This window comes from Brassica napus, chromosome C5, assembly GCF_020379485.1.
Source record: "Brassica napus cultivar Da-Ae chromosome C5, Da-Ae, whole genome shotgun sequence".
In the NCBI taxonomy this organism is placed as follows: domain Eukaryota; kingdom Viridiplantae; phylum Streptophyta; class Magnoliopsida; order Brassicales; family Brassicaceae; genus Brassica; species Brassica napus.
Genome location: NC_063448.1, coordinates 8,825,852 through 8,970,030, shown reverse-complemented (window position 1 = coordinate 8,970,030; position 144,179 = coordinate 8,825,852). Strand labels below are relative to the sequence as shown.

At 34.5% G+C, this 144,179-nt stretch overlaps 10 protein-coding genes and 1 non-coding gene across 15 annotated transcripts; 4 read left to right on the top strand and 7 right to left on the bottom strand.

Moving 5' to 3' along the window:
• The first annotated feature begins 33,370 nt into the window (after nt 1-33,370).
• Nucleotides 33,371-36,085, top strand: LOC106346729 (cytochrome P450 72C1). Its single transcript, XM_048758195.1, is given in 5 exon segments — nt 33,371-33,967; nt 34,485-34,702; nt 35,390-35,634; nt 35,704-35,833; nt 35,835-36,085. Coding segments are annotated over 5 exon segments (942 nt in total). The 5' UTR covers nt 33,371-33,684; the 3' UTR covers nt 35,901-36,085.
• A 32,899-nt stretch (nt 36,086-68,984) lies between these two features.
• LOC125588098 lies at nt 68,985-69,091 on the top strand. Its single transcript, XR_007324494.1, has one exon. It is a non-coding gene; the product is annotated as a small nucleolar RNA R71 (small nucleolar RNA).
• Nucleotides 69,092-72,847: 3,756 nt separating this feature from the next.
• LOC106403750 (laccase-8-like) lies at nt 72,848-74,297 on the bottom strand. Its single transcript, XM_048757181.1, has 4 exons — nt 74,174-74,297; nt 73,556-74,079; nt 73,109-73,307; nt 72,848-73,032 (listed from the first exon to the last, which is right to left on the bottom strand). Exons 1-4 carry the CDS (start codon nt 74,295-74,297, stop codon nt 72,848-72,850), a joined length of 1,032 nt encoding a protein of 343 aa, XP_048613138.1.
• A 23,488-nt stretch (nt 74,298-97,785) lies between these two features.
• On the top strand, nt 97,786-98,169 carry LOC106362486. Its single transcript, XM_013802382.1, has one exon. It carries the CDS (start codon nt 97,786-97,788, stop codon nt 98,167-98,169), a length of 384 nt encoding a protein of 127 aa, XP_013657836.1.
• Nucleotides 98,170-109,329: 11,160 nt separating this feature from the next.
• On the bottom strand, nt 109,330-111,638 carry LOC106365558 (solanesyl diphosphate synthase 2, chloroplastic). The gene is made up of 6 exons (XM_013804984.3): nt 111,197-111,638; nt 110,936-111,060; nt 110,731-110,858; nt 110,545-110,648; nt 110,328-110,455; nt 109,330-109,982 (listed from the first exon to the last, which is right to left on the bottom strand). The coding sequence occupies exons 1-6, from the start codon at nt 111,423-111,425 to the stop codon at nt 109,434-109,436; spliced, it is 1,263 nt and encodes a 420-aa protein (XP_013660438.2). The 5' UTR covers nt 111,426-111,638; the 3' UTR covers nt 109,330-109,433.
• Nucleotides 111,639-113,408: 1,770 nt separating this feature from the next.
• LOC106365559 (SH2 domain-containing protein A) lies at nt 113,409-116,849 on the bottom strand. 3 transcript variants are annotated; one of them, XM_013804988.3, is made up of 13 exons: nt 116,743-116,849; nt 116,437-116,605; nt 116,066-116,257; nt 115,776-115,985; nt 115,590-115,673; nt 115,436-115,513; nt 115,206-115,370; nt 114,863-115,108; nt 114,474-114,772; nt 114,226-114,388; nt 113,807-114,144; nt 113,652-113,729; nt 113,409-113,574 (listed from the first exon to the last, which is right to left on the bottom strand). In XM_013804988.3, exons 2-13 carry the CDS (start codon nt 116,593-116,595, stop codon nt 113,556-113,558), a joined length of 2,031 nt encoding a protein of 676 aa, XP_013660442.1. In that variant the 5' UTR covers nt 116,596-116,605; nt 116,743-116,849; the 3' UTR covers nt 113,409-113,555. The 3 variants fall into 3 exon arrangements, with proteins under 3 accessions (XP_013660442.1, XP_013660441.1, XP_013660439.1); XM_013804987.3 differs by having other exon boundaries at nt 116,691-116,829; XM_013804985.3 differs by having other exon boundaries at nt 116,437-116,815.
• A 478-nt stretch (nt 116,850-117,327) lies between these two features.
• On the bottom strand, nt 117,328-119,570 carry LOC106363898. Its single transcript, XM_013803564.3, has 4 exons — nt 119,237-119,570; nt 118,400-118,989; nt 117,609-118,124; nt 117,328-117,521 (listed from the first exon to the last, which is right to left on the bottom strand). Exons 1-4 carry the CDS (start codon nt 119,490-119,492, stop codon nt 117,387-117,389), a joined length of 1,497 nt encoding a protein of 498 aa, XP_013659018.2. The 5' UTR covers nt 119,493-119,570; the 3' UTR covers nt 117,328-117,386.
• Nucleotides 119,571-120,136: 566 nt separating this feature from the next.
• Nucleotides 120,137-123,132, bottom strand: LOC106363900 (protein SRG1-like). 2 transcript variants are annotated; one of them, XM_022703057.2, is made up of 5 exons: nt 122,688-123,132; nt 121,511-121,758; nt 121,098-121,425; nt 120,782-120,995; nt 120,137-120,340 (listed from the first exon to the last, which is right to left on the bottom strand). In XM_022703057.2, exons 1-5 carry the CDS (start codon nt 122,946-122,948, stop codon nt 120,318-120,320), a joined length of 1,074 nt encoding a protein of 357 aa, XP_022558778.1. In that variant the 5' UTR covers nt 122,949-123,132; the 3' UTR covers nt 120,137-120,317. The 2 variants fall into 2 exon arrangements, with proteins under 2 accessions (XP_022558778.1, XP_013659020.1); XM_013803566.3 differs by lacking the exon at nt 120,137-120,340 and having other exon boundaries at nt 120,493-120,995; nt 122,688-123,129.
• A 1,160-nt stretch (nt 123,133-124,292) lies between these two features.
• LOC106365561 (trifunctional UDP-glucose 4,6-dehydratase/UDP-4-keto-6-deoxy-D-glucose 3,5-epimerase/UDP-4-keto-L-rhamnose-reductase RHM1) lies at nt 124,293-127,125 on the top strand. 2 transcript variants are annotated; one of them, XM_013804990.3, is made up of 3 exons: nt 124,293-124,461; nt 124,776-126,352; nt 126,448-127,125. In XM_013804990.3, the coding sequence occupies exons 2-3, from the start codon at nt 124,784-124,786 to the stop codon at nt 126,889-126,891; spliced, it is 2,013 nt and encodes a 670-aa protein (XP_013660444.2). In that variant the 5' UTR covers nt 124,293-124,461; nt 124,776-124,783; the 3' UTR covers nt 126,892-127,125. The 2 variants fall into 2 exon arrangements, with proteins under 2 accessions (XP_013660444.2, XP_022559405.2); XM_022703684.2 differs by having other exon boundaries at nt 124,310-124,485.
• Nucleotides 127,126-127,340: 215 nt separating this feature from the next.
• LOC106365560 (probable alpha,alpha-trehalose-phosphate synthase [UDP-forming] 3) lies at nt 127,341-133,327 on the bottom strand. The gene is made up of 17 exons (XM_022702417.2): nt 131,142-133,327; nt 130,957-131,060; nt 130,380-130,765; nt 130,166-130,280; nt 129,962-130,063; nt 129,741-129,891; nt 129,582-129,670; nt 129,434-129,482; nt 129,243-129,343; nt 128,953-129,140; nt 128,737-128,854; nt 128,500-128,658; nt 128,307-128,429; nt 128,148-128,235; nt 127,933-128,063; nt 127,726-127,824; nt 127,341-127,652 (listed from the first exon to the last, which is right to left on the bottom strand). The coding sequence occupies exons 1-17, from the start codon at nt 131,266-131,268 to the stop codon at nt 127,341-127,343; spliced, it is 2,442 nt and encodes an 813-aa protein (XP_022558138.2). The 5' UTR covers nt 131,269-133,327.
• A 3,783-nt stretch (nt 133,328-137,110) lies between these two features.
• LOC106395662 (probable alpha,alpha-trehalose-phosphate synthase [UDP-forming] 2) lies at nt 137,111-143,964 on the bottom strand. The gene is made up of 15 exons (XM_048757180.1): nt 141,021-143,964; nt 140,835-140,935; nt 140,280-140,665; nt 140,075-140,189; nt 139,869-139,970; nt 139,632-139,782; nt 139,404-139,541; nt 139,203-139,303; nt 138,918-139,105; nt 138,704-138,821; nt 138,465-138,623; nt 138,257-138,379; nt 137,807-137,959; nt 137,594-137,692; nt 137,111-137,491 (listed from the first exon to the last, which is right to left on the bottom strand). Exons 1-15 carry the CDS (start codon nt 141,160-141,162, stop codon nt 137,111-137,113), a joined length of 2,457 nt encoding a protein of 818 aa, XP_048613137.1. The 5' UTR covers nt 141,163-143,964.
• Between the last annotated feature and the right edge of the window lie 215 nt (nt 143,965-144,179).

Sequence of the window (144,179 nt, the reverse complement as noted above, 5' to 3'; positions counted from 1 at the left end):
TAAATAAATTATACGGCGGCTCGGCCGACCAATTAATAATAAACAGAATATAAGGCGGCTCAGCCGACCAATAAATAATAAACAGAATATAAGGCGGCTCAGCCGACCAATAAATAATAAACAGAATATGAGGCGGCTCGGCCGACCAATAAATAATAAACAGAATATGAGGCGGCTCTGCCGACCAATAAATAAATTAAATTACTAGTAAATAATATAGGCGGTATTCCGGCCATTATAACATGATATATAAAAAATAGTAGAGGCGGTATACCGACCATTATAACAGGGTATAAATGATACAAATAAATTTTACCGAATCGCAGAGTGATCGTGCTGATAACGTGTTATAAAAAAACTAGAATTTTATTGTATCGAAGAAATTTAAATAAGGGCAAAATTTTATACCCGTATGAGAAGATAACACTGATAGCAAGAGAGGATGTGTTATTAGAAGAAGAAGGAATGGTGTGATTAAACATGTTTTTCGTTACCTCCAAGGGACAATTGATTTGGGCTTATTTTATCCTAAAAGTTCAAAAGGTCAAATGGTTGGTTTTGCAGATGCAGGATATCTTTCAGATCCACACAAAGCCCGATCGCAAACAGGATACGTTTTTACGATCGGAGGCACTGCTATATCTTGGCGTTCCCAGAAACAAACGCTCGTGGCTACTTCTTCAAATCATGCTGAGATCATTGCACTCCATGAAGCAAGTAGAGAATGTGTATGGCTGAGATCAATGAGCCGGCACATCTGTTCAAGCAGCGGAATTGGCGAAAATACGGAGCCAACTATTTTATATGAAGATAATGCAGCATGTGTTGCTCAAACAAAGGACGGATATATCAAAAGCGATAGAACGAAGCATATTCATCCGAAGTTCTTCTCATACACTCAAGAGCTCGTAAAGAAGAAAGAGATTGAAATAAGATATGTCCAATCATGCGACAATGCAGCTGACCTCTTCACAAAATCACTTCCGACTTCAGTATTCAGAAAACATGTTCGTAACATTGGAATGCGTCATCAGAAGGATCTATGACTGCTCATTCGAGGGGGAGCTTACGTAGTTGTACTCTTTTTACCTTACTATGGTTTTTCCCATTGGGTTTTCCTAGAAAGTTTTTTAACGAGGCAACATAGACGTTAAGCGAGAGTGGATGGTGACACCGGTCCCCAAGGGGGAGTGTTATGAAAGATTAGCCGCAAACGTTGAAAAATATAAAAGATATGGGGCCCGCTGCACTATTTGCACAGTGAATTTCTCTTCTATATAAACGATCGTTTCGATCGATTGTAATCACACCATTCCTTCTTCTTCTAATAACACATCCTCTCTTGCTATCAGTGTTATCTTCTCATACGGGTATAAAATTTTGCCCTTATTTAAATTTCTTCGCCGTATAATTTATTTATTACTCTGCATTGATCGGCTGAGCCGTCGCATGATTTTATTGTCATATTTTTTTTACTTTTATGAAATTTTATAGATTTGATTGACCGTTTAATGCGATATTTTCAGACTGATTTTTAGTACACTCGATTTAACCCCAACGGTCACAAAGATTTTTTTTCAAAAATTTCCCCTTTCTCCAACGGTTATGAACAGTGTTTTTCATCTATAAATACAACTCATTTTCACTCCATTTCATCATCCAAAACATTTCATCTTCTCTCAAAAAAATTTCAAATCGCTCTCCTCCGATTTTTCATTTCAAGAAAGATGATTCGCGCACTTTTGTTTTTATGTGCCATTTTTATTTGTGTTTCTATTTATGGTTTATTCGTTGGAGAATTTACTCCGAGTGAATTTAAGATGAATATCGGTTTAATTTTCTTTACATCGCTTCTCCTTGTAATTGCTTGTATGATTAATGAAAACGGTTTTTAAATTATGAAGTTCTAATAAAATTATTATTTTGTGTTTTAGAAATACAAATGGCAAACATCGAGAAACTCCAGTTCCCGGCTCTGAAAGTAACCGGCGAAAATTATGTCAGATGGGTCACAAATGTGAAACCTTATCTTGTAATAAAAAAGATAACGAAACGATAGAAGTCGGTAACAAATCGCCACCCGAGCATATAGCCGAAGCGATTATCTTCCTGAAGAAGCATTTAGATGAGAATCTAACTCACGACTATGGAGACGTTGAGGACCCAGCCGTACTATGGCAAGCCTTGAAAGATAGGTTCGATAATCAAAAGGAAATCAATCTCCCTCACGCTCTTGAAGAGTGGAAAACCCTGAGGTTTCAGGATTTCCAAAGGGTTAGAGATTACAATTCCACTATCTTGAGGATAGTTGCACAATTAAAATATTGTGGTAACCCTGTCACCGAAGCAGAAATGCTTGACAAGACATATAATACTTTCCACAAAGAACACAACGTCTTATCCCGAATTTACAGAAAATGTGGGTACACCAAATTTTCTGAATTGATGGTAACACTCATGTTGGCTGAAAAGAACGATGAGTTACTAATCAAAAACCATAATTCCCGACCTACGGGAGCCAAGGCATTTCCTGAAGTGAATGCTACGGCGGTAGAATATTCGGGAAGGAGAAACCAGACCAACCGAGGTCGTGGTCGGCGTTTCAACAACAAACGTGGAAAGCCTTACTATCCTAAAAGTATTAGATCTAACAAATGGGTTAGATCTGAACAACCTCCTAAAGGCAAAGAAACCGAAGAGGATACCACAAAGAAAAGTGAGACTGTATGTTACAGATGTGGATGTAAGGGACATTGGTCCCGTACCTGTCGTACTCCCCCACATTTGTGCAAGTTATATCAAGAGTCCATAAAAGGAAAGGCTAAAGAGGTGAACCTCACAGAAAATGTTGAAGGGACTTCATACCTTGAATCCTCCGACTTCGCTAATGAGCTGGACTAGATTACTCCTGAAGAGAATCGAAATGCCTATGATAAGAGTATTGAATAGTTTTCAGTATTACCATGTATAATTATTATATTTCATGTTTTAAACAAATAATGATGTTTTTAACATCATCTTATTGTATAATTATTATGTGTTTCCTTATATGAATGAATTTTATGTTTTTCTTTTATTTATATTTATGACAATTTCAGAAATGGATCAGAATGCTAATGAAGCAAAATCCAAGAAACGGATTCGTGAAATATGCATACCAGATAGTGGAACAACGCACACTATTCTGAGACAAAAGAGATATTTCTCTGATATAAAACCAACAAGAATTGTCGTCAATACAATATCAGGTCCTGCAGACGTGATTGAAGGAACTGGTAAAGCAAACTTTACTTTACCGAATGGAACAAAATTTTCCATAAATAATGCTCTATATTCTCCAAGTTCTAAAAGGAATTTGTTGAGTTTTAAAGACATATATCTTCACGGATATGATACTCAGTCTGCAACTGAGGATGGAAAGAAATACATGTATGTAACTTCTGAGAAATGTGGCAGAAAACACATATTGGAAAAGTTTCCAGAGCTTCCTTCGGGGTTACATCATACTTATATCGATGAGATCGAATCAAATCTTGTAGTAGAACGGAACCCAGAAGAGTTCACGTTATGGCATGATCGCCTTGGCCACCCAGGAACTACAATGATGCGTAAAATCATAGAAAGTTCACATGGTCATCCACTGAAAATCCAGGAGATTTCTCAAGGGAATAAAATGACATGTGTTGCATGTTCTCTAGGAAAATTGATCGTAAGGCCATCGCCAACCAAAATCGATAAAGAATCACCAAAGTTCCTTGAAAGAATTCAAGGCGATATATGTGGACCTATACACCCACCTTGTGGACCATTCCACTATTTTATGGTATTAATTGACGCATCCAGTAGATGGTCACACGTTTGTCTATTATCATCTCGAAATGTGGCATTTGCGAGATTTCTAACTCAGATAATCAAACTGCGAGCACAGTTTCCTGATTATACTATTAAAAGAGTTAGACTAGACAACGCTGGTGAATTCACATCCCAAGCATTCAATGACTATTGTATGGTAATGGGAATTGAAGTTGAACATTCGGTTGCTCATGTTCATACGCAAAATGGTTTGGCTGAATCTTTAATTAAGCGTCTGCAATTGATTGCAAGACCATTGATCATGAGATCAAAACTTCCAACCTCTGTATGGGGACATGCCATTTTGCATGCAGAAGCACTCATTCGGATCAGACCGAGTGCATACCATAAGTATTCCCCACTACAGTTAGCGTTTGGTCGAGAACCAAACATTTCCCACTTTAGAATCTTTGGTTGTGCGGTATATGTGCCTGTAGCACCACCACAACGTACAAAGATGGGACCACAAAGAAGATTGGGAATATATATTGGTTTTGATTCCCCATCAATTATAAGATACCTAGAACCACAGACTGGTGACGTCTTTACAGCACGTTTTGCTGATTGTCATTTTGACGAAAATGTATTCCCAGTTCTAGGGGGAGAAAACAAAAATGTTGGAAGTGATATAAAATGGAGTGTACCATCATTGTTATATCTTGATCCTCCTACTAAAGAGTCAGAACTAGAAGTTCGACGAATTATGCATTTACAGAGTATAGCTAACCAGCTACCTGATGCATTTGTAGATACCAAGACGGTAACTAAATCTCATATACCAGCTGCAAATGCTCCTGCTCGTATCAAAATGCCAAATGAACAAGAAAAGGAGGATGACACACGAGAGCCAAAAACACGCCTGAAGCGTGGTAGACCTGTTGGTTCTAAGGATAAGAATCCTAGGAAACAAAAGAAAGCTGAAATATATGATGCACCCAAAATAGCAGAAAATATTTTGGAAGAAATAAATGATAAGGATTCTGATGAATCAGAGCATCATGAATCAGAGCATCATGAATCGAAAGATAATCATGAGATTTCTATTAATTACATCCATAATAAAAGGATATGGAATAGAAATGAACAAAATGACCTTGATGATGCTTTCTCATATATTGTGTCAAGTGAAATAAATGAAGAAATCGATGATCCAGAACCAAAATCTGTCTATGAATGTCAAAAGAGACATGATTGGGAACAATGGAAAAATGCAATACAAGCTGAACTTGATTCGCTTAATAAACGAAAAGTATTTGGATCTATTGTGCTCACACCTGCAGATGTGAGACCAGTTGGGTACAAATGGGTTTTCGTTCGAAAGCGAAATGAGAAAAATGAGATTACGAGATACAAAGCTCGTCTAGTGGCTCAAGGTTTTTCTCAAAGACCTGGAATCGATTATGAAGAAACGTATTCTCCAGTTATGGATGCCATTACATTTAGATTCCTGATGAGTCTAGCAGCTGATAAAAATCTAGAGATGCGTCTCATGGATGTTGTTACAGCTTATCTATATGGATCATTAGATACTGATATCTACATGAAAGTTCCTGATGGATTTAAAATGCCAGAAGCATTAAGTTCCAAACCTAAAGAGTTATGTGCAATAAAATTGCAAAGATCATTATATGGGTTAAAGCAATCTGGACGTATGTGGTATAATCGTCTCAGTGATCATTTAACAAAAGAAGGATATGTGAATGATCCTATATGCCCATGTGTTTTCATCAAGAAAACAATATCCGGATTTGTAATAATCGCGGTATATGTTGATGATCTTAACATTATCGGAACTCAAAAAGAAATACAAAAGGCATCAGACTATCTCAAAGGAGAATTTGAGATGAAAGATCTTGGACAGACACAATATTGTCTTGGCCTACAAATAGAACATTCACAAAATGGTATATTTGTGCATCAATCCACATACACTAAAAGAGTGTTGAAACGATTTAACATGGATAAATCAACTCCTCTTAGCACCCCGATGGTCGTTAGGTCACTTAATATTGAAAGTGATCCATTTCGACCACCTGAGGAGAAAGAAGAGATACTTGGTCCGGAAGTACCATATCTAAGTGCAATTGGAGCGCTGATGTACCTTGCAAATTGTACACGGCCTGATATATCATTTGCTGTGAATCTTTTGGCAAGATTCAGCTCATCTCCAACTCGAAGACATTGGAATGGGATTAAACATGTTTTTCGTTACCTCCAAGGGACCATTGATTTGGGCTTATTTTATCCTAAAAGTTCAAAAGGTCAAATGGTTGGTTTTGCAGATGCAGGATATCTTTCAGATCCACACAAAGCCCGATCGCAAACAGGATACGTTTTTACGATCGGAGGCACTGCTATATCTTGGCGTTCCCAGAAACAAACGCTCGTGGCTACTTCTTCAAATCATGCTGAGATCATTGCACTCCATGAAGCAAGTAGAGAATGTGTATGGCTGAGATCAATGAGCCGACATCTGTTCAAGCAGCGGAATTGGCGAAAATACGGAGCCAACTATTTTATATGAAGATAATGCAGCATGTGTTGCTCAAACAAAGGACGGATATATCAAAAGCGATAGAACGAAGCATATTCATCCGAAGTTCTTCTCATACACTCAAGAGCTCGTAAAGAAGAAAGAGATTGAAGTAAGATATGTCCAATCATGCGACAATGCAGCTGACCTCTTCACAAAATCACTTCCGACTTCAGTATTCAGAAAACATGTTCGTAACATTGGAATGCGTCATCAGAAGGATCTATGACTGCTCATTCGAGGGGGAGCTTACGTAGTTGTACTCTTTTTACCTTACTATGGTTTTTCCCATTGGGTTTTCCTAGAAAGGTTTTTAACGAGGCAACATAGACGTTAAGCGAGAGTGGATGGTGACACCGGTCCCCAAGGGGGAGTGTTATGAAAGATTAGCCGCAAACGTTGAAAAATATAAAAGATATGGGGCCCGCTGCACTATTTGCACAGTGAATTTCTCTTCTATATAAACGATCGTTTCGATCGATTGTAATCACACCATTCCTTCTTCTTCTAATAACACATCCTCTCTTGCTATCAGTGTTATCTTCTCATACGGGTATAAAATTTTGCCCTTATTTAAATTTCTTCTCATACGTTATCAGCACGATCACTCTGCGATTCGGTAAAATTTATTTGTATCATTTATACCCTGTTATAATGGTCGGTATACCGCCTCTACTATTTTTTATATATCATGTTATAATGGCCGGAATACCGCCTATATTATTTACTAGTAATTTAATTTATTTATTGGTCGGCAGAGCCGCCTCATATTCTGTTTATTATTTATTGGTCGGCCGAGCCGCCTCATATTCTGTTTATTATTTATTGGTCGGCTGAGCCGCCTTATATTCTGTTTATTATTTATTGGTCGGCTGAGCCGCCTTATATTCTGTTTATTATTAATTGGTCGGCCGAGCCGCCGTATAATTTATTTATTACTCTGCATTGATCGGCTGAGCCGTCGCATGATTTTATTGTCATATTTTTTTACTTTTATGAAATTTTATAGATTTGATTGACCGTTTAATACGATATTTTCAGACTGATTTTTAGTGCACTCGATTTAACCCCAACGGTCACAAAGATTTTTTTTCAAAAATTTCCCCTTTCTCCAACGGTTATGAACAGTGTTTTTCATCTATAAATACAACTCATTTTCACTCCATTTCATCATCCAAAACATTTCATCTTCTCTCAAAAATTTCAAATCGCTCTCCTCCGATTTTTCATTTCAAGAAAGATGATTCGCGCACTTTTGTTTTTATGTGCCATTTTTATTTGTGTTTCTATTTATGGTTTATTCGTTGGAGAATTTACTCCGAGTGAATTTAAGATGAATATCGGTTTAATTTTCTTTACATCGCTTCTCCTTGTAATTGCTTGTATGATTAATGTAAACGGTTTTTAAATTATGAAGTTCTAATAAAATTATTATTTTGTGTTTTAGAAATACAAATGGCAAACATCGAGAAACTCCAGTTCCCGGCTCTGAAAGTAACCGGCGAAAATTATGTCAGATGGGTCACAAATGTGAAACCTTATCTTGTAATAAAAAAGATAACTGAAACGATAGAAGTCGGTAACAAATCGCCACCCGAGCATATAGCCGAAGCGATTATCTTCCTGAAGAAGCATTTAGATGAGAATCTAACTCACGACTATGGAGACGTTGAGGACCCAGCCGTACTATGGCAAGCCTTGAAAGATAGGTTCGATAATCAAAAGGAAATCAATCTCCCTCACGCTCTTGAAGAGTGGAAAACCCTGAGGTTTCAGGATTTCCAAAGGGTTAGAGATTACAATTCCACTATCTTGAGGATAGTTGCACAATTAAAATATTGTGGTAACCCTGTCACCGAAGCAGAAATGCTTGACAAGACATATAATACTTTCCACAAAGAACACAACGTCTTATCCCGAATTTACAGAAAATGTGGGTACACCAAATTTTCTGAATTGATGGTAACACTCATGTTGGCTGAAAAGAACGATGAGTTACTAATCAAAAACCATAATTCCCGACCTACGGGAGCCAAGGCATTTCCTGAAGTGAATGCTACGGCGGTAGAATATTCGGGAAGGAGAAACCAGACCAACCGAGGTCGTGGTCGGCGTTTCAACAACAAACGTGGAAAGCCTTACTATCCTAAAAGTATTAGATCTAACAAATGGGTTAGATCTGAACAACCTCCTAAAGGCAAAGAAACCGAAGAGGATACCACAAAGAAAAGTGAGACTGTATGTTACAGATGTGGATGTAAGGGACATTGGTCCCGTACCTGTCGTACTCCCCCACATTTGTGCAAGTTATATCAAGAGTCCATAAAAGGAAAGGCTAAAGAGGTGAACCTCACAGAAAATGTTGAAGGGACTTCATACCTTGAATCCTCCGACTTCGCTAATGAGCTGGACTAGATTACTCCTGAAGAGAATCGAAATGCCTATGATAAGAGTATTGAATAGTTTTCAGTATTACCATGTATAATTATTATATTTCATGTTTTAAACAAATAATGATGTTTTTAACATCATCTTATTGTATAATTATTATGTGTTTCCTTATATGAATGAATTTTATGTTTTTCTTTTATTTATATTTATGACAATTTCAGAAATGGATCAGAATGCTAATGAAGCAAAATCCAAGAAACGGATTCGTGAAATATGCATACCAGATAGTGGAACAACGCACACTATTCTGAGACAAAAGAGATATTTCTCTGATATAAAACCAACAAGAATTGTCGTCAATACAATATCAGGTCCTGCAGACGTGATTGAAGGAACTGGTAAAGCAAACTTTACTTTACCGAATGGAACAAAATTTTCCATAAATAATGCTCTATATTCTCCAAGTTCTAAAAGGAATTTGTTGAGTTTTAAAGACATATATCTTCACGGATATGATACTCAGTCTGCAACTGAGGATGGAAAGAAATACATGTATGTAACTTCTGAGAAATGTGGCAGAAAACACATATTGGAAAAGTTTCCAGAGCTTCCTTCGGGGTTACATCATACTTATATCGATGAGATCGAATCAAATCTTGTAGTAGAACGGAACCCAGAAGAGTTCACGTTATGGCATGATCGCCTTGGCCACCCAGGAACTACAATGATGCGTAAAATCATAGAAAGTTCACATGGTCATCCACTGAAAATCCAGGAGATTTCTCAAGGGAATAAAATGACATGTGTTGCATGTTCTCTAGGAAAATTGATCGTAAGGCCATCGCCAACCAAAATCGATAAAGAATCACCAAAGTTCCTTGAAAGAATTCAAGGCGATATATGTGGACCTATACACCCACCTTGTGGACCATTCCACTATTTTATGGTATTAATTGACGCATCCAGTAGATGGTCACACGTTTGTCTATTATCATCTCGAAATGTGGCATTTGCGAGATTTCTAACTCAGATAATCAAACTGCGAGCACAGTTTCCTGATTATACTATTAAAAGAGTTAGACTAGACAACGCTGGTGAATTCACATCCCAAGCATTCAATGACTATTGTATGGTAATGGGAATTGAAGTTGAACATTCGGTTGCTCATGTTCATACGCAAAATGGTTTGGCTGAATCTTTAATTAAGCGTCTGCAATTGATTGCAAGACCATTGATCATGAGATCAAAACTTCCAACCTCTGTATGGGGACATGCCATTTTGCATGCAGAAGCACTCATTCGGATCAGACCGAGTGCATACCATAAGTATTCCCCACTACAATTAGCGTTTGGTCGAGAACCAAACATTTCCCACTTTAGAATCTTTGGTTGTGCGGTATATGTGCCTGTAGCACCACCACAACGTACAAAGATGGGACCACAAAGAAGATTGGGAATATATGTTGGTTTTGATTCCCCATCAATTATAAGATACCTAGAACCACAGACTGGTGACGTCTTTACAGCACGTTTTGCTGATTGTCATTTTGACGAAAATGTATTCCCAGTTCTAGGGGGAGAAAACAAAAATGTTGGAAGTGATATAAAATGGAGTGTACCATCATTGTTATATCTTGATCCTCCTACTAAAGAGTCAGAACTAGAAGTTCGACGAATTATGCATTTACAGAGTATAGCTAACCAGCTACCTGATGCATTTGTAGATACCAAGACGGTAACTAAATCTCATATACCAGCTGCAAATGCTCCTGCTCGTATCAAAATGCCAAATGAACAAGAAAAGGAGGATGACACACGAGAGCCAAAAACACGCCTGAAGCGTGGTAGACCTGTTGGTTCTAAGGATAAGAATCCTAGGAAACAAAGAAAGCTGAAATATATGATGCACCCAAAATAGCAGAAAATATTTTGGAAGAAATAAATGATAAGGATTCTGATGAATCAGAGCATCATGAATCAGAGCATCATGAATCGAAAGATAATCATGAGATTTCTATTAATTACATCCATAATAAAAGGATATGGAATAGAAATGAACAAAATGACCTTGATGATGCTTTCTCATATATTGTGTCAAGTGAAATAAATGAAGAAATCGATGATCCAGAACCAAAATCTGTCTATGAATGTCAAAAGAGACATGATTGGGAACAATGGAAAAATGCAATACAAGCTGAACTTGATTCGCTTAATAAACGAAAAGTATTTGGATCTATTGTGCTCACACCTGCAGATGTGAGACCAGTTGGGTACAAATGGGTTTTCGTTCGAAAGCGAAATGAGAAAAATGAGATTACGAGATACAAAGCTCGTCTAGTGGCTCAAGGTTTTTCTCAAAGACCTGGAATCGATTATGAAGAAACGTATTCTCCAGTTATGGATGCCATTACATTTAGATTCCTGATGAGTCTAGCAGCTGATAAAAATCTAGAGATGCGTCTCATGGATGTTGTTACAGCTTATCTATATGGATCATTAGATACTGATATCTACATGAAAGTTCCTGATGGATTTAAAATGCCAGAAGCATTAAGTTCCAAACCTAAAGAGTTATGTGCAATAAAATTGCAAAGATCATTATATGGGTTAAAGCAATCTGGACGTATGTGGTATAATCGTCTCAGTGATCATTTAACAAAAGAAGGATATGTGAATGATCCTATATGCCCATGTGTTTTCATCAAGAAAACAATATCCGGATTTGTAATAATCGCGGTATATGTTGATGATCTTAACATTATCGGAACTCAAAAGAAATACAAAAGGCATCAGACTATCTCAAAGGAGAATTTGAGATGAAAGATCTTGGACAGACACAGTATTGTCTTGGCCTACAAATAGAACATTCACAAAATGGTATATTTGTGCATCAATCCACATACACTAAAAGAGTGTTGAAACGATTTAACATGGATAAATCAACTCCTCTTAGCACCCCGATGGTCGTTAGGTCACTTAATATTGAAAGTGATCCATTTAGACCACCTGAGGAGAAAGAAGAGATACTTGGTCCGGAAGTACCATATCTAAGTGCAATTGGAGCGCTGATGTACCTTGCAAATTGTACACGGCCTGATATATCATTTGCTGTGAATCTTTTGGCAAGATTCAGCTCATCTCCAACTCGAAGACATTGGAATGGGATTAAACATGTTTTTCGTTACCTCCAAGGGACCATTGATTTGGGCTTATTTTATCCTAAAAGTTCAAAAGGTCAAATGGTTGGTTTTGCAGATGCAGGATATCTTTCAGATCCACACAAAGCCCGATCGCAAACAGGATACGTTTTTACGATCGGAGGCACTGCTATATCTTGGCGTTCCCAGAAACAAACGCTCGTGGCTACTTCTTCAAATCATGCTGAGATCATTGCACTCCATGAAGCAAGTAGAGAATGTGTATGGCTGAGATCAATGAGCCGACACATCTGTTCAAGCAGCGGAATTGGCGAAAATACGGAGCCAACTATTTTATATGAAGATAATGCAGCATGTGTTGCTCAAACAAAGGACGGATATATCAAAAGCGATAGAACGAAGCATATTCATCCGAAGTTCTTCTCATACACTCAAGAGCTCGTAAAGAAGAAAGAGATTGAAGTAAGATATGTCCAATCATGCGACAATGCAGCTGACCTCTTCACAAAATCACTTCCGACTTCAGTATTCAGAAAACATGTTCGTAACATTGGAATGCGTCATCAGAAGGATCTATGACTGCTCATTCGAGGGGGAGCTTACGTAGTTGTACTCTTTTTACCTTACTATGGTTTTTCCCATTGGGTTTTCCTAGAAAGGTTTTTAACGAGGCAACATAGACGTTAAGCGAGAGTGGATGGTGACACCGGTCCCCAAGGGGGAGTGTTATGAAAGATTAGCCGCAAACGTTGAAAAATATAAAAGATATGGGGCCCGCTGCACTATTTGCACAGTGAATTTCTCTTCTATATAAACGATCGTTTCGATCGATTGTAATCACACCATTCCTTCTTCTTCTAATAACACATCCTCTCTTGCTATCAGTGTTATCTTCTCTTCTAATAAAATTATTATTTTGTGTTTTAGAATTTTATTGTATCGAAGAAATTTAAATAAGGGCAAAATTTTATACCCGTATGAGAAGATAACACTGATAGCAAGAGAGGATGTGTTATAGAAGAAGAGGAATGGTGTGTGATTACAATCGATCGAAACGATCGTTTATATAGAAGAGAAATTCACTGTGCAAATAGTGCAGCGGGCCCCATATCTTTTATATTTTCAACGTTTGCGCTAATCTTTCATAACACTCCCCCTTGGGGACCGGTGTCACCATCCACTCTCGCTTAACGTCTATGTTGCCTCGTTAAAAACTTTCTAGGAAAACCCAATGGAAAAAACATAGTAAGGTAAAAAGAGTACAACTACGTAAGCTCCCCCTCGAATGAGCAGTCATAGATCCTTCTGATGACGCATTCCAATGTTACGAACATGTTTTCTGAATACTGAAGTCGGAAGTGATTTTGTGAAGAGGTCAGCTGCATTGTCGCATGATTGGACATATCTTATTTCAATCTCTTTCTTCTTTACGAGCTCTTGAGTGTATGAGAAGAACTTCGGATGAATATGCTTCGTTCTATCGCTTTTGATATATCCGTCCTTTGTTTGAGCAACACATGCTGCATTATCTTCATATAAAATAGTTGGCTCCGTATTTTCGCCAATTCCGCTGCTTGAACAGATGTGTCGGCTCATTGATCTCAGCCATACACATTCTCTACTTGCTTCATGGAGTGCAATGATCTCAGCATGATTTGAAGAAGTAGCCACGAGCGTTTGTTTCTGGGAACGCCAAGATATAGCAGTGCCTCCGATCGTAAAAACGTATCCTGTTTGCGATCGGGCTTTGTGTGGATCTGAAAGATATCCTGCATCTGCAAAACCAACCATTTGACCTTTTGAACTTTTAGGATAAAATAAGCCTAAATCAATGGTCCCTTGGAGGTAACGAAAAACATGTTTAATCCCATTCCAATGTCTTCGAGTTGGAGATGAGCTGAATCTTGCCAAAAGATTCACAGCAAATGATATATCAGGCCGTGTACAATTTGCAAGGTACATCAGCGCTCCAATTGCACTTAGATATGGTACTTCCGGACCAAGTATCTCTTCTTTCTCCTCAGGTGGTCGAAATGGATCACTTTCAATATTAAGTGACCTAACGACCATCGGGGTGCTAAGAGGAGTTGATTTATCCATGTTAAATCGTTTCAACACTCTTTTAGTGTATGTGGATTGATGCACAAATATACCATTTTGTGAATGTTCTATTTGTAGGCCAAGACAATATTGTGTCTGTCCAAGATCTTTCATCTCAAATTCTCCTTTGAGATAGTCTGATGCCTTTTGTATTTCTTTTTGAGTTCCGATAATGTTAAGATCATCAACATATACCGCGATTATTACAAATCCGGATATTGTTTTCTTGATGAAAACACATGGGCATATAGGATCATTCACATATCCTTCTTTTGTTAAATGATCACTGAGACGATTATACCACATACGTCCAGATTGCTTTAACCCATATAATGATCTTTGCAATTTTATTGCACATAACTCTTTAGGTTTGGAACTTAATGCTTCTGGCATTTTAAATCCATCAGGAACTTTCATGTAGATATCAGTATCTAATGATCCATATAGATAAGCTGTAACAACATCCATGAGACGCATCTCTAGATTTTTATCAGCTGCTAGACTCATCAGGAATCTAAATGTAATGGCATCCATAACTGGAGAATACGTTTCTTCATAATCGATTCCAGGTCTTTGAGAAAAACCTTGAGCCACTAGACGAGCTTTGTATCTCGTAATCTCATTTTTCTCATTTCGCTTTCGAACGAAAACCCATTTGTACCCAACTGGTCTCACATCTGCAGGTGTGAGTACAATAGATCCAAATACTTTTCGTTTATTAAGCGAATCAAGTTCAGCTTGTATTGCATTTTTCCATTGTTCCCAATCATGTCTCTTTTGACATTCATAGACAGATTTTGGTTCTGGATCATCGATTCTTCATTTATTTCACTTGACACAATATATGAGAAAGCATCATCAAGGTCATTTTGTTCATTTCTATTCCATATCCTTTTATTATGGATGTAATTAATAGAAATCTCATGATTATCTTTCGATTCATGATGCTCTGATTCATGATGCTCTGATTCATCAGAATCCTTATCATTTATTTCTTCCAAAATATTTTCTGCTATTTTGGGTGCATCATATATTTCAGCTTTCTTTTGTTTCCTAGGATTCTTATCCTTAGAACCAACAGGTCTACCACGCTTCAGGCGTGTTTTTGGCTCTCGTGTGTCATCCTCCTTTTCTTGTTCATTTGGCATTTTGATACGAGCAGGAGCATTTGCAGCTGGTATATGAGATTTAGTTACCGTCTTGGTATCTACAAATGCATCAGGTAGCTGGTTAGCTATACTCTGTAAATGCATAATTCGTCGAACTTCTAGTTCTGACTCTTTAGTAGGAGGATCAAGATATAACAATGATGGTACACTCCATTTTATATCACTTCCAACATTTTTGTTTTCTCCCCCTAGAACTGGGAATACATTTTCGTCAAAATGACAATCAGCAAAACGTGCTGTAAAGACGTCACCAGTCTGTGGTTCTAGGTATCTTATAATTGATGGGAATCAAAACCAACATATATTCCCAATCTTCTTTGTGGTCCCATCTTTGTACGTTGTGTGGTGCTACAGGCACATATACCGCACAACCAAAGATTCTAAAGTGGGAAATGTTTGGTTCTCGACCAAACGCTAACTGTAGTGGGGAATACTTATGGTATGCACTCGGTCTGATCCGAATGAGTGCTTCTGCATGCAAAATGGCATGTCCCCATACAGAGGTTGGAAGTTTTGATCTCATGATCAATGGTCTTGCAATCAATTGCAGACGCTTAATTAAAGATTCAGCCAAACCATTTTGCGTATGAACATGAGCAACCGAATGTTCAACTTCAATTCCCATTACCATACAATAGTCATTGAATGCTTGGGATGTGAATTCACCAGCGTTGTCTAGTCTAACTCTTTTAATAGTATAATCAGGAAACTGTGCTCGCAGTTTGATTATCTGAGTTAGAAATCTCGCAAATGCCACATTTCGAGATGATAATAGACAAACGTGTGACCATCTACTGGATGCGTCAATTAATACCATAAAGTGGAATGGTCCACAAGGTGGGTGTATAGGTCCACATATATCGCCTTGAATTCTTTCAAGGAACTTTGGTGATTCTTTATCGATTTTGGTTGGCGATGGCCTTACGATCAATTTTCCTAGAGAACATGCAACACATGTCATTTTATTCCCTTGAGAAATCTCCTGGATTTTCAGTGGATGACCATGTGAACTTTCTATGATTTTACGCATCATTGTAGTTCCTGGGTGGCCAAGGCGATCATGCCATAACGTGAACTCTTCTGGGTTCCGTTCTACTACAAGATTTGATTCGATCTCATCGATATAAGTATGATGTAACCCCGAAGGAAGTTCTGGAAACTTTTCCAATATGTGTTTTCTGCCACATTTCTCAGAAGTTACATACATGTATTTCTTTCCATCCTCAGTTGCAGACTGAGTATCATATCCGTGAAGATATATGTCTTTAAAACTCAACAAATTCCTTTTAGAACTTGGAGAATATAGAGCATTATTTATGGAAAATTTTGTTCCATTCGGTAAAGTAAAGTTTGCTTTACCAGTTCCTTCAATCACGTCTGCAGGACCTGATATTCTTGCGATTCGTTAAATTTTATTTGTATCATTTTATACCCTCAGATAGTGGTCGTTGTTCCACTCTACTATTTTTTATATAGTCCAATTTATAATGGCCGGATTACCGCCTATTATTTACTGAAATTTAATTTATTCATTGGTCGGCAAGCCGCCTCATATTTCATTATTATTTATTGGTCGGCCGAATCCGCCTCATATTCTTTTATTATTTATTTGGTCGGCTGAAACTCCTTAATTCTGTTTTATTATTTTATATGGTCGCTGAGCCGCCTTATATTCTTTTTATTATTAATTGGTTCGGCCGCCCGCCGTAATAATTTATTTATTACTCTGCATTGATCGGCTGAAGCCGTCGCATGATTTTATTGTCATATTTTTTTTACTTTTATGAATTTTATAGATTTGATTGACCGTTTAAAATGCGATATTTTCAGACTGATTTTTAGTGCACTCGATTTAACCCCAACGGTCACAGATTTTTTTTCAAAATTTCCCCTTTCTCCCAACGGTTATGAACAGTGTTTTTTCATCTATAATACAACTCTTTTCACATCCATTTCATCATCCACAACATTTCATCATCTTCTCTCCAAAAAATTTCAAATCGCTCTCCTCGATTTTTTCATTTCAAGAATGATGATTCGCGCACTTTTGTTTTTATGTGCCATTTTTCTAGGAAAACCCAATGGGAAAAACCATAGTAAGGTAAAAAGAGTACAACTACGTAAGCTCCCCCTCGAATGAGCAGTCATAGATCCTTCTGATGACGCATTCCAATGTTACGAACATGTTTTCTGAATACTGAAGTCGGAAGTGCTTTTGTGAAGAGGTCAGCTGCATTGTCGCATGATTGGACATATCTTATTTCAATCTCTTTCTTCTTTACGAGCTCTTGAGTGTATGAGAAGAACTTCGGATGAATATGCTTCGTGTCTATCGCTTTTGATATATCCGTCCTTTTGTTTGAGCAACACATGCTGCATTATCTTCATATAAATAGTTGGCTCCGTATTTTCGCCAATTCCGCTGCTGAACAGATGTTCGGCTCATTGATCTCAGCCATAACACATTCTCTACTTGCTTCATGGAGTGCAATGATCTCAGCATGATTTGAAGAAGTAGCCACGAGCGTTTGTTTCTGGGAACGCCAAGATATAGCAGTGCCTCCGATCGTAAAAACGTATCCTGTTTGCGATCGGGCTTGTGTGGATCTGAAAGATATCCTGCATCTGCAAACCAACCATTTGACCTTTTTGAACTTTTAGGATAAAATAAGCCCAAAAAATGGTCCCTTGGGGTAACGAAAAACATGTTTAATCCCATTCCAATGTCTCGAGTTGGAGATGAGCTGAATCTTGCCAAAGGTTCACAGCAAATGATATATCAGGCCGTGTACAATTTGCAAGGTACATCAGCGCCCAATTGCACTTAGATATGGTACTTCCGGACCAAGTATCTCTTCTTTCTCCTCAGGTGGTCGAAATGGATCACTTTAATATTAAGTGACCTAACGACCATCGGGTGCTAAGAGAGTGATTTATTCCAGTTAAATCGTTTCCACAACTCTTTAGTGTAGTGGGATTGATGCACAAATATACCATTTTGTGAATGTTCTATTTGTAGGCCAAGACAATATTGGTGTCTGTCCAAGATCTTTCATCTCAAATTCTCCTTTGGATAGTCTGATGCCTTTTGTATTTCTTTTTTGAGTCCGATAATGTTAAGATCATCAACATATAACCGCGATTATCACAAATCCGATATTTGTTTTTCTTGATGAAACACATGGGCATATGGATCATTCACATATCCTGCTTTTGTTAAATGATCACTGAGACGATTATACCACATACGTCAGATTGCTTTTAACACCATATAATGATCTTTGCACTTTTATTGGCACATAACTCTTTAGGTTTGGAACTTATTGCTTTCTGGCCTTTCTTAAAATCCATCAGGAACTTTCATTAGATATCATACTAATGATTTTCGTCAAAATGACAATCAGCAAAAAGTGCTGTAAAGACGTCACCAGTCTGTGGTTCTAGGTATCTTATAATTGATGGGGAATCAAAACCAATATATATTCCCAATCTTCTTTGTGGTCCCATCTTTGTACGTTGTGGTGGTGCTACAGGCACATATACCGCACAACCAAAGATTCTAAAGTGGGAAATGTTTGGTTCTCGACCAAACGCTAATTGTAGTGGGGAATACTTATGGTATGTACTTGGTCTGATCCGAATGAGTGCTTCTGCATGCAAAATGGCATGTCCCCATACAGAGGTTGGAAGTTTTGATCTCATGATCAATGGTCTTGCAATCAATTGCAGACGCTTAATTAAGATTCAGCCAAACCATTTTGCGTATGAACATGAGCAACCGAATGTTCAACTTCAATTCCCATTACCATACAATAGTCATTGAATGCTTGGATGTGAATTCACCAGCGTTGTCTAGTCTAACTCTTTTAATAGATAATCAGGAGGAAACTGTGTTCGCAGTTTGATTATCTGAGTTAGAAATCTCGCAAATGCCACATTTCGAGATGATAATAGACAAACGTGTGACCATCTACTGGATGCGTCAATTAATACCATAAAATAGTGGAATGGTCCACAAGGTGGGTGTATAGGTCCACATATATCGCCTTGAATTCTTTCAAGGAACTTTGGTGATTCTTTATCGATTTTGGTTGGCGATGGCCTTACTATCAATTTTCCTAGAGAACATGCAACACATGTCATTTTATTCCCTTGAGAAATCTCCTGGATTTTCAGTGGATGACCATGTGAACTTTCTATGATTTTACGCGTCATTGTAGTTCCTGGGTGGCCAAGGCGATCATGCCATAACGTGAACTCTTCTGGGTTCCGTTCTACTACAAGATTTGATTCGATCTCATCGATATAAGTATGATAACCCGAAGGAAGCTCTGGAAACTTTTCCAATATGTGTTTTCTGCCAATTTCTCAGAAGTTACATACATGTATTTCTTCCATCCTCAGTTGCAGACTGAGTGTCATATCCGTGAAGATATATGTCTTTAAAACTCAACAAATTCCTTTAGAACTTGGAGAATATAGAGCATTATTTATGGAAAATTTTGTTCCATTCGGTAAAGTAAAGTTTGCTTTACCAGTTCCTTCAATCACGTCTGCAGGACCTGATATTGTATTGACGACAATCCTTGTTGGTTTTATATCAGAGAAATATCTCTTTTGTCTCAGAATAGTGTGCGTTGTTCCACTATCTGGTATGCATATTTCACGAATCCGTTTCTTGGATTTTGCTTCATTAGCATTCTGATCCATTTCTGAAATTGTCATAAATATAAATAAAAGAAAAACATAAAATTCATTCATATAAGGAAACACATAATAATTATACAATAAGATGATGTTAAAAACATCATTATTTGTTTAAAACATGAAATATAATAATTATACATGGTAATACTGAAAACTATTCAATACTCTTATCATAGGCATAGCGATTCTCTTCAGGAGTAATCTAGTCCAGCTCATTAGCGAAGTCGGAGGATTCAAGGTATGAAGTCCCTTCAACATTTTCTGTGAGGTTCACCTCTTTAGCCTTTCCTTTTATGGACTCTTGATATAACTTGCACAAATGTGGGGGAGTACGACAGGTACGGGACCAATGTCCCTTACATCCACATCTGTAACATACAGTCTCACTTTTCTTTGTGGTATCCTCTTCGGTTTCTTTGCCTTTAGGAGGTTGTTCAGATCTAACCCATTTGTTAGATCTAATACTTTTAGGATAGTAAGGCTTTCCACGTTTGTTGTTGAAACGCCGACCACGACCTCGGTTGGTCTGGTTTCTCCTTCCCGAATATTCTACCGCCGTAGCATTCACTTCAGGAAATGCCTTGGCTCCCGTAGGTCGGGAATTATGGTTTTTGATTAGTAACTCATCGTTCTTTTCAGCCAACATGAGTGTTACCATCAATTCAGAAAATTTGGTGTACCCACATTTTCTGTAAATTCGGGATAAGACGTTGTGTTCTTTGTGGAAAGTATTATATGTCTTGTCAAGCATTTCTGCTTCGGTGACAGGGTTACCACAATATTTTAATTGTGCAACTATCCTCAAGATAGTGGAATTGTAATCTCTAACCCTTTGGAAATCCTGAAACCTCAGGGTTTTCCACTCTTCAAGAGCGTGAGGGAGATTGATTTCCTTTTGATTATCGAACCTATCTTTCAAGGCTTGCCATAGTACGGCTGGGTCCTCAACGTCTCCATAGTCGTGAGTTAGATTCTCATCTAAATGCTCTTCAGGAAGATAATCGCTTCGGCTATATGCTCGGGTGGCGATTTGTTACCGACTTCTATCGTTTCAGTTATCTTTTTTATTACAAGATAAGGTTTCACATTTGTGACCCATCTGACATAATTTTCGCCGGTTACTTTCAGAGCCGGGAACTAGTTTCTCGATGTTTGCCATTTGAATTTCTAAAACACAAAATAATAATTTTATTAGAACTTCATAATTTAAAAAAACCGTTTTCATTAATCATACAAGCAATTACAAGGAGAAGCGATGTAAAGAAAATTAAACCGATATTCATCTTAAATTCACTCGGAGTAAATTCTCCAACGAATAAACCATAAATAGAAACACAAATAAAAATGGCACATAAAAACAAAAGTGCGCGAATCATCTTTCTTGAAATGAAAAATCGGAGGAGAGCGATTTGAAATTTTTGAGAGAAGATGAAATGAAATGTTTGGATGATGAAATGGAGTGAAATGAGTTGTATATTATAGATGAAAAACACTGTTCATAACCGTGGAGAAAGGGGAAATTTTTGAAAAAAATCTTTGTGACCGTTGGGTTAAATCGAGTGTACTAAAAATCAGTCTGAAAATATCGCATTAAACGGTCATCAAATCTATAAAATTTCATAAAAGTAAAAATATGACAATAAAATCATGCGACGGCTCAGCCGATCAATGCAGAGTAATAAATAATTATACGGCGGCTCGGCCGACCAATTAATAATAAACAGAATATAAGGCGGCTCAGCCGACCAATAAATAATAAACAGAATATAAGGCGGCTCAGCCGACCAATAAATAATAAACAGAATATTAAGCGGCTCGGCCGACCAAAAATAATAAACAGAATATGAGGCGGCTCTGCCGACCAATAAATAAATTAAATTACTAGTAAATAATATAGGCGGTATTGTATTCCGGCCATTATAACATGATATATAAAAAATAGTAGAGGCGGTATACGACCATTATAACAGGGTATAATGATACAAATAAATTTACCGAATCGCAGAGTGATCGTGTAATAACGTGTTATAAAAAACTAGAATTTATTACTAGTATTAATTATTTATGGTCGGCTGAGCCGCCTTATATCTGTTTATTATTTATTGGTCGGCTGAGCCGCCTTAGATTCTGTTTATTATTAATTGGTCGGCCGAGCCGCCGTATAATTTATTTATTACTCTGCATGATCGGCTGAGCCGTCGCATGATTTTATTGTCATATTTTTTTACTTTAGAAATTTTACAATAAAATATGACAAATAAACACAAAACCCTGTCACCGAAGCATAAAATGACAAAATAAATTTCCACAAAGAACACAACGTCTTATCCCGAATTTACAGAAAATGTGGGTACACCAAATTTTCTGAATTGATGGTAACACTCATGTTGGCTGAAAAGAACGATGAGTTACTAATCAAAAACCATAATTCCCGACCTACGGGAGCCAAGGCATTTCCCGAAGTGAATGCTACGCCGGCGGTAGAATATTCGGGAAGGAGAAACCAGACCAACCGAGGTCGTGGTCGGCGTTTCAACAACAAACGTGGAAAGCCTTACTATCCTAAAAGTATTAGATCTAACAAATGGGTTAGATCTGAACAACCTCCTAAGGCAAAGAAGAACCGAAGAGGATACCACAAAGAAAAGTGAGACTGTATGTTACAGATGTGGATGTAAGGGACATTGGTCCCGTACCTGTCGTACTCCCCCACATTTGTGCAAGTTATATCAAGAGTCCATAAAAGGAAAGGCTAAAGAGGTGAACCTCACAGAAAATGTTGAAGGGACTTCATACCTTGAATCCTCCGACTTCGCTAATGAGCTGGACTAGATTACTCCTGAAGAGAATCGAAATGCCTATGATAAGAGTATTGAATAGTTTTCAGTATTACCATGTATAATTATTACATTTCTGTTTTAAACAAATAATGATGTTTTAACATCACCTTAATGTATAATTATTGTGTTTCCTTATATGAATGAATTTTATGTTTCCTTTTATATTTATGACAATTTCAGAAATGGATCAGAATGGTAATGAAGCAAAATCCAAGAAACGGATTCGTGAAATATGCATACCAGATAGTGGAACAACGCACACTATTCTGAGACAAAAGAGATATTTCTCTGATATAAAACCAACAAGAATTGTCGTCAATACAATATCAGGTCCTGCAGACGTGATTGAAGGAACTGGTAAAGCAAACTTTACTTTACCGAATGGAACAAAATTTTCCATAAATAATGCTCTATATTCTCCAAGTTCTAAAAGGAATTTGTTGAGTTTTAAAGACATATATCTTCACGGATATGATACTCAGTCTGCAACTGAGGATGGAAAGAAATACATGTATGTAACTTCTGAGAAATGTGGCAGAAAACACATATTGGAAAAGTTTCCAGAGCTTCCTTCGGGGTTACATCATACTTATATCGATGAGATCGAATCAAATCTTGTAGTAGAACGGAACCCAGAAGAGTTCACGTTATGGCATGATCGCCTTGGCCACCCAGGAACTACAATGATGCGTAAAATCATAGAAAGTTCACATGGTCATCCACTGAAAATCCAGGAGATTTCTCAAGGGAATAAAATGACATGTGTTGCATGTTCTCTAGGAAAATTGATCGTAAGGCCATCGCCAACCAAAATCGATAAAGAATCACCAAAGTTCCTTGAAAGAATTCAAGGCGATATATGTGGACCTATACACCCACCTTGTGGACCATTCCACTATTTTATGGTATTAATTGACGCATCCAGTAGATGGTCACACGTTTGTCTATTATCATCTCGAAATGTGGCATTTGCGAGATTTCTAACTCAGATAATCAAACTGCGAGCACAGTTTCCTGATTATACTATTAAAAGAGTTAGACTAGACAACGCTGGTGAATTCACATCCCAAGCATTCAATGACTATTGTATGGTAATGGGAATTGAAGTTGAACATTCGGTTGCTCATGTTCATACGCAAAATGGTTTGGCTGAATCTTTAATTAAGCGTCTGCAATTGATTGCAAGACCATTGATCATGAGATCAAAACTTCCAACCTCTGTATGGGGACATGCCATTTTGCATGCAGAAGCACTCATTCGGATCAGACCGAGTGCATACCATAAGTATTCCCCACTACAGTTAGCGTTTGGTCGAGAACCAAACATTTCCCACTTTAGAATCTTTGGTTGTGCGGTATATGTGCCTGTAGCACCACCACAACGTACAAAGATGGGACCACAAAGAAGATTGGGAATATATGTTGGTTTTGATTCCCCATCAATTATAAGATACCTAGAACCACAGACTGGTGACGTCTTTACAGCACGTTTTGCTGATTGTCATTTTGACGAAAATGTATTCCCAGTTCTAGGGGGAGAAAACAAAAATGTTGGAAGTGATATAAAATGGAGTGTACCATCATTGTTATATCTTGATCCTCCTACTAAAGAGTCAGAACTAGAAGTTCGACGAATTATGCATTTACAGAGTATAGCTAACCAGCTACCTGATGCATTTGTAGATACCAAGACGGTAACTAAATCTCATATACCAGCTGCAAATGCTCCTGCTCGTATCAAAATGCCAAATGAACAAGAAAAGGAGGATGACACACGAGAGCCAAAAACACGCCTGAAGCGTGGTAGACCTGTTGGTTCTAAGGATAAGAATCCTAGGAAACAAAGAAAGCTGAAATATATGATGCACCCAAAATAGCAGAAAATATTTTGGAAGAAATAAATGATAAGGATTCTGATGAATCAGAGCATCATGAATCAGAGCATCATGAATCGAAAGATAATCATGAGATTTCTATTAATTACATCCATAATAAAAGGATATGGAATAGAAATGAACAAAATGACCTTGATGATGCTTTCTCATATATTGTGTCAAGTGAAATAAATGAAGAAATCGATGATCCAGAACCAAAATCTGTCTATGAATGTCAAAAGAGACATGATTGGGAACAATGGAAAAATGCAATACAAGCTGAACTTGATTCGCTTAATAAACGAAAAGTATTTGGATCTATTGTGCTCACACCTGCAGATGTGAGACCAGTTGGGTACAAATGGGTTTTCGTTCGAAAGCGAAATGAGAAAAATGAGATTACGAGATACAAAGCTCGTCTAGTGGCTCAAGGTTTTTCTCAAAGACCTGGAATCGATTATGAAGAAACGTATTCTCCAGTTATGGATGCCATTACATTTAGATTCCTGATGAGTCTAGCAGCTGATAAAAATCTAGAGATGCGTCTCATGGATGTTGTTACAGCTTATCTATATGGATCATTAGATACTGATATCTACATGAAAGTTCCTGATGGATTTAAAATGCCAGAAGCATTAAGTTCCAAACCTAAAGAGTTATGTGCAATAAAATTGCAAAGATCATTATATGGGTTAAAGCAATCTGGACGTATGTGGTATAATCGTCTCAGTGATCATTTAACAAAAGAAGGATATGTGAATGATCCTATATGCCCATGTGTTTTCATCAAGAAAACAATATCCGGATTTGTAATAATCGCGGTATGGTATTGATGATCTTAACATTATCGGAACTCAAAAAGAAATACAAAAGGCATCAGACTATCTCAAAGGAGAATTTGAGATGAAAGATCTTGGACAGACACAATATTGTCTTGGCCTACAAATAGAACATTCACAAAATGGTATATTTGTGCATCAATCCACATACACTAAAAGAGTGTTGAAACGATTTAACATGGATAAATCAACTCCTCTTAGCACCCCGATGGTCGTTAGGTCACTTAATATTGAAAGTGATCCATTTCGACCACCTGAGGAGAAAGAAGAGATACTTGGTCCGGAAGTACCATATCTAAGTGCAATTGGAGCGCTGATGTACCTTGCAAATTGTACACGGCCTGATATATCATTTGCTGTGAATCTTTTGGCAAGATTCAGCTCATCTCCAACTCGAAGACATTGGAATGGGATTAAACATGTTTTTCGTTACCTCCAAGGGACCATTGATTTGGGCTTATTTTATCCTAAAAGTTCAAAAGGTCAAATGGTTGGTTTTGCAGATGCAGGATATCTTTCAGATCCACACAAAGCCCGATCGCAAACAGGATACGTTTTTACGATCGGAGGCACTGCTATATCTTGGCGTTCCCAGAAACAAACGCTCGTGGCTACTTCTTCAAATCATGCTGAGATCATTGCACTCCATGAAGCAAGTAGAGAATGTGTATGGCTGAGATCAATGAGCCGACACATCTGTTCAAGCAGCGGAATTGGCGAAAATACGGAGCCAACTATTTATATGAAGATAATGCAGCATGTGTTGCTCAAACAAAGGACGGATATATCAAAAGCGATAGAACGAAGCATATTCATCCGAAGTTCTTCTCATACACTCAAGAGCTCGTAAAGAAGAAAGAGATTGAAGTAAGATATGTCCAATCATGCGACAATGCAGCTGACCTCTTCACAAAATCACTTCCGACTTCAGTATTCAGAAAACATGTTCGTAACATTGGAATGCGTCATCAGAAGGATCTATGACTGCTCATTCGAGGGGGAGCTTACGTAGTTGTACTCTTTTTACCTTACTATGGTTTTTCCCATTGGGTTTTCCTAGAAAGGTTTTTAACGAGGCAACATAGACGTTAAGCGAGAGTGGATGGTGACACCGGTCCCCAAGGGGGAGTGTTATGAAAGATTAGCCGCAAACGTTGAAAAATATAAAAGATATGGGGCCCGCTGCACTATTTGCACAGTGAATTTCTCTTCTATATAAACGATCGTTTCGATCGATTGTAATCACACCATTCCTTCTTCTTCTAATAACACATCCTCTCTTGCTATCAGTGTTATCTTCTCATACGGGTATAAAATTTTGCCCTTATTTAAATTCCTGCGATACAAATAAATTTTACCGAATCGCAGAGTGATAAACATGAGTTATTTTGTCTCCTGGCCATTGGCTTAGAACTAACAGCGATGTTTAGTAATCTCTATATATAAAATTGTTGGTGTCTCTCCTGTGTGTCCACGTGAAAACTCCTTTCCTATAGAGACGACACGACGCATCACTTCATTTATGTTGTATTTATTTGGGCTTCTAACGGGTAGGCTTATTTCTATTGTTATTTTGGGCTGATGAATTTATATGTTTAATGCTGTACGACGGCTCATGAAAGAAAACCCTAACTCATATGAAGTAGAAAAAAATTTGGGGTCGGACACTCCTCTTCTTTGAGAGGCGAGTTGAGGCGAGTTGGCGACGAGAGGCGAGTTGGCGACGCCTGAGCATCTTCCTAATCTCTGAAACAGTTTGAGATGTGGCTTTTTCTTCAAGTCACCTCTCCCACTAGGTAACATTTAATTTTCTTTACCACTACCTTCTATGAATTTCAGTGATCAATCCTATAAATAGTGACAATAAATTCCCCAAATTTCATTGCCTCACACAATTCCTTCATATTGCTAAAAAAAAAGCGTCTTCACCACAAATAATCATCACACAATTGCTTCCTGGACAAGAATAAGCTTAAACAGCTGGAATGGTTACTTCCCAACCCCTACTATCCGATGTGAAAAGGTTGGCCTTCTCATCTTCTCTATTATTTTCCATTTAAAAATTGTGGTCACTGATTATCTTCACCCTAAATATTTGGTTAGCTATATGCAACAACGTACATATTTAGATTCAAGAATTCTCCAGAAGAAATTCGTGTTTGCCGTAGTGTAACCCTATAGGAAAAGTTAGAGATGCAGTACTGTACTGAACACATAATTTTCCGTTCTTTGTAGGATTGATACGTCTAGAAATCTAAATGAGTTTTTCAGAGAACACAATTTACGAAAATGGAACCCATGAACTGAATGTGGGACTCATAGACTGAGTCAATCATATAACGTAACAAAATGTTTTATAGTTATTGGACCTTTTGTTTGAGAGTGAAAATAGATGATGAAAGATGAGATAATGTCGATGTCAAAGAAGTTTAATCTAAGTTGCAGCATCCACATCTCTGTTTTTATTTATTCCTTTTGTTCTGTTATCTCTTATCTGTCTCAAATCTAAATCATATTTAAAAAGATTCTAACTTTACGAGACTGTTTTCTGCTTTTAACTAATGTGTACTCTTTTAGCTCCTCTCTGTATTGATTTTGTGAATAAACACGTTTACCATTGCTTTCAGGAAGTGGAAGATGATTCCTTACGCTGCTGGTGTCATTGTCCCTCTAGCTTTAACCCTTTTGGTCCGCAACGCTAAGAAAGACGAGAAACGAGGACGTCGGTGGAGAGCCAGGTCATACCGTTAGGAACCACCGGTTCAAAGATCCCGTCAGCTCTCACTGGGAAGACATCTCCACTCTCCCAGAGCTCTTCGAGATCTCGTGCAAGAACCACAGCTACAGGTTTTCCCTCGGGACCAGGAGGCTGATCGCTAGAGAGGTCGAGACTAGCAAAGACGGGAAAGTGTTTGAGAAACTTCATTTGGTGATTATGAGTGCAAGACATTCGGGCAGACGATTGAAGCTGTGTGTAGTTTTGCTTCTGGTTTGGTTCAGATTGGACACAAGTCGGAGGAACGGGTCGCCATTTTTGCGGATATGAGAGAAGAGTGGTTCATTCCGTTACAGGGTTGCTTCAGCCGCAACGTCACTGTGGTTACTATCTATTCATCTTTGGGAGAGGAAGCTCTTTGTCACTCGCTCAATGAGGTTAGCTTCTTTGCTTCTCTTCTCTGTTTGACCATTTAAGTTAATTTAAATGGAATACATTATATTTGACCAAGCTGTATTATCTTTTTTACATTTCTTTTGCAGATATGTTGATTGTGTTCACGGCAACCCACAAACAAGAAATAGAGAGTTACATCGTTTCTACAGAAGGAGCACTCCATTTTTTTTTATCTCTCTTACAGTACGAAGCGGCAAAAAAAAAAGCACACCGTTAATAAATAAATCAGGATATTGTGATCATCCTTATATAATCAGTCTCCTCTGTTGTTGTATATTTTCGCAAGAGTTATTATGTTGAAATTTATTACAAGAAGTTTGTGTTCTCTCTCCATGTTATGAGCTTCCTAATGGTTTTAAGGTATATGGTTATCACATTTTAGGTGAAGCCCAAAGTTGAAGCTGAATCATCGGTTAACAAAATCTGTTGTAATGGTAAAGTGGTTGAATTGTAGTCCTAAACAAAAGTATAGATCGGAAACAGAACTAGAAGGAGAGATATCTTTGAACAAGACATTAAGCTTAATGCTTGGCTCCGAACCAGCGTTCAAGAGAGCTCGAGACAATTAAAAAATAATTGCGGTGTTCAACAACATGCAAGAAAAAAACAATTTCTATATGTCTTCATCATCTTTATTGTTTAGTTGAATATTTTTCAGTTCCATAAAATAAAAAATTTATTTAAAATATAAAATTAACTACATTGAATTTTTTTAACAATATCATAATTCATTTATAAAAACAAAAAATAAATAAATTAAAAAACTGTTAAAAATAAATAAACAAATAGAAAAAAACAAAGCTATTTACTTAATAAAAAATAAACAAACCGCGTTTTAAAAGTCCTAGATTACATCGAAGGTATTTTCTTTACAGCTATGCAACAACCTTAAAAAAATTGGAATATTTGAACTATAAATTACTTAATATACATGTAAGTGTTAATTTATAATAAAAAGAAAAGAAAATAGATTTAGACTATCAAAATTTGAATCAACTATTCTATATCAAACATGAACGGTAACAAAATGCAATCATATAATGCCCAAACCAAACTTGCACATTATAATCATCAGAATCAATTCCCACTCTTGAGAGCTCAAATAAGAGCAACTCACAACTAACCAACCAATCATAGATTCTTAATTATAAAAAAACATACAACAAAAACGATCATCTACACCTCTGTAATATGTTATACGCTGCAATCTATTAATAATTTTACACACACCCTAACATTATGTAAAACCATAAACGCTATTACATACTGTTTTTACAAAAGCTTACATAAAACACACGCAAAAAAAAATACAATTATATAGTTACATACATCACACATCGTGTTTACCAATTTCATTTTACTTACTTTTTACTTACTTCTCTTGCAATTTGATCAAACAATCTTTTTAACCTTTCCCACTCAACAATTTAGCTAAAAGAATTGATTTCTTCGGTCAGCCTGATAAAATAACTTCAGTACTCTATCAAACGAAAATTATATAGCCGTAAAGGTTTCTCTTATGATCCATGGGTTCAACAAGGTTTCTCTATTGTGTTTGATTTTGATCGATTTAATTTATAATGCTCAAGATTTAAATTTAGAGAAGTGTTAAAAGTATTATAACACTATAAACATTTCAACTCTGAATCAAATCAGCGATTATACTGAATATGCTCACATATCGTTTTTAGTTATATAACTAAAATTTGATGTAGACAACACTGATTGTTTAACATAATCACACTCATAACTAAATGAAAATAAAAGAAAATTTACACACAAATTATATCACTGATAAAAACTAATACATCACATCATACGGGTAGCGCATACCACCATAGGTAAACAAAATTCTCAACACCCAATTTCTTTCTCTATAACTATAACTTTCGAAATTTCCCATCAAAATCACTTAAATGGTGCAAGTGTTTAAGGCATAAAGTTGTAAGCTAGGAAAAACCAGTGAATATACACACTTTCTTGAAGATCGATTTAAGAAGATAGGCTAAAAAAGTTCATATAAACTCCACTCAACAAGTTTTTATATTTAGTTATATCTTTATTAGCCAGTCCGTTTACGTTTCCAAATAGTACTTAAACTATTCGTTTACACAAGAAATATCACACATTGCATTTTTCAATAAATAATATTTCCTCACATACATTATAGAATTCTTAATGGTAACTAAATATCTAACTCTCAAAAGTGTTGCAACAGTTCTAATAATAACTTTCTCATTTTAAATAAATTGCAACATCATCAAGCGAATAATACAAAATCACCACACCATTGTAAACTACTACAAATGGAATTATCTTTTATCATAAGTAATATTTTTGGATCAAAACTCTAAGTGCTAACTTAAAATTAGTTTTTAAACAAGAAGATAAACACTGTTCGGCATAATAAAATATTTTTTATTATAACTTCCCGCCCGTAGGCGGGCCGACCCTAGTTTGTTCATAAAAAATATTTTTTTAAAGAAGGGTGAAAATGAAAGAATAGTACATCTCAAATAAAACAAACTAGACCTCGTGCGGGTGTTTGTTTTTTTTTTATAAATAAATATTTATTTTATAAATGATAATATATATGTTTAAAATTTTTATTCAATTAGATAATTGTTTAATATCACATTTCTAAACACAATAGTTTTATAGTTTATATTGAGTATTTTATTTTATTTTTTAAATCGTCAATTGCATCATCTACATTTTTACCTGTAGATCTGCGCAAATGTAATTTTATTTTCTATAGATCAAAATTTTATGATATTTTTTCTCAATTATGATCATTTATAATAATATTGTTTCACATACTATTTAAAATCCAATGCTATATATTGAATTTACATTGGGATATTATTTGTATGGAAATACACATAAATAATGTGTTTATATACAAATTTATAATTTAGTTATATATTATATAAATGATTATTTTATGTTACTTTTATTTTTTATTTTATTATTAATAAATAATGAAAAAATATAACTATATATTTTAAGACAATATTATGTTATAAATTTAGTAAATGGATATCCAAATCATTTTAGGTGAATTTATGGTTATTTTGTCAAGTTTATTAGTTAGTTATTAATAATATAAAATTAATATATTTAAATCGATTTTTGTCATATTTTATTGCTGTTGCCTAATAAATATAACATTAATTATTTCATGTTTAGTAATTAGTTATTTAGATTAAGGTTTTAAATTAATGAGTTTGCTTAAGTAATAAGTTTTATAATTTGTTTATTTGTAAAAGATAATAAATGCTAAAAGTTAGGATTATGTAATTTCTCAGTTGAATTAAATTGTAATTAATTTGTTATTCTAGTTTAGGATCTGGTTAGGAAATAATTAACTAAATTAGGTAAATACAAATAATACTTAAGGTTAGGAAATAATTTACTAAATTTGTACTTTTCTTTTAATAATATAGATTACAAGGGAACATTTGGCAACAAAAAATATATTACAAGGGTTTTATTGTTACAACCAAAATATTTAATTGTTCAGTTTTTATTCTAGAAACTAAAACTGGTGTATTCTTATCAGACTAACATGCATGTACACAAATCTAGGTACTAGGTATGAGGCTTTAATCCATGTTTTCTAAGATTACTGAATCACGTTTTTTAGGAGATAGTTTCCTCGTTCTTAATTAAAATTGACAATTCTGGTGATTGTTTCAATTCTCCATTATATTTTTTTTCGAATTTCCAATGTTTTTCTTTCTGATATAAAAGTCAATATTTTCTGGTTCACACAGTATATAATTAATATAGAGTCAATAAAATTTAGGAATATTTTGTTTTCTCTAACCAACTTTTGTTTGTTTGCAACAATATAAACACATTCTCAGCTGGCTTTAAAGAAGAGTTGTTATATTCTGTCTGAACCAATTCAACAAAATCCCTTTTATTCTGTACAAACGACACAGATTTGGGATTTTAGACCACAACACATCCATAAACGTGCTACCTTTTTAGACGTTATTACAACTAAAAGTCGGAGCTGACTATGACTACACTTTTAGTTTTGTTTCTTTCAAAAATCTTGTTAAAACGTTGAAATCTATAACTACAAATTGTATTCGCGGTATAGAAATACGCATTAGTTTAGCGTTGTGATAAGGTTTTGTTTTTGTTTTTGTTTTTCACTAAGCTTAGTCTATTTATTATTTCTTGAACAAAACAATAAACTACTCCTAGTCCTAGCTAATCAAATAAGCTTACGTGATAACTATTTTAATTAACCAACAACGTCTGTAGCTGTTAGGTCTATTTTGTCCGTCGTGGATTTTAGTAAATGATAATGACCCTAGGCTACGCGTAATTGCATTATATTAAAACTTAAAATTAATTGATATGGTTGGACGAACATTATCTCATATAAATTATTAATGTTATATCACATGCGTTTCGTAAAAGAGTTGACACTGCTATTCATCGTCTCCAAAGAACAACGCCACCTGAATTCATATTTATTGTCTGCCATTAAATTAACTTTACACTTATTGATTACTGTCTAAGTTTTAACTTTGATAAATTTTAAGAATTTCATATTATCTACCTGAATTGCGTGAGAACTCTCCTCTCCCTAACGTATACGACAAAAACAGACTCCAACACAAAAAGGAGAGATGAAAGTAAATGGAAATATCATAGAGTATATTAAAAATGACAAAAAGAAAAAAAAAACACAAATATTCATGCAATAAAGCCACATGCATGTAGCGTAAGGAGAGGAAGACAAAATTAAATTTTTGGAAATATACACCAAATAACTTTTTTTTTTGAACATTACACCAAAGAACTTGTTGTTATAAATTCATTGCCAGTTGCACATACAGCGATTTATTACATACATCTTCTCTCTATCCTGTGTAATATAAACAAGTTTTATTATACGTTTATATCTATTCACGCAATACAGCTGCCTCCAACATATATAGTCAACTGATGAAATTATAAGCATCATCATTATAGTCTTGTCTCCTTTCTTTTCTCTCTTTTTCATACATCAAGAACAAAAAGATATAGATGATTGAGATAATTGTAGCAAGAAAGGTGCTCTTGATCGGAGTTTCGATCTTGATACTGAATTGGGTATGGAGAGCCGTGAATTGGGTTTGGTTAAGGCCAAAGAGACTGGAGAAATATCTAAAGAAACAAGGATTTTCTGGAAATTCTTACAGAATTTTGATGGGAGATATGAGAGAGAGTAATCAGATGGATCAAGTTGCTCACTCTCTTCCTCTCCCTCTCACCGCTGATTTTCTCCCTCGCATGATGCCTTTTCTCCATCACACTGTTCTAAATCATGGTATGTCTATCACACTTAACTTAATTCTCAATTTTTTGGTGGTTATATATAGTTACTTGAAGAACATGTGAATCTAACTAAGTAAAACCAACTAGACTTGACCTTGTGTTAGATTCATAATTTTCTTAAATTAATTTGGTTTGGAGTTGCTCATCTTCATCATCTTGGTTTCTATTATTTTAAAGATATTAACCGAGAGATTCATCAGAGCAAGGGACTAACAGAATTTATCTGTGTGCATATATTATAATGTTTTTAATTGTACAATCGCATAATCAAGATCTAAATCTGGTAGCCTTTTCTTCTTCTTATGGTTATAATAATCGAAATATCTAGTTCTTCTTATGGTTATATAATAAACAATCACTTTTTAGCGTATCCTATCAAATTACTTTTCTCAAATACATATACAATTCTTGTATGTGTGTTTCTTTTCTTCTTGTATGTGTGTTTGTTTCATATGTAGATTAGTTAAACTTTAAATTAACAAACGGTAATGCTTTTTCTAAAAAAATAGGGAAGAAGTGTTTCACATGGTACGGACCGTACCCGAACGTGATAGTAATGGATCCAGAGACACTACGGGAGATAATGTCAAGACACGAACTCTTCCCAAAACCAAAGATTGGGTCACACAATCATGTTTTCCTCAGTGGTCTTCTCAATCATGAAGGTCCTAACTGGTCCAAACATCGAAGCATTCTTAACCCTGCTTTTCGTATCGACAATTTGAAGGTATTTTTATTTTTTTGGCGAAGTGATGAAAGAATGAATATACACTGCTCATTTTGACTCTAATAACTATTTTAGCTTTTTTATAATCATTTTTCAACTCTGACATATTGTGAACTTCATGGACGTCATTTTCGGCTCATTCTTTAGATTTTTATCAGTTTCATTCTCTTTTTCCCGTTTTCCGAAAAGAAAGTCAGATATGCGTAACGTCTTTTACTTGTTTCTCTCGGTAGTTGAGAGTTTTTAATACAATAAATACACTAATCATTTACTGTTAGATATTTTTCTAAAGAATAAATTTAATGATTGTTTCTAAGATGAATAAAATATTTTTAAATAATACTAATTTAAAGAAAAAATAGCAAACAGAGAAAAGTCAGCAAATAACTAGAATCCAACACAACTATAAAAGTCTAAAAGGAGGAGAACAGAAAAAGCCAAAAAGACACGTTACAAAAGGGTGAAATCATATTTCAAATCACGAATTTCTAACACAAACTTTTTTGGTCGGCATGCCAATTTATCATTTCATTATCTTTAACCAAAATATCATTAAATAAATGTTTTTTTGGTGCAAATAAATAAATAAATGTTTATAATCAACAAATCCCATAATACGTGAACTTTTGCATGAGACTGCTTTTGACTTTTTCAATAAAATGATATCTATTTTGGAAATGGATATAGAGCATACTTCCAGCATTCAGCTCAAGTTGCAAAGATATGTTAGAAGAATGGGAGAAATTAGCGTCAGCAAAAGGAACAGTGGAACTTGATTCATGGACTTACTGTCATGATTTGACAAGAAACATGCTTGCTCGTGCTTCTTTTGGTGATTCCTACAAAGATGGCATCAAAATCTTCGAAGTCCAGCAAGAACAAATTGATCTTGGTCTCCAAGCTATTCGTTCCGTCTACATCCCTGGATCAAAGTAAGAAATATATATAATTTAATTTAATGAATTTTGCTGATTAAATTTCATGTTTTCTTGTATTTGCAGATTTTTGCCAACAAAGTTCAACAAGAGGTTGAGAGAGACCGAAAGGGACATGAGGGCTATGTTTAAATCTATGATTGAGACAAAAGCTAAGGAGATAAAACGAGGAAGACAAGCCGACAAGGACAGCGACTTGTTGTTCTCGATGTTGGCTTCGAATACAAAGCAAATCAAAGAACAAGGACCAGATTCAGGGCTGAGTCTTGATGACCTGATAGATGACTGTAAGGCCTTCTATCTAGCTGGTCAGAATGTGACTTCTTCATTGTTTGTTTGGACTCTTGTTGCTCTAAGCCAACATCAAGACTGGCAAAACAAAGCAAGAGAGGAGATCTCTCAGGCGTTTGGTAACAAGGAGCCTGATTTTGAAGGGTTAAGCCACTTGAAAGTCGTAAGTATACATTTTCAAATTAAAGCTACTAAACCACACTATAATAAAATAAAATAAAAATTGTTTTATATATGAACTTTTTTCTTTTCTTTTGGTTTGGGCCATTATCTTTAGGTATCAATGATCCTCCATGAAGTTCTTCGACTCTACTCTCCAGCTTACTTCACATGTAGGGTAACTAAACAAGAAGTGAAGCTAGATAAATTCTCTTTACCCGAAGGAGTTGTTGTCACAATACCAATGCTCTTGGTGCACCATGACCCTGACCTTTGGGGAGACGATGTGAAACAGTTCAAGCCCGAGAGATTCGTCAATGGAGTTGCAAGCGCAACCAAAGGAAGACTCTCGTTCTTGCCGTTTAGCTCGGGACCTCGCACTTGTATTGGTCAAAACTTCTCCATGCTGCAAGCTAAGCTCTTTGTGGCAAAGGTTCTTCAAAGGTTTAGTGTAGAGCTCTCTCCATCCTATACTCATGCTCCTTTCCCAGCTGCAACTACGTTCCCACAACACGGAGCTCATTTGATCATTCGCAAAATTTAGAGGAGGTAGAAAAAACAAAGGTGCTTCCTTTTTTTTGTTCATCAACAAAACAGAAACTCGAAAGTGTAGTAAATGCAGTTTGAATCCAGTCTTTATTTGGATGATTTTGTATATATAAAAAAAAAGAGTTATTCTTGGGTTCACCCCCTAGGGTGAACCTCTAGGTTCACCAACCAATAGGATTTCATTATTTCAAATTCGATATCTTTTAAAAAAGGAAACAAAATATTATCAAGTTATATTATGTTTTTAAATAAAAAAGTAAAAAAAAAATAATAGTTACAAAAAAAAAAAAAAATTCCTAAAATATTGTTAGCGTTGTCAGCAAAACACTAAACCCTAAATCCTAATCCCTAAACCCTAAATCTGAAACCCTAAACCCTTGGGTAAACCCTAAACCCTTGGGTAAACCCTAAACCATTGGATAAATCATAAACTCTAAATCAAAAACACTAAACACTAAAATCCTAAACCCTTGAGTGTTTTAGTGTTTAGTGTTTTTGATTTAGAGTTTATGATTTATCCAAGGGTTTAGAGTTTACCCAAGGGTTTAGGGTTTCGGATTTAGGGTTTAGGGTTTAGGGATTAGGATTTAAGGTTTAGTTTTTTCTTGACGACGTTAAATTTTTTTTTTTGTAATTACTACTATTTTATTTTATATTTTTTTATCTTTTTACTTTGAAAATATAATATAACTTGACAATATTTTGTTTCCTTTTATAAAAGATATCAAATTTGAAATAACATAATCCTATTGGTTGGTGAACCTCTAGGTTCACCTAGGGGGTGAACCCAAGAATAAGTCTAAAAAAAACAGATTCAAATCTGAAAATTTCAACTTTTTTTTGTTCACGAAATTGCTCTTTGCACAATTGTTCAATCACGCATAAACCATACATACTAATACAGATATGTGGCGGTAGAAAGACGGGAAACGCCTCCAACTAATAGAGTAGTTGTAGTTTTATATTTTAAAAATAAATGATACTAAATGGCTGTTTTACCCCTCATCTTGTGCTGTCACCATGTGTTTTCATTTTCATATAGTACCGGCAAAACTTAATCATCGAGGCCTTTATTGTTTTGTTTGTCTAATTTCTACTTCGTTACAGAAAAAATTATCATGCTTTTTTATATGTTAAAAGTGTTATGAAAGTCAGAGAACACAGCTCGCGCATAAGTTGAAATTATAAATGATGTGGGACCCGCTGTACTATTTGCACAGTAGATTTTTTCTTTATATATAAGATCAAGTTCGATCGTTTCAAAATAACACTTCAATCTTCCCTTCTCTCTCAGATAAACACTTTCTATCAGTGTTATAATTTTCTACGGGTATAAAATTTTGCCCTTATATAAATTCCTGCGATACAAATAAATTTCAGTTCTTTTTATAACACGTTATCAGCACGATCACTCTGCGATTCGGTAAAATTTATTTGTATCATTTATACCCTGTTATAATGGTCGGTATACCGCCTCTACTATTATTTATATCATATTATAATGGCCGGAATACCGCCTATATTATTTATTAGTAATTTAATTAATTTAATGGTCGGCCGAACCGCCTTATATCAAGTTTATTATTGGTCGGCCGAGCCGCCTCATATTCTGTTTATTATTTATTGGTCGGCTGAGCCGCCTTATATTCTGTTTATTATTAATTGGTCGGCCGAGCCGCCGTATAATTTATTTATTACTCTGCATTGATCGGCTGAGCCGTCGCATGATTTGTTGTCATAACATAAATATTTTATTGTCATAATTTTTTACTTTTATGAAATTTTATAGATTTGATTGACCGTTTAATACGATATTTTCAGACTGATTTTTGGTGCACTCGATTTAACCCCAACGGTCACAAAGAATTTTTTTCAAAAATTTCCCCTTTCTCCAACGGTTATGAACAGTGTTTTTCATCTATAAAAACAACTCATTTTCACTCCATTTCATCATCCAAAACATTTCATCTTCTCTCAAAAATTTCAAATCGCTCTCCTCCGATTTTTCATTTCAAGAAAGATGATTCGCGCACTTTTGTTTTTATGTGCCATTTTTATTTGTGTTTCTATTTATGCTTTATTCGTTGGAGAATTTACTCCGAGTGAATTTAAGATGAATATCGGTTTAATTTGCTTTACATCGCTTCTCCTTGTAATTGCTTGTATGATTAATGTAAACGGTTTTTAATTATGAAGTTCTAATAAAATTATTATTTTGTGTTTTAGAATTACAAATGGCAAACATCGAGAAACTCCAGTTCCCGGCCCTGAAAATAACTGGCGAAAATTACGTCGGGTGGGCCACAAACGTGAAACCATATCTGGTGATGAAAAAGACACTACAAGAAAACAGGGGGATTCTGATGGCCGAAATCGTCGGAAATTCGTCGGAATCGGTCTATTCCGACGAATTTCCGACGAACCCGTCCGTCGGTATCGTTTCGTCGGAAAAAAAAAATTCGTCGGAATTTCGTCAGAAATTCCGACGACTTTCTGACGAATACCGAGAAACGTCATTCTGACGAACTTCCGACGATATTACGATGCGGCTACACGAGACCAGAGTTCATCGGAAAACTACAATTCCGACGAACGTAGTTCCTCGGTTTATTCCGACGAACTTTGGGCGTCGGAATTTACCGACGGACATCGGTCGTCGGAATATACCGACGAACCACGTTCGTCGGTATATTCCGACGGAAATGAGTTTGTCGGTAAATTCCGACGGATATATGTCCGTCGGTATATTCCGACGACCGTTGTCCGTCGGTATATACTCTTTTTTTTACAAATTAATTTTGCATTTTTATATATTTTTTGATATTAATAAATTTAAAAAATGGAAATTTAAAACTAATAATATTATAAAATTTAAATTCATAAAAACCGAAATAGGAAAAAAACATTCATAAAGTTTAAAATTCATACAAACCGAAATAGAAAAAAAAACATTCCGAAAGTTTTATAAAGCCGAAATAAACTAAGATGAACTCGAAGACATCAAACGATCTAGCTTCTGCAAAATCTCGGTGTTGAACTTCTTCTGGGATGCCAACTCAGCAAGGATAGTGGCATTCTCCGAACGGATAGTGGCATTCTCCGAAAGGATAGTGGTGTTCTGCTCCTCCAATGCCCCAATCCGTTCATCTTTGTCATGTAGCTCCTCGAGAATCATCGGATCGGCATACGGAGCTTGCGAAGAAGATGCCGGATACGAAGAAGCACGACGGGCCAACCCAACTAAACGGCCTCCTTTCCTTTTAGGAACCGCCTACAAAAATATTTGAAGTAAGTAAATATGGACAAGTAAGTAATCGACATTATAAAAAAAATATATTAATAAAAAAAATTACCTTTTCAACCATCTCATTTATTTGCAATAGAGACAGGTTGGTTGAAGCTCCCGTGGAGTCGCCGTCATCAGAGAGAGGCTGAGATTGAGAAACTATCTCAGCTTCCACCAAATCAACTACACCTCTGATCACGGGGTCCTGAATTTGACCCGTCGTCTTGTTAGTGTGAGCCACCTTAATGAGTTGGAGACGATCAACGGGATTACCGTCATTTGCTTCGATCTAAAAAAACCGCCATTATTAGCCAAAAAATATATAAAATATTTATTTAAAAAATATAAAGATAAATAATAATAAAAAACTTACAAGTTCATCCTCCTTAGTAGACATGGAGCAAGCGCCGAGGTTGTGCACATACATACCTTTCCCGCCACGATCGCTCTTCCGGTTCCTGGAGTTCCTAGAAGACGTCTCTGCAGTGTCTTCCCTCTCCCAATGAGCTATCAACTGCTCCCACACCCCCCCGTTGATGAACCGTGGCTTCTTGTTCTTCTGCCAAACTGTCTTCCACGCGTTTATCTGCTTTGTGTAAGAGTCCATGGCCTTTTCGTTGAATTTCTTACGGACTGTTTCCGTAAGATCGGAGTGCCAGTTGAACTCTTGCTACAAAACAAACACAATTTAATAAGTAAATATATGTAAAAAAATGTAAAAACTTTAAAAAAAATGAAGGGTTACTATACCGCAAACTGACGAAACCACAACTCTCGTTCGTCGGAAGGGATCACACTCCACTTTGGATATCCAAAACGGAGCATGGAGTACATCATCTGGTTGATGCTCCGGCTAATGCCATTTTTCGACTTGGTGAACCTTTAAAAAAAAATACAAGTTAGCAAGTTAATTAAAGCAAAAAATATAACGGTACAAATAAAAAAAAATACTAACCAAGTGCTATGGCCTCGTCGTGGGTTGAGTTGGAGAAACGGGAGATGCTCTCGACCTGGTTGTTGAACCAATAGATGAACCGGCATGACCCCCGGATCCTGTTGAGCAGCAGCGTGAGGGGCAGCGTGAGGGGCAGAGGGAGCTGGAGCGGGAATATATGCGGGAACCGAGTCATGAGACGATACCGATGCACGGGAACCGCTCACCGAACTACGTCGAAGACGGGCTGCGGGGCGGCTTCATCCTCGGCCCTAAAAAAAAAAAATTAACCCATCAAACATATTTTCATTTATATATTTACAAAAGGTTTTATAAACGTTTTAAAAAAAACTATTAAACCTTTTATATATATATATATATATGTATACAAAATTATAAAAAATTTATAAATATAGAAAAATGTTGTTAAAAATTTATAAATGAAGAAAAATGTTGTTAAATATTTATATTTAAAAAAAAAATGTTGTTAAATATTTATTAGTGGAAACTTAAAAAAAAATATAAAAATTTTAAAATTTTAAAATTTTTACTATACATGATTTACATATATATATATATATATATATATATATACAAAATTATAAAAAATTTATAAATATAGAAAAATGTTGTTAAAATTTATAAATGAAGAAAAATGGTGTTAAATATTTATATTTTTTTCAAAAAAACGTTTTTAAAAATCAAAAAACGTTTTTAAAAATCAAAAAACGTTTTTAAAAATCAAAAAACGTTTTTAAAAATAAAAAAAAAACGTTTTAAAAAATCAAAAAACGTTTTTAAAAATCAAAAAATGTTCCAAAAAAAACTAAAACAACAATCCTAACTTATATATCCTAAACTATCCATTCAATCCTAAAATGTTCAATCAAACAACCTAAAATCCGAGATCAACTTCCAAAACCCTAAACAATTGAAAAAAAAGGGTTTGGGATGATTCTTACATGATTTGGGGTTTGGGGAAGAGATAGGAGGGTGAGGAGAGGATTCGCCGGTGAAGAGAGGCCGGAATCGCCGGAGAGTCGCCGAAATCGCCGAAATCGCCGGAGAGTTTTCGGAGACAGAGAGGCCGCGGAGATAACAAAGAAGAAAGGAGAAGGGTTTTTATTTCCGTGGATTCCGACGGACACGGGTTCGTCGGTATTCCGTCGGTATATTTAAAATATACCAAATGCCGATTCGCGAAAATTTTCAAGCGGTTTGGTTCTCCCGGGCTAATTGAAATTCCGACGGAACGTGTCCGTCAGTATTTTCCGACGGACACATTCCGTCGGTATATTCCGACGGAATTCCGACGACTTAGTGTTTAGGGTGTTCTTTTCAAGTTTCTAAATGCAAAATCCAAACCTTTGATAATATATATAGTATTTGCATAAAGATTTAACAATAAAAATGTTTTATAACACGATTTTACACAACAATATTTTTTGTAGTGTAAGCTTATATAAATATGATTGTATAAGTACATAATGTTAAGATGAGATGTTATGAAAACAATGATATGCATACATAAATATTTTAATGAGTTGTTATATTTGAACGGTTGCGATCTAATACTATACTAAACACTTATTATGTGTTATTTTCATAGTTTTGGCATCTAAATTTATAGATTTTTATGATTGAAACTTTATAGAAAAACACGTCGTCGGTATTTCGTCGGAAAATACCGACGACATTCCGACGAACTCGTCGAGTTCGTCGGAATGTCGTCGGTATTTTCCGACGAAATACCGACGACTTTCCAATTTTCAATGAAACCCATTGTCGTCGCTATGTCGTCGGTATATTGCGATGGATTTCCGACGGACCATTAAAAAAAAAAAAAAAAAAACTAATCAAAATCTTCTGAATCTTCATCAAACTCCCCAACCTCGGCTTCCGGCTCTGAATGTACGACAGCATCATGTCCAAACACAGTCAAATTCTCAACGCGTTGAACATTTTCCAAATCTTCAACTGCCTGGGCATTGCTGGTAGACTCTGGTTGCAATGGTTCATCATCATCAGAAGTTCCATCCACTCGTCCTCTTGGGTTGATTTGCGTTACAGTAACCCATGGATCGTCTCTGTACGTCACCCGAGGGTAACTGATGTAGCACACCTATACATATCAATTATACAAAGTATTAGTTCAATATATAACATTAATTAATTATATTGGTAAAAAATTATGAATATATTGACATACCTGATCAGCTTGCGAACCAAGAATGAAGGGATCATAATATTGAAGTTTCCGCCGCGAATGAACTGATGTAACACCAAACGCATCAATCTTCACTCCTCTATCTGGGGTGGTGTCATACCAATCACAATAGAATACTACACAACGCAATCCAACCATTCCAGGAAATTGGATTTCCAATATTTCTTTTATGTTGCCGTAGTAGACATCGTCACCAGAAGAAGATGAAACACCAGCATCATATGTTGTCTTAGAATGACCTTTCCTTGTGAATGCATATCCTCGCGTACAAAATTTAGGATATGATTTGACCACATAGTTTGGTCCCTGCACAAATTCGCGTATCCAATCATCGAACACAAGACCTCTGGCCAAACCATCATTCACCTATAAAAAAAAACATATATGCAAAATTAATTAGTTTATATATATTAAATTTAAACTAATCATTTGCATAGGGTAATAGGATATATGACTCACATAACTACGAAGCCACGCAGCAAATCCGTTATCTCTAAGTTGTCGAAGCTCATCTTCTGTTGCATGCCTGTGAGTCATACGCAACTCCGCCATATATACACTATATACAAAAATATTATCAATATGAAATAAATTTATTGAATATTAATCTAACAATAAATGAATAAATTTCACTTTCTCTGTAATCCAATCAAAGAACTCTTCTTTTCTAGCACCATCTAGCCGATAAATGGGAAAAGGGGCCGTACCGTTCTCATCAACGTGAAGTTCAGAACGATCACAAATATCGACTAAATCCAACCTTGACTTCAAATTATCCTTCGTTTTACCTTGGATGTTAAGGACTGTGTTCATCAGATTATCGAAGAAGTTCTTCTCAATATGCATGACATCTAAATTATGCCGCAATAGATGACTCTCCCAATATGGTAGATCCCAGAAAATACTCTTTTTGTGCCAGTTATGTAGCTCTCCAACCGCATTGACTCGAATGTTTTCATGTCCACCTACATCTGGCGTCCTTTCTGCATCAAAATACCTAAACTGCTTCAACAAATCTTTCCCACTAACTTCCTCAGGTGGACCATCAAACACCTGCTTGTTCTTCGTAAACGAAGTCTTACTCATGCGGTATGGATGATCAGGTGGTAGAAATCGTCTGTGACAGTCAAACCAACATGTTTTCCTTCCGTTCTTTAGTTGGAAAGCATCTGTGTCATCTTGACAATATGGACATGATAGCTTCCCATGTGTTGTCCATCCAGATAACATACCATATGCTGGAAAGTCACTTATTGTCCACATAAGTACTGCCCGCATCTGAAAGTTTTCTTTGCGCGAAACATCGTATGTCTCAAAACCATGCGCCCATAGTTGTTGCAACTCATATATTAGTGGTTGAAGAAACACATCTAGTGATCTTTTAGGATGATCTGGCCCGGGGACTAGAATTGAGAGAAACAAAAACTCTCGTCGCATGCACAAGCTCGGCCGTAAGTTGTACGGTGTCACAATAACTGGCCATAGAGAATACTGCCTTCCATGCTTTCCAAATGGGCTGAAACCATCAGTAGATAATCCAAGATAAACATTTCTTCTCTCTTCCGCAAATTCTGGATATGTTGACTGGAAATGTTTCCAAGCCTTTGCATCTGAAGGATGTCTAATCTCACCATTTGTGGAATGCTCTGCATGCCATCTCATTGCTTTTGCTGTGCGCTCACACTGATACAACCTCTTCAATCTTTCCCTCAAAGGCAAATACCACATTCTTTTGAATGGGATCGGAACTCTTCCCCTCGTCTCCTGATAACGAGGTTTCCCACAAAATTTGCATACATTCCGTGTCTCATCCGCTCTCCAGTAGATCATGCAGTTGTCAATACATACATCTATCACTTCATACGGTAGTTGAAGACCTGCAACAAGTTTCTGAACCTCGTAGTATGAACTCGGTGCAAGGTTATCCTCAGGTAGAATACCTTTGACAAAATCAGTAATCGCATCCATACATTCTTCAGCCAAATTATAGTCTGTCTTAATACCCATTAATCTAGTTGCAGATGATAAGACTGAATGACCATCTCTACAATTTTGATACAAAGGTTGTTTTCCTGCATCCAACATGTCAAAAAATCTCCTAGACTCGGGGTTTGGTTCTTCCCCTCTATAATGATCATGTACCATCTGCTCAGTACCTACACCATAATCTATATCCGTTCTAGATTCTTCTAACCTAATATCAGGCTGAGGTTCACTAACAGGCTGAGGTTCGCTAGTACTACCATATTCATAACCAGTTTCCCCATGAAGGTACCAAACTTTATAATTACGTGAAAACCCTTTCATATACAAATGAGTCCAAACATCAAATTCTTTTATAACCTTATTATTATTGCAAGAAGAGCAGGGACATCTTAACATACCACTTTTTGCATCCGGTTGCTGTTGAACAAGCCTCATGAATTCTCCTATCCCTTGAACGTATTCTTCCGTAAGCAAATTGGTGTTCGGATCCAAATGAGGTTTATCCATCCACGAACGATAATAAACTTCTGAAGACATGATTTTCACGGAATTGTTATGACTAAAGAGAATGAAGAGAGAATGAAGTGTGAATGAGTTGAATGAGGAGGGGTTGTACTTATAGGAAATTGCTTACGGACCTCCGACGACTTTCCGACGAAATTCCGACGGATGTAAAGCAGTCCGTCGGAATTCCGTCGGAGTTGTCCAATCCCAAACGGCTATACAACGGTCATATCTATTTGTCGGCAACGGTCACATGGTTCGTCGGAATTCAGTCGGAAAATACCGACGGAATTCCGACGTCTTTGCTGTTAATCGGAATGTCGTCGGAAATTCGTCGGAATATACCGACGAACTTCCGACGACTACAACGGTTACATTTTTTATCAGAATGTCGTCGAAAAGTCGTCGGAATATTCCGACGACCCATATTTCGTCGGAATTCCGTCGGAAATGGCCGACGGAATTCCGATGACTTAATTTTTTTGGATTTCATCGGAAAGTTGTCAGTATTCCGTCACAAATGTCCAACGACCTTGGTGTCCGTCGGAACCTCCGTCGGAATTCGGTGTGTTTTCTTGTAGTGAGATAACCGAAACAATTGTAATCGGTAACAAATCACCACCCGAACATATAGCCGAAGCGATAATCTTCCTGAAGAAGCATTTAGATGAAAGTCTAACGCACGACTATGCAAACGTCGAGGACCCAGCTGAACTGTGGCAAACTTTAAAAGAAAGGTTCGATAACCAGAGACAAATCAACCTTCCTCACGCTCTAGAAGAGTGGAAAAATCTGAGGTTCCAAGATTTTCAAAAGGTTGAGGATTACAATTCCGCTGTCCTGCGGATAGTTGCACTCCTGAAGTATTGTGGTAATCCTGTCTCTGAGGCAGAAATGATGAATAAAACATACATCACTTTCCACAAACAGCTTCACTTCTTACCCGAAATTTACAGAAAATGCGGGTACACGAGATTTTCTGAATTGATGGTTGCGCTCATGTTAGCTGAAAAGAACAATGAGCTCTTAATCAAAAACCACAATTCCCGGCCTACGGGAGCCAAAGCATTCCCTGAAGTGAATGCTACGGCGATAGAAAATTCGGAAAGAAGAAACCAAGCCAATCGAGGTCATGGCCGCCGTTTCAACAACAAACGTGGAAAAACTTACAATCCCAAATGGAGGGGATCTAATAAGTGGGTTAGACCCGGGCAAGTTTCCAAGGGTAAAGAAACTCAAGAGGATACCACCCAGAAGCGTGAGACAGTATGTTACAGATGTGGTTGTAAAGGACATTGGTCCCGTACCTGTCGTACTCCTTCACATCTCTGTAAGTTATATCAAGAGTCCACGAAAGGAAAGGCTAAAGAGGTGAACCTCACGGAAAATGTTGAAGGGACCTCATACCTTGAATCCTCCGACTTCGCTAATGAGCTGGACTAGATTACTCCTGAAGAGAATCGAAATGCCTATGATAAGAGTATTGAATAGTTTTCAGTATTACCATGTATAATTATTATATTTCATGTTTTAAACAAATAATGATGTTTTTAACGTCATCTTATTGTATAATTATTGTGTTTTTTTTTCTTTATATGAATGAATTTTATGTTTCTTTTATATTTATGACAATTTCAGAAATGGATCATAATGCTAATGGAGCAAAATCCAAGAAACGGATTCGTGAAATATGCATACCAGATAGTGGAACAACACACACTATTCTGAGACAAAAGAGATATTTCTCTAATATAAAACCGACAAGAATTGTCGTCAATACAATATCAGGTCCTGCAGACGTGATTGAAGGAACTGGTAAAGCAAACTTTACTTTACCGAATGGAACAAAATTTTCCATAAATAATGCTTTATATTCTCCAAGTTCTAAAAGGAATTTGTTGAGTTTTAAAGACATATATCTTCACGGATATGATACTCAGTCTGCAACTGAGGATGGAAAGAAATACATGTATGTAACTTCTGAGAAATGTGGCAGAAAACACATATTAGAAAAGTTTCCAGAACTTCCTTCGGGACTACATCATACTTATATCGATGAGATCGAATCAAATCTTTTAGTAAAACAGAACCCAGAAGAGTTCACATTATGGCATGATCGCCTTGGCCATCCAGGCACTACAATGATGCGTAAAATCATAGAAAGTTCACATGGTCATCCACTGAAAATCCAGGAGATTTCTCAAGGGAATAAAATGACATGTGTTGCATGTTCTCTAGGAAAATTGATCGTAAGGCCATCGCCAACCAAAATCGATAAAGAATCACCAAAGTTCCTTGAAAGAATTCAAGGCGATATATGTGGACCTATACACCCACCTTGTGGACCATTCCACTATTTTATGGTATTAATTGACGCATCCAGTAGATGGTCACACGTTTGTCTATTATCATCTCGAAATGTGGCATTTGCGAGATTTCTAACTCAGATAATCAAACTGCGAGCACAGTTTCCTGATTATACTATTAAAAGAGTTAGACTAGACAACGCTGGTGAATTCACATCCCAAGCATTCAATGACTATTGTATGGTAATGGGAATTGAAGTTGAACATTCGGTTGCTCATGTTCATACGCAAAATGGTTTGGCTGAATCTTTAATTAAGCGTCTGCAATTGATTGCAAGACCATTGATCATGAGATCAAAACTTCCAACCTCTGTATGGGGACATGCCATTTTGCATGCAGAAGCACTCATTCGGATCAGACCGAGTGCATACCATAAGTATTCCCCACTACAGTTAGCGTTTGGTCGAGAACCAAACATTTCCCACTTTAGAATCTTTGGTTGTGCGGTATATGTGCCTGTAACACCACCACAACGTACAAAGATGGGACCACAAAGAAGATTGGGAATATATGTTGGTTTTGATTCCCCATCAATTATAAGATACCTAGAACCACAGACTGGTGACATCTTTACAGTTTTGCTGATTGTCATTTTGACGAAAATGTATTCCCAGTTCTAGGGGGAGAAAACAAAAATGTTGGAAGTGATATAAGATGGAGTGTACCATCATTGTTATATCTTGATCCTCCTACTAAAGAGTCAGAACTAGGAGTTCGACGAATTATGCATTTACAGAGTATAGCTAACCAGCTACCTGATGCATTTGTAGATACCAAGACGATAACTAAATCTCATATACCAGCTGCAAATGCTCCTGCTCGTATCAAAATGCCAAATGAACAAGAAAAGGAGGATGACACACGAGAGCCAAAAACACGCCTGAAGCGTGGTAGACCTGTTGGTTCTAAGGATAAGAATCCTAGGAAACAGAAGAAAGCTGAAATATATGATGCACCCAAAATAGCAGAAAATATTTTGGAGGAAATAAATGATAAGGATTCTGATGAATCAGAGCATCATGAATCAGAGCATCATGAATCGAAAGATAATCATGAGATTTCTATTAATTACATCCATAATAAAAGGATATGGAATAGAAATGAACAAAATGACCTTGATGATGCTTTCTCATATATTGTGTCAAGTGAAATAAATGAAGAAATCGATGATCCAGAACCAAAATCTGTCTATGAATGTCAAAAGAGACATGATTGGGAACAATGGAAAAATGCAATACAAGCTGAACTTGATTCGCTTAATAAACGAGAAGTATTTGGATCTATTGTGCTCACACCTGCAGATGTGAGACCAGTTGGGTACAAATGGGTTTTCGTTCGAAAGCGAAATGAGAAAAATGAGATTACGAGATACAAAGCTCGTCTAGTGGCTCAAGGTTTTTCTCAAAGACCTGGAATCGATTATGAAGAAACGTATTCTCCAGTTATGGATGCCATTACATTTAGATTCCTGATGAGTCTAGCAGCTGATAAAAATCTAGAGATGCGTCTCATGGATGTTGTTACAGCTTATCTATATGGATCATTAGATACTGATATCTACATGAAAGTTCCTGATGGATTTAAAATGCCAGAAGCATTAAGTTCCAAACCTAAAGAGTTATGTGCAATAAAATTGCAAAGATCATTATATGGGTTAAAGCAATCTGGACGTATGTGGTATAATCGTCTCAGTGATCATTTAACAAAAGAAGGATATGTGAATGATCCTATATGCCCATGTGTTTTCATCAAGAAAACAATATCCGGATTTGTAATAATCGCGGTATATGTTGATGATCTTAACATTATCGGAACTCAAAAAGAAATACAAAAGGCATCAGACTATCTCAAAGGAGAATTTGAGATGAAAGATCTTGGACAGACACAATATTGTCTTGGCCTACAAATAGAACATTCACAAAATGGTATATTTGTGCATCAATCCACATACACTAAAAGAGTGTTGAAACGATTTAACATGGATAAATCAACTCCTCTTAGCACCCCGATGGTCGTTAGGTCACTTAATATTGAAAGTGATCCATTTCGACCACCTGAGGAGAAAGAAGAGATACTTGGTCCGGAAGTACCATATCTAAGTGCAATTGGAGCGCTGATGTACCTTGCAAATTGTACACGGCCTGATATATCATTTGCTGTGAATCTTTTGGCAAGATTCAGCTCATCTCCAACCCGAAGACATTGGAATGGGATCAAACATGTTTTTCGTTATCTCAAGGGACCATTGATTTAGGCTTGTTTTATCCTAAAAGTTCAAAAGGTCAAATGGTTGGTTTTGCAGATGCAGGATATTTTCAGATCCACACAAAGCCGATCCCAAACAGGATATGTTTTTACAATTGGAGGCACTGCTATATCTTGGCGTTCTCAGAAGCAAACACTTGTTGCTACTTCTTCAAATCATGCTGAGATCATTGCACTCCATGAAGCAAGTAGAGAATGTGTATGGCTAAGATCAATAAGCCGACACATCTGTTCAAGCAGTGGGATTGACGAAAATACGGAGCCAACTATTCTATATGAAGATAACGCTGCATGTGTTGCTCAAACGAAGGAAGGATATATCAAAAGCGATAGAACCAAACATATATCTCCGAAGTTCTTCTCATACACTCAAGAGCTCGAGAAGAATAAAGAGATTGAAGTAAGATATGTTCGATCATGCGACAATGCAGCCGACCTCTTCACAAAATCACTCCCTACCTCGGTATTCAGAAAACACATCCATAACGTTGGGATGCGCCATCAGAAGGATCTATGACTGTTCGTTCGAGGGGGAGCTTACGTAGTTGTACTCTTTTTACCTTACTATTGTTTTTCCCATTGGGTTTTCCTGGAAAGGTTTTTAACGAGGCAACAAAGACGTTAAGCGGGGGCGGATAGTGTCACCGGCCCCCAAGGGGGAGTGTTATGAAAGTCAGAGAACACAGCGCCGCATAAGTTGAAATTATAAATGATGTGGGGCCCGCTGCACTATTTGCACAGTAGATTTTTTCTTTATATATACGATCAAGTTCGATCGTTTCAAAATCACACTTCAATCTTCCCTTCTCTCTCAGATAAACACTTTCTATGAGTGTTATAATTTTCTACGGGTATAAAATTTTACCCTTATATAAATTCCTGCGATACAAATAAATTTCAGTTCTTTTTATAACGAAAAGGAATTTGTCACGTGAAGCGAAATAGGATTTGTCATAGTTTTGTTGAATTCTCGACAAAATAATTAACGAACATGCTTTGAACTTGTTCAGTCTAATATAATAGGTACATAATCAAAGAAGATAAAAGGAATATGAATGGTTGGAGAGAAACATGAAATAGTCGTGGTAATTTTTTTTAACGATTATCTATAAATATTCAGGTGATGATTGTTTCTGGTTTTTTTTTTTACTTTTTAGTTTTTGTTTTTTTCAAAAACCATTTTTTCTCCGATCAAATTTTTGTTTTTAGTTTTTGTTTTTATAGAAAATATTTAATTTGCCAATCAAATTTTTTAATAAATAGATTCCCTAAAATTTAGGGAAATTAGTTTTTTAAAGTTTTAACAAATTTACGAAGAAAAACCAAAAATTAACTTTTGTGGGTTTAGTAAAAAACGAATTTGGTTTATTTTTTGTAGAAAATATTACATTTTAATTAATTTGTAGTTACATAAATAATATTTTCGTAAAGATAAAATTGTCATAAAAGTTTTTGTACATAAAATATTGTTTAAACAATAATGTAACATAATTTTTTTTTCATATCTGTAAAATGAATTTAGATATTTATATATAATATTAATTAATTGTATACATTTATTTATTTCGATCAATAAAATTATTGAATAATTATAATAACTATTAGACACATTAAAAATAATTATAGTTATAAAAACATATTTTTTATTAATTAAATATGTTGTATTAAATTTAAAAATAAAAATAGAAATTTAAGTTTTAAAAATAAAATTAATTTATATAAGAAAATTTATAAATAGTTTCAAAATTATAATACTTTAATTTTATATAATTTATAGTTATATTTATTTAATTTTTAATATAATACTTAATAATAATATAGTTTTAAAACATGTTAATGTATTTTTATTTTTAAATCAAAATCCCTACATTTGGATAGATTTTCGTGGTAACTTTTAAACAAATGACTTTAAATGGATGGTATTTAAAAAAAAAACACAAAGTCAATTTTTTGATTTGTTCCTAACAAACTGTTTGTAATTATCCGAATTAGTAAAAAACTATGAATGTAAAAGTAAAAGCAAAAGCAAAAGTAAAATTTTCAACAAAAGAAGAGTGACTATTACCCCTGTTCTAAAAATCGGCCGCCTAGCCGTCTAGGCGGCCGCCTAGGCGCTACGTGTCACTATTCCGCCCCGATTTATACCAAATCGGTTAAAAAAATCGGATATCCGATTTTTTTCCGCCTAGACCAGCTAAATGACCGCCTAGCCGCCTAAATGACCGCCTAGCCGCCTAGGCGGCCGCCTAATCTATTTTTTATTTATTTATTTTTTTTTATTTTTAATAATATTTTTATTTTTTATTTGATCTAAAATTTTATAAATATCATTTATATTCATAATTTTGATGAAAAATACACTATATTAAGTTTATATATTCTATTTGTGTGTTTTATATAATCTTAAACATGAAAATGTATTAATGTTACACACAATTAAAGATTAACATGTTTTATAACACAGTAAACCATCTAAAAATTCCGCCCCGCATAATTTCCGATTAATCCCCGATTTTCTCTTTAGGCGCTAGGCCCAACCCGACCGCCAGACTAGCGCCTAGCCCGTTCAAGAACAGGGACTATTACTTTTCAATTAAGGCAAGAAACTGTTTTATTATTACTTTTATGACGAGTAAAAGTTAAAATATGTGTTTGAACAAATAAGAGTGTTACAGTTTCCTATACCCTGAAGCTAGTTAATCCTTTCAAGATTAAACATCACCATATCCTCCAGAGCTGATCTGAAACTACTTCTAGGAAGACAACTCAAGTTCTTCAAAGCAAGCTCTGCTTTCTCCTTGGCCAACTCTTGAGCTCTCTTGATCCCGAAGGTGAAGCTAGAGAAATTCTCTCTTGGTGCACCATGACCCTGACCTTTGGGCATGACCGGTTATGGGCAAAGCCGGATGAAACATTCGCCTAAGGCTCCCAAATTTTTTTGAAAAAAACTACATAAATATAGACCTCCAAATTTTTTAAAAAGGCCCCCAAATTTTCTTAATTTTTTTTTTTCAATGAAATCTTTACGAGTATGCCCAAGGCCCCGAAATCTCGGGGCCGGCCCTGCCTATGGGGAGACGATGTGAAACAGTTTAAGCCTGAGAGATTTGTCAATGGTGTTGCAAGCGCAACCAAGGGACTATCATTCTTACCGTTTAGCTCGGGACCTAGGACTTGTATTGGTCAAAACTTCTCCATGCTGCAAGCTAAGCTCTTTGTGGCAAAGGTTCTTCAACGTTTTAGTGCAGAGCTCTCTCCATCGTATACTCATGCTCCTTTCCCAGCTGCAACTACGTTCCCACAACACGGAGCTCATTTGATCATTCGAAAAGCAAATCTTTATTGTTCATCGGAAAGTGTAGTGCATGCAGTTTGAATCCGGTCTTTATTTGGATGATTTTGTACATATAAGAAACAGATTCAAATCTATAAATTTCAAAGGATTTCTTGAATTTTTTTTGGTTCATAAAATTGCTCTTTGCCAATTGTTCTTTTTTTTTAGCAACAAACAGTCATTGAGATGAAGGGTTCAGTTCAATACACGACAGAAGAGAGAGAGGAACAGTTACATAAGGCGAATCTTTGTCAAGGAATCAGTCAAGAGATTCCGTTATCTACAAACAAAAGAGAAAAAGATGAAAGTGAAAGAAGAGGATAGTGATTCCCTGGTCATGAGAACTCTAAAAAGTTTCAGTGGATAAGTCTTCGTGTTAATAGCCCTAATGAGTTTCTGAACGTCCGAATGAATCCAGATTGAAGAATTTTTTGCGTCCAGAAGGGTTTCTCTCACTGTTAGCGCTTCAGCCATAAGAAGTGCGATGAGACATGAGTGATAATCTTGGAGCCTTCGACGGTGTGATTTTATAGACCAGGGACCTCGAAGACCCAGCCAGACCTGCATTCCTCCGTACCGGCACACCCCCACCTGATTGATTAGTTTATGTTTTAAATAAATCATTTTTTTTTTAACAACAAATAATGTGTTTTCATTTTCATATATAATACTAGGGTCGGCCCGCCTCACGGGCGAGATATGCTTTACTTGTGATCTATGTTATTATTTTTTTATATAATTTTGTAATTTGTGTTTTAGGTTCACATTTGCAAAAAGTGCGTATGAGATATACTATTTTATTAATTTAAGTTATTGGTTAGTTAATTTGTAAATAATTTTTGTTTGACTTTTTGCTTCTATGATATTACTATGATTGAGTTATTATATCATTTTCAGTTGAATTTTTTTTATTAAAGTATTTACAAAAATCACATTTAGTTAATGTCAGTGATTTATTATATATTAACATCTAAATAATTTATTTGTTATATCTCAATTTTAGTGTTTGGCCTTTTTAAAGTAGGAAGCTTGAGTCCGTGAACTGATCCTTATATTTTGTGTTTTAAATTTTGTTTGGATTAATATGACAATTCTTTTTGGTTTTCGTACGTGGCCCTGCAAAATTAATAGTGAGTTTTTAGTGGTGGTATGATAGGTAGACGATTTTGAACTTTTTTGGAATGTTTTTAGTACTGTAAGTATTAACTCAGAGGTTAAATTAACATGAAATTTTTAACTTTATTTGGAAAACCACTTGAGTTCAAAATTAACATGCAATTTAAGTCTCAGCTCTAAGTTGCATATTCTTCCAGTGATTTATAAGAAATATTTAACCCTACTTGGAAGCTCACATAAAGATTTCCGGAGACCGTTTGTTCTCTTATTCTTAAAGGACAACAACCTGTTTAGGAGCATATAAACTCATAAGTTTGGCGATAATGTTTTTTTTTTTTGGAACACAAAAAAATAGTTTACTTACTGAAGTTGTGTTTAAAAAAAATAATGTTTGTGTTTTATTGGAAGAGGTAAGAAAAAAGTAAGAAACGGAAACTATCTCACTTGCACGTGAAAGTCTTGTACTATTTTAATTGAAACCCAAGTGGCATATTTTTGTTATTTTCTCTTATTTTTAGGGTTTTAAGGAGTTACTAAAAGTTCAATGAATACTGATTTTTTTTAAGACAAATTAATGGATCAAAATTAAGTTTTTTTTTTCTGTCACAAAGATTTTCAAAATATTTACAGACAGTATACAGTGTATAGATTAAATGAAAATGCAATATTTAATTTGTTTTCCGTAATAAATACAGAACTTAATAGGAAACTATTGTTCGCTTCAGTAAAAAAAACTATTGTTCAAAAGACATAATGTTTATTAATAAAAGAAATTGCAAATTACAAAACTGACATTTACTACTTTGTATTTGTATTTTTTTGAATCGGACTTTGATTTAACATTACTAAATAACTCTATTCAATAAAGTTAACAAAAATATATGATCGGACAGTCGTAAAGAAGCTATTTACTCTATTTTTTTAATATATATTTTCGTCACCATCATCTTTAAAGAAATGCCTTGAGAAAAATCAAATGCGTTTTTATCTCTTCAGTTTATTTATTTATTTGAGAGCTGATATTCAATTAAAACAAAGAAGTGTAAAAAATTACATCTCCAATGGGGCAGATTCGATTGAGACTTCAAATAAAAATCCTAGTATTATAATAGCCCAGAGTTTTATATCAACGAAACCAGTTGCCCATGTTAGTATCCCATTGGATAGAATCATGAAGAGGCCCATCAAAACCCAATCAAGTAAAGGAAAAGTCAATTCTGGAAAATACATGCAGACTTTGGTTTTGTCGAAGATTGACGAAGATCCGAGAGATGGAGTGCACGAAAGAAATCATCTACTAAATTGGCAAACCAGGAAGCATCAGGAGGTAAAGTACCAAACTTGCATCAACTAAGAGGAGAGATTAGGATTAGAATCCCGAAGACCTGAGATTTTATTCCTGATAGTAGAGTCTATCAATCACAAGACATGAGAGAGTTAAGAACAAAGTCTCGAAATATTCCTCGATTAGATCGGAGACTGGTTATCTGGTGGGAATAAATCACTGGAAAACAGACTCTAGCTGATTATCAAGCAAATCTACAGCAACATTTGTTTCATAATCAAGCAGCTATCAACACAGAATAATTTGTTGCCGACAATCGAAAAAAGACTGTAGAAATCTACGGAATGATTTAGAAGAAAAAAGTGATGATCTTCACTGAATTGAACTCACTTATTTATAGCTGTAAATTCACAACAATTTGAGATAGGAGATGTATGGAATGAAACGTCGTGGATGAGTGGGTCGGTGATATTAATGAAAACATTTATTGTATTTAATAAATCTAACAGAGAACAGTAACGCCGCAGTTTTTTCTCAGCGGGAGGAAGAAGAAACATGTATGGCTCATCCTAAGTCAAACTTTAAAAATAATAGTCTTGCTGTATGGCCCATCCTAAGTCAAACTTCTTGGTTTTTTAGCAAGCCCAAATTAAACTTATCTCATTAATTGAAACGCAACACTTTGGAGTTAACGGACACATGTCAAGACCAGAACACTCGATTTAATGACGTGGTGCTGAAGTATCTTCACGGGAGAGACCAACATTTTTTTATATATATATATAGACTACCAAAACTAAATTATCGAGGCCTTTATTGTTTTGTTTGTCTAATTTCTACTGCGTTACAGAAAGAAACTTAAAGGAATTGGTCACGTGAAGTGAAATAGGATTTATCATGGTTTTGTTTTTATCTCGACAAAATAATTAACTAGCATGCTTTGAGCTTATTTAGTCTAATATAAGAGGTGCCGAATCAAAAAAATTAAAAATGAATATTGATGGTTTCAGTCTTGGAGAGACACATCAAGTGATATCAAGAACTTTTTGTAGCAAATCAAGTAATATCAAGTGCTTCCTCAGTCTGCTTTGATGCAAATCATCCTCTCTTGAGGTCAGTAACCCGTTGTTGCATGTTCCTGAACCAAATCAGTTGCAGGAAACATCAATCCCTAAGATTAAAAAATCGCCAACAAATCATCTGATAATCTTGTTCAAGCTGCAGAAAAAATTGTCTTTTCTTTAGGATCATGGACAAAACCCCTTTACTTCAAACCTCCGGTCATCCCTCCCAAACCTAGTATTCCCCGAGACTGATCTTGCGATCATTGGGAATCAGTTAGCCGCTCTCTGGCCAACTTTAAATGACAAGATCTTAAACAAGCAACCAAAGGGTAAGCACAGATCCCATGCTCTCCAGCCTCCAGCCTCCGAGTGAAAACTTCCACCACCGGAACTAAAATCTGATGGGAGCGTCCGTTTCCCGTGGGATGCGAGATTAATCCCTGAATCACAGAATCTTTACAGGGCAGCCACACCAACTTACCGACTTCATGGCACACCTGAGGTATCTATTTCTTCGAAAGTGCTTAGATAAGTCTAGAGAATAAGGACGAGTGTATCATCGGAAAGTTCCATAAGTGTACTCTACCCCCCATGTAGTTTGGTACATGATGTGGTCGTTATAATTTGGGGAAGAAGTTGTAAGATCAGTTGTAAGAAGCTTGGTTAATCATCTTTGTTTCATATCCCGCACCAACCTACTTGTCATCAGGTTATTCAGCGAAGAGCATGACACATTAATGATTGCTTACTTTTCGTACTACAATGGACTCCAGAAGGCTCCTTCACAATTCCTGAAATCTCTACGCTTCTGGTCTGGGCCATTTTGAAGAATGTTCATGATTCTTGCTACTCAAGATTAGGAATAAGTCATATAGCTTCATGACTTGGAGAATCTATTCTCACGCATAAACCTCGACTCGAAACAAAGATTTTAGTTGAGATGGAGCTGGATAGATATTTTCCATAGTTTATTGCTCTAGATGATAAACAAGGTAACATTTTCCTTGTTAATGTTGAGTATGCATGGATTCCATCTATGTGTGAGAGGTGTGGTAGTCTAGAACACAAAGCCAAGAGGTGCCTTCTACCTTCTATGACTACTCAAGTTTCTGCCTTCAGATCACCTTCGATAGACACTAGCTCTGGTGTCCCTGTAGTGGATATGCATACTATCATGCAGCAAAAAAAAAATCATTTACACCTACTATCCATCAAAAGATCTACATACTAATGAAAAAGTCTCCCTTTTAACTTCAGATTGTGCTCCCCTTGAGCCTCAGAAACATACTACAGTGATAGAAAGTCTCCTATCTGAATTTGAAATCACTACAGCTTTGCAACCTACTTTACAGCAGGAGAACCCCACTGCCTCGCCAAACTTTTTCCCCAATTTTTCCATATTAGTATATTCACAATCAACTCATATTACAGCACCTATTATGGAGCCCTCTCCATCAACCATTATCAACACTGAGGTTTGTGATACTTTAGTTGTTGGTTCCCTAACCACAGCATCTAACTCTTATGCATTTGACAGTCCTTCTCGGTTCAAAGGATTGGGAGATGTGGATGAAGTTGTGACAGAGTCTTCTAGCTCGCTCAACTTGACAAGAGGTGGGAGGGAGACAAAAACCCGTATCAAATACCAAAACATAAAATGGAAGACAATTCGAGGTAGAGGGAAGTATAGCCGCCGCGGTCGTGGTTCTTATCACTAGTTATTGCCTTTTATTGTATTGTTGGTTATTCTAATCTCAACTTTTGTTGTTTCATTGGTTGGGATTCAGTCATTCAGGAAGTTTGTTTCATGCAAACTTTAGCCAACTATAAGACTCATCGTCTTATCTTATAATAGTTTATGTTTTTAATTTGAAAAATTCTATTCAAAAAAAAAATATTTTAGCAATTGGTTGTATACAATATATATTACAAAATTGAATAAACGAAGAATATCTACTCTATTAATTTAGAGTTTTATTTGAATTTACCATGACATATTTTTTTAAAAAATTTGGACTTAGTAAATAATGTTGTGACTAAATATAAAAACATGATTCTCATACGTAAATGATGACATGTATACTTAAATTAAACTAACATACAATTATACCATTTTAGAAATTAAGTTAACCAAAATATAAACAAACTTGAATTGGTTATGGTATTAACCTGATGATCATTTCCCAACCATTAATCAAATTCACACTATTTTGATGTTTCTGAAAAAAACTTGAACATGACTGACGAAGAAGTGGAGAAATAACTAGTCCCTCTCTCTATTGCATGTATTGCTTTGTGTTTCACGAAATTTCCTTCTCACTTATTTGAATGTTCTCCACTCTTACTTAACCGAATTTGAAGATGCAAGTGGTTGTAGATGTCAATAGTCTTCCATGACTAATTAGGCGACAAAGTCACTAATGTTGGATGCATTAGTCGTTGCTACATAATGCATGCGGAGTGGTGAGTTACCATGTGGATGCAAGATATGCTGAGATGGAGAAGGATAAACTGAGGGTTTATGTCTTGACGTAGTCGTTGAAGTAGTTGTTGGGGCAGTGTGTGTCAGAGAGTGAACCAGGAGGCATGCGGAGTGGTGGAGACCATGTGGATGCAAGATGCTGAGCTGGCGTGAGATAAACTTAAGGACCAAGTTTATACCGTGGAGAAAATGCAAGAGATAAACTTAGGGAGCAAGTTTATGCCTTGATGAATAAGTGCATTTCAAGAAAAGGAAAGTGTACTTATTGATATGGAAGTTGTCCATATCCATGTTCCTTGGAGGCTAGGGTTTCAGGACCGTGGAGATCATTATAAAAGAGTTACGAAGTCGTGTGTATTCCATAAGACACTGGCTATTATTATAGAGGTAGGGTTAAAATCCCTTAGGGGTGTTCTTGGGTCTTTAGTCGTGATGAAACAGTTGCTGAAGTACTGACGACAGAAAGACAAGTTTGGGTAGATTATGAATTCTTCAGTAGCAGCTGTTAGGGTGTTAACATGTTGGTTGCTTGTATCTATTTTGTCTCTTGATTTATCTTATTCATTAGTCAATTGCGGTGTCATCTTTGCACTAACCGAATTTTCACTTTCTCCTCTCTTTTTTTCTTTTTCTTCTCCAATTGTTTGTGATACTGTTCATATGGCTGATTGGTTTCGTTGTGCTGGAGAGATGTTCCTGTTTCCGCTCATATATCTGTGTGATTTCTTCGAGAACTCGACTCTGAACTTGGATCTGAGTACTGTGAATCAGTCTTATGAATGGGTGGAGAGAGAGATTGTGTTTAGACCGTGCTGAGAGGAGAAAACTCTTCAGATCTTCGTAGATTTGAAAGAAACTCCAAAATTAGAGTTAAAGTTTGCACAATTGTGGAGAGAGTATTGGTAGCTTCATGTCCGAGTGATTAGGTTCCAATATATATCTGCTATTGGGGAGTTGTTTACCGTGATGAGCTGGGATGTTACCATCACACCATGATTTGGTACAGAGGAGAGGTGATACTATTAGACTGTTCACTCGGTAGCCAACAGTTGATGCTTCTTAATTAGTGGGATTGGTTCAAGGAGTCGTCTTTCGACTTGGGGGATCCGATCCATGTGGCTTTTGACCAGCCTCATGTAGGAGATTTTCTGTGTATGATAACCCAAGGAACGGTATCTCCATTGTTCATCCAGTTCAAATGGAGACTTTGCTGATACAAGGAATGAGTATTACTAAGGAAGGTGCTTTTCTGGAGGCTAATTCCAGTGTGATCTCCTTTGTCGCTGTTACATTATTTCTTCAGAGGTCCAACTTCTCCTTTCTATATTGCTGTGACAACCACAAAGGAGAAGATCCTAGGTCCAGTGTCTAACTGGTTCACTAAAGTTGGCTCAACTAATTTTAGGATAACCCCGATTATTAGGTTCAGGGAGAGATCGTGTCAATTCTACTAGGAAGATTGAAGAAATACTTAGGAGCCTAGCTATGTAGGACTTCATGATAAGGGAATGGTTTGGAAGCCGTAAGTTTGATGTCTCGAGTTTTAACCCGATTATCTAACTGCAAGTGCACAGTAAAGTACGCAGTAGTAATGCGGGATCGAATCCACAGGGACCGATGATCACACGTAGAGTTTTAGACAAGTTAATAGCTACAGCGAATCAAGATATATTTTTGATGGTTTTTATTTAATTTTCTTAGGTGTCACAAAGCATAAACAAGCATGTGAAAAGATGATTTAAACGATTTGAAAACTATTTTAAAACAAACGTTGGGCATTGGGAATTCTCAGGGATTTCTTTTTAATCAAGATACAATTAATGGAAGACACAGGGATATATTAAGAACCGTCTAGAACTCAAACACGATATTAGAATTAACCTACTTCCGTAGCGCTAATTCTCTATGTTATAGAAATCTCCACACTAACTTCCGCTGAGTTTCAATTTCTAAACAAGCATTAAGAACAGGTTCAATATGTTCACAAAGCGCAATAACATCAACTTCCGAGGGTTAAGGACACTTTGCTCATCTAAAGTATTTTCGGAAGTTCAAACAATCACTTTCGGTGCATCAAACAATCTGAAATCATGAACTAAGTGATCAATTCAGTTCAAGCAGTAAGAAATCCATTAGATGAAGAACCAAAACGTAATCCCTTAGTCTACACACGTTTTATGGATCAAAACATCAAGAAATCCCCTATGAGAACCCCTAAACCCAACTAGATGACTACTCACACATAACTAAGCAAGAACAAAACGATTTTGATGAAGAAAACATGATAAGATTGTATTAAAACAGAGTAAAGGTTCAGAAGATCTTCTCCAAATGGTTTTGAGATGAACTCCTTTACAAATCTTCACAAATCACACCAAAACAAGTACAAAACACTCAAATCTTCTCTCTAGAACTTGTAAATCTCCTCCTTGGTCGCCCCTGGTCTTTTCTGAGTCTCCAAGGTCGAGTTCCTCTCTGAATTATTGAGGGGAGTGGGTAAAAAGGAGTGAAAAGCTCGTTTGTGCGTGTGGAGCCCGTAGCGCCTGAGATCGGTCGATCCACATGGACCGGATCGGTCGATCTAGTGCATGAAAGCGTGGGATCGGTCGATCCACGTTGTCCGGATCGGTCGATCTGTGCTCTGTGCGATCAATACTTCTCATTCGGTCCATTGTTCGGTCCATCTTGCTTCTGAATAAATCCCGAATGCGTTCTTTTCTTTCAAGCTATCTAGTAACCTGCATATTACACTTAAGAACACCAAAACGCATCAAATAGACCAAAACATTAATTAAAACCGACCATTTAATTGCTCCAAAACGAGTTTAAAACCGTTAAAAACACGGAATATCAACTCCCCCAGACTTGAATCTTTGCTTGTCCTCAAGTAAAGAGGATTAAAATTTGGGAGCTCACTAACCCTCAGTAGACCTTACCTTGTGATTTCGCTAACCACTTAAATCAGAGACTGTCAAGGCATTCATTCCAAATCCCCACCAAGACCGCGCAAACCTTTCCATATTTCAGACCTGCAAGTCTCAGTTTCAAGTAATCAACTCTTTACATTCATTAAAAAGGGCGTGACCTTTCCACCAAAGATATCTCCATCAGGTTTAACGGGCTCGGTGTTTGGGAGGCTGTTTTAGTGTTTAATTAGGTGAGGCTCAAGTGTTTGTGGGTATCAGCGATATCAAAAAAAAATGCAAAACATTATGCAAAATCGCTGGAGAGACCGAGTATATTGATAACCATGTTTTCGAACTGCTCAAGTCTCAAATGATCAAAACCCAACAAATCTCAAACTCTAACCCCAAATTTAAACAATGCATCATCTCTAGTACACAAAATAAAAATAAAATGTCTAAATCAAATCTACTGAATGAGATATAAACATGAACTTTTTTTTTTTTTTTTTTTTTTTTTTTTATATATATATATATTTTTTTTTTTTGAACGAAAACTTATACAAACCGAAATCGAATATATACACTGCGATGCAATCACACACTTACAACACCCAATTTTTCTATTTACACCTCTAGACACACAGGTCCGTGTCTAACCACCTAAATGTTCCGATCCTACCTAAGCAGTCGGATGAACCATGTCTACCCTAATCTCTCCATTGTTTTTGCACATGTATGCACATATAATCAGTGTGTAAGAATGCATGGAGATGAAATAAAAGGGTACGGTGTAGGTGTGGTACCAAACTATTGATGAGTCTGGCCATTCAGGATTATTAAAGAGTGGTAAAATGTGGTAAAGAAAATCCTGAATGTGTATATGGTGTACCGTTTCCTGATGTTGATTCCTGGTCAAAAGAAATTAAATTCATTAATGGTCAAAAATATTTGAGTCGATTACAATTCACCGAGACTTGATAAAAGATTTAAGGAGAGGTTGCTTGGTCAAGTGGTTCTTCGGTTTGTCTGCACTAACAGTCCTGAAAAATGGTCAATATGAAATGTAATGCACAACACACAAGGAAATAGTCTAATAATCATCACAGGGTCCGAGAAAAATACGTAGAGAGTTTTTTTTTTTTTTTTTTTTTTTTAAAACACAATCAAATCCGATAAACTAAGAAAATAAAAGAAATAAAAGCAATATGGTACATAAGTAGCATCCTCCCCCAGACTTACTTCACACCGTCTCGGTGTAAAAATAATTCCAAGAGAGATTACCGATCAGGCGTTGCGGTCAGTGCGCCTCTTGGAGCGCCTCTCCAAGGCTCCATCATCGTCAGAGTCCTCCGCTGCCTCAGGTCCAGCAGCGGTGTCGTGAGCGCCCGAGTCGTCATGTGTCATGAGCGCCTTAGATCGACCGATCCATACGTGTCGGATCGACCGATCTCTTACAGGGATCGCCCGTTCTGTTTCTTTAGGATCGATCGATCTCTGCCTGATCGTGATACATGCCTGAAAATCATCTAAAAACACAACCAAAAATCAATTCACACAAGAAAACATAATCACAAAAGAGAAAGAAAATCAAACCATGTGGGTTGCCTCCCACTCAGCGCTTGTTTAAAGTCGCGAGCCTGACTATTTTGTTGTCCTTAGGCGAGATCAGGTTCCGATAAAGGAATGTTGGTTCCTTCTTCGGGTTTTGCATCTGTGAAGTAAGGTTTTAGCCTCTGCCCATTGACGGTGAATTTCCTCCCATTGTCTTCCAAGACAACAGCTCCATAAGGTCTAACCTCTGTGATGGTGAAAGGTCCGGACCAACGAGACTTAAGCTTTCCAGGAAATAGCTTGAGTCTAGAGTTGAACAGAAGGACTTTGTCTCCAGCAGCGAAGTCTCTCGGGATTATCTTTCTGTCATGCCATGCCTTAGTTCTTTCCTTGTAGATTTTGGTGTTCTCATAGGCGTTCAACCGAATCTCGTCCAGCTCGTTCAACTGAACCATCCTCCTTTCTGCAGCGGTTTTAATGTCGAAGTTCATCAACTTCGTTGCCCAAAAACCACTGTACTCCAATTCCACAGGTAGGTGACAAGACTTTCCATAGACCAGATTAAAAGGAGTGGTGCCCAAGGGAGTCTTGTAGGCGGTTCTATACGCCCATAAGGCGTCATCAAGCTTCACAGCCCAGTCTTTCCTTGTTTTGCCTACAGCCTTCTCCAAAATCCCTTTGATTTCTCGGTTCGATATTTCAACCTGCCCACTTGTCTGAGGATGATAAGGTGTAGCTACCTTATGCTTTACTCCATGTTTCTTCAGCAGTTTATCGAACGTCTTGTTGATGAAGTGAGAGCCTCCATCACTAATAACCACTCTCGGGATCCCGAATCTTGGAAAAATGACTGTCTTGAACATTTTCTTGACAACACTAGAGTCATTTGTCTTGCTGGCTACTGCTTCCACCCACTTGGAGACATAATCAACCGCAACCAAGATGTACTCATTTCCATAAGAAGATGGGAAAGGGCCCATAAAATCAATTCCCCATACATCAAAAACTTCAACTTCAAGGATGAAATTTTGGGGCATCTCATTTCTCTTACTGATGTTACCCTTCCGCTGACATGCATCACACTTTGAGACAAACTCATGGGCGTCTCTGAAAAGTGTAGGCCACCAGTAACCAGCCTGCAGGACCTTAGAAACCGTCTTGAATGTTGCAAAATGGCCTGCGTATTCTGAGCTGTGGCAGTGGAAAAGAATCCCTTGCATCTCATTCTCCAGAACGCATCTCCTGAATAAACCATCTGAGCATCTCTTGTAGAGGAAGGGATCATCCCAGTAATAGTGGTTCACATCTCTCATGAACTTCTTCCTCTCATATCCTTTCAGGTTCGGTGGTTCAATTTCAGCACATAGGTAGTTTGCAAAGTCTGCAAACCATGGGAGTTCATCCTGAATTTGTCTCATGACACAGCAATCAGCCTGATCCAAATACTCATCCTCCAGCAAGGTGATCACATAGACATTCTCCTCGGGTAATGTATCATCCAGTGGTGTTTCAGCTTCCACTCTCATTCGGGAAAGATGATCTGCCACTCCATTTTCTGCTCCTCTCTTGTCTCTGATCTCAATATCAAACTCCTGTAGGAGTAAGATCCACCTTAAGAGTCTCGGTTTAGCATCTTTTTTCGTCATCAGGTACTTCAAGGCTGCATGATCTGTGTGCACAATTACTTTCGAGCCCACCAAATAGGACCTGAACTTCTCGAAAGCATAAACTACTGCCAGCAACTCCTTCTCAGTGGTAGCATACTTGATTTGAGCATCATCAAGCGTTCGGCTGGCATAATAGATCACATGGAGTTTCTTGTCTTTTCTCTGCCCCAAAACAGCTCCAATCGCGTAATCACTTGCGTCACACATTATTTCAAATGGCAAGTCCCAATCTGGTGGCTGCACAATGGGAGCACTGACTAGAGACTTCTTGAGAATCTGAAACGCAGCGAGGCAGTCAGCATCAAAAACAAACTTCGCTTCTTTGCACAGCAGACGGGTGAGTGGTCTCGCTATCATAGAGAAGTCTTTGATAAACCTCCTGTAGAAACCGGCATGTCCCAGAAAACTCCGAATATCCCTCACTGTCCTGGGAGGCTGTAGGCTGGTCATAACTTCAATCTTTGCTTTGTCAACCTCGATACCCTGCTCTGATATCCTGTGACCCAAAACAATGCCATCTTTCACCATGAAATGACACTTCTCCCAATTTAACACCAAGTTCTTCTCCTCACATCTTTCCAGCACCTTGCACAGATTAGCAAGGCAGTCGCTAAATGAAGAACCGTAGACTGAGAAATCGTCCATAAAAACCTCCATAATGTCCTCAATAAGATCAGTAAAGATCGACATCATGCATCTCTGGAAAGTGGCAGGAGCATTGCACAATCCGAAAGGCATTCTCCTGTAGGCAAAAGTACCGTATGGGCAGGTGAATGTTGTCTTCTCTTGGTCGTCTGGATGAATGGGTATCTGAAAGAACCCAGAGTAACCATCGAGAAAACAGTAGTAGGGGTGGTTGGCTAGTCTTTCCAGCATCTGGTCAATGAAAGGAAGTGGGAAGTGGTCCTTCCTTGTGGCTGAGTTTAGCTTCCTGTAGTCAATGCACATCCTATGCCCTGTGACTGTTCTGGTAGGAATCAGCTCAGCTTTCTCATTTGTGATGACAGTGATGCCACCCTTCTTAGGAACCACATGAACCGGGCTCACCCAAGTGCTGTCTGAAATTGGGTAGATCACCCCTGCACTCAACAGCTTTAGAATCTCCTTTTTCACAACTTCCATCAGTTTGGGATTCAGTCTTCGCTGGTGCTCTATGGACGTCTTTGACTCATCCTCCAAGTGAATCTTGTGCATGCAAAGATCTGGAGAAATACCTGTAATATCATCCAAAGAGTACCCCAATGCTTTTCTATACTTTCGCAATTTTGAAAGAAGCAAAGCGGTCTCCACATTATTCAGGTTAGCACAAATAATAACAGGATATGTGGAATTCGGTCCCAAGAATGCATACCTCAGCCCAGCTGGGAGGGCTTTAAGTTCCACCTTTGGAGCATTCTCCTCACTCCAATCTGGTTGGGAGGATGACGGTTTGACGGTTTTATCGGTGCCTGAGTCTTCAAGGCTGACATAGGCGACATGCTTCTCAATCGGTGAGGCTGAATCCAAAATCTCAGAAAATCCAACCACTTCTTGGTTCATGAACCCGAACTCACTCTCCTTTTGGGTCAATGCGACTTGTAGAGGATCATCAGTGTGCAACTCTTCATCCATTTCCTCTACCAGTTCAGTCAATGTATCAACCCAGAAAGTCTGTCCATCAATAGTCGGATTTTTCAGCACCTTCTCCACATTGTATCTCATCGCCATGTCGTAAGTCTATATGCCCATTCTGTACATCAATCATGGCTCCAGCAGTAGCTAAAAACGGTATGCCCAAAATGAGAGGATCTTTAGGTTCCTCTTCCAGCTCCAGAACTACAAAATCGGTAAGCACGTATCCCTTTCCAACACCAACAGGGATGTTCTCTAGTACACCGACTGGTCTTCGCACTGATCGGTCAGCAAGGACCAAGGAGATCCTTGTAGGTTTGTAGTTCGTCATGCCTAGCCTCTCAGAGACAGAGAAAGGCATTAGGCTCACTCCTGAACCCAGATCGCAGAGACTCTTCTCAAAAGTAAGTGATCCAATGCGGCATGGTAGAACAAATGCTCCGGGATCTTCACGCTTTTTAGGCATGACATTTTGTAGAACTGCGCTACACTCCTCATTGAGCATCAACACACCCCGCTCTAGGCTCATCTTATCGGTAAGAATCTCCTTCATGTACCTTTTAAGAGAAGGTACCATCTTCACCGCTTCAACAAATGGCAATCTCACATGTAACTCCCCAACAAGGTTCTTTAGCTTCTCGTACTCACGTTCTTTGATCTTCTGCCTTGGTCTGGATGGGTATGGAGCCTTAGGAACATAAGCAGGAGGCGCCACATACACCTCTTCAGGTTCAGAGGAATTTGGCTTCGTCGACACGGGATCGGTCGATCCAGATGGACCGGATCGGTCGATCTCCTTCCCCTTGGATCGGTCGATCTGTTCTTGAGATCGGTCGATCTCTTTCTCTTTCGATTCCTCAATCGTTTTTCCACTCCTAAGTGTTATAGCATTCACAAACTCCTTGGGATTCGTCTCTGACTTCCCTGGTAGAAATCCAGGTGCTGTTCTGCTGCTGGAGGCGGTTTGAGCAACTTGCTTTTCCAAAACTTTCAAATGGGTGTTCAAAGCTTCGAACTTCCCATTAAGCTCTCCATACATGTTATCCACCTTGGTGTTTATCTCTGCAGTGCTATTCTTCTGACCTTCTAGCACCATTTGCAGCATCTTCTTAATTTCGTTATCCTGAGAAGGCTGTGACGAAGAGGCATTTCCTTGATTCTGATAGTTGTTGTACTGCTGCCTTTGCTGAAATCCTGAGTTGCCCGAGTTGTTCCCCTGATATTGATTTCTGTTCTGAAATCCTTGGTTGAACACACTCTGGTTCTGATTCTGGTTCTGCCTGTTTCCTGCCTGAGGGTAGGACTGATGTTGTGGATTCTCCACATTGTTGCTCCGGTAAGACAGATTATTTTGCTGATTTTGATTCCACCCAAGGTTCTGATTGTAGCCTCTGTTGTAGTTTCCTTGACCACCAATGTAGTTCACATCAGCCTGCATATCACTTGAATCATCACCAACAGCTTCTTGTGAGGAACGATAGCCTTGCTCCTCCACAAATTTCACAGATTTCTGATCTCTCTTGAGAAGCATCTCAATCTTGGCATTCAACTCATCTATCTTCTTGGATTCATAACCAACACCCTTCTGGCTGGTATCAAACCTTGACTTGCGGTTTGCTTTGCTGGATGACAGGTTGTTCAACAAGGTGTAAGCTTCTTCAACAGTCTTGGTCATGAAATCACCATTACTTGCTGTGTCCATGGCATCTTGACTCTCTTCATGAACTCCATTATAGAAAATGTTCAGCAAACTCACATCAGTGTAGCCATGGTGAGGGCAGTCCTGTGTGTACTCCTTGAAACGCTCCCAAGCCTCATGAAAGCTTTCTGAATCAAGTTGCTGAAAGCTTCCAATTCTGCTTCTCAGATATGTGGACCTTGACTTGGTGAAGAAATGCTGTAGAAAAGCAGCTCTTGTCTCTTCCCATGTAGTAAGAGATCCTGGAGGGATGGACTTTAACCATCTGATAGCTTTATCAGCTAAGGAAAACGGGAACAACCTGCATTTCAAAGCGCCTTGAGGAACTCCATTATGTCTGCTGGTGTCACAGACTCGCTCAAAATGCTCCAAGTGATACATCGGGTCCTCAGACGGGTTTCCATGAAACGGATTTTTCTCCACCAAATTAATGAGACCAGTCTTGATCTCAAAGTCTCTTCTCTCAATGGGAGGTGGGCGAATCCCAGAACGATCGGCATAGAATGCATCTGGTGTATCATAATGTGCAAGCGTCATCCTAGGCATGCCATAGTCTCCAGCCTGTTGTCTTGCAGCTACACCAGCCTGCTGATTATCACCAGCATTGTTGCCTTCTCGTTCATTTACAGGAATTGGATTTTGCGGGTTGTCCTGAAATTGGTCTTCTTGGTGTTCAGCCATTTCAACCTCTTCAGCGGACTCAAGTCTTTTCTTTTTCACTTGTCTCTCTAGGCGGCCGAGCTCTAACTCCAAAGGTATTAAATTCGATGATCCTTTGCTTCTAGTATGAAATCCGCTCATTCACCTGAAAACACAAACAGAAAGAGAAAGACAGAAACATTAGACAAAATAAAGAAAATGCTATAGTCTTAAACTGATCATTAACTCTAGGGTGACCAAATGGTCCCCGGCAACGGCGCCAAAAACTTGATATCTCGAGTTTTAACCCGATTATCTAACTGCAAGTGCACAGTAAAGTACGCAGTAGTAATGCGGGATCGAATCCACAGGGACCGATGATCACACGTAGAGTTGTAGACAAGTTAATAGCTACAGCGAATCAAGATATATTTTTGATGGTTTTTATTTAATTTTCTTAGGTGTCACAAAGCATAAACAAGCATGTGAAAAGATGATTTAAACGATTTGAAAACTATTTTAAAACAAACGTTGGGCATTGGGAATTCTCAGGGATTTCTTTTTAATCAAGATACAATTAATGGAAGACACAGGGATATATTAAGAACCGTCTAGAACTCAAACACGATATTAGAATTAACCTACTTCCGTAGCGCTAATTCTCTATGTTATAGAAATCTCCACACTAACTTCCGCTGAGTTTCAATTTCTAAACAAGCATTAAGAACAGGTTTAATATGTTCACAAAGCGCAATAACATCAACTTCCGAGGGTTAAGGACACTTTGCTCATCTAAAGTATTTTCGGAAGTTCAAACAATCACTTTCGGTGCATCAAACAATCTGAAATCATGAACTAAGTGATCAATTCAGTTCAAGCAGTAAGAAATCCATTAGATGAAGAACCAAAACGTAATCCCTTAGTCTACACACGTTTTATGGATCAAAACATCAAGAAATCCCCTATGAGAACCCCTAAACCCAACTAGATGACTACTCACACATAACTAAGCAAGAACAAAACGATTTTGATGAAGAAAACATGATAAGATTGTATTAAAACAGAGTAAAGGTTCAGAAGATCTTCTCCAAATGGTTTTGAGATGAACTCCTTTACAAATCTTCACAAATCACACCAAAACAAGTACAAAACACTCAAATCTTCTCTCTAGAACTTGTAAATCTCCTCCTTGGTCGCCCCTGGTCTTTTCTGAGTCTCCAAGGTCGAGTTCCTCTCTGAATTATTGAGGGGAGTGGGTAAAAAGGAGTGAAAAGCTCGTTTGTGCGTGTGGAGCCCGTAGCGCCTGAGATCGGTCGATCCACATGGACCGGATCGGTCGATCTAGTGCATGAAAGCGTGGGATCGGTCGATCCACGTTGTCCGGATCGGTCGATCTGTTGCTCTGTGCGACCAATACTTCTCATGCGGTCCATTGTTCGGTCCATCTTGCTTCTGAATAAATCCCGAATGCGTTTTTTTCTTTCAAGCTATCTAGTAACCTACATATTACACTTAAGAACACCAAAACGCATCAAATAGACCAAAACATTAATTAAAAACGACCATTTAATTGCTCCAAAACGAGTTTAAAACCGTTAAAAACACGGAATATCAAAGTTCAGGCTAGTAGGAGTTCCACTACCAGTGCACCAATCAAATGATCTGGTGATGGCATAATTCTCTAGCGGAACCGTGCGCACAGTCTAGTACTACCATGGTGGATGCGTTGTGCAGAAAGTAGTGAACTTTGATCTCAAACTTCAACCTTGTCGTTGTCACAGTAATCAAAACGACAACAATTATTTTCCGAGTTTGATATGTTTTGTAATAACAATCAATTCTGACATGAAAACTTTAAAGATAACAAGAATTTATCTTTATGACGCCAACTCTCACTAAAATAGATCTTATACAGTCTTGCTCCTACAAAAAGAAAGACCACACTGAATCACGTAAAATGCTTATCAACTAAATAACAATGCATAAAATGATGAAAATATAGTATTATTAACTCATTTAAATATAAATTATATGAAAATTGTAAATTTTGAAATAATTCTTTTCATGTTTTGAGGATATTTTTATATTTAAATATTCCAAATTCAGAAATTTTTGTACCAAATATTACAAAAATAATTGATATTCATTAATATCTATTGAAATAAATAAATTACATATAGAAAAATAATTAAATTATATATTACTATGTAGAACAAGTCACAAGAACAACATTATTATAAAATTACACAATATAAACCATCAAACTGTAAATAATTTATTTAAACATTTTTCATATAAACCAAATGTACACAATTATAAAAACAAAAAGAATATCCACGCAATGTTGGTCAAACTCTAGTAAATATATTAAAGTCAAACCTTATTAAAATTACTATGTCAACATGTGGGTTGAATAGCAATCAACTAAAATTATAAATATATCTATTTTATTTAGTATATAAAATATCTATTTTATTCAGTACTAGAATCAAGTCAAAACATACAATAGAAATAAATGGAACATGTTATTTTGGGTTTATGACTTTTTTTATTATTTATAGTGAGTTAATTGTATAGTCTTTAATTAGAATAGCAAAAAAAAAATTAAAATTATTCAGTACATCTTTTCTTAATTCACCTTTCCAGTCAGAACCTCATAACATAATCGTATAGGCAAAAAAAATTTTCTCTCTATCCCCAATTGAAAAAATGTTTGTTTTCCTGGTCACCATATACTCCAGAAAATAGAAAAGTGTATGGATTTTCACTAACATTATTTCTTAATTTAACAAATTTAAGTTGATTTAGACCGGTTTAACTGATTTTAACAAATTTAAAGAGGGTTAAACCGATTTAAGTCGCATAAAGTCGGATTTTTAAAAATCATTTCGAATATGACTGATTTGCCGCACCAGTTTTTAGAACATAACTATAACTACTATTTATTTATTTTCAAAAATATAAATAAAATTACTTTAAACTAAAAAATTAACAACCTCTACTTCAAAGTAAGAAATACAAATATTTTGAGAAATAATGTCTACATGCAGAGATGGTTTGAAATGATCTTATATACCTCCAAATGGAAGTGTTATTATTACTCTCGTTCAAATGTTGAAGCATTGCATTGCACTGCATTGCACTGCATTGGTGACAACATAAAGTTTGAATAATAATAAAAAAAAACTAAATAGGAAGATGCAACAATTTCAGAAACGAAAATAAAATAATAACTAGGATTGATAGTTATTTTTGGAGAACACCTGACAACTGGGTAACACGCGACTTCTAGTATGATAACCCAACGTTAGTGGTCGGCGATTCATAGATCGTCGGATCATGTGTGCATTGTGGAAGATTTGATGGTGGAGGCTGCAAGCTTGTTTCCGGAGTTGGTCCATTCTCAACTATGAAAACCATTATAATCCCATACGGTAAATGTGCATCCATGTGACAATGAAATATCCATGCACCTCCAAGAGTTTAACATCAAAAATTTCAAATGAAGCAAGATATAAATATATGCAAAAAATTCAGAATGTTTCTTACCAGGATTATTGGCGATAAATCTTAAGGCAACCCATCCTCCTGGTGGTACACCAACAGTATTGTGCATTTGCGGGTTAACTAGATTTAGTTTTTTTGCATCGCGGGCAGGAACATAGTTACCAAATCCATAACCCAACACATAAAAATTGAAGCCATGAAGGTGCATGGGATGGCTCTCTGTGGTGATTATCCCTGTGTTCTGCACAACGATCTCAACTGTAGAATTATACTTAAGTGTCTTGACGCTAGTTTTTCTCTCTGGAAATATCATTTTTTTTTCAGAGTCAGTATGGACCCTAAAATTAGCATAGTCGAATTTTATGGGTGGTTGGTCAGGGAAGTCATCGGTGTATACTCCACTTATATTATAAAAATAAGCTTCTTGGAGAGAAATCGTTCCTGGCATAAAAAAAGTACGGTTGCTGAGAGAACCAGTGATGCGCTGACCTGACGGACCAGCACACTTGGTTTCCGAAGGGCATATTGTTCTAAGCCAAGCCCCATGGTTACGAACATCTTCTCGTCTACGTGGCGAGGCACTGGTGTCCAGTAGGGTCCACCCACGAGGCTCGTGATGTTCGAAGAGAACCTATGAGCGGTGGATACTGAATTGATCTGTGAAGGCATCAACGACCTTGATGGGGATGTGGTTGACGTGGCACCCTTGTAGACGATTAAGCTATTGATAACTTTCCTAGGAGGGGCTGGTGCTAACGAGCTAGCACTTAGGTAAGGGATTATCGACATGTAGTACATTCCAATGGGCTGGTCGGCCGTGAGAAGTGCGTCGACAGTTTGTCCCGGCGTCAAGATCATCACATCGCTACCGTAAGGTGTTGTGTAGGCAGCATCCACAGAGACAACTGTCACATTGTGATCGGCTATTTTAAAGAAGAGGTGAGTGTTGAGTGCCGCGTTTATAATCCGTAGCAAGTATGTTTTCCCTTGTATTACCTTGAGCTTAAACATCCCTACCGAAGCAGACAAAAGTAGCCCATATCATCAGTATTCTGCAAGCGATTTTTTTTTTTGTTTTAACATTATTACGTAAATATTGAATATTACTGTTCTCAGAGCAAGGATAGGAATCTCCGGCAAGACCATTGATGAGATAAGCCTCGCAAATCGGAGCTGGCCGTAGATTGAGTTGTTCAATATCTGTATCCCACCATTGTCCTTGCATAATCATTTTTTTCAAAAGAAAAATAATTACCAGATTGAATGACATCATGATATGTTGTCACATATGTAAGTAATTTTAACTCTACAAGATTTTGTTTTCTTAGATAAGTTGGATTGTCGTTAAAAACAAAGGTTCATGCTCTTAATTAAACCCGAACCAGCCCAGTCATACCACGCTTTGATTGTATTTTGTTCCCAAAAGTCAGTTTGGAAAAATATACAAAATAGATATATAACATGTTTAAAATATATAACATGTTTAAAATAAATAAAGGTTTGCTTATATATATATATATATGTTTTATTGTTTATATATAAAAGTTCATCGGCCATATAGCCAGACGTGAGTAATTTTCTGCCCAAGAAATAATAAAACTAATTTCTGACACACTGTCTCAACGTTATATTTAATCCCAAAAGATATTTGGTTGTTGAACCAATTTTGGGTTAACATATACATGTAGAAATTTAATTTTATTGTAATACAAAAAGATATTTTAATCTTTGATTAAATAGCGGCATCTTAACAATAATAGTTTTCTATGAATATGCATGTCCAATATGGTAAAACCGAACCGTACCGAACCGAACTGAAATAGACAATATGGTGTGGTTTTGGTATATACCATATAAACCGAATGTATATGATTTTATAAAACCCGTAGGATTTGGATATGGTTTGGTTTATAATCGATTAAACCGAATAAACCGAACAAAACCGATCAAAAGTAGAAACATGTAAATATGTACATATTTTATAACATCACATGAAAATCTATTTGTTATATAAGTTATTCTTTTGTTAATAATTATTACCATATTTTTTATATTAATAAAGAATCCTAATTTGAAAAACACTTAAAATATAATTAAATAACAATTCATCGTAATTATGGCTTCTTATTTTCTTAGTCTTCTTCTTTCAATCATTTTGCCTTCTTTTAGCATTGATTAAAATGAAGTGAATGTTATAAATTTGATGGATAATAACTAGAAAAAAATCTTCACAACTTTTTTTTATTCATAAACGAACAAAGTTTCACTCGAAGAAGCATGACTTTGATGAACACTAAATATGGAAGAGCGAAAAAAAATTTCTTTCATACTTCTCTTTTGTTTTTTATTTTTATTTTCAAAATTTCGAGCTTTGATTTTAATTCTAGATTTGATTATTTAATCTGAAGGTATAAGCGTTTTTATTTCTTTTCTTTTATTTGAAAATATAATATCTTTTTAATAAATGACTGCGATGACAATATAACTCTAAAATTTATATAATATGATCTCAAACTAAATAATTATGTTTTGGTATAAATCCGAATAAAGCGAAAACCGACGGTATATAAACCGAACCGAACTGAAGTAATTATGAATTTAGATTGGTAGTTATATTTTACTAACCGAAACACCGAAAAACCGAAAAAACCGAACTGAAACCGAGATTGAACACCCTATATGAATCTAAAAAAAATATCTTCTTTCTAATACCATAAGATACGAGACCGAAATTCATAATTTCTTGAAACTTAAAATTATATCATATAATATTTGTTTTGTACCGATGATTACTCGAACCAGGGACCTCTGAAACAATGTTCATAATCCTTTTCAGTTTAGATAATGACCTATGATAAAAAGAAACACTTTCAATATAATCTGCAACCGAATAATATCACCGATACACTTTAATGAAAATCTCAACTATATTCTGGCACTTAACAATATAATAATTTTACAAATATACACATCTTTTAACATAAATAAATATTTTATAAGATTAATATATTTTAAAACACATCATCCTATATTTAACAAATATTTATAACAATTTTAATTAGATTTTTTCAAGTAAAAAAATCTCGCTTTAAGAACGCGGGTCAGAATCTAGTAACATATTTAAAATAAATAAAGGTTTGCTTATATATGTTTTATTATATATATATATATATATATATATATATATATATATATATATAAAGTTGATCTCCGATATAGTCAAAGGTGAGTAAGGTGATGATTGTTTCCATTAGTTTTTGGTTTTTTGATTTTGGTTTTTGATTTTGGTTTTTGATTTTCAGCTTTTGGTTTTGGTTTTTGGTTTTTGGTTTTTAGATTTTAGATTTTGGTTTTACTGTATTCTTAATTTTTTTATAAAATAAGCAATACATTGTTTTAAAATAATGAAATAAGTAGTAGTAAAAATATGTAGTAATAAATTACCATTAAAATTTATCAAAATATCGTGGTTATTATTAAAATAAAAATATTACCATATTTTAAAAATATTTTATTTTTAACTACTATACTAAAAATATAATTAATAAAATATCTATATATTATAGAAATTAAAATATTTTAAAATTTTGAAACTAATTATAAATTTTATTACATAAAATATTTTTCGTTTCTTAGAACTTGGATATTTTTGAACTTAAAAATAATATATTGTATTAATAAAATATTTTAAGTTTTATAATTTTTAGCTGTTGTTTAGTGTGTATAATAATTATTAGAATTATTCAGTAATTTTATTTATAGATATGAAGCACAAATAAACTATTTTACATTAATGTTCAAATGATAAAAAATTATATGGGAATTTTATCTTTATGAAAATATTATTTATTTAATTATTAATTAATTAAAATATAGTATTTCATTACAAAATGAACAAAATTCGTTTTTATATTGAAAACCCACAAAAATTGGTTTTTTGCTTTTCTTCACAAATTGGTTTAAATTTTGAAAAACTAGTTTCCCTAAATTTTAGAGAATCTATTTGTTAAAAAACTTGATTGATAAGTGAAATGGTTTTTGCAAAAACAAAAACTAAAAGCTAAAACTTAATTGGATAAAAATGGTTTTTACAAAAACAAAAACCAAAAACTAAAGCAAAAACCACAAACAATCATCACCTAAATTTTCTGACCAAGAAATAATAAAAATAATGTCTGACACACTTTCTCAATGTTCATTATATTTGATCCCAAAATATAAGTCTAGAACAAAATAAAAGTAAAATATTATAAAATTTTAGATAAAAAATATAATCAGTTAATTTCTTTTAATAATTCTTATTATTTATATTTTTAACAATAACGTAAAAACTATCGAATGCCTAATAAGAAGCGGTGAATTGTTCAAAAAATAATCTGGTTTTTTGCTTTTTAATTTCATTCGGCTTTAGACCAATAAAAAGGCAAATTATAATATTACCCTTGATACAATTTTTAAATATACTTTAAATGAAGATTTTTTTCATAAATACTTGTGATGAAGAAAAAGACTAAATTAATACTACTAAATCATTTATAAATGTTTAATAATCATTTATTAAACATTTTATAAAAGTCTAAAGATCTCATCATTGGAATATTAAATCTTAAACAATAATTATTTTGTCGCTAAAAACAATAGTTGTTAAACTACAAACTCAAATGTTAGAGTATTATTAATCGAAGTTATTTTTTCAAAATGGTTTATAACATTATATTTTAAGTAGTTTCTCCAAAAAGAATGATTACCAAAAACGAGAGGAACTTCTTTGTAGGGTTTAGGAAACGGATAAGGACGGCCTGATCGGGGACGGATGATTAGAGCCCCATGAAGTGTGGCACGTAGATTAACAACGTGTGCATGCCAAAACAATGTACCTTCTTGTCCGGTGATATCGAACCGATATGTGAAGTTATTACGTGGTTGAATCGGACACTGAGTTATCATATTCGCACCGTCCATCCATGGGCTTTTCAGCTGAAACACTCCATGCCTACATTATTATATTTGTGTGCTATAAACAGATAATTCTTATTGTGCGTAGAATAATCATTTTTTTGTTAATTATATAGGAACATCTCGCGATGCCGAAATTTTAATTTTTCAGTGGGCGGGATTCGAACCAAGTGATTTCACCGTATTAGGCATCGTCCTCAAGTTAATTTCCGCTGGGCCACAAGCGCCGGTTCGTACAATAATCATTGCCTGATGATAAATAATATAGAGATCAATATGTTACCAATGGATGGTTATACTGAAAGTTGAGTTGTTGATGACATGGACCACCAGAGTATCTCCTTCTCGAACGTTTATCGTTGGACCGGGAAGACTTCCGTTGACAGTCGGTATCCTTTGCTCCTTGCACAATGGTTTCACCACCACGTTTTTGACCTATTGTCAGACGCCGTTAATATTTTTCGTTACATATTAGCGGCAACGTAAATTTGTTTGTTTACATCTATTGAATTGTAAGAAAATAAAGCTAAAATATATACGGAAATATTAATAAATACGTATGTTAGATTAGATCCAACAAATACGGTGATATTTTCTAATTGAAGGAAGAAACAAAGACGCTAGTAGATACAATGAAATGAAAAATGTGCAATTATACAACTGGCAAGTTTTTTTTTTTTAACCGGTTATTTCTTATTGAGAACAACAAAAGGAGAGAGTGGCGTAAAAAGTAAATGCCTGGAAAACATGTTCGACGATAGCTGCCGAAGCAATGGAGGAGAAGAAGAGGAGAGAGACGAAGAAAGCTTGGATTGCGAGAGGCATTGTTGTGTAAGAAGGCTATGGAAACGTCTACGTTGCCAAAAAGGAATGACCAGTTGTGAGACTTTCATATCGTATTAATAGAAATTATAAGAACAGATATACTTGTAGATACTTGTAGAAACGTTTTGATAATTTTTGTTTTTTTTTGGCCAAACGTGATAAAGTTTTGTTTCCAACATTATTATATATAATTAATAGAGAATTTTTGTTTTTTTTTGTCAAACGTGATAAAGTTTTGTTTCCAACATTATTATATATAATTAATAGAGAAATGATATCAAAAAATTATTTGTCCTAAAATTATACAAAATATAAATTTACAAAATACTATTTACTAGAAGGTAAAAACCGATATTTCTTTAGGTTTAGAATTCAAGGTTTAGATTTTAGTGATTAAATTTTAGGATTTAAATTTTTTGGTTTGGAGTTTGAAGTTTACAATAATAAATATTTACCGTATATTTATTTTTGTATTATTTGTTACAAAAAATAATTTATTTTACATTATTTAATGAACACTATTTAGATGATTTTCTCTTTGTACTATATTTTCCTATTAGAAATATTTTACTATTAATTAATATAAGCAAAATTGCCAATCTGGAACATGATTGCACATTTTTACATATATTACATGTCTAAACTCATCATCTCCTCTTTCGGTCTCTCATTTATATACTGTTTTATATGTTTTTTTTTTTTTTTTTTTTTTTAATCCAGGGGTTTCCCGCTTCGCGGGTCATTCCCATGGGCCCGGTCAGGTAGCGGTCCACTTCACCGGGAAGGGTTTTACCTGAGCTTGATCGAACCTAGTACCGCTTTGGTGTCCAGAAGAGGCAGGGTAGTTTCCACATGGAGGGGGAATCGAACCCGGATGGTGGTTGCCACCACAGGCCCGTCCTGCCACTTGGACTACCTCGTCCGGACCTGTTTTATATGTTTTGTCTAAGGAATCCGGAAGCTCGAGATCTCTGATATGATTACGTATTTCTTTGGTGGTGGCCAGACATGTTTCCAGAGTTGCCATTTTATTAAAAAAAAGGAAAAAAAAAGAGTTACCATTTATTTTTCTATTATGTCACATTGTTTGAATCTAAACCAAAGTATATTATATTATATTTTATTTTGTTTTACAGAGGGTTTCAAATATTTAGTGAAAGGAATTTCACAGCATATCGACGGAGATAGCCTTGAGACGGATCCGGATATCCGGAAAATTTAGGGTATCCGTCGGATCCGTGGATTTAATATCCGGATTCGGATTCGTGGTTTCCGGATATCTGTCTCGATATTCTATTATCCGCGGATATCCGGATCCGGATCCGTCAAAATAATTAAAAATAATTTCTTTAACAAAAAATACTAATTTTTTTAATATAATACATAAATTAAATATTTATAAATATATTCATATATGTTTATAATATTGAAAAACTAAAATATAATAATATAAGATTAATTCATGTATAAATATTAATATATCAAATATAAATATTAATAAAATTTAAAAATTTAATGTATTTTAAAAATACGGATCCGGATCCGGATATCCGGACCTAAAAATTAAGATATCCGGATCCGGATTCGGTTTGCACGGATCCAAGATTTTACTATCCGGATTCGGATCCGGGCATCCCGAATATCCTATTTTCAGAGCGGATCTCGGATCGAATCCGGATCTCGGATAATAAGTCTCAGGCCTAGACGGAGATAGTATTCGCTTGGAATAAAACCAAATGACCAGTTTGTATCAATAATAATTGCTTTTAACAATAACTAAACTTTGATCCGCACGTTTGTGTGGACAACTTTTCATTCTATAAAAGTACAACTCTAATATTATCACAAATATTTTATATGATTTACATTTTATTGTTATATACTATGTAACTCTATAATCTTATTGGTTAAGTTTTTTTATTCGACATTATTAATATATTTTATACATTTTACTTTTAGTACGTAAATACTAACATATTTTGTACGTAAATGCTAACATATTTTTGAGTTCGGTAAAATAAATTCATAATATGAAATAATCAAATAAAGAATCTTCTTCATTTTTTTTAATTTAATATTTTGCATACAATACATTTAAAATTTTAATTTATTTATACTATAGAAAGGATGTTTGTTTAAGATAATTTATATTTCCATGTTTTGTTTCAAAATATACTTTAGTACCTATCATTTCAGTATATTTCAGAATTTTATAAGTAAATACATTGTTGAATTTAGTTAATTTAGCCCTATTATTTTAGTAGATTTATACAAAGAGAATCTATCACATTTATTTAAGTATATTTTATCGATATATTATATTTTGGATGTTATGATATTAAGTTTTTTTTTTATTATTTTTAGGTTATTAAATTAAATTTTCAAAATATTATACCATTTTATTTTTACAAAATATTTTTTTCTCATGTTGCATTTCAAAAAAACATTATTCCTTAGCATATATGATTTATCTTTTGTAAAATTTGGAATATTATCATTTGAGTTTGAAATTTTTATTTTCAAAATTGTATATTTGGTCAAAATAAATTTAAAAAATTACTCAACTATTTTCGAGCTTGGAAAATTATATGACTTTGATTTTTTTTACTAAACTAATGCAGTATTTTATTAAAAAGGCTAATTTTTTGGTAATTTTTTAAATTATTCGTAACATATTTTGTTATAATTAAAAATAAACATTAAATTTATAGTTAGAATTAATTTCACATAAGCATCTTTAAGAAATTATTAAATATTAAAATTTTCAAATAACTTATTTTGTAAATAAAATTTAAACTAAAGGTTAGTTATATACTATTTTAATTTGTGTACAATCATTTTTAGATAATATATTATTGTGATTTTTAAAATAAATAAATAGATCATACATATTTGTAGATATAAAAATTAACATATGTTAGCAACTTTATTTTTTGTGTACAATTATTACATAATTTACGAATTATAATCTTTTTAAACAACTAATGATATTTTATTTACTTATTTAAATGAAAGTATTTTTTTTAAATATGTTAATGTACTACTTTAATATTTATTTTTACATTTAATTCATATATTACTTCTATTTAATATAATATAATATAGACTATAATTATAAAATTTATAAAGAATAGCATATAATTTTTTTTTTGTTTTATAATAAATTTTTAGTTAAAATGAATTTATAATAATATTATATTTCTAATTACGAAATTAATCAATACATTAATTTTAAAAAAAATATTTAAAATTTTAGTAAGATGCTCTTAGATTTTCTCTCAAAAGATTTTGTTATAAATAAAAGTAAAATTTAAGGATGAAAAAAGTAAAATTTAAATTTTCATTTAAAATTGATTTATTATTAATATCCTTTTAATTATTAAGATATTTTGTAAATGTTATATTTACTAATTGATTAATGTAAATAGTTAAATAAATGTAATTGATGAGGTGGATCTAATATAATTTTTTACTGTAAATAAAAATTTTATTTCTCTTTTAATAGAAAAGATAGTGCATCTAGTTACGAATAATCCAATTCCCGACAAGACCACAATAAATAATAAACACACTCATTTTTAAATTGTTATTTATTTTCTCTCCCTTCTCATGATGTATACAGAACAAGAACCAAACAACCCGAAAGATTATCTCAACACATACTTTTAAACTGTTTTTTTTATATTTTCCTTTATTATAACATAAAATGTTAAATTCGAATATACCAAAAAATGTTTGAAAGAAACCTGCAACTAACTTGTTTGTTTAGATTTCTATTTTTTTTTTTGACAAATGGTTTTCATCATAAATATAATAACATCTAATATAATAATTTTATTGAAAAAATTCAATACAACACTAAAACCTTGTTTTGAACAACAACATTAAAACCGAAACTGTATAAGCATTGATTTAATCAGGTATAGACCGGATCTAAGCCAATCGAATACTCTACACCGGCACGGAACAGCAGGTCAGTGGCACTGCGGAACACTGAGTTTGGCTGACACAACGCAAAACGGTAGTTTTGTCATCAGTAAAGCTTCCCAGTTCCCACCATCGAAAGAGAGAGAGAGAGAGTCGACGTCGTGACTTGTACCACGAATAAAATAACGAAACCTGAAAGTTGCAACCCCTACAACTTCCACAAAAATAACTTTAAAAACAAAGAGATTAAACTCTAACAGGAGCTGGTCTAACCGTCTAAGTATATCGACTTCATAATTGGAACATACTCTACACACGTCACCAGACACCAAACAGAAGTGTGAGTGCCCTTGAACAGACGCCAAACCACTGGACTGCCTCCACAGAGAACCCTTGAGGAGTTGCTTCACCCTCTGGAAACTCGAACTACCACTGAGAACACCGCAGAAAAACCGGAAGCTTTCCCATTAATTCAAATATTATTTTTTGCCTCCTTCGTATACATGCAGACATTAATTAAACTTACACCAACATCCTATATCTAATTTATTAATTTTAACTTATTAAATATAATGAATTTATCCATATCCGTAATAATTCAAAACTTTTATATTAAAATTGAAATATTAATATATGTTTCATTTATTTACTTTTGCTATAACAACAATTTATTTAAAATTTTCAATTTCTGTTTTAGATAATTAACGCGTTAGTGGTCCAGTGGCGGTACTCAACCTGGGAAGTCATGGGTTCGAGCCCCGCTGGCGGATGTTGCTCTTGAGGGCCTTCGGGCTCGATACGGACACTTCCAACTGCGCTGGCCACTGGTGGGATTTACATGGGGTGATCACCAGCCCTCGTGGATGCCTTCGGCGGGCTCCGGCGGACCCTTAGTGGTTCAGATTCATCCGGACGGTCTTTAGGTGCTAGTCGGATCCCCACGGAGCATTCGGATACCACGATTATCAAAAAAAAAAATTAACTAAATTTGTAAATAATATTTTTAAATAATATAAATTAGATAATAATATGTTAGATTTTTATTAAACAAAAACAAGAATCTACTGATATTTTATAGACATGTCAAATCAAAATTAAAATTATTTTTATTATTATGTAACATAAAACATATTAATAATTTGTATAGTTGAAAAAATCAAGTTTAAGTAATGATTATACATAAAACAACACGAACTATATATTTTAAAACTCTTTATCTTCTTAGAAATGAAAATTATAAAGCAAAGGAAAATAGTATTTGTTGAACTTTATTTATAAAATTGGATCAGTATATATTTGAAGTGACAAAATATATAAAAATTATGTTACTTTATTATATGATAAGTTAAATTATGCTGAATGCTTTTACGATTACACTTGAATTTTTTCATCAAACTTCTAAAATATTTAGATAATAATAGATGATCAAATTAAAACATACTATGTTATTTCAATTATAAAAGCATTAAATATTTTTTTATCAATGTTTGATAAATTAAGATGATAGGTTGACGTATTTCAATTATAAAAAATATCAAAATAATGGAAGACGAATCAAATAAATGAGTTGAGTATTTTGAATCTTATATAACTATATTATATAATTTAATTATTAAAAACATAAATAAATTCCACATATAAATATATATAATTCTATAAAATATATAATAGTTCAAGTCAATGTACTACTACTACATAATAGATTTATATCACATAGTTCTTACAAAACCGTTTTACTAGCAGTAAATGATATAAATAAATAAAAATTATAATTTCATTATAGTTCAGGTTAAAATGTAATAAAATTGTGAATGAATGAATTTAGTCCAAAAAAAAACTGTGAATGAATATTTAAATTTTGTATAGAATTTCTTTTCTATAACTGTAAACGCTGAATATATTCAATGTTTTAACATAACGTTTTCAAATTCTATACACAAATAAAATAAAAACTAAAACATTTAAAATGTAATAAAACTGAACATAGTATTTTTACATAAATTTATCATATAAATTTAAAATAACTGAATCTATACTATATAAAAGTTGAGGCTATAAGCCATCGAGAGCGTCCACGTAGGATTTAAACGACCAATCGTAGTATGACAAATTATTATTTAAGTTTACTATTTTTAAAAATGTTAATATTACCAAAAAAATGTTTATTTCAAACTAAAATATATATCAATATCGAATAAGGTAAATTTACAAAAATATAAATACTATATTAAGTTAACATAATGTTTAATATTTTTCAAAAATTAAAAAATAAACAACAAAAAGAATAATTAATTTAAAAATACAAGACTTTCAAACAAGTATAACTATATAAATCTAAATTTAAACTCATGATTTTCAAAGTTTAGGTTATATACTATTAAAAATATTCAAACTAACATATACTATATATAAGTTGATATTATAAATCATTGAGAATGTTCACATATTATTTTAAAACACCAAAAATATACCAAATCGTTTTCAATTTGGTATTTCTAAAAATGTTAATATTACGAAATTTTTTATTTCAAAATAAAAGATGAATAATTATCAAATAAGTTAAACTTACAAAGTTAAAAACATCATGTACAAATCTATACTATATAAAATAAAGTTTCAAAAATTAACATAAAAATAACAAACAAATATAATAGTTAATTTAAAAATGCAATACTTTCAAACAATTATAACTATATAAATCTAAAACACATGATTTACAAAATTTAGGTTATATACTGCTGAAAATATTCAACAAAAATATGTACTATATGTAATTTTATGCAATAAATCATTGAGAATATCCACATATTATTTTAAAGCACCAAAATATGTCAAATTAGCATTTTAATTATTATTTTAAAAATTTCAAGATTTTCAAAAAATGTTTATTTCAAAATAAAAAGGAAACTACTATTCAATTTAGTGAAAATGCAAATTTATTAAAAGAATCAATTTGATATACAAAGTAAACCTTTGAAAAACCACGATAAAATCAACTAACAAAAAAAATCTTAAAAAATACAAGATTTTAAAATAATAAAAACAATATGAATCTAAATCACTTTTCATTACATATGAATCTAACAAAATATGATTTCAAAATGGAAGCTATTTCTTTCAAAAAAATATCAATGATAAATTTTGTAAGCAAAATTGCCAAATAACTAAAAAAGTCAGTTTATTATAAGAAATAAATGTTTTGAAGATCAACATAAAATTAAGTAACAAAAATAGTCTTAAAAATATAATGATTTCAAATAATAAAGACAATGTAAATCTAAATCACTTTTTCATTACATATGAATCTAAATAACATGTGATTTCAAAATTGAGGATAAATATTATTTAAGTGTTCACATAGAATTTAAAAATATAATTATAATAATATAAAAGTCAGCATCTTAATTTGATAAATTAAATAAAAATATTATTAAAAATAATTAACTTGATATATAAAATAATTATATATTTGAAATTAAACAAAAAATTAACAAAAATAAAAATATTCAAAAAGAAACAAAGTTTTAAAAAAAATATTTATAAATAATCACGTATGTAAAAATAAATAAAAATCAGCACAAAACTATAAAAAGATAAATTAAAATTTGTAAAACTTATCTTTAAAGTTAGATTGATATTTGTAGCTAATTATTGAAAACTTAATATAATAAGAGATTGTTCACGTACCTTATAGGAATTGGTATTGATCGCATATTATTACTAAAAATATAATTATGTATGTAACCTTTAATATGATATGGACTATATGCTTTAAAAAACAGAAATAACTGAAAATATTCACAAATAACATATACTATATATAATTTGATGCCGTAAATTATTGAGAATATCCATATATTATCTTGAAGCACCAAGAAAAATATGTTAATCAACATTTTATATATTACTTATAGAACTTTCAAAAATTGTTTCTTTCATAATCAATGTAAAATTTAGAAAAAGCCAAAATCATTAAAGGAATCATATTGATATATAAACTAAATATTTGGAAGAATAACATAAATTTTAGGTACAAAATATAATATTAAAAAATAAAATAATTTGAAATAATAAAGAAAATATGAATCTAAAGCACATATGATTTTAAAATTGAGGCTATATGTTATTTAAAGTAGTCACATATAAGCTAAAAATATTATTAATAACATGTATTCTCAAAATGTTAATTTGATATTTTTAAATATAAAATTTCAGATATTTAATTTCTCTCAAAATAAAATTAAATAAGTTTAAATTTTTTTGCCAGAAATAATTAACATTATTTTTAAACTAAATATTTGAAAATTAAAAATAAAATTTTATCGAACAAAAATAACATTTTAAAAAAGAAATCAACATTAAAAAATGTTCTAATAATCATGTATGTGAAAGTAAAATAAATATAAATACAAAATTACAAAAATGATAAATTAACTAATGTATTAATTATCTTAAAAATTAGATTGGTATTTATAATAAATTCTTGAAACTTAACATAAAAAGAGTTTAACAAGAAAAAACAAATTATGTCCACAGCCAATATTACGATAAGGGCTATATACTATTAAAAATATTCATATATAAATAAAAATACGAAAAATATTCCAAATCAGTATCATTGTTTAATATTTTTATAAATCTTAATATTTCTAAAGTAAATCTATAAATTAATTTCAAAATATGAACTAAAATGAACTAACTTAATATATATGCTAACTATCTTAAAACATAACACTAAAATTTATTTAAAAAATTAATAAAGTATGTCAAAACATAAAATAACATATACATAAAAATAAAATATATAATTAATATTAAAATAATTAACCTAATCAAATAAGTAAAAAATAAAATTTTAGTATTTTTATATTGGTGTCGGCTACAAAATCATCTAATTTTATAATAGATTATAAAAGGTTCTTAAAAACATTGGTCAATTTTCGTTTCTTTCTTACCGGACCAATTCAGTTTTGGCTTATAATAAGCTTACAAATTTCTATTAAAAATAAAATATGGTAAGAATAATCCACAATTAATACACATATTGTTGATTAAACAGTTTGTTTATATGCTTTTGAATTGCCTTTTATCAATTAATTAAATAAACATAGTTATTTACTCATCAACAATTAGATTTTAATAAATTTTGAGACAGTTGTTTTCAAAAAGTCATAATCCAAATATTCATTTACCTAACCAAACATGTTTTTATGAAACATACCTAAATTTTTTTACTATCTAAAATATTTTTTTAAAAATTAGGTCACTAATAATAATAAATCGAAGTACATGGTAACCCTTTTCCGAGAAAAGTAACTTCTCAATCGGGGAAAACATTTTGTGAACCACTAAAACATCATAATCCCACCACTAATTTATATTGTAACTATATCAAGTAGGAGATATATTTAATTTTTAGATTTTTATTTTTTTATTTTAATAAATAAAATATTACTTAATATTAGCATAAATTATATATATATATATATATATATATATATATATTTTTTCTCCTTTTCTTATATCTAAGAAACAGATAGTTACTATTATTTAAATTTCATCAAAATATATATTATGATTTAGACCTAAATATACATATAATACTATTAGATATGCATTAAAAAGAATTAAATAAGAGTATTTTAAATACAAATATGCATAAAATAAGTATATAATAATACATTCATTATAAAAAAATTGGTAAATACAAAAAAGTTAGATATATTGCATAAGGATTAATCTTTTATGTCATTCAAATAGAAATACATATAAAATTATAATAAAATATTTATAACAGTGTTGTATTAGTTAATAAGCATGGAACAATCTATATGACGCTTTTAATTTTTTCATTAAGAAACAATATACACATGTTTATAAATACATTTATACATTTACGTATACAAACAAACTGATATCTAAATATTAGTTATTTAAATGGTAAAATTGTATAAAAACTTAACTATGAAAAATAATAAAACACACTTTAAATCAATTTTATAGAAAAATGTATATAAAACAATTTCTATTATATTATCTTAATATCATTAAAAAATAAAACTAATTATTAATAAAGTATTCATAGTAGTGTATAGCATAGTATAGTAGTGTATATGTACTGAGAAATCTATGTGATATTAAAATTATGTACTTATAAGAAACTATAAATACTTTAGTAACAGTAATTTTACTTTTATAATACAAACAAATAAATAGCTAAGTTCAAAAATAACAAATTTATAAAAACAATGTAAATAGGAAAAGATCAAATAATATTTTAATAATATTAATAAAAATAATTTTTACGAAATTCATCTTTTTTTAAAAAAATATTGCAAAATTAAATTAAAAAAGACGGCTTATCTCCATAATGTAATATTACTACTTTGTAAAAAAAACATTATATATAATTTCGAAAATAATAAATAATATGTAAACATACAACATAAAAAATAGAAATACTACATTAAACATAAGTAAGATTACCATTTTACATTTAAAAATAACAAAAATATGTAAACATACAACATAAAAAAATGGAAAAACTACATTAAACATATGTAAGATTACTTTTTTTCACTAAAAAAATGGCTTATCTCCATAGTGTAACATTACCATTTTATAAAAGAAAAACATAAATATAACTATTTGACTATTTGTCCAAGTTCTTCTATTAAACATTGCCGTTTTACATTAAAAATGGAAAACAATATTAAGATTTAAATATCTATCTTAAAATATAAAATATAGATATTAACTAAATATAAAGTATAAGAAACAGAAATACTCAATATATAGAAAAATAAATAATAAGTAAATATTATAAATATATAAATATATGAATTATATATACAATAATAAATAAATGCACAATTTTAAAAATATAGAAAGAGTACATTAAATATTAAACATCTATCTTAAAATGTAAAATATAGATATTAAGTAAATAGAAATTATAAGAAAAAAATACACAATTTAAAAACAATGGAAAAAGTATATTAATATTTAAACATCTATCTTAAAATATAAATCTATCTTAAAATATAAAATTATTAGTAAATAGAAAGTATAAGAAATAGAAATACACAATATAAAGAAAAATAAATAATAAGTAAATACACAATTTAAAAAATGGAAAATTACATTAAGATTTAAAAATATATCTTAAAATTTAAAATATAGATATTACGTAAATAGAAAGTATAACAAATGAAAATATACAATTTAAAGAAAATGAAAAATGTACATTAATATTTAAACATCTATCTTAAAATGTAAAATAAAGATATTAAGTAAATAAAAAGTACAAGAAATGGAAATACATATACAAGAAAATAAATAATAAGTAAATAATGTAAATATATAATATATGAATTATATATATAAAAATAAGTAAATGCACAATTTTTTTTTTAAATGGAAAAAGTTCATTAAGCATTAAACATCTATCTTAAAATGTAAAATATATAATATAAGTAAATACACAATTTAAAAAAAATGGAAAAGGTACATTAAGATTTAAATATCTATTTTAAAATATAAAATATATATATATATATTACGTAAATAAAAAATATAAGAAATGGAAATAAACATTTAAAAAAATGGAAAAAGTACATTAAGATTTAAACATCTATCTTAAAATGGTAGTAAATTATATAAAAATAGAAATACCACATTAAACAAAAAAAAAGTATAGTTTTACATCAAGAAAGTCCCTATAAAATTTATTATTCCATCAACATCAACCTCACACTATTAAGGAAAACTTCAAAGCACTCGAGCAAAAAAATAGTTTCACCATCAACTCTTGTCGTCCCAAAAACCTTTAATGACCTTGAAGAAGATTTTTTATAACAACGGACTTTTTGTTAGGTGGATTCATTGTTGGGAAACCCACAACTTTCAAAAGCCAAACTTATTCATGGGAATTGAATTGCTTTTCATAGACTCAAAGGTATTCTTACAAATTTAAATTAATCTAATCCATAATTTGATTGTTAATATTCATATTACTCTTTCATAATCAAACCATTACAGTTAATAACCATTCAAACGTTTATCCCGAAACACTTCTTTCCTCGCCGAATCAGGTATTGGTTCATGTTGGTTTAGTATTGTTTTTGGTTTATTAACCGGTTTAGGATGGTCCTATTGTAAATATAATTTAAGTTGGTTTAGCATATATTATGCTTAAAATAACTTAAATTAAATAATAATAATATTATGTTTAAAATATAATTATAGAGAATTTTCAAATATAGTTTACGGAACATTATAGGTGATGAATTTAATTTATTAAATTCGTTTATTACTTAAAACTAAGCTTTTTAAAAAAACATACTGAGTTATAAATATCAATGCTGGATTGGTGAGTATAACATGAAAACAAAAATATAAATATTTCATTTTCAAGATAAGAAATTCAGCTTTTATTCAGTTACTCAATATATAATATCTTAAATTATTTTTTAAAAAATATACATAATTTATATATATATAGATTAATCTTCCAAACTTAAACTATTATATTATATATGAATAATGTTTTTAAATAAAAATAATTTCTGATTTAAAAAAAATAAAAACAACAAATGGTTGTTTTCAAATAATGGATGTAATTTACATTATACTATCATTTAACAAGTATTGAATACGTTTTGATATATCATTATTTTCTATTTCCAGAAAAAAATAAATTGTTAAACATCAATATCATCTAGGTTAAGTATACTAACGTCACAAATTCAAACATCACAAAAAATATTTACATAAACATTATAATACAATAATTTAATCAAAAAATACAATTAAAAAAAAATATTCAAAAGAATAGTTATATACTTAATATTTGAAAATCAAAGATATTTTTGCTAAAATATACTTACCTGGCCAAGGAGATCGACCATCTTTTTACGGATCGATCGATTGTTGAGCATGTGGTCGATCCGAAAATACTTGGCAGTTTAACTAAATATCTAAAATATTTATTCCAACACTCAACCGATAGTTTTGCTAAATATGATCACTAGATAGCCAAAATAATTACAAAAAAATATTTAAATAGTAAAAAATAAGTTAATTTACTGTGTTAAAATTTAAAAATAAATTTTAATTATGACATACATCTTAACATTTATATAAATATATATCATAACTTAAATATAAATAATTTAACAACTTAAATTAGAAAAAATAAAAATTTTGGGCGTAGCCCGAGTTAATCCATTTGTTTCCTTTTTTTTTTCCTTTCTCTTACGCTTACTTACGTTTTCTATGTTTATGTTTTCCAGGGACCAACTGAAAATGGGCAAATTGATTTCAAGGAGATGTAATCTGTGACACAACTTCAGGGTCTGCATAGCGCAAGAACGACGTCCGAGCAAGCGCGGCTTCATCTGGTCATCACTTTGTCTTCTAATTCTATGAGAATTACTTTATTTTGCTTCAATCTGCCAGTCAACGTCATTACATGTAGCGTAACATGTAAAAGTTCCGTTATCTAGAAAAGTTACTTTGTTTATTTAAATTGATTTATGTGGGAACCGAAATTCACACCGTCGATTTTCGTAATTGGAAGAAAGTTAGGAAACTCTAACTTTCCCTCAGGTCCCGGATTCTCTGCGAGAGCCAACGACAAGTGACCAAATAAATGCGGAAAATATGAAAAAGATAACAAAACGAATTTATAGAAAGGTAGATCTTATTTCGAATCTGCGTAAGAGCGTTGCGATCATTACAAGAGATTATAAAAGCTTCGGCCGCAAGAGCTGTCAGCGAATTACCTAGTTCTAGCAACCTAAAACCTTAAACCTAGTTGAGTCGCAGCTCGATAACAAAAGACAAAAAATATATGAAAAATATTTTGATTGATTTCGGACTGAACCTTATGAAAGGCTGCCTACGTACCCCTTTCGAGGATCAAGTCGAACGTAGTTCAAGATTGAACCAAGAGATCGGACTGCTTGTGGCGTTCGTCTGGTAATCGGGTGCCAGTCATAGAAACATAGCATGTTGAGAATAATGCCTCAAAGTTTCTAAGTGCCGAGAGTTTGCCTTCTATTTGCCTATCCCCTTCTGCCTCTCGCCTAGGACTCCTTATATACTTGCTCTTAGGTCGGTTTGTGCATTTCCCTTTCTGCCCTTAAGCCGTCATAACTCAAAAATGGAGATATTCTATTTTTTCCGATCTTCGTGATTATCTTCGGAAACTTTTCATTTATCCGCGGAAACTCGACATTTATCTTGCCTTACGAACCAAGCATAAACCGTCATAAGACTTATGGGTTTTCGGTTAAGAAATCGTAAGTGGGCTTCGAGCTGAGTTTTAGGTCTCTTTGGGCCGTCTTGGACTCAAAACGTTTATTACGGTTTCTTTGACAAAAATGAATTTCCCGCGGTTTTTATCGTAAAGTTTGACTGATGACTTCGAGTGACGATAAACAAAGAACAGTTTAGCCATGGCTCACGGGAGATAGCATTGAAGAGTAGACGAGAATGCATGGATTCGTGTCGTATCAACGTTTTGGGAGTAGCGACCGAGCTTTGCTTCGACTCAGTCTCTACGTAGCGACCGAGCCGTGTGCGTGGTCCGATGGCCATACTTGAGCTTGTCCGTGGCCGATTTGGATACGTGTCTGTTGCCTTCGAACAATCGGTATTTAGTGGTTCGATTGAGATTAGAACAAGATTTTACCGCAAGGCTCTTCGTAAAGATTTCTTTACGAAGATTACTTTTCGTAAGAACGTTCATGCTGATTTTTACGGACTTTCAGACATTGATTCCGTCATGACCGATTTTGACCCCAACAATTTGTGTGAATGTGTAGTTTAATTATTTTTTATCCTTAGCTCACACCTTGGTATGTTGACGAGTTTGTCTTCTGTGAATTTTTTATTTTTTTGTCTTTCAATGGTGCTTGTACGTTACTGTCTACATCGTTTCCCTGCAGCTAATGATGTCTGACGGTTCACTTGCTGAACTGAAGAAAAAAAAGTCAGTGAATGTTTTAATTGTGCCTATTCGACTATGGTGTTTTCATGATTATCTGCCTCACACTGTTTTTCTTCATTCAATGAGCTTGATTCAACCTACCAATAAAAACGAAAACAATTTTGTGGCAGAGTTTGAAATTATTTATATGGACGAAAAATCAAAAAGAAGATGAAAAAGTTGAAATTATAAAGGAACCTTAAATTTTTGTTGTTAATATGACCTATCAATAAAAAGTTTTTTTGAATAATTCTTGATATATTAAAATGAGTCTCTAATGTTCTGATTTATTCGTTTACAAACCATAACAACACAAGTTTTACTCCTCACTCAAGTAACAAACCTGGGAATTATGGAACTGAACACAATAGCATATTAAGCAATACATTGCTAAAACTACGAAAAAATGTTTATATCAGCTTTTACCATTTAAACTCAAATTATAACTTTCATTGCTTTTTCAATAAAATAGTTTGAAGTACATAATATTTCCAATTGAAATGAAAAACAATAATTTTCTTTGGTAACAACCTAGAGATTATTTTGTCTAACCTCATTTCAAGTTTAAATGTTCATTCTTAAAAAAAAAGGGAATTTTGGGAAAAAAAGAACAAGTAAACTAAACTATTGTCCCCTTAGTACAAAATCAAATTTTGTCATTTTGGACTTTTACTACTCTTCTTATAAATAAAAATTCATATCAATATATTTGCAATGTAAAAAAAATTAAAAAAAAATATAAAACATGAAGTAGTCAAGAATGTGCATATATAAAAAATATTTTTGGATTCAAAAAATATTTGCAATAGTAAATTCAAAAATGGGCTAAAGGTGTTAGTATATCAAATCTACCGTCTACGACAACTTAGAATATGCAGTCTACCTAAGACACAATGATGTACACAAGGTAAAATGCACCATGTTCAAAGAGATCTTTGAAGAGTTGTAGGTTGTACCAAAGGATATCCTAGCATTATTCTTCCTGGTGACCATGGTAGAGTCATCCGAATTCTCATCACCTGAATTGACCAATAACGAGATGTAGAGAACAATTAGTCAGAGATAACGTTTCATTTGTTCATCAGATCATCCGTGCGATTTCTCTGTACAAAGGCAAACAACCAAATAACGAAAATTCACCTTTAAACTCACAAAAGATGAAACTAGATATTCAAGAGATGCCAGAGAGAGGATTTATCAGAGTTTTCCGGGTGGGTCATTAAGAGAGAGGTGGAGGTGACGAACGAAGATACGCCGGCGAGAATACTTGAAAACTCTGCGACGGGTAAACCGTGTTTTTGAAGTCGGGTAAATAATGAGTAAATGGGACTATGAAAATTAGTTTTTTTTTTAAAAAAAAATTGTATAATTAGAGGGTTAAAATTGGGTTTACCTTAACATTAGTTCTAAGTGGACAAAAATCCCTAATACTATTCTAAGGGGACAATTAATAAGTTTTTTTGTTCTTTATTAGCAAATTTCTAAAAAAAAAACTCTACAACTAGACGTGGTAAGACAAACAGTCATACAACAAATATTCATCTTTGCAATATAAAAGTTGTTGCTATACTTTTTTTTCAAAATAATAATTTTATAAATTATTAAAATATCAAAGTCTTAATTTTATAATTTTATAGATTTTAACTGTTTTCGTGTAGCTATATTTAATTTATCCTTACTTTAATATGTCACATAATATTAGACACATAAAATACACATAATGCCTTTGTGTCAGGCTTCTCCCTCCCTCTCATATATATAAAACCTCATATATCTTTTACACTGCCGATACAGAGAATAAAGACGAGGAATAAGCAATTAAGCGTACATGTATTGCCATCCATCCAGACAAAGCACCAAGACCCGACGGTTTCTCTGCAAACTTTTTTCAATCCAAATGGGATGTAGTGGGGCCTGCAATCATCAAAGAGATTCAAACTTTCTTCACGGAAGGATTTCTTCCCACTCCATCAATTCTACACATATCAGACTTATACCAAAGATCCAAAGTCATAAAGCAGTCTCTGATTACAGACCTATTACCCTATGTAACGTGTACTATAAAGTCATTTCCAAACTACTCTCCATAAGACTGAAACCAGTGCTACAAGAAGTTATATCAGAAAATCAGTCTACGTTTGTACCTGGCCGGGCTATCTCTGCCATTGTCCTCATCACGCATGAAGTGCTCAACTTTCTTAAGACGCCAGGGGCTGTCAAACATTGCTCAATGGCCGTTAAAACAGACGTCGGTAAAGCATACGATCGTCTGGAATGGACCTTTATACGAACGGTTTTGGAAAGAATGGGCTTTTACCTTACCTGGATCAATTGGATGATGGAATGTATAACGACAGTCTCATACTACTTTCTCCTCAATGATGAAGCAGTTGGAAGTGTCGTTCCCCAGCGAGGCATCAGGCAGGGAGACCCTTTATCGCCATACATCTTCATCATCTGCGCAGAAGTTCTCTCGGGGATCTGCAAAAAAGCTCAAGACGATGGATTATTACCAGGAATCAGAGTATCCAGAACCAGTCCAAGAATCAATCACCTTCTTTTTGCAGACCATACTATGTTTTTCACCAAAACAGATAGCACGGCCTGCGCCTGTCTCATGGAGATTCTTCATGACTATGAATTAGCCTCAGGCCAGAAAATTAATGCTATGAAGTCTTCGATCTCTTTCTCTAGCAAAACCCCTGCAGATATACGTTTAAGAGTTAAAGCAACATTAGGAATTGAGAAAGAGGGGGGGGTAGGAAAATACTTGGGATTACCGGAACACTTTGGACGTAAGAAAAAAGACCTCTTCGCATCCATCGTAGATAGGATGAAGCAACGCACACAAAGCTGGTCCACACAGTTTCTCTCAACGGCGGGGAAAGCAACCATGATCCAAGCAGTGTTGTCGCCTATATCTTCCTTCGCCATGACTTGCTTCGAGCTGCCAGTGAGCCTATGCAAACGCATACAGTCCGTGCTGACCACGTTTTGGTGGGACTCCAAAGACGGGGTGAGGAAGATATGTTGGATCTCCTGGGATATAATGACACTGCCAAAGAATATGGGAGGATTAGGTTTCCGTGACATACAAGTTTTCAACCGAGCTCTACTTGCAAAAATTGGTTGGAGACTAATCACTAACCCGTAATGTCTGCTAGCGAAGGTCCTGCTAGGAAAGTATTGTCATAAATCTCCATTTGCTAAGACAAAAGCGACCTCTGCTATCTCCCATGGTTGGAGATGGATCCTTCTAGGTAGAGACCTCCTCCTCAAGCATCTCGGCAAGACAATTGGCAACGGAGAAACGACGTCGGTCTGGAACGATTCTTGGATTCACCCTGAGACAAAATTAAAACCGATAGGCCCGGTCCTTCTGAAAGATAATGATCTGATGGTGTCGGATCTACTTACCAGAGAAACGAAAGAGTGGAACTTGGGGCTCATTGAGAACCTTTTCCCCGAGCTGAAGGAACACTTCCTCAGCCTACTCCCCAGCGTACTTGGAGCCCATGACTCCGTCGTCTGGCCCCTACAGAAATCTGTAAAATACAGCGTCAATTCAGGCTACTACTCGAATTTTTTACCTTCTTCTCAGGGCTATACAGAAAGAGAAACTACCTGCCACTGGAAGAAGCTCATCTGGTCGGGAAACCTCTCCCCGAAGCTGAAGTACTTCCCCTGGAAGATTAGGATCAAATGCTCTCCCAACAGGCAAGAATCTACAGACACGAGGACTCCTGATGAACACCATGTGTGTTAGGTGTGGGGAGATTGAGAGCTCTGAGCATATACTCTTCAATTGCCATTTTGCGAAAGAAGTCTGGAACCATGGACCCTGGAATCAGTATGTAGATACTTCTTTGAACTCCTCTTTCTTTGAAAAACTCGAGGAGAGCTGGAAGTGGACTCCGCTCCCACCTTACGACTTCACCGGAAACCCCTTCCCTTGGATCTGCTGGACTATTTGGACCTCCAGGAACCAATTGCTCTTCAAAATCGCACACAGACACCAATGGAGACGATCACGAAAGCTCTCGAGTCTCTGAAAGAATGGGAGTCTGCTCAACCTCCTACAGATAAACTACAACAACGCCTCCCTCTGCCGCCTCAGATAAAGCATCAGAACCCTAGAGAGATCTTCTGCAACACCGATGCATCTTGGAAGGCGAGGAATGCGGGACTAGCGTGGATCTTCACCGATGGATCGAATCTCGAATTGGATCGCGGATCGTTGTTCCAATCTTCTGTCTCCTCTCCATGCACGGCGGAAGCGCTTGCAATCAGAGAAGCACTGATCGATGCGGCTTCTCGACAATTCTCCCACATCTGTATTCGAACAGATTCTCAAGTTCTTGTTCAAGCAATCTCATCTCGCCAGAATACGTCGGAACTCTAAGGAGTTCTCTCTGATATCGACGAGCTTTCTTTCTCTCCATCTTCAGCGCTTGTTTCTTGTCGTTTCATTTTCGTCCCAAGAACCAGTAATGGACTTGCCGATGGTCTGGCTAAAAAATCTGTCTTGCAACCCATTCTGGTTTGGGTTAAACTCATTTTAAACTTTTAATGAATGAATTTGATGATAAAAAAAAAAAGCGTACATGTATTGAAAATGGTGAGCGCATATAATAAGTTTTGTTTCCAGAGGTACTCGCCTAACACACACCATAATCTCACAAATTTGCCATTTATGTCTACAAGATATATTACATGGGTACAAACATCTACTTAAAAAAGTGGAGATACTTTCATGTGTATTAATATTTTAAAAAATATACCAAAATGCTCGATCGTTGGGTTTAGTATTAAGTTGAACAGTTTTTAGATTTTCAGTTAGTAAATGTTATTTTTAAAGTTACACACTGCTAGCATTCTTTCTTATGATTATTATTATTATTATTATGCTTCTCTAAATTAAACCACAAACCTCTCAGATCAACATGCATAATTTATTTCTAGCTCTCTCTTGATATATTCAAAAATCCCAACTCTAATTCGCTTCCGAATTTTTGTGCATATATTGAACTTATATGAAAAATGCGCTGTAAATTTAAGTCAGGGCAAAAGGAAAATATAGAAAAAACATTAATTAAAGAACAACTAGATATATACCTAATTTCCAAGCTCAAAAAACTCTGAAGATTTTATAGGATGGAAATTATCAAATGATATATTTATACTAAACTTAAAAGCAAAATTACATAACTACATTATCCGCGCGGAAATGGATCTAGTATGTATTAGGCCTGGGACGGATCGGGTATCCGGGCAATTTTAAGATATCCGAATCCGGATCCTTATCCGGCGGATCCATAATTTTACTATCCTTATCCGGATCCGGGGTTCGCGGATATCCGGGTGTCGGATATCCTTCTAAAAATTATAATATCCGGCGGATATCCGGATCCGGATTTGGATCCTTAAAATAAATAAAAATAATATTAATATATATAAAATATTAACAATAATTTAAAAATAAAAATATATATAATGTTTTTAATTATTTCTATGTATAATATTACAAAATTTACATAAAATTTATATATACTATTATAAAAATGAAAATATATTAAATAAAATTAGTTTTTATATATAGATATTACTATTTTTGAAATAGTTATTAATAAAATTTACGGATCCGGATATCCGGACTAAAAAATCAAGATATCCGGATCCGGATTTAGCTTTGACGGATCCAACATTTTACTATCCGGATCCGGATTCGGCCTCTCCGGATATCCGGATTTTCGGATCGGATCCGGATCGGATCACGGATCGAATCCGGATCTCGGATAAAAGTTTCAGGCCTAATATGTATATATATCAAACAAGTAATAAAAGGGAGATATGCTCAAAGGAGAGGGTGTCCACGTCAGCCAATTAAATCATCCAATTAGATACTTTATTTTTGCCATGTCATCCCATCTTCAGGCGAAATAGATTAAAATCGAAAATTATGGGCTGCTAAAAAAACAAAATGGCTCATATTCATCTGGCCTTACCCTAATGTTCATTATTATCGTCTTGACTCTTCCACTTAGTCTTCATCGTCTCAACGCCGACTCGGTTACAACTCCAATAATAAACACCACCAATTAATTACAAAACGAAATCCCTTCGAATTTCTTTTAGGATTCCACCATCATTACATAAGCCGACTGCAAATTCTCGATAGCATATCCAAGAAATAATTCTGAAGCACTTTCCGATATGAAGGCTCTCCATTGTAAACAAGTGATGGTCACATGTCTGCTATGCTTTTGGGTGGCCAGGGACATGCAAAAAAAGCGGCAAGCTTATATGGTTTTAGTAGACGGAAAAGGTACGCATAATAAAGCTTAATTCATATTATATGTTGTTATTGCGTAAACATTATCAACTTAGAAACTTTTTCTTTTGTTTTTTCCCCTTTGATTCAAGGTTCCACCGTCGCACACACATTCTTAAATAATATTTTAGTTGCTCTATAAATCTCAAAACCATAAAGTTGCATCTTTTACTTTTTATTATGCAGATGGTACTCGGAGAAGCTCGTGAAATGACAGTGGGGTAAAGAAGACTGTGTTTCTGAGTGGAACAATTACAAGTGGAACAATTACATAGACTCTCTCGGTAACTCACTACTCTACTTATGTCCTTTAGCTCTATTCATGTTTAGTTTGATGTTCCTAATCAATTCACAAGTTCTCTCGCTGAGTTTTGTTTTTCTCGGTTCTCATGTATTCAAACAGGAGGAGTTATATGGAAAACTTCTCACTCAAATTTTGGAGGTTTCTGGTGAGCTGAATCCATCCAACTAAACAATCTGATGCAAAAGAATCCAGTTGATACTTGACCCATAATGTTTCTCAATAACATTTTCTTTGAAACATATCAATTGAGCAACTTTTCATTTATAGGAAAGCATACGGAAATCTATTACATAAGAAGGCAATCAAATTACAAGGAGAATGTTGTATTCTTTATTTGGGAACCTTCCTCATCTTCCTCAAGCTAGGTATGATCCGTCAAAACATAAAAAAGCTGATGCAGTAAAATTAAATAGGAATATTTTTTTCTTTTATTTCACTAATTTATGGTGATTTTTTCGAAACGTAGATTTGTGAGGTAAGTAGCAATGCCACATGTAGTTGCTGCGGTTGGCATTGATAGCTTCAAGTATGAAGCATCAGTTAAAAATGAGCTAAAAATAGAAACCGTTTTAGACGTTTGGCATCAATTTCTCCAGGAGTGAGATCCTCTGTCTCAAGCACAAGGAAGTAAATAAAGAAGAGAGACAAAACTCAAGCTCTTAACAACTCCTGCAGAAAAATACCCGCAGAGCTAAAACATCCAAAACTCATCGTTCGAATGTTTATAGTGTTCTATTGCTCAGAAATAAACTTTACGTATGTTGTCCTATATCAAAATGGGCGAGCCTCTGGAGACAAACAGAGGAGAGTCTCGAGGGATCTGTAGTACGGGTCCAAGAAAGCTCAAGAGGAAGAAGCTCATGCGATCATCTTTTGCTCTTTTTTTTTTCATTTCCTGACCCTCTCAGTTTAGAAAAACACACGCAAACACACTAAATAACACTTGAATAATTGGAGAGTATTTGTTAATGGTTTGACGCAATTGAAATATGAGTTAAGAGATATTTGATCAAATGGTGGCTGTTAAGCTAGATGGGCTTCCAACCTAAAACCAATTGGTGATAAATGGAGTGATCCATCTATCTTATATATTATTTAGGATCCTTTCCAACTACCGATGTGGGACACTTTGTGTCTAATATGCCCCCTCGAGATTATGGCTCTTTGAGCGTCAATCTCGGAATGCTCGGGCAAGGATCGATAGGCCAACTTTGGGTCAGATCGATGGATCAGGTTGGACTTCGTGGATCGGGCTCTGATACCATGTTAAGCTAGATGAGCTTCTAACCTAAAACCAATTGGTGATAAATGAAGTGACCCATCTATCTTATATATTACTTAGGATCCTTTCCAACTACCGATGTGGGACACTTTGTGTTTGTGTCTAATAGTGGCTACGTAGATGTCTAACTAAGAGAATTTGGTGGGGAGTTGAAGGTTTGAAAATTAAGATTCTGTCAGTCTCATGACGACTACCTCTATAGGTTCTATTGGCTGTACCATTTCGACAACTTAAGAGAAAGAAGTCTTGGTATCAGACTTGCGTGTTGAAAATATCTGATGACGAACATCGATAGCTTTTGAGAAAGCTCAATAATGACGATACTATCCAACTGATAAAGTCAGATTGTTAATATTCACTAATACAAATACAAAGCACTAATTTGTGTAGTATGTTTTTTTTGCAGTCGTTTTGTATTGATGTTTATTTAATATATGTATATATTTGTTTATTGGCAATTCTCCCAAATAGACAATTTAAATTTTTCTCACAAAAAGAACTCCCAAAAAGGAAAATCACCAAAAGAAATTTTATTAAAGAGCCAAAAAACTATTTTATTTCTTGCTTTTATATATATAAACTAAGTGTTTTGTCCGCACATGCGGGTCTAATTATTTTACGCATATTTATTAGTTTATATCTTATTAGTTTAAATGTTCTCGAAAATACATGATGTTTGATATTTTTTAATTAGTTTAAAGTTCATTGAAAACTGTGTGACCAATGATGTTTTATAGTATTTTTGATGATTGGTTGGATTAGATTTATTTTATATTTTTAGTGTGTTAATTTTTAGGAGAATGTGTATGTCTTAATTCTTGTGCATTCATCCAAAACATCAACTATTATGGAACAGAGAGAATATAAAATTAAGAAAACTGTTCACTTAGCCAAAAATTATAGAGAAAATGACAAATCAGCAATGTGCAGACATAATCATTTTGTAGATGATATCAAATATTCATGTAATCATCAGACTAACGGAATACATGATAAATGGATTAAAGTATCTCATACGGTATTTATTTTGTTATACGAAAATACAAATATCAATAATTAAACTAATTATTACAAAATTACTTTAGTTTTTATTATAAATATTTTACTTGCTATTCAATACGTTTTAATAACATATTAACATTTTATAATATCTTAAAACAAATTATAGAATAACTTTATATACAACATAACTATTTAGCATTAAAAAAATGGGCAAATCTCTAAAATAGCACATTTCTAAGTTTATATCACAAAAATAGCACTCAAAAACTAAAATTACCAAAATAGCACATTTCTAAGTTTATCCTTTGAAAATTTTAATTTTTTTATTTTTCAAAATTTGAAATCTTATCCCCAAAACTTCATTTCTCAACTCTAAACCCTAAACCCTAAACTCTCAACCCTAAACCCTAAACTCTAAACCCTAAACCCTAAACCATAAACCCTAAACCCTAAACTCTAAACCCTAAACCCTAAACCTTAAACCCTAAACCCTAAAATCTAAACCCTAAACCCTAAACACTAAACCCTAAACCCTAAATCCTAAACCACACCCTTTAACTCTAAACCCTAAGTTTGTGACTTTTGATAAAACATTAAGTGCTATTTTTGTGACTTTTGACCTTGAGTGCTAGTTTAGGAACATAAACTTGATTTAGTGCTATTTTTGTCTTTTTCTCTAAAAAAATTATTGCTATTTATTTAAATTTTAAAATGGTATTATCATATAACTTAATAATATGAAAGTCTTAATTTTGTAAATAACCAACTAAAACTCACTTTTTCGGTTAATGAAACTTTTGGTGTTTTAGTTTTTTTTCTTTTATTTCACAACCTTTTTTTATTAGTAAAATATTTGCAGAATCGCGTTTGAGATGTCATTCTACCATTTCGCAAGGTTACCAATCAAGGCCTAAGTAAACAGAAAAAGACACTTTCTAGAATTTGGTGGGAAGATGTAGATTTCTATAATCGAATATTAACATAACTAGGTGAAACTCCGTTGTCGGTGGAAGAAGTGTTTATATGGATGTGATCTTTGGTCGGTTTTTCTAAGCACAGAGTTATCGTTATCAAAAACCTCAGCTACCACCAGGGATCTCCCATTTCCACTGGTCATATTAGTCGACTAAATAGGTATATCGGTTCCATCCATAGCAACAAAATCATTGTCTCAGATTTTTATTTTCTATTGATACATCTTAAATATTTTGTGTTAAATGTATGACTTTTCTTTACTGGAATGAATAGAACATTGAATAATAGGTCAACACGACCTCGTTTAAAATAAAACTAGCACTAAAATAAATCTTGAACTGCATGTAAACAAATACAAATTTAAAATACATTTTGTATTATACACACTGCACCATACATTGAACTAATTTCATAATCTCGCTTCTCTAAAACTAGCAGATCCATTAACCGATCAATAATTTAACTAATAAAAAGAATTACGTCAACATAGAAAACAACTACAAACGTTAAATTTTCGAATTAAAACAAATGAATCTAATGACAAATGTTTTTTTGTTAAATAATACAAATGGCAAATATACTGCGTGTAGCGCAGATAAACCACTAGTATATATAACGAGGGACTTTTTTGGAGAGGGTCCACGTCATCAAATCACTCTTTATGATCTCAACAATAACATAATCCTATCCCATAATTTTTTTTCCAACTCTCTCCATGTCAGCAGTTTAAGTGATTGTTTCCAGACTCTTAAATTTCCGCAGCGGCTTCTGCCTCTACCTCTTCCACTTCTACAATATTAAAATCTTCGCCTTTAACAATACACCAGGAGTATAGTCCCCGCGCAAGCGCGGAACTGGATAAGTTATTGATCGTTGTGTAGTTTTGTGTACGGTATTTTGTCGTTCATTTTTTTTTCACTTTTGTTTTTCCGTGTTGTATATAATGGTGATGAACATAACATTTGGAAGTCACACAGTTTGATTAAGTTGATATAAGAATGACCGGCGAATTCATATGCATTATTTTCATAATGATTTGATCGACCATTAGCTTTATTAGCGCTTTCATGTTCAAAAGATAAAGTTTATGAAGTTGTTTAGTATTTACTTAGGTAGTTGTTAGTATATAAAACAAATAATGTAAGGAACAAAATATAAAATTTGAATTCAAAAACTTAAACAATTTATAGAACAATAAATTAAATTATTTTCTTATTTTACTTAAATTAATTTCAAAATATAGAATTGTAACAAACTATTTTTTTAAAAAAATTAATAACTCCAGAAAAATTTATAAAATTATACGGTTGCAAAATTATTTATTTTTAGAGTTTTACTCGACTCTGTTAAAAATAGTTTATGGTGGACAAAAAAATATCAGAAATAGGTAAACCAAAAAAATACACCACTGACAAATCTTGTATGAGTTAGAACCCGTCGACGTTTCATTAATAATCCAAAATAGAAATAAAATCTCCGAACATAGAAAACATGCAAGGGAAAAAAATATCCAATGTTTACGATGGAAAACAAAGATAATAGCAGTTTGTAAAAATGCATAGAAAAGACGTTGACGGGCTGATAGGAATATAATAGATATTTCCAATCACTCGCGGCAGCGCTTGCGGTTGTTCTGAGCGTCTGAAATCTCTGGAGGATCTGCTGCAGCACATTCCTCATCGACCTTGTCTCCCAAAACAGACGGGCCCGATGATGCTGCCAATCCTATGTCACCTTCACTGCTTGGAAGAATGTTCTCACTGTGCTCCTGAAATACATGAACGTGATGACAAGTAAAATTAGACAACCTTGCCATGGTTCTCTATGATGGTATCTTCAGTGATGGTGGAGATAGTGAAGGTACGGTGATTGCTATTAATGGCTTCCATCAATTTGAGAGCTCTCCATGTTTTGGGCTGGATCTTGGTAACTAGCTATGAATACATCAAACACTATGTTGCTGGCATGAGATTTGAATCGACCTAGAGAGCCTGCAACAACATAGACGGTGAGGTTCTTGAGTATATTGAGCTCCACCAAGCCAGACACACTCGTTTTCAACACCTTGTTCCCTATCTTTCTCTTCTAATTACTGCCATGTCCCTCGATGCAGTTCACCGCAGCAGGTTTGTTAACGTCGGAGAAGAAGTTATCTGACCAATAAATTTCAAGTTTTTAAGTCTCAAGATGACACTAAGCTAAAAGGCATTGTTTTAAATCAAACCAATAACATACAAAAGGAATTCACCAGAGATTCCGATCACATCCATGTCAGGGGAATCATCGCTGAGGAACTCAATAACATTATGCACACCTATGGTTACCATGTCCATCCCCATTGAACCACACCGGTGTTACAACTGAACCATACATAGCCATTTTTTCCCTGCCAATGTACAGTGAACAGTTTGTAGCCTCGTAAATCTAATTGACATGCATCCACAAAATCATTATTTTATCAGCAAAAATTTCAATCTTGAGTCGAACCACACCACAAACATAAAAAATTTTACATCTTGGTGGTACCTGTTGAAAATGACAGCCGACGTTTCGAAGTGATCTGAATTCTCCTAGGAAGGCTTAAGTTCCATAGCACGTTGGCACGACAAAAACCGGAAAATAGGCGCTCTAGTTGTACTGTCCTTCCGCTCCGCCTGAGACGTACCCAGCCTTGCAGCCTCTGTTAGTCCTATCAACCAAATAACTTTCCGTTATAGTCCATCAGAACATAGTTTACATCATATTAGTTAATCGGACAACTTCAAAGCGATCAATCAACTTTCACGATCAACCTCCTATCGTAGCGATGGATGGTAGTGATTCACACGAACTAGGATATAACCACGGATCTCAGAATTCTGCCCAGAGAAACATACACTTAAAGTATTAAAACTGATAGCTTGAATATTGATTAAACAAATATGGTATATAGTATTCCATAGAAAGTCAAATTGTCAATACCTTTTCCTGGGTACTATGTTCTAGGCGGAGAAAGGTGGCGGGGACAACGACTGATTAAGCAACAACAACACTGGAGGCTGACATCTTCGAAGGTTGGCTAAAAGTTGTGACAGTTCAATTTAGGAGTAATTTAATAAGAGATATGGGTCTCAAGGTTTGTTTGAGGAATTATATATACTGAGACGGATCGTTTCAGAGGTGAAACGATACCATAACTGATCGTTGGAGATATAGAGAGGTGAAGATGAAAAGTTTTATAATTTTTTTTGATAATCTAAAAGGGTAACGCTTCGGTTTATCGGTGGAGACAGAGTACTATAAAAATCCTAGATACATACAAAAGATATTTAGCTCACTTATAAGTTTTATTGGGCCAGAATGCGGATTTTACTAAATAGGTTTCAATGATCAAAGTTACACGTGAGTATTGAAACATTACAGTTATGTGTGGGATCCACTATAAGAAATCCTTGATAAATATATATTAGTTTTGGTAATCAATGTACAAAGTATCCTTTAGCTCAGTGGTATAAATGTTGTTGTTTAGATCTTAATAACTCGGGTTCGAGATCGCTGACGTTTCGCATCAGGAGTGATGCAACTGCCCTATTATAATGTAGATTGTTTACAGACAAATTTCGATATAACCAGGGGCGGATCTAGAAATTTAATTAGACTGTGGCACAAAAATATTTTTCCATCGGTACCTAATAAAAATTATATTAGTATTCAAAAAGATGATAAACAATGAGAAGAAGTGACTAGTGACTAAACTTTTTTTTTTATAACAAGAAATGACTAGAAACAAATATATAGCAAAATTGAAATGGTAGAAAAAATATATATAGCAAATTATTACATAACGGTATATACATTTACTTAGCAAAGATGTCAAAACAGCTCTTATGGAATTGTCTTCGATACCAAACAACAAATTATTGTGAAAAGAAAGTATAAAAAGAAAAAATTTCTGCAGATTTTTTCTTAAAGGAACCACAATACATAACACATTTTGAGACTCATAATTATTGTAGGTTATATAATTAAGTTATTGTATCTCAAGTGAGCTACATTTTTAATTTTACTGTTAATTGGGTACGATTTTTACTCTTACTTTGACTGGACTAGTCTTTTAGTTTTAGTTGGGTGGGGCATTTCTATTTTTCCTCTTTTCATATTACAGATTTTTTTTTTTTTTTGATTACCAAAGCAGAAAAAAAAAATTAAAGAGCATGGGTCCGTGCCACACCTTCTATACTGCTGGGTCCGCCCTTGGATATAACTGAATAGTAAGAAATATAAGCTTCTAAATTTTTGTTCTTTTTCGTATTTTCTGCTAGAGGTTTGGAATTAGGTTTTTGTTACAATGTTCTTTCTCGGGTCATTTGAGATGAAAAAAAAAAAGGAGGACAGCGAGGAGTAATATGTGGATCAGTGCCAAACTGAAAGAGAGATAATTGTTTTGAAATGTGAGGAAAGTCCAAGCTTCAATCAGAGGAATAGCTAGATTAAGGGTTAGAAAAAGCGTCGGAGTACATATTCGAAAAACAAAATCCAAATAGAGCAGATGTGCAAACAGTTGAAGTGGGATCTGAATAGGTGCACAAAACTCATTTCTCCAAATCCAGAGGCTTCTACAATTTTTTATTTGACGATCAATATTGTGAAAATACTTCCATATAGCTATCTGTTAAAATTATTTTCTTAGTTTAGATTTCATATAGCTAAAATTTGTGACGGATTTATTTGTGTTGTTGCTTTGAAGCTGAATAGAAAATAAGGAAACTAGAGATGGTTCAGTAAAACATACGATCTGAACTTCTGCCACAAGATTAGGTAAACATCACGACCTTTTCATTATGGTAACTCAGTTCTTTACAATTTGTGTTTTATCTATAGTAGAAATAAATTCAGGTTTTATGAATCACCACTCACCAAAAGCATTATTTGGGAGTGAGTCACCCCTTACCAGCTATGTAATCAATTGACTTCAGTTGTTCCATAAGATCTCAGTTGTGATTTTCTAAAGTCGGTTGTATCTCCTTCTCCTCCGAAGAAGAAGCTAACCTGTTGCAACAACAAGGCAAAGGCTGTTTGCTCTTTTGGGTGTAGAGTTTTTAATTAGCCAAAAGATAAAACATGTAACTTGGATTTGTGTTAGCTTTGACCTGGAACATGTTAAAAAGCGTACATGCTACTGCTTTTTATGGGAATGATGTTAGCTTCTGAATTAGTTTATCTACGAAAGTGATCCTAACTAGGACGAATTTCATAAAACATTTTCTCCACATAGCTGAAGGTGAGACTATACGACCTTAATTGCTTTTACAATGTATTTTAACTTAATTCCTTTCTACAGTTCAGTTAAGGTGCTTAATATCTGTCTAAACGGATTACATAACATCTCAGGGTGAGCAGTTCGTAAGGTGAGATAAATGGGCGATCTTGTGGAAGTGTATGGAATGACTTTTCTGTTACTTATGAAGATCAAATACATATAATATCAATCTAGGTGGATTGCTTATGCGCTTATGTTCAATCATCAAACGGTAAGTCCCTCCCAGTAAATGAAGAACATTGAAATATAAATTTTCTGTTACTTACTGTCTTAATCTTACAAAAAATGTTTTACGTCCACAACCCCGCTTTTGCACGTGGCTACGCTCCTAGTTTTTCATCAAAAGAATAGTGACCATTATTTTTTCAATGTAGGCAAGGAGCTGCTTTTATTATTCCTTTTTATGACAGTGAAAAAAAAATTATGTGCTTGACCAAAAAAAAAAGAGTTACAATTTCAAACACTCTCTGAAGCTAATCAATCCTTTCAAGATTAAACATCACCATATCCTCCAGAGCTGATCTGAAACCACTTCTAGGAAGACAATTCAAGTTCTTCAAAGCAAGTTCTGCTTTCTCCTTGGCCAATTCTTGAGCTCTCTTGATCCCACCACCACTTCTAACCATTTCAATCGCTTCTTCAAGCGATCCAGGCTCGCAAAACTCAGACTCAATGATCTCTCTTAGCCTCGGCTCATTCTCTAGGGCGAAAATCACTGGCGCCGTTATGTTACCTTTGGCCAAATCATTTGCTGCAGGCTTCCCTAGCTGCTCTGAGGATTGAGTGAAGTCCAAAATGTCATCAACTACTTGGAAAGATAATCCAAGATTTTTCCCGAACTGATACATTTGCTCTGCTACTTTGCTTTCGACGCTACTGAATATTGCAGCTCCTTTGGTGCTTGCAGCTACTAATGAAGCTGTCTTGTAGTAACTCTTGAGTAAGTAGTCATCGAGCTTGACGTCACAGTCGAATAAACTCGATGCTTGCTTTATCTCACCGCTTGCAAAGTCTTTGATCACCTGAAAAAAAGATAAATCAAGATTTTTGTTTCTTTGAATAAAAAGGTCCGGAGCCAATAAACCACAACATGTAATATTAGTTTTGTTCTTGAGGATTGAGGACCTCTAACATAATGGTCATGATACTTTCCAGTCAAGTCCGTAATCCCCTAACCCTTAAACCACAATATGTAATATTAGTTTTGTCCTAGAGATCTCGAACCAAAGATCTCTAACACAATGGTCATGATACTTTCCAGTTAAGCTAACGACCTTTGGTGATAAACCAAGATTCAGACTTATAGTGTTGTTTTATTGTCTACCTTCTTCCAATCTCAAGAAAAGGGGAAAGAATCTTCTACTAACCTGACTTATGAGCTTAATGACTTCTAGGTTCTCAAGATTAGCCAAGTACCATGATGCTTGAGCAAACATGAAATCACCAGCTAGCACAGCTACTCTTGTTCCAAAGAGCTCGTGAACAGTTTCCTTTCCTAACAAATCACACATAAAAAATAAAATAAAAAGCTTTAAGAACACTTTGCAGAGAAAATGTAAATCCAGATCAAAACTTTTGTCTCACCTCTTCTCATATCACTTTCGTCTAAGACATCGTCGTGTATTAAACTTGCGGTATGAATCATCTCAATGATCTCAGCTAAACGCCGATGCTCTACCGTAAGCTCCCTGCACCAAAGATTTAACTACAAATCATCATTTTGATTGCTAAAGATTACAAAATCTTTTTAAGTAAAATTATATAGATTACTTTAAGCCAGCTAGTTCCGCAGTGGCTTGTGATACGAGGAAGACCAAACCGGGTCTCATTCTCTTACCACCAGCACTGAATATTTGCTCAGCCGCAGATATCAGAACCGGGTTTTCTGCACCAACAATCTATAAACATAGAAGAGGCATTTGCAATTAACACTATAGCTCTCATTTTACGACACGAGATAGAAGTAAAAACTAACCGAGAGAAGATTGTCGTTCAAACTCTGTAGATCATCAGCCACTACTTCAAACAGACTCTCCAAAGATATTGGCTTTCGTGACTCTTGCCTCAGATTGATCATCACTGTTTTATCTTCACCGAGACCTACACAATCAGAACCCATCAAACTCCAAAACCGAAACAGAGCAATCATTCAACTACTTAACCAAACGAAACAGAGCAATCATTCAATTTATTGTTTATTGTTTTAAGAAGAAGAAAAAAAACTAAATAACCATACCATTGACCAGAGCACTCTCCTTGGGTTTCGCCGGAATCGCTCTGCAGCTCCCTGAATCTCGCCGGAGAAATACCAAGTTTCCAGCACCGTAGCTTCTTCTACCAATACTACAAACAGTCTTCGAACAGTTCCCAAAGAAGATTCGACGACTTGTAGGAGAAGAGCACCCGCATGGCATCAGATCAAGAACACTCGTACCCAAGTCTATATTCCGACAAGACATCATCATTTCTCAGACAGAATCCAAACTTCGGAAACTGATGAGAGACTAAATAAAGAGAGTCTTGTTAGATTATGAACACGAGGGAAGTGCAAAAGGTCTTGATTTTGTTTGGGTGGACGAAACAAAACCACATGAGAACTCTCTCTCAAAACTCGACCTTTGGAGGAGAACAAGAGAGAGAGATTTGAGATTTGTTGTGTCCGTTTTTTTATTCAATATACAAATGCTGAGAGGGAAAAAAACATTACTTTATCAGTTCAGAAGCTGATATGTCACCACATGTACAGTACCTATTGGTTTATCATCTAAGTCGTATCAAATTATTTCGATATTAGAGAATATCCTTTTCCGATATCAATAAAGTTAGGAGCTCATTAGAATATTAATTATTTTTAGATCTCAGTAACTTTATAACTATTTTCCTTACCCCTGCAATAGTACAAATATTAGGTTATAGGAAAATTAAACCTACGTTGCACGGAAGCTTCATCGGACGTCCGCTTCCCGCTTCGGAACCGGAATCGGAATCGAAACCTTGTGTAAGCTTAAGGAATCTCGCTTCCAAAACGCTTTCAAAATATTCTTTTTAAAAACACGTTGGAAGCTTATGATTCCGTTTTGGAATCACGCTTCCGGTCTTTAAAAAAAATACAAGGTTGAATATCAATAAAAATATAATCGTAGTTATTAATTTCTGTAAAATCAAAATTTTAATAGTAATGAATAGAGAGGATATAAATATATAAATATTAAAATTAATACTATAAATTATCTTTATGTATTGAAGTTTTTATTAAACATATATCATATATTCAAATATATTGTGTCAATTATTTATGAAGCATTAACAATAATTAAATTAATAATTTCTTTTAAACTTAATTTATGTATATTTTCACAGTTTTAATATGAAATCATTACAAAATTATTACAAATGAATAAATAATTTATTTAAATTTATAATTTTTAGTCCTATTTTTTTAAAAAAAATCTTATATTTTAATATATATATATATATACATATATATACATACATATGGATATACGCTTCCAATATGTACCCGCTTCCTAATTTTTCAAAAAATCTCGCTTCTGCGCTTCCATACGCTTCCGCTTCCGCGTACCCGCTTCCGTTTCCATGTAAAATAGAATTAAACATCATCAACAAAAGAAAAACTGAATTACATATTTCCTGTTGTCAAAAAAAAAAAGAATTACATACTTGATACTTCCATCCATTTGCATGATTGCAGTTAGATTATTAACTTTCTTTTAGTTATCTTACAATTCTAATCCATGTAGGTTTAATTTTTAAATGACGTGTTCATGCCAATGAACTACAAATCAAAACTTAGTAATGTTATCTTGTCGAATACATTATACATCTTTTTTTTTGTCTGAATATGTGATTTATCTTAATTTAAAGTTATTTCTTTAATATTATATAAGATATGGCATATCTAACTTCAATTACAAATCTTTTTAAATTTGGAATAGAGACAACTAAGTGGTAAGTACTACCATAATCAATTCTAACTTTTACAACTAGGGAGCATGGACCAAGCAATAGTCGGGGTCATAGATGGCCACGCTAATATATATATAATCAAGCCTACGAAGCAAATTTCGTATCTCCTTTCTTTCTTGTCGGAAACTAATAAATATCTCAATCAGTTTTTAAAAAGAAAACACAAATTGCTTTCCACTAATTAATTTTAAAATCACTGAGCTTTACAGAAGAAGTTAGTATCACTTGAGCATGATTATTGAAAGATTTTTAGGGTAAAGTTCTTACCGGAATATAAGAATTCGTCTCTTAACTTTTAACTAAAAAAGCTAAGAACCGGTAAGAGACGGATTCTTATATTCTGATAAAAATTCCACCCCAAGAATCCCAGTAATCCTGCTCTTAAAGAGACTTGGCAAAAAGTATTAAAGAAACCTCATAAAGTCGGAACTCGGAACTCGGAACAACCAACACCACATTTCTTTTAAGAAAACACAACTTTGCTTTCCACTAATTGATTTTAAAATCAGTGAGCTTTACAGAAGTTAGTATCAACAAGAGACTTAGCAAAAAGTATTAAGGAAACCTCAATAATAACAGACAGTTGATTGTAAGAGTGTGTTTGAAATTCAAATGCTCCTTACGATCCTGCAAAAAGATTCAACAAACCAAAATTTCAAGACCTTTACTCTCTTTGCTTCAACCAAAAGCTATATATCTCTCACCTTCCAAGCCGAGATAGCTCAGGTTCCGCCAATAGCATATCTTGCAACGGTTTCGCATCTGTATACCTTTCGCTAGAACTAAAAAAAACGAGAAAACAAATGTCACAAGATAGAGAGAGACATAAGAGAGAGATAGAAATAGAGATCTTTCTTACTCGCAGATGTGATCGACAGCAAGCAATCGATGACGAATAACGAAATCACGACCAACGTAAGTCACAACCAAGGAGCCAGCATCAGGATGTGGCCAGCTTCTTGAAGTAGGGAACCTGAGGATGAAAGTGCCCGGTTCTTGACTTTGAAGTGAATGTTCCGCCTCTTCTTTAGTAACAAACCCTTCTATCCATTTAGGCGAACAAGAGCGCCACATCCCGTTAATCAATCCCCTCGATATAGAAGTAGCAACAGGGAACAACCAACACCACATTTTCTCAAAATTCTCTTGAGTTATGTAATCATAGCATCCACATATCCTCCTTAGTAGCTCAAAATCCTGAGCAACAATTTCACGTCTCAGAGTCGCATCATCAAAGACCAGATCAAAACTTTTGATATATGGGAAAGAGAGAAGAACCTGGTGAGTGAGAGATCTACTGCTGCAGTTAGCTATTCTCATGAAATGTTCTTCAATCTCAATCACCACATTGTCCCAATGAACATTTTGATAGTTCCGAGAGATCAGAATCCACGCATTTGTTCCTTCTGCTATCAGCTTTCTCGCCATTTTGATTTGATAACTAACCAAAAAAAGAAAAAAAGAATCACGTTTCAACTTATTCTCGTAGTTTCTGTGATTGAGAGACTGATTAAGTATATATGTACCCGTGATGGGAGCACCCGGAGTAGAGAGAAACTTGATCTGCAAACTCAGAAACTTCCTCGTCCCCTGCGTTGTTTGTGATTTCCTTCATAATAAGAGATCTCTCTGTCAAGTTTCCAAGGCAGTATTTGAAAATCGTCGAGTCTGAGATTGTATATCTTCTAGAACCCGTCGAGCCTCTAACTTCAGTGTTGTCTGAGTCGGTTGAAGATTGATCTTCTTCTTCTTCTTCCTCTTCTTCTTCTTCATCGTCCTGGTTCTGAGGTCCCCATTCCATACTAGTACCATTTCCACCCTCAAACTAACTCAGAGAAAAACAACAATGCAGAATAATTAGTAAGCTTTAGCATAGACAAAGAGAAATGTAAATCAGAGAGAAACTGGATTTTACCTCACTCTCAGGAATCTTTTCTTCTCCCAATTTGATTCGTTTCATAGACAAGGAGCTATCTGAAGCTCCATTACTTGATGGCACTCCTTCAACTAAAGGACTCAACCTTTTAGGGGTAACAGAATCACCACCGGTCCTTGAGATGCAACGCATTTGGTTGGTAAAAGCTTCTAGGAACGGGTAAGAACCCTTGTTCGGTATTTCGAATTTGATGCAGAACAGTCTCTTGTCACACTTGGAATAATGCTTTAAACAAAACAACCACAATCAGAAGAAACAAAAAAAGATTAGAAAATGCCAAATGTCACACTCCCAACGACTTACTCAAACTTACAATCACTACCTGAGATATTTTGAGCTTCAAGGAAGCACATCCGTTCAATAAGGTGCACGGTTTATCTTCCGCTGAGAACTCAACGCCATCATAGCTTACAAGAAGGGGAGCCTCCAAGTCACTAGTCTTCTCTACAGGCGTCCCGCTATTAGCATACAGTAGAGAAGCCACAACCTAGGTGTGATCAAACCAATCAGACATGTTTCCAGAGGTAAACAAGTTTAGACAAGAGAATGAACCTGCACATCCTTGCGCACAGGTTGTCCAATAGCATTTGATAAAACAACATCCAAGGAAAAAATCATCCCGCAAGATGCCTATTAAGAAAACAAAAGATGTTCAGTGAGAACGTCAAAAGCATAATACAGTTACGCAATAAAAAACTCTTTAAACCTTTTCGCCAACGATACTCCAAACACCATCTTCATCTACTTCACAGGTAGATGGCTTCTCAACAGATAACCATAGAGGTGGGTCCTGCGTCCAAGAAATGAATAGCAGAAATAAAGAACACACAGGACAAAGAGTCTTTTTTTTTTCGAAAAGGAAGGCGGCAGAGACTTTAAGCAGATAAGATACCTTTGTGCAATGATTGTTTACATGGACAGTAGAGGGTAAAACTTGTGCACAGTGGATGAAACCTTGAACGCTATAACCATCTCCACCAACACTGAACAGCGAAACCCTTCGCACATTATCTGAGTTTGTGCCATTGGTCATTACAGAAGTCAAGACTTTCTCTCCTACCATCTTTCCACAAATGTAAAGGCGCATGTAGTTTCTAGAAACCTAAGAAACAAACAGAAATCAATAAATTCAAAGAGTTACTTATTGATATAAAGAGTGTCTTCAGAGATGTTATTTATTACCTCACAACCCACATGAACCCATCTTTGAAGAGGGAACTCAGCAGTTGTAGAAACGTTAGGAACCTCGGTCCAAGAAGCAGTGTTTACAGGGTCAGGAGCTTCCTTGTGAAGCAGTGTCAATGGCAAAAGGATCATCTTCTTGTTTTCATCTAGCACCAGGAAAGGCGCACTAAAACTCATGTCGGAATGAACCTAAGAAGAAAAGCCGTTAGAAAATCTCAAAGCAGCAACTCAAAAGATCCACCCATCTTCCTCAATTCCAAAGGTTGAAACTTTTACATGGATAATGCGAATCTACTGTATTACAGAACATTTCCAATAACACAAGACATAAAAAAAAAAGGCTAGCTTTTAGTTCTCGAGACCCTCACCTGTCTGATGATTGTTGAAGGGTACGTGGTGGAATCCAAGAGATAAACCCAGAAGCAGAGAGAGAACGTCTCGAACTCTTGCTTCTCCACTTCGACATCGACATTGAAATCCTCTAAGAGAGAGTATTTCTCGGTGTCAAGTGCACAACCATCCGCCATTATAACCACCCTGAAGGAAGGAAGAAAAAGCTGTCGACTTAGCGAGCGAAGCCCTTGAGAAAAAAAAAAACTTCGATCGGGAGAAAAGGAGAGACCTTTGCTATCACTCGCTTTTCTCGTTACACAAACAAAACAAAACAAACTCACAATCGGTAGTAGCTTTAGAGGAAACTGAAAAGAAAGGTCTTTTCTTCTCGCCTTTCTGACGGCTGTTAATTAACGGTTGGTACCGTCTTCCTTCCGGTGGTTTCAGTCTATAGGGAAGATCAGGTGAGAATCCAGTGCTTCGCGATCACGGTACTAGACTGTTTCTAGCCAATCAAATTCTTAGATCCTTATACTGGATTTGGTACGGTGACAGACCGTCTTTTATTTGTAATTTGATTTGGTTTACTTTGATTTCATGCAATTATCATTTAATTTTTAGTATATACGTATTTGGTTAATCAGTTAGCACTACTGTATGTATATTCCTATTATACGATCTCGCTGAAATACAAAATTTTAAACAAATAGTCACTTAGCTGGTTGCTCAAAAAAAAAAAAAAAAGTCACTTAGCTGATTCAAAACCAGTGGGAATATACAGAAATTGCAGTCCGGTTTGGCTATTTCGAATTGGTTCGGTTTATTTTTCTTTATTAGAAAGCTTTAAACATTTCTTCTTTTTTTTCGCTAAAAAGCCTTAAACATTTCTTTCTCAGTTCGATACTATTAACAATCAAGATTCTTGATGAGTTAGTTGACATGTCTTATATTAGCAACTTTAAAGAAGATATATACATTTTTCCACTTAAACATCGGACTTTGGAATAACAATGTCGAAATCAGATACAGTCCATTCTGCAATTTGATTCTTGCTCATATATATTTCAGTTCCTAAATCTATCGACGACCAGTGTCTTTTCACCGGTTCCGTCCCTGGATCCTGCAAGTTTTTGTTATAAAAAAAAATTGTAATAATGTATTTACGTTAATGCTAAAATGCAGGTATATTTATAGATTACTACAATACCTGGTAAAAGTGAAGTGACTGAGAGAGTTTTCCGACATCAAGTTCCCAAGTTCTCGGATCTCCAATCCAACCTTGTCCTTTCTTTGTCGGATACCCAAACTCTTCCCACACAGGATGAGGCAGGATCTGCAGAATCTCCTGCGGCTGTGGATTACTGTACGGGTCGCAAACATCGTACGGAGCTTCCGCGAAACGCGCGTTTCCAGGAACGCAGTAGTAGTGATACGCTTCGTAAGGGAACCTCTCCTTGTCCGTCCTGTGAACTTTAGTTCCGTTTGGAAACGCGTGGTGCGGTGGACAAGCGCCTAGCCGGTTGGGGCTGCACACTGCGGTTGACTGGGGGTTGATTATCATCTCGCTGTACCTAGTGACGTCGCTTGTGACATCACCGTCGCATTCGCTACCGTCGTTTTTCCAGCAACTTCCCATGTCCATTAGATAAAACTGGCTCCCTGAACCGCCACCTTTTAGAATCTCTAGCTTGAATCTAACCTTGAAGTCCGGCGATTTCAGCGTCTTGTGCGTCATAGAAAGATTACAAAAAAAAAAAAAAAATTAACATCTTACCAAAAAAAAGATTACAAAACAGAGTATTTTAGTTCCAAAACCATTATAGAGTTACATGTATGGAGTCATAAGTATTTTTTTTATGTTACTCTTAATAAAAATATTTTTAAAAAAAAATAATTTGGAGACTATACAATCTATGTATAATAACTCTTAAAAATCGAGGGGGTTTCATTTAGCCGACCATAATAAAAAAAAAATGAAACAGAGGATTAGATACTTACCATCTTCATCATTCCTCTAGTATCGTAATGATACCCACCGGAGAAACCATGTGAAGCGTCAGCTCGTAGATAAAGCATCAACCATGGATACTTAGAAGAAGTCTTCAACAAATGATGAAAAACCCAACTCTCATTACCACCAACTTTCTTCTCCCATTTCACCTTATAATACGAGTTATTACCAACCACCGAATCATCTTCTTGGTCAGTATCCAAATCCCAAGTCCCATAAAAGCTCCCACTCATAAGCCCTTCTTGATCCACAATGCTTGTGTACTTGTGATGCATCGTTGGCATATTCATACATCCTTTCCCAAAACATGGAAACCTTCCCGTAGGAGGAAAAGGTTTCGCCTTTTTACCGTTTTCAGGACAAATCGCAGCTAGAGTATCCGTGTTACCGTTCTTTAGCATTATCATCCAAAACTGCCATGGGTTCGGGTCGTCCATAACTTGACATTTGTTTCCTAAGTATATCTCCTTTTGAGCAGCGTAGATATCTGCGCTTTCTCCGGCGTTTATGCCTCCGTATGTTCCGTTTTGTACACCGAGTCTATTGTCTACTTCGTCAACTTTGTGGTTTATCCTCACTAAAAATGTCACAATAACACAACAAAAGAGTTTTAGCTTGAGGTTTAAGACATCAGTTCTTTCTTCACATCTGCGTTTGCGTTTACAGTTTCTTCAGATGAATCTATAATCTTAAACATCTTCTCAAGCAAAAATTATTTGTTGGTATTGACGTCAGCAATTTGCAAAAAAAAATTTAGAGAAAAAGAGAAAGATTGTTTGAAATTTCAAAAATGTGAAAAGAACATAACAATAGTGTTATCTTACCAGGCAAGCCAGAGTGATCGAGATCAAAGCAATCTGCCATTCGTGGGCTTCCCATGTTCTTAGCTTCTTCACCAACCTCATTGCATTGGTTCCATGATTCTATAGCTACCCTTAAGCTACCATTTTTCATCCCGGGATCTCCCAAAGCTGATGCATATTGGATATTTGTTGTTGTACAGTCTGATCCAACAAAGGAATATGAAAGAAATGAAAGTATAATCATAAGTCTGAATGATCCATAGGTACTCTTCTCCATTATTGCAGAGCTAAATCTCTGAAATTTTTCTTATTCTATTTTAGTTAGCTTCATAAGTATATATATAAGCAGAGGCAACTCCTTCCATGGCTGGCGTTATGTGGTAACAAACACATTCTTTTAATTTCCTTTTCTGTTGTCAACAAATTTAATTTATCTCTTTAAAATTATGAATTTCTGTATATTTTTCAACCAACTAAAAATAGAGGTTTACCCTAATTTGTAAGTTTTTTTTCCTGTTTATCCATTTGTAGAGAAATATGTGTTTTAAGAAAAAGTACTTCCGTCATTCTTTACGCTTGAAGAGACCTGTTGTTGTTATCCACAAGACTGCAAAAGAGGTTGGTAATACGTTAAGTTGAATGTATATCTTACGTTGAGGTTTCTTAAGTTATCTAAAGAATCTTGTGAATTAGTCTTTCCTTACAGCACACGTTAACACAAAAGTTACTAAGTTTAGGAGTCGGACAGAATTAATTATTTTGCGACAAATCCACCACTTGTAAGATGACAGTTTGTGAATCATGTGATCACTATTATTAGGTAAAGCTTTATTATTGATAAAAACATTACTGTCTTATTATAGCGACATGTAGAAGCATTTTCTGTTTCTTTTTAACAACACGTATAAGCAATTTCAGCTGGAAAACTTGCCTTTAACAAACAAGATGTAAATAGAGAGAGAGAAGGAAGATCAGATCATAGAGATTGTTTGCAGAAGAAATCAAGAAAACAGAGGAGTAGAACAGAGTGGATATAGTTTCTTGGTTCACAGACCATGATTGCCATCTGGAATGAACCACCGCTTATTCTGATTATTTTATATCATTCCTCATCGTCCATATTCCCTAACCAAGATGGAGAAATATATATTAGATTGAAGGAGTGTGGTAAAGCTGTTTTAACATATTAGGATGGATGCAATGTTTTGATATAATGAGTTAATTAGGAGTCATACGATGACGGTGATTTAATGTTATGCTTAATTCCACGAATAGCATGAGACTAACACATAATTTGACTATTATTGGAAAGTTGAGTGACATGTGCTACTATTCTTACATAAGTACCTTTAAGGACCACAAACGCTAAGAAACGAAGACGCAGAAGCTATGGTCTTATGATACCAAACCTATATATTCACTGGTTGTTTAATATCTAAAAGATTTAAACCAAAGACGAGAGAAAAACAGTAACAGAGACATGGACTAGTCTGGAGAAGGCAGAGTTTCTTGGGAAACAAGATACCACTTCCCCTTAGATTCTCATTGCATCGAGGTAAGCTTTACCGTAGAGTTCACGGGAGAACAAGCCCTTCAAGTAGTCTTTAGTTATCAGGCTTTTAAATTTTGCACGTTTCTTTCGCTTTTCAACGAGACTTTTCGCTGGAGAAATTTCTTTATTCAGTCCCGGATTATGAAATGTCGCAAAAGACAGCCTTTCTTTCTCCGAGTTCACCACCACGCGATGCTCAATGCTTTTGTATATCCCGTTCGTTATGATCTACATTACACGACCCAAATTGTGTTAGTTCATCACAACATCTCTAGTAGTTTGATACCATATACTCTCTCTCTCTCTCTCTTTATGACTCTATCCGTATACCTCTAAGACGTCTCCAACATTGACAATGAAAGCGTTTGGGAGGGGTTTGACAAAAACCCATTTGCCATCTTTCTTGATTTGGAGACCTTCGACGTCATTCACTTGCAACAGTATGGTGAGTGCGACCGCATCGGAATGCGGAGTTAGGCCGATCACCTGATTGGGCTCTGGACACGGAGGGTAGTAATTCATCCTCATACTCTGGAACATATCATCACCAAATCTTTCTTCAATTTCCTCAGGTTTGATCTCCAGGGCTTCCCCCATTTTGGCTATTAAGATTTTAGCTATGCTCTTAACTTGAGCGGAATACATCTCTAATGTGTCTCTGAAAAACATATAAAAAATTGTAATTAGAAAGAAGTTGTGTGGAGTTAGTTGAGAACGTTAACACATTTGTATGCATGCAAAACCTAAAGGGAAGAGGTAGCTTGGGGAACAAGTGAGGCTTGCGTAATTGAGCAGGTTGCATTGTAAAGAAGAATATATCTGCCCAATCGAGTTTCTGATCTTCTGAAAGCACAAAAGCTTGTCCGAAACCTTCCATCTCATCTGGTTTCTGCCAGAACTTTTTCTTTTCTTCCATGGGAAGGCTGAATAAATCATGAGTCTCCAGCTTTGTTTTGTCCAAGAAAGTTGGGTCAATTCCATGGTTCACAAGCTGTAAATGAGTACATGACCATAAAGACATAACCACAGTGAAGAAATATTAAAGCATAAAGTGTTATTCTCCATTAGATTTAATCTATTCTATTAAATCAGAATCATGATTAATTGATAAATGTATAGTCCAACTTATTTTTTAACTGTGTCTAAATGATTATCTAATTATATCACGTAACCATCTTCCATAACCACCTTCTAAATATACCGTTTGATTTATAACTGCATCTAAATTGTCAAAATTTACAAAACTCATTTTTAATTGCACGACAAATTATTATGTGTAATATTATGTGTAATAATAATGTTATTATCTTTATATATGAAATCAAATCATGAAAATTTAATGAAAACATATTACTAATCAAAATTGTACGTAACGATATATTGTTATTTAAAAAAGAAAAATATATTGTTATTTAAAAAAGAAAAAGAAAAATTAATAACCGTTTAGGACTAAAGTGCAAAATTAATGTATGAAATAGCTATGCAATAAATATATAGTTATATATACAACATCATAAATTCAATACAATTATCAAAATCTCTCACTAATAATTTAAAATATATTTTACACAAATATGGTTATAAATAAAAACATAAACATGATTAAGAAAACACATATATGAAATTGAATTTCTAAAAAAAACTGTAAAACAAAAAATATATCTACCCTTCCTTTGATATATAATTAATGAAATACTATGGAATACTGTAAGTATTTTCATTTCCCGATAAAATTATCTTTATCAGTGTCAGTATAAATTATTTTTGGGGTCAGAATCTAGTATATGTTAATAAAATAGAAGAATAGTGTATTGTTTTCTAAGAAAATAGTAGACTCAGACGTGACAAGTTTAAAATAAGCTCCACATGAGGTCTCTAACATAGGTTATTTTGTAAAACGGAGAAGTTAAGAGACTTTGCCTGGAAAAATCCAAATTCTTTGCAAGCCAAATCGAGTTTCTGAACCTCAGAGTCAGAGTCCTTGGCAGCGGAAGAACACAACCGCTTCATGTCGATGACTGGGATATCGGGTATTAGACCAGAATCATCCGTCGCTCCAGATTTGTCTTGGTCAGACTGGACATACCTGGGAGGAACGGTTGTGATCACCTTCTCCTCCACCATCTCTTGGACCGAAGGAACTATAATAGAGCTCCACTGAGTTTCTCCTTTGGCTTCCATAGCGGCTTAGTTTCTTCTTGGATGAAACAGAAAAGTTGATGTATATAAAGCTAAAAACCGACTCTATCTGATTTATGGAAAAACTACTTAAAGAAACAAAAAAATGATGTATATAAAGCTAAAAGCCGACTCTATCTAATTTATGGAAAAACTACTTTTTGGTTTTATCGAGCATATGGAATGAATGATCATATTGAACCATAAAAATATTACGTTTAAGTAAGTATCAAGCGGTTCACTCCGATCACGGATTTGTAAAAAATATTACGTTTAAGTAAGTATCAAGCGGTTCACTCCGATCACGGATTTGTTTTTTTCCCCACATGCAATTTTATGAATTATTATGATTATATGGAAATGGGTATAGAACGATGTCACAAAGATCACATCATTTCTTCTTCTTGTAAATACCATACGGTGGTGTCGCATGTGTCATCAAAGTCAATTGATTGTTGAAAATGACGAATAAATCAATAGGCGGTGCGTGAAGCCGTGAAGGTGAGTGAGCCACATAGCCAATGTCCCAAACGCCGCAACGCGGTTAGAAAGTCTGTCATCACGTTGAGATCCACTCATCGCTCCAGGATGTCCTCATGTGCAAATATTCACTTTCGGTTGTATATTTACTCATTCTTACAGTTGTTATATATATTTTGCCAACATATATAAATACATACATTTTTCCTTTCCGTATAAATATCAATTAGATTATTTTTACGTAGACAACTCATGTCTTGAAATTGTACTATGCTTATATTTTAAATATTTCTAATCAAAATAAAAAAAAAAACAATTTTCTCAAATAATCATTCATTTTTAAGTTTTTGTCACAGAATAGCTTTCAAGAAAAAAAAAGACTAAAATAGCTCATTTTTATTTTAAAAATTTTAATTTTAATTTTTTAATTTTTATAATTTTGAAATCTCATCTTCAAATCTCCACTACTTAACTTTAAACCATAAACTTAAAACCCTAGAATATAGATGTATATTTATGCTTTAATAAAAATTATCTTAATCATTTTTTTATTTAAAAACAATTTTTTTGAAAATAAATTAAAAGGATTATCATAGAGAATTTTTCAAATAAAAATCATAAATTTCCTTGGGAATATTTGAAATAAAACTGTAAGCTCTACAGCTTTTTTTTTTGGAAAAACATTAAAACTCTACAGTGACACAAAAGCGTTTCACACCAAAATTGACTAAACGCGCCAGCCAACACGCACCAGCCAACACGCACCACACGCTAACGTTTCTCGGACCCGTAAATTAGCAAGGACGAGAAGGGTGGAATCGTCAATCAAAAGTGTTAATAATTATTATAAATTCAATTCAGCGACTGACACCGTCTTCTCCAATAGCCTTGGGTTCTGACTTTTCTTTCCTTTTGAAACCCCCCCCCCCCCACCCCCTTTGAATTTATTCCTTCTTCGTCGTCTTCGTCTCACATCCACCCCAAATCTCTAGGGCTCAGCTCATCATCCCGTTTCCCAATCCTCACAGATCCAGAGGTACGGTTCGAGTTTCCCGAGAATGTTAGTCCCCTCTTTGCATATTTTTATTTATCCGCCATTTTCGCATGATCATTCTGCACGTTATTGTAATCCTCGAGCTTGCTGCGTAGTTGATTCTCTTCCAAATGTTTGATGCTCAATTGCATAATCGAAGTTCGATCTAGCGCTTTTTTTTCTTCTTCTCTGATCTGGATCTGCTGATTGAGCAGCATCATAGCTTCGATTAGTTAACGTTTAGTTAGATCCGTTGATTCCAATGACGGATCTCGATTCGATCTATATCTTCGTTTGATAATTTCTGCTCAATCCAGGAAACTTGATGGCTTCTTCATACACTCCCAAGAACATTCTAATCACCGGAGCAGCCGGTTTCATCGCCTCGCACGTCGCCAACAGGCTCATCCGAACCTACCCCGACTACAAGATCGTCGTCCTCGACAAGCTCGACTACTGCTCCAACCTCAAGAACCTCAACCCCTCCAAGCACTCCCCCAACTTCAAGTTCGTCAAGGGCGACATCGCCAGCGCCGACCTCGTCAACTACCTCCTCATCACCGAAGGCATCGACACCATCATGCACTTCGCCGCTCAGACTCACGTCGACAACTCCTTCGGCAACAGCTTCGAGTTCACCAAGAACAACATCTACGGGACGCACGTGCTCCTCGAGGCGTGTAAAGTTACTGGCCAGATCAGGAGGTTTATCCACGTGAGCACTGACGAGGTTTACGGCGAGACTGATGAGGATGCTGTTGTTGGTAACCATGAGGCTTCTCAGCTTCTGCCGACGAATCCTTACTCCGCTACCAAGGCTGGAGCTGAGATGCTTGTGATGGCGTATGGCAGATCCTATGGGCTTCCTGTTATAACCACGCGTGGCAATAATGTTTATGGCCCTAACCAGTTTCCGGAGAAGTTGATTCCCAAGTTTATATTGCTGGCGATGAGGGGGAAGGTTCTTCCTATTCATGGAGATGGGAGTAATGTTCGTAGCTATCTTTACTGTGAAGACGTTGCCGAGGCGTTTGAGGTTATTCTTCACAAGGGGGAAGTGGGCCATGTTTATAATATTGGTACTAAGAAGGAGAGGAGGGTGAATGATGTTGCGCAAGATATCTGCAAGCTCTTTAATATGGACCCTGAGGCAAACATCAAGTTTGTGGAGAACAGACCTTTTAACGACCAGAGGTACTTTTTAGATGATGAGAAGCTTAAGATCTTGGGATGGTCGGAGAGGACCACTTGGGAAGAAGGGTTGAAGAAGACGATGGAGTGGTACACGCAGAACCCGGATTGGTGGGGTGATGTTTCTGGAGCGTTGCTTCCCCACCCGAGGATGCTGGTGATGCCTGGTGGGAGACACTTTGATGGGTCTGAAGAGAACTCTGGATCAGTCGCTTTGTCTGGAAACTCAAGCCAGAGCCAGATGGTGGTCCCGACACCAAGAAGCAGTGGCGCCACTCAGAACCCTTCACTGAAATTCTTGATATATGGTAAGACAGGATGGATTGGGGGATTGCTTGGGCAGATTTGTGAGAAGCAGGGAATCGCTTTTGAGTATGGGAAAGGGCGGCTTGAGGATCGGTCATCCCTCTTGCAAGATATTCTGAATGTTAAGCCTACCCATGTCTTCAATGCTGCTGGTGTGACAGGGAGACCCAATGTCGACTGGTGCGAGTCTCACAAAACTGAGACAATCCGTGCCAATGTTGCAGGCACTTTGACTCTGGCTGATGTCTGCAGAGAGCACAGCCTCCTGTTGATGAACTTTGCTACAGGTTGTATATTCGAGTATGATGAAAACCATCCGCTAGGTTCAGGCATTGGCTTCAAAGAAGAAGACACACCTAACTTCACTGGTTCTTTCTACTCAAAAACCAAAGCCATGGTAAAATCTCATGATTTCATGTACAATATAAGGTTTCCTCTTTTACTTATACATGCTTGTTTTCTTTAAATGATGTTTGTTGTGACCCGTCATAGGTTGAGGAGCTGCTTAAGGAGTTTGATAACGTATGCACACTAAGGGTTAGGATGCCGATCTCCTCTGATCTCAACAACCCGAGAAACTTCATCACCAAGATTTCCCGGTACAGCAAAGTAGTGAACATCCCAAACAGCATGACCGTGCTGGACGAGCTTCTTCCAATCTCGATAGAGATGGCGAAAAGAAACCTGAAAGGGATTTGGAACTTCACCAACCCTGGTGTCGTGAGTCACAATGAGGTCCTGGAGATGTACAGAGACTACATCGACTCAGACTTCAAATGGGCGAACTTCACACTAGAGGAGCAAGCTAAGGTCATCGTGGCTCCAAGAAGCAACAACGAGATGGACGCATCTAAGCTCAAGAAAGAGTTCCCTGAATTACTCTCAATCAAGGAGTCCCTGATCAAATATGCATTTGAGCCCAACAAGAGAACTTGAGGTAATATAACTTATCTCAGTTTTGTTTAAACTGGTTTGTTATTAGTTTCTCCCATTGAGTCGTAAGCCAAAAGCAACTTAGCTTTGCCTATATCTAGTTTGGATTCTTATATGCTATTGTTTTGTTGGTATTGTGTTCTTTCATGTCCCACATTTTATAGATAAAAACATCATTTCTGTATTATTTGCTGATATTAATACGAACGGTTAAATCCAGAACCTCTAGTTAAAGCATTTGATGGTAGAAAACTCTCTACTTTTATTTATTTTTCTTTCCATGAAGAAAAGATAGGTACACCAAAGAAAATGAGAAATCCACTAAGGTCATGCTCCTACATTTCAGAGCAGTGGACTCCTCTTTTTATGCACAAAATAATTAAACAAAAGACTTGGACGAAACGATTAGAGTTTCTCTAGACTCTCGTTGGTCTTCCTGTCTGTGGAGTGTTTCAAATTCGCGTTTCCATTGCGAGTCTCTGATGTAATTCACTATCAGAAACTGTGTTAGCCATTGTTGTTGTATCTGCAATTGCAAGCTTGTGGAGCAAATCCACTACATCTTGAGATGAGTCAATGACATAGCGAGCTTTTGAGCGAGTTTGTCCGATGGCTACAGAGAAGTAATTCTCTTTTTTGAGGTCAAGAACATTCGGTGAAATCTGATTCTTCATAATATTACTGGAAGAAGACTTGGACCTAGTTTCATGAGATAACTTGGAAGGCACAATTTCTGATTCGAAGAAAGTGTAAATATCTTCGTCCTGTAAAATATATATCATTTAGCTAGATGGAATTCTGAATGAGTAACGTAGGGATAGGTAATATAAGCTTTACCTTCTCCAACAAGTAACCACTGCAAAAGACATAATCAATGGGTGTGGTCATTGATATTTTATGCATCATTTCTTCCAAAATACGACCAATTGCTGCTCCCTACATAACAGAGAAAGAAGATAGAACACTTAGAATCTCGAGTATTGTATAGTGTAGATCATAATTTTTTGAATGCATAATATGCGATGAGAAGCAATAAGGTTTTACCTTCGTCTCACTCATTGCATGGACTTCAACAGAATGGTTTCCTCGAACAACATCAACTGATGCCTTAGAGATTGGTCCTGCCCATAAGTGCTGTAACATGTCTCTCGCTTGTGTTTTCCCAAACTTAACGTCTATCAAAGAAAAATAGTCAGGACAATGGAAACTTATAACGAAAATATACAAAGTGTTGTTAAGCAAAACTAATCTTCAATCACCTGCATATTCGTGATTCCATACTAGAGAAGTCTCGTTTGCTTCGAAGAAGGATCTTGGAGTTCGGTCAGTGAAGTACTTAAAAACATTCTACAAATATACATGATTCATGAAAATATCAAAGCTCAATTTTTTTTCTCAAAGAAAGTAAAATTACTAACCTTTACACCGTTGACCCAGTCGAGATTCATGTTTTCAGGCATATTTGTCACCCATTCTCCAGTGGGATCCCTCAAGAGCATTCCATTTTCTGCAGCCAGCCATATCTTATACTCTCCAAAGACCTGGTTTAAGTACCAAATCAGTGTGATCAGAAAATATATGAAAAGAAAGACCTTAGTAATACACTAATACCTTATCTAATATGTTTCTGCCACTTCTACTCAATACAACTACTGTTGTTTTTGGATCATTGCATAATGCTTTCAATGTTCCTTTTAGCTTTGGGTTTAGTTTAAGATCCAGCTCCTCATTTTGACTATTCATTGGCTCAGTGAGTGTTCCACAAAAACCCTGAAAACATATTCCACAGTTTGTTAGTGTTAGAAAAATACAAATTATATTAAAAATTCTCAAAGCTCGCTCAATTACCAAGACTATCAGTCTATGGTTAGACTGTGAATATCGTTGTATCATATCTCGTTGTGGAAGTTCATGTGGGATACTCCTAATTTTCATCTCGGATTCAGCAAAAGCGTCATTGAGTTCACTGCATACAGACATAAACTTTGTCATATAAGCTCTTACCTAAGAGAGCTAATGTTTTGAAGAAAATCATCAAAGTGTTCCTTCTTCTTTGGACTATACCTCAAGAAATCACCTCCCCATTTTTCAGCAGAATTAGTTATCACATACTGAAAATTAACTCTGTGTCTTTCATCCCTTTCTTCAGCTGGCATAGTTAGAGCTTCTTTAATGGCAGAAGAAACTTCTGTAACATTCCAAGGATTCACAAGTAGAGCTCCAGCACCAAGTGACTGTCCAGCACCTGCAAACTGTATACATTTCATGCAAAACATCAGCAACTTTTAAACATTAATCTAAAGCATTTTTAGAGTCAATCTCTATAACACTGAATGCTGAATTATCTATATCACCTCACTGAGAATAAGAACCCCCTTTTTGCTCTCTTGGCAAGCAACAAACTCATGACTAACGAGATTCAGTCCATCTCTCAAAGACGTTACAAGCAATACATCTAAATGAAAAAAAGTAAACACATTAAACAAGTTATAAAAATGACTAAAGCCAAATCAACAACCATCATGTGTAGTGAAGGAAAATTTACCAGCAGTCGCGTAAAGTGCACATAAGTAATTGGAGGGAACTGAACAATCCTGACAAAAGAAAATGAGAGAAAACTCTTAACAAGAAACAATGAAATTTTTTTTTTATTAAATCACGAAAACTTGAATAGATAGAGGAAGCAAACAAACCATGTGATGAACTGGAAGAGAAGATATAGAACCAAAACGACCATTAATGCGTCCAACGAGTCCATGAACTTGGTCTCTGACCTTCTGATCTGTAAATAAAGCACAGTCTCAGAACACTTATGCATATTTAGATGCATAGAAGACTACGAAAGCTTTTACATTCAGGGACAGCATCTCTTGTTGGCACAGCAATTTGCACCAGGACAACTTTATTGCGCCAATCTGGATTTTCTTCAAGAAACTTCTCAAATCCAAGATACTTTTGTGGAATCCCTTTGATCATATCAAGACGATCAACACCTAATATCACCTGTCAACACCAAAAAAATTTTGTAAAACCCTTTTCAAGTTAAAGGTTGGTAAGAAAAATGTTTAATTACCTTTTTGCCAAAAAATTTCTCTTTAAGCTCATTCATCTGTTGTATGACTTCAGGAAGCTTACTTGTGCTTATAAACCGGTCAGGATCTATTCCCATGGGAAGCTAAAACACAGAGATTAGGATTTGTATATTAGGCCTAATTATTATGATGTGATGATTTAAGTTATGGGAAACGATGTTGAAGATTTGAATATGAAGTCATACAACAACTACACGAGTGAGTCTGCCTTGATCCACAACCCCTTCATCTGTGCCTTCAACGCCAAGAATTTGAGTGCATGTACTCACGAAATGTCTTGCAAAATCGTACGTATGGAAACTGAAAGAAAAAATATATATATTGAAAATTTAAAATATTTTGATCCTATTCACGTGATACCTAACCATGTATTACAAGGTTAGAAATTAAACTACTCACCCAAGTAAATCAGCTCTAAGAACCGAACGAAGAAGCTCTGATCGCGAGGGCAATGTTTTGTAGACCTCTGAAGAAGGAAATGGTGAATGGAGAAACCACCCAACTTTGATCTTGTTGTTGTATTCTTTAAGGTATTGAGGAAGAAACATGAGATGATAATCTTGGCACCAAATAGTATCTCCTTCTTCATAGTTCTCGATTACGACATCAAGAAACATTCGATTTGCTTTCTTGTATGCATCATATTGTGTTTGGAACGTCTTGTTTGCGTCATGATGACATTCTATTGGAAGTCCCATGTGATGAAGAATTGGCCATATTATGCCGTTGCTATAACCATTGTAATATTGATCAAAAACCTCATTAAGGAACACAGGGATACAATTCTGCAAGTTGATAGAACAAAAGAATAGAAAAAGCGTAAGTAATTATCAGATATTTGTGTTAAAAAAAAATATTTTTGAAAATCTCATGAGTTTTTCACTCTTATAACATGGAAGTATTTATACGTTTCATTTATGAATAAACGACAAACGAAAATCAATATACACGTGGATATTTTTGGATCAATACATACCATTTGAGCAAGAGATTTAGAGAGTGCAGTTTTTTCAACTTCATTATACACATCAAATCCAGGCCATCCAACCCATTTAGTATCATATTGATCTGTCACACCACCTTCAAGAAACCACACCAAACTATTGAACATACTTTTCAAACTGTATTATTTTATGTAATCATATATGGCTCATGACTTACCTAGAAGATTAAATTTACCACCAGGACTCATTTCCATAGACCAAGAGTTTTCCCCTGTTTTCTTTGAAGAAACCGGAAGCCGGTTAGCTACCACAAGCAGCCTTGGCCTTTCACCATAAGACATCATCTTCTTTCAAGATCGTAAAGCACTTGTCAAACTAGTTAATGATCTGTAAAACAAAAGGGGTTCAAAGCAAACCAGGCTATGTAAAGAAGCCGAGTAAATATAATATAAGGTGCATGTCGCATTAAACAAAACAATAGCATTTTTCTTTATATTATTAAACAAAAGATGAATAGAAGATGCATGTCGAGAAACAGAGAAAATCATACACTTTTGTGGATACTAAAAATTGTGATGGTAAATGATTTTATCAGTATGACTTCAGACCCTTTATTATAATTAATAACTTAATTATTTTTAAAAATAAAATAAAACAAGCAGTGTTGATTTATTTGTGAATTACTACAAGCTTTTAACTTTTAAGTGAAAAGAACCAATATTTATTAATTATTTTTTGTATCCATCCTTAGTAGTTTATCTTAATGGAAGTTGTGTTACAAAAAAAGAACCTGTATTTAATTATTTTTTTGTTAAAAACAAACAAGAAAACTATGAACACTTTTCATCTGACAAACTGTCAAAATAATAACACGAAAGTAGGTAACTAAAAATATAATTTACTGATAGTTAAATATTGCTAATATAACGAGAAAAGCGCCTTTTGTTTATTACACAAAACTGATGTGATCCGATTAGTAAATCGGTTACAAAAGATTGTAGTGTATGGAAAAGCGCACTTTGTTTACCAGAAAACTCAAAGCGCACTTTGTTTACCAGAAAACTCAAAACTGTCAATGGATGGAAAGTGTGAAGATTGTTATTGTCTTCCTCCAAATTTATAGGAAGTCGAAACTTCAACTTTTGGGGGTGGACATATCTTCTAGTTAGGTGTTCTCTTCTCTTGTATACACATGTCATTAGAATATATTAATTACCTTTAAATAAGATTTACATTTTCTTCCTGAAATGTACATGAAATCTGATATATATAGATGCGTATCTTTCTGTGTGTTTGGCTTCCATATCCCCTAGATATTATTTACCAAATGATTTTGACACATGTCATCACCACAATTATTTTAGCAAAAACATAATGATATAGTTCACTTAAATAATGACATGGATTCTACCTAGTTATGACATGACTTAACACATTTATTACGCAAAACTAAACTAAAGAAATCAGAATATAAAATATTACGTATATAATTATTACCATAATTAAAAGATTGAGTATATAATTATTTTCATTACTATAAGATATAAATAAATAATTTAAATCCGAGATGGAATTAATATTACTTACACTTTGAACAAGTTAATAAAAATGCAACTAAATTTATTTATTATTTTTAGTATTTATATATTATTAATATTTCTAATGAAAATTTATCCAAATATGGTAAAATTATAAGAAAGTATTTGATTCTTAAAATTATATCTCATAGCTAAATTGCTCTATATACTATAAATAAAACAAGTGCTCTATATTTTAATATTTATAATGTTTAGAATTTTGCAAATAAACTTTTATGCAAAATTATGTTATTTACATTTCCAAAAGTTAATCTATCCTGAAAAATATATTTCAAAGAATATATTACTTTTTAAAAGGTTCATTGCCATATTCTTTAAAAAATAAAATATTGAAGTTACAAATTATTAATGATATTAATGATGTTAGAAGTTTTCAAGGCTCCTAAGACAAATGTTGTAGTATAAATGATTGTCGAACCAATTCTAAGAGAATTCGAAGCAATGAGAATGCAAGTACTCACTCAATCTAAGTGCAACCAGTGATTTCAAATGATTTCTAAGCTAATCAATAAAGCTGATTCAGTTTCAGAATAATAAAAGCGGTAAATGAGTTGACTTTCTTAACTAAGGAAAATGAGAACTCATGGACATAGGAATTAGACATTGGGTGATCAAGTTTCGAACTAAGGATGGCAGATGAACAATCAAACTATCAACCTTAAGCTTAGACACGATTCTAAACAAACTCTATGTCTAGATGAATGTTCATTTACTAACACATTTCAAACAACAAATGTCTTTGGTTGAATAATATGGAAGCAATCATTACTAACAAGTCTAAGGCTATCTTAGCACTTCTAACAACAAATGTCTTTGGCAAAATATGCTAAAAGCTTAGAAGAGTTGTTTCAGGCATTTCATCGAACATTTTTTGGGTGGGAAATGCCTAAAGATCAACTTTTGAGAAGCTAACTCAGAAGATGCATTATGATTACTCCACTAGCAAGGTTTTGGAATGATCTACACTAAAACATCCAAGCTCTAACCTAATCACCCTTAATCTTCCTAACCCATGAATTCAAATGGTGATTACTCACTACTCTTCATGATTCCTCTTAAACCCATTTTGGATTTCAGATTAATCATACAGAGGGATACAACAATGAATTGGAAACACATAATTGCAATAACTAGATGAACAAAAATGATTCAAGAGATGAACTTTCCAAAGGTTTTTCTTTTTAGAACAAAGATAATCCGCCTGGTGGCTGCCAAAAGTACTTAAAACATAGGTTTTCAAAAGTAAAAACATGCATAATGAAATGATCAAAATGCCCTTAGAAAACATGAATTCGGCCAAACAAATAGACACGGAGCGACCTCGGCACGCGGAGTGACCTCGGCACGTCTCTCCGACAAGTCGCTCCGGGCTTTGGGAGCGACCTCAGTGGGTCGCTCTGAGAGGTCGCTCCGGCTCCATTGTGTTATCGTCACGCGATAGAAATGCGAGCGACCTCGGGGTGTCACTCTGGCCAAGTCGCTCTGGGCTTCGGGAGCGACCAGGAGTGGTCGTTCTGATAGGTCGCTCCGGGTCAGTTTTCGGCTTCCACCGGGATGAGATGGCGAGCGACTTCTCGGGGTCGCTCCAGCGAGGTCGCTCTGAGAGGTAGTTTGGAGCGACCTCATGGCATCGCTCCGTGATGTCTCTCCCATGCTCTGCTCGTCCAATGATCACCTAGAACACTTCTTTTGAGCTCAAAATGCACCCAAATGCCTCCAAGAACTCCATGTGGTACTCCAACACCTGATAAAGACTCATGTATGCAAAATGCAACCTAAACGTGGCTAAATCCTAGTCTATATGATCAAAATGCACATGGGTGAATGGATAAGACAATGGAAATATGCAAGATATCAATTAAGATTATAGTAACATGGATAATTCATTTTAGATATTTTGAAAAGTTTTTAAAATATTTTAACAATCTAAAATCATTATATTAAAGATAAACATTTTATAAACAATTATATTTATTTTAATTAATTTTTGAAGCACAAAACAAAGGCATAGTAATAACAATATTTTTTTATATAATTTAATTTAAAGTTTTGTTACTGCATTTGGTGCAGGGAAAACACCTAGTATATTGGATAAGAACTCAACTAAGTTTGCAAAAAAAAAAACTATATAGTGGTAATCTATATTGAAAATTTGAACATCAACTAAACACAAATTTGAACATTCAAAAAACAATTAAATTTCCATATATACTGTGTATTACATTCTAAAATATTTGATGATATTAATTGTAGAAAAATACTCAATTCTAAATAAAATATATATTTTCCCTTTCGGATGATTTCTCTAAGCATAATAATATTTTTATTTAATGTTTTGTTTTGGACCCAATCCAAATCTTTTTAGTGAAATCCCTATATATTAAAAGAGAAGCATTACAACATTTGAGGTAGCCATGTGTCATCACCACAATGAGTCTTAGAATCCTTAGAAAAATATGTTGGTCCATCTAAATATATAATAACCTTTTTATTAAACTAACTTTAAATTCGTTATTAATGTTTTCATTCTTTCTTTAAATAAAAATTACGAAATTGTCTAATGTGGCTAAAGTGTATATGAAAATTAATGATTTTGAATAATAAAAATTTGATAAAAATTAGTATATTCTCTATCATATTTGTTTACTTTAAACTAATAAAATAAATTAAACAACTACATTAACCATATAATAAAAATAAAATTTTTTCTGTGTATGTTATATTTTGATTTTTTAAACGACTATAAATTACTAAAACTGTTAAAAGTCTCACATTCAAATTTTTGCGATCCATGTTTTAAAAATTTTTGTTATGATAAAATATAAATGATTACAAAATCATATAAGTAAGAAGTCTTATTTAATAAATATCACCTATATATTAAAAGATAAGCATTACAACATTTGGGGTAACCATGTGTCATCACCACAATGAGTCTTAGAATCCTTAGGAAAATATGTTGGTCCATCTAAATATATAATAAACTTTTTATTAAACTAACCATAAATTCGTTATTAATGTTTTTATTCTTTTCTTAAATAAACATTACGGAATTGCCTAATATGGTTAAAGTATATATGAAAATTAATGATTTTGAATAATAAAGATTTGATAAAAAATTAGTTTATTCTCTATCATATTTGTTTACTTTAAATTAATAAAATAAATTAAACGACTACATTAACCATATAATAAAAATTTAAAATTTTCTGTATATATTATATTCTGATTTTTTTTAAACGACTATAAATTACTAAAACTGTTAAAAACATTCAAATTTTTGTGATCCATGGTTTAAAGGTTTTTGTTATGATAAAATATAAATGATTACAAAATCATATAAGTAAAAAGTCTCATTTAATAAATATTAAGTGTAAAACATATATATTAAAATTAAAATATATACCATCTAAAATATATAAATATTTTAATTTCGAAATTTTTCTTTGAACAAATATTTTGGTAAATGTTATTGAACAAATATTGACAACTTAATATTTAAATTTTAAACTTAGCTTTGAATTTTTTAAAAATTACTAAAACTATTATTCACACAATGAAAATTTTGTTATCAGTTATTTAAAGTTTTTGTTATAAGATAAATACAAATGACAAAACAACCATATGAGTAGAAAGCATCATTTAATATATATCAATACTAAAAATACATACTATATATATGTTAACGTCATTTAAATTTAATTATATACAATATAAAATAGAAAAAGTAATTGTTTGGATTAATGAAATTTATTTATGTGTTCACATCAATTTAATTATATATGTAATAGTTACTGATTTTTTAATTATTTAATATATATTTATTATTTTATAAATATGTAAAAAAACAAATAATACATAAAAATAGTATATATAATGTTCGTTCCGTGCAAAGCGCGGATCCTAACCTAGTATCTATTATTCACGATGACTCAGTTCTGTATCTTCGTTAGTTTGTTCGTTCTTAGTCAATAGATGGAGTTGGACTCGGATGATTATGTTGATCCAGAAAGCGATTTCTTTCAGGTTTTGACCGGATACACAAAGCAAACAAGAAACCCTAATGCAGTATATCTTTTTTTTTTTGGCACACTCCTAGTGTAGTATATCTAGTTGAATCTTCTACCAAAATGTCCAGCTCCTCTACTGGTCCCCCTGTGAATAGTGAGTATATATATAGAAGAAAGTATTATGAAATCATAATTTTTATGTATGGTTATCTGAAATTTTATTGGGTAGACTGCAAATTTGTGCCCCCAAAATGTTTTTTTCTTTATTTTTGTTGCTTCCTTTGGTTGTGCTGATGCATTTTGCAATTGATATTCAACATTTTATCATACTAGATTTCTGGCATTCCTCGCTGATAATATTACAAATTCAAGACCTAATAAGGGTACACTTTTATTTTGCCACAAAAGAACAAGGGTATAATCTTTATTCATTTATATATTATTATAATTTTTTTGGTAAACCAGATGATCCACTAAAACTAAATCACTGATTGATAATATTTAAATACGAGAACTGATAACGAATTACATGTAATGTAAAATCCAAACACTAGCCTTCTGTATCATTGTCACATGATTTATATATCGACTGGCTCAGTGTCTCCTACTGCCAGTTCCCTTATTTTTACATAATTTATCCAAGGTTTCCAATCTGCGTTTGCATTGCGAGTCTGATAGTCTTCACTCTCAGAAAATGAGTCAGACGTTGTTGTATCTGCAACTGCGAGCTTGTGGAGTAAATCCACAACATCATGAGATGAGTCGACGACGTGGCGAGCTTTTGTGTGAGCTTGTCCAATGGCTACAGAGAAGTAATTTCCTTTCTTGAGGTCAAGAACGTTCGATAAAAGATTCTTCTTCTTTATAGAATGGTTACTTGCAGAAGACTTCGACCTAGTTTCATGAGATAACTTGGATGACACAACTTCTGGTTTGAAGAATGTGTAAATGTCTTCGTCCTATAACATATATATCGACCCGTTTTAAAAGTTTTAACAGCCAAATCGATAAAATTTATCTGGTTAAGTATGTAATGTAGAATATATGAATATAAGTTTTACCTTCTCCAAGAAGTAACCACTACAAAAGACATAATCAACTGGTGTGGTCATAGATTTTTTGCGCACTATTTCTTCCCAGATACGACCCACTGCTACCCCCTATGTAATAGAGAAACATTGAATAACATTTTGCTCCAAAGATGTTAAAAAAAAAAACATTTTGGACCAGTATTATACATTTAATGACTTTGCTATATTGTATAGCTTGAATACCTCAAATGAAGTATATTTATACCTTAGTCTCACCCACCGCATGGACTTCAACAGAATGGTTTCCTCGAACAACATCAACTGATGCATTAGAAATTGGTCCTGCCCATAAGTATTGTAACAAGTCTCTTGCTTGTGCTCTCCCAAACTCAACATCTATCAAAAGAGTTACCAAGAAGACATATTTTTTTAACAAAACAGATAAATGCCTGGAAACAAAACGAGGCAAATCAACTATATATTTCTACATCACCTGCATTTTCATAGTTCCATACTAGAGAAGTCTCGCTTGCTTCGAAGAACGATCTTGGAGTTCGATCGGTGAAGTACTTGAAAACGTTCTACAACAATATATAAATATTTCAAGAAAAATATAAAGGAATTTGTTCTTAATATAAAGGAATTCAAGATCATCAAGCTTGATTGTTTTTTAAAGAATGTAAAATTACTAACCTTTGTACCGTCCACCCAATCGAGGTTCATGTTTTCAGGAATATTTGTCACCCATTCCCCAGTTGTGTCCCTTAAGAACATTCCATTTTCCGCAGCCAGCCATATGTTATACTCTCCAAAGATCTGTTTTTAAGTACAAAATCTGTGAGATTATAGATACATATGCTTGAGATAATAAACAAGGAAATGAAAAAGACATTAGTAATACTTTATCTAGTATGTTTTTGCCACTTCTACTCAATACAACTACTGTTGTTTTTGGATCATTGCATAATGCTTTCAGTGTTCCTTTTAGCTCTGGGTTTAATTTAAGATCCAGTTCTTCATTTTGGTTATTCATTGGCTCAGTGAGTGTTCCAAAGAAACCCTGTATAACATTAATGAAAATAAGTAACACAATGATATAAAGTTCTATATACAACATAAAATCTCCCAAGATAGCTTTACCAAGATTAACAATCTATTGTTAGACTTAGAATATCGTTGAATCACATCTTGCTGTGGAAGTCCAACTGGAATTTTCTTAATCTTCATATCGGATTCAGTAAAAGTATCATGGAGTTCACTGCATAGAGTTAATAATAAATAAGCTCTTACTTATAAGAGTTCATGTTTCTGAAGAAAACTAAATGTATCTTCTTAATTAGTTCAGAATATATACCTTATGAAATCATCTCCCCACTTTTTAGCAGAATGAGTTTTCACATACTGAAAATTAAGTCTATGTCTTTCATCCCTTTCTTCAGCTGGCATATTTAGAGCTTCTTTAATAGCAGAAGAAACTTCTGTAACATCCCAAGGATTCACAAGAATAGCTCCAGCACCAAGTGACTGCGCAGCACCTGCAAACTGTATAAAATCCCATGTTATAAAGTCAATAACTATAAACATTATTAAGACCTTTTAGATTCAGTGTTAAAAATAAGAATGCAAATACTTTTGTTACCTCACTGAGAACAAGAACTCCCTTTTTCGCTTCTTGACAAGCAATAAATTCATAACTCACAAGATTCATTCCATCTCTCAAAGATGTTACAAGCATTACATCTAAATATAAGAATAAGAAAATCATCAAACAAGTTATATAATGAACTGTAACCAAAATCAATGCAGTGATCATATACGTGTAGTAAATTAAATTAATTACCAGCAATCGCGTAAAGTGCACATAAGAAGTTGAAGTCAACAGAACAATCCAGGTGATGAATTGGAAGAGAAGAGACAGAACCAAAACGACCGTTAATGCGTCCAGCGAGTCCATGAACTTGACTTTTGAGCTTTTGATCTGTAGATTACACACAATCTCAGAAACCTGATGAGCAATATTATCCAGTTTATAAAAGTGTTACAATAGAATATAATTAAAAGCTTTTACATTCAGGGACATTATTTCTTGTTGGAACTGCAATTTGCACTAACACAACTTTATCACGCCAATCCATATTTTCTTCAAGAAATTTCTCAAATCCAAGAAACTTTTGTGGAATCCCTTTGATCATGTCAAGCCTATCAACACCTAATATCACCTGTCAACACAAAAAAAAAACAAAATGTAAAAATGTTTTCTTTTAAATTGAGCATCAAATAAAGGCTAAAAGAAAAAACATGATACCCTTTTGCCAGCAAATCTCTTTTTAAGCTCAGTCATTTGTTGTCTGACTTCAGGGAGCTCACATGCTTTTATAAACCTATTAGGATCTATTCCAATGGGAAACTGAAAATTCCAAAATAAAATAGATAGAGATTACTTTTTATGATGTGATGATTCAAGTTATAGATAAACAATATAATGTTAAAGATTTGAATACGGAGACATACAACAGCTACACGAGTGACTTTGCCATGATCAACAATTCCTTCATGTGTTCCTTCAACTCCAAGGATTCGAGTGCATGTTCTCACAAAATGACTTGCAAAATCATAGGTATGGAAGCTGAAAAGAACCATAAAGAAAATTTAAAACTCTTTTGATCCAAGTCAGATGATTCCTAACCATATATGACAGTTGGAGTTTGGATGTTACCCAAGTAAATCAGCTGTAAGAACCGAGCGAAGAAGCTCTGATCGCGAGGGCAAGGTTTTGAAGACCTCTGAGGAAGGAAATGGTGAATGGAGAAACCATCCAATTTTGATTTTGTTGTTGTATTCTTTAAGATATTGAGGAAGAAACAAAAGATGATAATCATGAATCCAAACAATATCTCCTTCTTCGTAGTTCTCAATTATGACATCAAGAAACTTTCGGTTTGCTTTCTTATATGCATCGTATTGTGTTTGGTACGTCTTGTTTGTGTCATTATGATCTTCTTGTGGAAGTCCCATGTGATGAAGAATTGGCCACAAAATACCATTGCAATACCCATTGTAGTATTGATCAAAAACCTCTTCAAGGAACACTGGTATACATTTCTGTAAGCAGCAAGAACAAAACAAAAAGAATAAATTAATTGAGAATTTGATCATCAGATATATGAAAAGTTCATGTTCATGCGTATCTATCCCATTATAAATACTTTTTGAAATGTGAAGTTTCTAACATATATACTTGATGTAAACCGATTAGTTTTCAAATACGTACCATATCGGCTAGAGATTTCGAGAGTGCGTTTTTCCCAACTACATCATACACATCAACTCCAGGCCAACCAACCCATTTGGTCTCGAACTCAGCTGCCACGCCTTCAAGAGATCACACCAATTAACCATTATTGTTAAAAAAAATTTTTTATTAAAAATATTTATTCATATAGATTTGTGATCTTACCTAGAAGACCACTGACTAAACCACCAGGACTCATTTCCAGAGACCAAGAATTTTCTCCGGTTCTCTTTGCAGAAACCGGAAGCCGGTTAGCCACCACAAGCAGTCTTTGCCTTTTACTACATGATTCATCATAAGACACCATCTTCTTTCAAGAATCGTAAAGCACTTGTCAAACTAATTAACGACCTGCCCAATTTTCGTGGAAAACAAATTAATTATCAATTAAAACAGGCTCTTTCATGAACAAATATAAACAACTAATTGAATAAATAAAATAATTAAAATAAAGCTATTGTTTTGCTAAAAAAAACAACTAAACACACTTTTTATGAACATCATTTTTTTGGTAAGCAAACATGAAGATTTATAAACACTTTTTGTTAGATAATATGGATACGTTTGGATTTGTAAAACTGTTTGCAATGTATGTGTAAAATGGATAATATGGATACGTTTGGATTTGTAAAACTTTTACCAGAAAAGTTGCAAACTATGTGATAGGTGAGTGTGAGAAGATTGTTCTTGTCTTCTTACAAATTTATAAGAAGTTTAAGATTCAACTTTTTGTATGGAGTATCTTCGAGTTTTGTGTTCCTTTTGCATACATGTCATTGTAAGGTATAATCACTTTTCAATCTTATCTTGGTATAATTTTCTTCCATACAAGGTGATGAGATCTAATATCTACACCTCTTTTTTGTTGTTGTTATGTTTCACCGATATCTTAGATAAATTGGGATAAAAACAAACGTGTCTAGTTTTAAAAACAAAAAGACCATGCTTGTCTAAATTCAAAAATTGAAAAATTCGAAACGTATTTGGATGTATATAGACTGTATTATATTCTGTTTTAGATATTTTTATTTGGTAACATTTCTGTAGAAATTATAAATTTTAATTCAAATCTAAATTTTCGTCCAGTGGCCCATTAACAGGTGTATACCAACTAATATTATTTAATTTCTTCTGCAAAGTTGAGCTTCTAGAATATTTACTCTTCCTCTTAGTTTTGGCATCAATATATCTAAAAATATTTATGTCATTTTAAATAGATTTTTTTATATATGGAGTGCAATTTCTCTATTATCTAACTCCTCATGCTCATATTTCAACCAACATTTCATTAACACGTGTATCTGCGGGTATGGTTTAAGTCAAGATTTATTTTTATAAATAGTTTGGCACTAATATGGGAGAACAGATGTCAGTTTATTTTATATAGTTTCTCATACTCATATCTCCAATACTTGGATAGGTAACATGTGTCTTTTTCTACTGACTTTATTCAGTAAACATTTAAAACTCTTAACCATTTGGTACTAACTTGTTGATACGTATGCTAATCTTATCTTATACAATAAAGGGGGCTTTTTTCCCTCCTCCTTGCGCCACATCACCATGGAGGGAGGGACAAATCGCGCCACGTGTCAACACCTGATTGTTCTGTGTTTTTTTTTCTTGGTTTTGTTTCTTAGGTTTTCTAATAGGGAAGTGTGAACTGGGCTTTATAATATTTGTGCATGAAGCCCGGAGTGGAGCCCAGGGCTTTATACCAAGAGGACAGAGATACATGTTTCCATCCGATTCAACGACAAAACCAAATCACTGAGATTGCAGCAACACTCAACCCTTTCCCTGGCGAGATCTTCCGGTTCCGTTCTTATGGCCAGCTGCTCTCGCTTGCCATCACCAACACCGAGTTACTAGGTTTGTCTCCTACCTTTTTTCCAACGCTGTCCTCTTGGTATTGCTGTAAAAATCTTTGTTCCCCCTATCCTATGCAGATGTGGTTGGTGAAGTCAGGAGAAACAGCAGTAGAATCAGGGGAAGAGATTAAGAAGAGGCAGAAAACATGGAGAAGAAACTCTGCAGCAAGGATGGAGAAGATGGGGATGACTGAGGAATTGATAGTAACCACTTCTATATTATTAACCCAAACACAAAACATTTTGTAAGCTCGATCTGCCACTCACTTTACTATGAAGGCTTTCTGATTCTCTATTTCTCCAGTTAAACTAATTGATGATCGCTAGGACGCTATGATGGATCATCCCATGATTCTCTGGTTTCTTCTTTCACCGCCTTGGCTGCATGTCTTAACAAAATCTGTTTTAACTTTCGTTAATCTTTTTGTAATGGACTGCTGTAATGATTACTAATTGGGCTTCCCTGGATTTAACTAAGAAAACACTGAAATGAGCTGGACTGTAATGCTTTTTTTAATAGAATGACATCTTTAAAAAAAAACACTAACATTTTCTATTATTCATAAGATATACACACACAACAAATTAACACACTCTATAAAAAAAAAAACATTACAAAACAAAACCAACCAGACACGTAAATTTCCTAGAGATTTTATAAAAATCTAGAAACAATGGTGACTGAATGCCATGATAAATAAAATACCCGTCTCATTAATCTACAACTCCTAACCACTATCCAAACTACGCAAAGAAACCACTATAATACAAGAGAGCAACTAAATATTGCACATCGGTGTTTACCAAGCAGTTCGACAATCCCTAACACTATTCTCTAATCAAGAGAGCAACTAAAGACATCCGACAATGAAACCCATGTTACCCACCAGTCTCATATCCCTTTAAAATCACTTCCCTCTTCATTTTAACAAATCCAATTCTACAAAACTCACAGTTAAAACAAAACCTAAACCTTAATACACCATATATTTAGTTTCAATATCATTTGTATTATACAATATTTATTTTCACTTTTTCAAACCTATAGAATCCTACTACTTAATCAATACTACTAATTATTTAAATATTTCAAAACTAAATGACCTTAGCATCAATAAGTACACTATGTAACACACACACACAAAAACAATCACTACAAGAAAACAGGGGGATTCTGATGGCCGAAATCGTCGGAAATTCGTCGGAATCGGTATATTCCGACGAATTTCCGACGAACCCGTCCGTCGGTATCGTTTCGTCGGAAAAAAAAAATTCGTCGGAATTTCTAACGAAATTCCGACGACTTTCTGACGAATACCGAGAAACGTCATTCTGACGAACTTCCGACGATATTACGATGCGGCTACACGAGACCAGAGTGTATCGGAAAACTACAATTTCCGACGAACGTGGTTCCTCGGTTTATTCCGACGAACTTTGGGCGTCGGAATTT

Bases quoted from the DNA above. Each gene is read 5' to 3' on its own strand.
- LOC106362486 (XM_013802382.1), top strand. From the start codon at position 97,786: ATGGAGACGATCACGAAAGCTCTCGAGTCTCTGAAAGAATGGGAGTCT.
- LOC106365560 (XM_022702417.2), bottom strand. From the start codon at position 131,268: ATGATGTCTTATGGTGAAAGGCCAAGGCTGCTTGTGGTAGCTAACCGG. The intron at 129,483-129,581 runs GTTTGTTTGCTT...TTCTTTTGTCAG, and splicing joins CTCTTCCAGTTCATCACATG to GATTGTTCAGTTCCCTCCAA. The intron at 129,141-129,242 runs GTGATATAGATA...AAATGTATACAG, and splicing joins GGGTTCTTATTCTCAGTGAG to TTTGCAGGTGCTGGACAGTC.
- LOC106365561 (XM_013804990.3), top strand. From the start codon at position 124,784: ATGGCTTCTTCATACACTCCCAAGAACATTCTAATCACCGGAGCAGCC. The intron at 126,353-126,447 runs GTAAAATCTCAT...GACCCGTCATAG, and splicing joins ACTCAAAAACCAAAGCCATG to GTTGAGGAGCTGCTTAAGGA.
- LOC106363900 (XM_013803566.3), bottom strand. From the start codon at position 122,948: ATGGAAGCCAAAGGAGAAACTCAGTGGAGCTCTATTATAGTTCCTTCG. The intron at 121,759-122,687 runs GCAAAGTCTCTT...ACTCATTTACAG, and splicing joins AAGAATTTGGATTTTTCCAG to CTTGTGAACCATGGAATTGA. The intron at 120,996-121,097 runs GTATACGGATAG...CGTGTAATGTAG, and splicing joins ATGTTGGAGACGTCTTAGAG to ATCATAACGAACGGGATATA.
- LOC106403750 (XM_048757181.1), bottom strand. From the start codon at position 74,297: ATGATTATGCAAGGACAATGGTGGGATACAGATATTGAACAACTCAAT. The intron at 73,308-73,555 runs GTCAGCGCATCA...ATCGTTGTGCAG, and splicing joins CAAGTGTGCTGGTCCGTCAG to AACACAGGGATAATCACCAC. The intron at 73,033-73,108 runs GTAAGAAACATT...AAACTCTTGGAG, and splicing joins ATTTATCGCCAATAATCCTG to GTGCATGGATATTTCATTGT.
- LOC106365558 (XM_013804984.3), bottom strand. From the start codon at position 111,425: ATGATGATGTCTTGTCGGAATATAGACTTGGGTACGAGTGTTCTTGAT. The intron at 110,859-110,935 runs GTTAGTTTTTAC...CTATGTTTATAG, and splicing joins TGAACGACAATCTTCTCTCG to ATTGTTGGTGCAGAAAACCC. The intron at 110,649-110,730 runs GTAATCTATATA...TCTTTGGTGCAG, and splicing joins GCGGAACTAGCTGGCTTAAA to GGAGCTTACGGTAGAGCATC.
- LOC106395662 (XM_048757180.1), bottom strand. From the start codon at position 141,162: ATGGTGTCTTATGATGAATCATGTAGTAAAAGGCAAAGACTGCTTGTG. The intron at 139,971-140,074 runs GTATGTCTCCGT...TGGAATTTTCAG, and splicing joins AAGTCACTCGTGTAGCTGTT to TTTCCCATTGGAATAGATCC. The intron at 138,822-138,917 runs GTATATATTCTG...AACTCTATGCAG, and splicing joins TGGGGAGATGATTTCATAAG to TGAACTCCATGATACTTTTA.
- LOC106365559 (XM_013804988.3), bottom strand. From the start codon at position 116,595: ATGGCGGATGGTTGTGCACTTGACACCGAGAAATACTCTCTCTTAGAG. The intron at 114,773-114,862 runs GTAAAATCCAGT...TCTCTGAGTTAG, and splicing joins AAAAGATTCCTGAGAGTGAG to TTTGAGGGTGGAAATGGTAC. The intron at 114,145-114,225 runs GTTCTTCTCTCT...ATTGTTGCTCAG, and splicing joins GTAGATCTCTCACTCACCAG to GATTTTGAGCTACTAAGGAG.
- LOC106363898 (XM_013803564.3), bottom strand. From the start codon at position 119,492: ATGGAGAAGAGTACCTATGGATCATTCAGACTTATGATTATACTTTCA. The intron at 118,990-119,236 runs GTAAGATAACAC...TGACATTTTTAG, and splicing joins CGATCACTCTGGCTTGCCTG to TGAGGATAAACCACAAAGTT. The intron at 118,125-118,399 runs GTAAGTATCTAA...ATGACGCACAAG, and splicing joins CTAGAGGAATGATGAAGATG to ACGCTGAAATCGCCGGACTT.